Source organism: Pituophis catenifer, unplaced genomic scaffold (assembly GCF_029215685.1).
Source record: "Pituophis catenifer annectens isolate HBS135680 unplaced genomic scaffold, rPitCat1.0.hap2 SCAF_7, whole genome shotgun sequence".
In the NCBI taxonomy this organism is placed as follows: domain Eukaryota; kingdom Metazoa; phylum Chordata; class Lepidosauria; order Squamata; family Colubridae; genus Pituophis; species Pituophis catenifer.
In genome coordinates this window covers 11,423-139,326 of record NW_027256887.1, presented here as the reverse complement: position 1 = coordinate 139,326, position 127,904 = coordinate 11,423, and the positions used below count along the sequence as shown (strand labels likewise).

Sequence of the window (127,904 nt, the reverse complement as noted above, 5' to 3'; positions counted from 1 at the left end):
AACTAGAAGGACTATCAATCGAGATGAGCTTTGCTTTCTTTGCTCCACTGATTTGACCGGTGATGATTTGACTTAAAAAGCTCTTCATGTGCTAGTTTAATATTCAAGTACTTTGAATTTAGCTCCTGGTGACACATCCCGTTTGCATAATATTTTTAAAGCTAATTTATTCTTTAAACCAAAGGAAAAACTAGAATTGTTGTGGAATTACTTGCTAACACTCTGCTATCTTCAGGGGTCTCTCAGGTGAGCTTTCTCAGTTACTAGTCCCCTTCTAGCAGCTGGCATGACTTTGTTAAAAGTAGGTTGTGCCAGACAAATCTTACACTTTTTTTGGCAGAGGGATTACGAAAACGATGGATGTGATGTACCTGCCTTTAAATTGGGCTCTTGATAAAGCTGGCAATAGCCTCTTTCTTGGGAGAAAAAAAAAGGAATAAGGTAGGGTGGATGGTCCATTTAGCAAACGGAGCCCTAGTTTGTGATTTCGCAGTCGCCCTCTGTGTCCAGACTGAGCAAGGATTAAGCAAGAGCTTTGCCAAAGACTTGCCAAAAGAGTCAGTGCCTCAAGGCAGGTATAATCAGATGGAGGTCAGAGGAAGCTCTGGGGCAGTTGTGGGCTGTAGCAGCCAGCCAGCCATCCCCCAGCTGGACTACCATGTCCAGTTTTAGTTACCACATTGCAAGAAGAGCTTCTGTTTGCCACATGGAAAGAGCTTCTTTTTGATGAACTGGTTGCTACTAATTTACTGTAATATTTATTGCAGATTATTATGTGGTTGAGATGTATGGATAAGAGTTAGTTCAAGTGAAGCAGATTATATTAATTTAGCTGCTGGCAAAAAAAAATATATTCGTTTTTAAAGTAGCACACAATATCTACCTTGGTAAATTATGATGTTAATAATAGCAATAGCACTTAGATTTATATACCACTTCATAGTGCTTTTACAGCCCTCTCTAAGCGGTTTACAGAGTCAGCCTCTTGCCCCCAACAATCAAGGTCCAAAGCTTGTCCTATGAGGACACTTAAGTCATGTTTTGCTCTCAGTGTCTGTTCCCAATTCACTAGGTGGGGCTGTGCAAGGAACTCTCTGATGAGCCTCTCCAGCAGAAGGGAAGAAGGCTCAACAGAAGGCCTGAGAGAGCTGACATTGAACTGTCTCTGTTTGTAGCCCTTTGACCTTATAACATAGTCAAGCGCCCTTTGTCTTCCCGCATGGGTGTATCCTCTAGGCAACACAGAGTCAAATTTGCACGTGAAAAAGGCCTCCCTGCATAATATATAGGAGTAGTTTATTTATTTATATGTCATATTTCTTACCCCTTCGTGGATTATTGCCTTGTTGTGGCGAAGGGGCTTGCATAGCTCAATGAAGCTATGAGTTATGCTGTCCAAGACAGACAGTTCATAGCAGAGAGTTCTGACAAAACATGATCCACTGGAGAAGGAAATGGCAACCCATTCCAGTATCTTTCCCATGAAAACCCCATGGACAGTACCAAAAGGAAAAAAGATATGACACGGAAGATGAGCCCCTCAGGTTGGAAGGTGTCCAATATGCTACTGGGGAAGAGCAGAGGGCTAGAACTAGTAGTGCCAGAAAAAGTGAAGCGACTGGGTCAAAGCTGAAAGGACACTCAGCTGTGGATTCATCTGGTGGTGAAAGGAAAGTCCAATGCTGTAAAGATTTTTTTCTCCATAGGAATCTAGAATGTAAGATCAATGAATCACGGCAAGCTGGACGTGGTCAAATAAGAGATGACAAGACTGAACATTGGCATCTTAGGAATCAGCAAACTAAAATGGACAGGAATGGGTGAATTTAATTCAGATGACCATCAGGTATACTACTGCGGGCAAGAATCCCTCAGAAGAAATGGAGTAGCCTTCATAGTCAATAATAGGAAAAGCAATACTGGGATACAATCCCCAAAATGACAGAATGATCTCAGTTCGAATCCAAGGCAAACCATTCAATATCACAATAGTCCAAATCCTAGTGCTGAAGAGGATGAAATTGACTGGTTCTATGAAGCCCTACAGCACCTTATAGAATTAACACCAAAAAATCATGTCCTTATCATCATGGGGGATTGGAATGCAAAGATGGACATGATAAAGGACCAAAATGGCAGGGACCTAACAGAGGCAGAAGAGATTAAGAAGAGGTGGCAAAATTACACAAAAGAACTATACAAGAATGAGCTTAACGTCCCTCATAACCATGTCACTGGTCACTGATCTCAAGCCAGGCATCCTAGAATGTGAAGTCAAATGGGCCTTAGGAAATCTCAGCAACAGCAAAGTTAGTGGAGGAGACAGTATTCCAGTTGAGCTATTCAAAATCTTAAAAGACGATGCAGTAAAAGTGCTACACTCAATTTGCCAGCAAATTTGGAAAACTCAACAGTGGCCACAGGATTGGAAAAGGTCAGTTTACATTCCAATTCCAAAGAAAGGCAATGCCAAAGAATGTTCAAACTATCGCACCATTGCACTCATTTCACATTCTAGTAAGGTTATGCTTAAAATCCTACAAACTAGGCTCCAGCAGTATGTGGATCGAGAACTACCAGAAGTACAGGCAGGATTTTGAAGAGGCAGAGGAACTAGAGATCAAATTGCCAACATACACTGGTTCATGGAGAAAGCTAGGGAGTTCCAGAAAAACATCTATTTCTGCTTCATTGACTATGCTAAAGCCTTTGATTGTGTTGATCACAACAAATTGTGGCAAGTTCTTAAAGCGATGGGAGTACCAGACCATCTTATTTGTCTCTTGAGAAACCTATATGCGGGTCAAGAAGCAACAGTAAAAACTGGACATGGAACCACTGATTGGTTCAAAACAGGGGTGAAATGCTCCCAGTTCGGACCGGATCACCCGATCCGGTAGCGATGGCGGCGGGTAGTTTGGAGAACCGGTAGCAAAAATCCCTGCCCCCTCCCCATGCCCAGCTGAGCTGCACGACCATCAGAGGCTCTTTTTTTAATTTTTAAAATCATTTTTTCTACAACCTCTTCGGCCGAAAAAATGCTTTTAAAAATAAAAAAAAAATCCTCTGATGATCGCGCGGCCCAGTTGGGATCATCAGAGGCTTATAAAAGCATTTTTCGGCCGAAGAGGTTGTAGAAAAAATGCTTTTAAAGGCCTCTGACGATCCCAGCTGAGTTGGCTGATCGTCAGAGGCTTTTAAAAGCATTTTTTTTTTACAACCTCTTCAGCCGAAGAGGTTGTAGAAAAAATGTTTTTAAAAGAAAAAAAAAGCCTTGGACTGCAAGGCGAACAAACAAGTTAGTCCTAGAGAAGATCAAGCCTGACTGCTCTTTAAAAGGCCAGATCCTGAAGATAAAACTCAAATACTTTGGCCACCTAATGAGAAGGAAGGACTCACTGGAGAAGAACCTAATGCTGGGAAAAATTGAGGGCAAAAGAAGAAGCGGACGACAGAGAACGAGGTGGCTGGGTGGAGTCACTGAAGCAGTAGGTGTGAGTTTAAATGGACTCCAGAGGATGATGGAAGACAGGAAGGCCTGGAGGAATGTTGTCCATGGGATCATGATGAGTCGGACACGACTTCTCAATTAAAAGCAACAACAACGTATTTCTTATCTTCTCCATTTCTCTCACATGGGCTCTGAGTGATACACAATATAATCAATAAAATTAAGGTTAAAATCAGAAGTTACTAATTAAGTAATTAATTATAATTAATGTAATTAATGATTATATCAAATTGCATTAAAGATAGATGATAGATAGATAGATAGATGATAGATAGATAGATAGATAGATAGATAGATAGATAGATAGATAGCAATAGCACTTAGACTTATACACCACTTCATAGTGCTTTACAGCCCTCTGTAACCAGTTTTACAGAGTCAGCCTATTGCCCCCAACAATCTGGGTCCTCATTTTACTGACCTCGGAAGGACGGAAGGCTGAGTCAACCTTGAGCCTTGTGAGATTCAAACTGCCCAACTGTTGGTAATCTGCAGTCAGTAGAAGTAACCTGCAGTACTGCACGCTAACCACTGTGCCACCACAGACAGACAGAAAATTTTGATCTAGAAAGAGGCTAATCTCTATTCAGAAATAATAATATTTAAATAAACATTATCGTTAGGAGGATAAGCTTCCTCTTCTAGCCCAGGCTGTTAGCGTTTTGCATGCTGAGCTCCCAAAATTACATGTAGAGACCTAACATTTTTTGAAAACCTGAACAGACATAAGGGATGGGAAAAGGCTAATAGTGCTTGTAACCTCGTGTCTTCCTCATGACTGGCAGCCATGAAACCATATTCGCTGGAACCCTTTACAACTTCTGAAAGTGATTGTGCTTTCTCAGCAGATAAAAACAGCCGGCTTTCGGAAAAAGCCAGACAGCGTCTATTTAATACATCTCCACTTTGACATCGGAAGATCCACAGGCAGGTTAGCAATCATGAAATGCAGACAAAATACATCACCCCAATTCTCTAGAATGTAAAAGGATTGTTGGGTGAGGTTATCTATCACAATGCTGAAATTATGAAAGTATAAAAGGGAAACTATAAAGTTATATCCACCAAATCTTGAGAGGATATGAAAGTCTGCACCTGTTTTTCTTTCCAGCCAGCTGGATTGTTCTCTTCTGGACAGATTTCTAAAATGCTGCGCTCAGAACCAGGCAGGGTATTTTCTGATAAGCATCAAATGCAAGTAGAGGGTAGGTGATTGAGGCCCATGGAAGTATGTAAGATTTCTCTTCCATAATTGTTTCTTTATGAGTATTTTGCTGCACAAAGACAGCAGGTGCTCACACGTGCAGTGCTACTTTGCATTATTCTCTCCAGCTTTTTCCATCATAAAACTATTTTTCTCTTCACCTGCCAACGTTTAGTCTGCATAGGACATTTTATTCAGGAATCCGTTACTAAGCAAGTGGTAGACGGCTTCAGTCACAATGTATATTTTTGTAGAGTCGCAAGTATATAATGACAAAGGGCAATATCTTGCTATTATCTGAGATACATCAAAGGAACGGAAGAAAATGTATCAGCCCAAACACGTAGGAAACTGCAGGGAGCTTTGAGTACAATATGCATTCTAACTTGTTAAGCTAAGGCCCCTGGAGAGTAGGAAAAGAAGGACAAATTCTTAACTTTATAACGTTCACTTTAATTGTAAGAAGAGTGTGCCCCCCTGACTGAATGAGTTCCTGTCCCTTTCCCACCCCTCTGGCAGTTTCTCTGGAAAAACATCAAAGACTCCGACTACTAAGTCCCTTTACCATCAAATAAGCTTTCATGGTCACTCAGACCCAAGAGGAGCTTTTAATGTTCTGAAGTGTGAGGGATGGAGAGAAGGGGAGGAAAATGCCAGAGGCAGAAGGAGAAGACCATGACAGAGGTGAGGGACAGAACTAGATACAATAATGAGGGTAAATATTGCTGTAGTTAGGATAACATCATGTCTTCTTCCAGAAAAGCAGTTGTAGTGTGCACAGACCGATGTGTTCTTGCCATGGGACATCAGCAGAAACATTGGTGTTGTTGGCAGGAGCAAACAATGGAAAGAAGTGAGAAAATGGTAAAGATACGGAGTAGAATTGTACAAGGCGCTCAGATGGGACATCAACATTCAGGCACCAAACACTAATTTATGTACTTTGATAAAATGCCTTGGTCAACGCGGATTCCATGTTGGATCTTCCAATGAATATCAACTTCCAGCCATTAGAAGTTTGCCCATAATTGCACACAAGCCACATACGATATGATGCCATTATTCTTATGCCGTTAAGTTCCCCTGATTCTTCTGCTCTGTAAAGTTTCCTATTATTTATATATACACAGTACATGCAGCTAAATTACAGGCAACATTTGATTTTTTTTTTTTTTGCAAGTGATGCAATTTGCCTAGTTCAGCCTTGAAGTGGTTGTTCAAAAGATTTTTCTGGGATTCAGATGGCCACATAAATCAATTTATAGTCACTTAGGACTATTGAACTCAGGGTTTTTCTTGAGGGTAAGGCTCCTTTTGCTCAGCAAGAGCATATTCACCACCTGTGCAAAGAAAACCTGCATAAGGGACACAAAAGTGTTTCATCACCAATAGGTGTTCAGGTGAGTTGGCCTACTGTCATGTCTTAGAAATGCTGGGCTTCGTATCGCCCGGTAAAAAGCAGTGGGAATGTTTCCTGTGAGAAATTGCCCTCCAAGCAGCCACATTCAGCCTCTGAGCAGCTTTATCATAATTTTAATTCATATATACCAGTATATATAACAATTGAAGTTTGTACATCTTGACATGAAGTGCATTTTTAATGTTGTATGGGGCTAAGCTTGTATGGACCCTTGAATCCTTTCTGATTCTTAAATATTAGATAGTGATCATGCCTCTTCTAGAATTCCAGGTTCAGTTGGACACAAAACTGTTGAGGAGCAGAAGGTAAAAAGAAGGCTGAAGTCTCAGACTTCCTCTCCCAAAGCTTTCTGGCTTCAAGTCTCGTCTCACCTACTTCTTTGTGTTTACAGAAATGTAGCCACCCAGTGCTAAGTGTCCAGGGAACCCTCACCCACAAACTCCATTCACCCCATGTGGGGTTGAAGAAAGGGAGGCTCTCATGTCTCGTGATGCTTTTCTAACAATTAAAAGGGGGAAATGAAGTAATTTGTACCATGCAACACCCAATGATGCAGCTTAGAGTTGTGCAACTAGAAGGTTTGGGATTTCCTATGGGAGGAGACCAATCTCATAAATCATAATGAAAAAGAACTACAATATAACCCCCCTTCCTTTTAAAGGTAAGTACTTGCATTCAATGCTGTAAAAAAGGAGCCTTGATCAGGATCAGCAGCTAAGTAGAAAATCAAGGAAAGAAGATGGGAGCGGTCTACTCAAATAAGAAATTCTCTGGCTGAATTCCAGAAGAGATCCTACAGCAAGTTCAATATTTGTATAAGCTAAAATAAGTTGGACCTGTTGCAACACCTATTGCCAATAGGGATTCTATCCCCGTGCTTAGTTTGAAGAACGGAGCTCTGATGACGGAGAGTCTATTTGTTCTCATGCGGAGAAATAAGAATGTTAGACTCTTAAATCGATTGGAGCGGAGAGAAGCAGATTCCGACATGATTGGGTAACCAAGCAATTTCTTGGTTTTGTCAACAATTTTGTTGACTGAAATAGTATTTCCTGAGTAGCTTCACCTCATTTATAGGGGGGCAGCAGTTGGAACTGAAAAATATAGGGAAAGCGGAGACCTGGCTGGGCCAGGAGGGGGGGGTCCCCCTCGTTGAGATGTGCCCACCGGGTTTCTGCGCATTCCATCAACCAAGGGCCCAGGGGAGGGGAGGGGGGTGGCAGTTCTTGTGAAGGAGGGTCTCGCCCCAAGAGAGGCCACTGCACCTCAGATAGCCGGATGTGAGTCTGTCCTGGTGAAGTGGGGACAAGGGAGGCAGATGGGCTTGCTGATTACGTACCTGGCTCCCTGCCACGTGTCGGCTGCCCTGCCCGAGCTACTCAACGTGATTGCTGAGATGGCGGTGGAGACCCCCAGGCTTATGGTCATGGAGGACTTCAACCTGCCATCTGTCGGCGAAACGTCCGAGGTGGAATGTGAAAAATAAATAAATAAAAATAAATAAAAGTAAACAAAATAAATAAGTAGATTCTGATTTTCTTTACAGTAGTTATAAGTACCATTATATTTTAACTTCTTTCTCTAAGGTTACATCATGACTCTCATCTTTCTATATTCTATACTGTCTAGTCATTAAAACCATAACTCAGAAGGTTCATTTTTACGCAAAAAGCCCATAATGGGTTTCCAGTCGCCAATCAAGGCAGGCATTGCCTTTTCTCTTATCAGGCAAGCCGGGGAGCCATTTCAGTAAGCTCTGTCATTTTCACCAACTGTTCCTTGGCTGGGGGTGTTGCCAAATTTTTGTATACACACTAATTTTGCTGCAGTTGTTATACATAAAAACAGTGTTCCGTTTCTCTTTTCTAACTATTCATTCATCCATTCCAGGTGGGAAAGTAAGAGTTTCAATTGAATATTAATCTTTAAAATCCTCTGAATCCCTTGCATCTATTTGAGCCCAAATTTTCTAGCTTTTTTACACATCCACTAGGCATAATAAAAGAACTCTTCTTTTTGTTCCCATTTCCAACATAACTGTTAAGTAACTTCATACATTCTAGATAATTTTTCTCCTGTTCTATATACCAATGGTATTTCATTTTATAAAAAATCTCTTTAAGCTGTGACATAATGTAAATTTATGTTAACTTTTAAGTACATTTTTCCCATTGTTCCATCTGTATAGTATAACTAAAGTTTTCAGATCACTGTCATACATCCTTTGACCCGTTTGTTTCAAATTTCAATGAACATTTCCATTTTGAATTTTGTCTTACGTTGTTCAATGTCATTAATTCTTTCTCTACTTTAAGTCTTTCTGATGGCTGCAACTATGTCCCATGTCATCAAGGGTTGTCTTAATTCTATTTTATATTCCCCTTGATAAAATTCCAGCCCCTAACAATATGTTAATCGTTTATCTTTGTCTGTTATAGCTAAAGTTGTTTTTGACCACAGGTTGGGTTTATATCTATTCCATAATCTCAGTACAGCATGACTAACATAGCGATTTTTGACGTCTGCATTAACTTTGTGAGTCTATTGTACCACAAGTATTTATGGCACTGAAATCTAAGATCATGTTCTGCTAGCTCTAAAAGTATTTTACTGTATTTCTCAACAATTCCTATTCTTCTGTCCAAAGCAAAAATACCATTTCAGATCAGGTAGACCCGATCCTCCTCTTCCCTTTGCATTTGGGGATGTCTTGTGTTTAACTTGTGGGGTTTTTCCCGCTGTGCCATCTTGGGGGTCTCTTTTTGCCAGTCTCCCAAAACGGCGCAAGTGACGAGCTCAGCTTTGAGTCTTGCTGCTTGCGCCCAACCCATCCTTTTCTTCCCTGGAGGATGAGACAAGCTGTATCGATCTCCTGCTGAAACTACTCAGGCACATTGATGTTTCTTGTGGCAGGCTGCCACTTACGCTCTTTCTAAGCAAGTCTATTTATAAAACTGCATTTAATTGTGCATTAAAAAACAAAACCCACTTCAGTCTTTAACTAAGTGACCTTCTGAGCCGTGGCACTGTGGCAGAGGGCACTAGTGCAGAAAGCATTATCTTTCTCTTTTTTCTTAAAATATCAGGTGGATTAAGGATTATTATTCAAGGATTAGCAAAACCAGAGGCTAAACCCTGATAAAAAATGACATGCCAGCTAGTTTTGTTTAAAAAGATGTCAGCTGTACATGTCTGTGGATTTAGGAAAACACTTCATTTCTTGATGTTTTTCTGCTGCTACAGGCTGGGAAATTAATTCTTCAATGGAAAAGAAAGTGAAAAGAAAAAAAGCCTTGGTCACCTCGAATAGAGATTCGGAGATGTCCCACTTTAAACTGAAGGATGGCTTAGGAGGAAGGTTCCTGTAATACAAAAGAAGGCAAATAATACCTGCATCAGAAAAGTAGCATATCAAAATAAGGATTTTCAAATAATTAGAATCTTAGGATCCAAGCTACGCATCTATAAGTGTAATCTTTGTTTTGTTTTTTTAATGAAGCATCCCATTACCATTTGCGGGATTAATACATGCCATCGGCACAAGGCACCTAACTGTCGGATTGTGCACTTCTCACATTTTTTCTAACAATTCCTGACACAAAATTTGTCCCCAAAATCCATATATTAGGAAGATTTATTAAAATAAGAATATTAGAATTGAAAGAAAACATATAATTGCAAGTGTGTGAGCATTAATGCATTTTGATGTGGAAACTGATTGGAAATATGTCTAAAATGCTAACAAGCTGTCAATATGTCCATCCTCAGACATAAGTTCTCTCCTTCACAAGCAAACTTAGGTGTGTATGTATTTGGTCATAATCCACTTGGATGGCCTACTGTTCTATATACATAATTATTATATCATCTTTTTTCTAATAGACAGTTACCATATTTAGTAATAAGATACAAATTTACTTCATTATGGGGAAAAGAGCTAGACCATCAAATCTCCCATTTGTTCTTTTGCCTTTTGGAATATTGAATGTAGGAAAAATTCTCATTTCTTTATTCCTGTCCGCCTGTCTGTCTATTGCGCATGGATACACTATTCCCACAGATGTTTGTGGTGCTGTGTCTTCCTGCACAGGTTTATCACAGTCTAGTTATTCCCAATGGACTGAGAGTTCATTGTGGACCAAGACTGGAAATGAGGTAGGTTAGAGAAGTTATTCTCTTTCTGGCAGCATGAAAATTCACTTGGAGTTGCCAGCTTTTCCCAACTCTGATACAAACTTTTTTACAGCTCGGGGTGGTAGGTGTTCCAGAATAAATCCTTTACAAGGGTTTTAAAGGCCCTCAGAAGCACAGGAAGGGATTAAAAAAAAACAAAACCAACAGGTGTTTTTGATTCAGATCAGAGTCTATTCCTGGACTCCAAATGCATCTTTGGGGTTGCCTCATTGGATTTCTGAGCCAGAGCTCCACTCCAGACAGCAGAGAAGGTGGAAGGGGAGAGGAGCAGCTCCCTTCTGCTAGAGTGGCTGCCAGAGCTGCAGGTAGGGGTGAAATCAGGTGAAATGGTTCACAGCTCGGACAAGGGGCTGCCCTAAAGTGGCTCATGGTGATATGGAATTCAAGAGCTGCAGATCTACTCGTGACAGTTCTCAACTCTTTTCCAAAAATAAGAGAGCGCCTTCTGAACTGGGTGGGGCATCTCATCATTTAGCACACAAATGCATTTGATTTTTTTTTTTAGCCATGTTTAGTTTCCTTGGCAAAAAGGCAGGTGTGATTAGCTCCCGCTTTCTTCTAGCTTCTTCCGGGTTCCCTCGTGCCTGCAAAGATCCATCTCCCTTAGTTCTCTCTGAGAATAAAGCTGAGCTCTATCCCACAACAGTAAAACTGATTTTCTAAGATGAAATAGAGAAATGCAGAAGACTTGGAGCTGTTGCTCTTACAATTATAGTTGCTTTGCTGAAACTTGGATCAGATGATCTAAGTAGAAGTGGTGGGGATATTGAGACAAATGGGGAGGGAGAAATCAGGTGCAGCTCTTCAAATAGCTCAGCGATGATGAATGTTCTGCCTCCCTCCTTCTGTCTGAATAAAATAAAGTGCTGGAAGAGAACAGATGTTGCTCCTGTGACTATCAGAGAACGCTTGCTCTACCTCCAGGGCTTCATAAATACCCAGCTCGTCTTCCCTTAAGGAAGGAATGTACAGTTATCTGCCTCAACGCCACCCTTTGAAGTGTCCCCCCCACCCCTACCCCAGGGATTCGGGGTATAAATAAACATGCATAAAGTAATTCTGAACATCTAAAGTAAAATAGCATAATAATGTTCTGCCCTCTTTGATCCATCCAAGATCTAATTCAGCATTCTGTATCTTACCTGTAACAGGCGATGAGTGTCTATTGAAAGCTGCTAAAATTATTCCCTGCTGTTTACTGCTACTATCTTGTTCTCAGAAGCACGCTATCATTTTATACAATTAAATCAAGTTATTCCATAAAGCTTGGTGTATAGTTACCTTCTATGACATAGATAGTGACAACTTCTATGACATAGTGTCAAGTACTCCCAAGGGAATGAATGAAGAGGGAGCAAGCAGTTCTTGCTGAGTGGAATTATTATGTTGCCTTTATCAGGATTCAGTTTTCTAGAATTAATCTTCCCAATGCCGTCACTGTCAGTGTGCTTTGGCACCCATTTAAAATACCTGCCCTCTTTTTCTAAAAGTCCTTTGAATGAATTACCGTAGTTGTGATTATTTAAAGATGCTACGTTGTTCAAATTGTGCTTCCATTCTGAGTTATTGAAATAGCCAATATGGATCTTCTGCCAGATACTAAGAAGCAGCGAAGAGGTTTAATGTTTCCAATTTGAAATTAAATACCAATGGGTAAAAATTCAAAAGAATTTCATGAAATCCCCTTTCTTATGTTAAAAACACCCCCTCCCCCCATGCTGACACATTACATTAAATCTCCTTCTGTATCAGCTATCCATAGAGAGAACTAAAAATAGATCTTAGCGTTTCAGAGCTCCATAACTTCTCAAAATCTGCTGCGAATGCAGGAGGGAAGCAAAGGAGTATTAGTCAAAATTGTTCCCCATATGGCATGTTTCAGATGAACTAGTTAGGTTTTATGACTAAAAAGGATTCTATTTCTAAAGAAGGAGATCTGGAAGGAGGAGAGTAACAATCATAACAGCCACAGGTGAATTTTTTCCCTTTGTCTTCTTTGGTTAAAGGCATGAAACTATCCTTAGTAGAGCGAATGCTGATGATTTAGTACCACTACATGTAAACCTTGGTTCTGACATTGTTTCAGATTATTTCCCCTTCTTGACAATAAATTCTGGTGTGAGAAAGGATTAAAAATGATAAGACTTTTCTGGCTCTCCCCTGCAAAAATCAAAACATTAACAAATAAATACCAGTATAGCGGAGTTAAATGGAAAATGTTATTTGTGTTTGCATATCTAAAATCAGCAGAAGAGACAAATGCGTTTACCCTCTTGCACACAAACACAGAAAAAGGAATAAAAAATAAAAGCACTGTGGAGCTAGTACATTTTAATATTTGAGAATAATCATTACACTTTATCTGAGAAACTACAGTCCTTGCTAGCTTTTCAGCATCATAAATAATGCCTTTTCTTGCCTATTACTTAGATGAAATGAAAGGAGGTTCCGTAATTCAGGGCTTACCACAAATAAGAGATTCTTTAGACCAGGGGTGTCAATCTTGATTTCATTGAGGGCCGCATTAGGGTTGCGTTTGACCTTGGGGGACTGGAGTGGAGGTGGCCAGGGTGGGCATGGCCAGCTCGACAGCACTCGTGTCAGGGGTGCATGTGGTAGCTTGAGCGCTCTGCCAGAGAAAACTGGCTTCTGAGCTCCGTTTTCAGCCGCGACGGCCTCCTGCAACCCTCTGACAGCGAAAATGGAGCTTGGGAGCACCGCAGGCGGCCCTCCCGAACTCCATTTTTGCTGGTAGAAACACCGGGCCAGATCTAACCACCCCACAGGCCGGATCCGGCCTGCGGGCCTTGAGTTTGACGCCCCTGCTTTAGACATTTTTAAAGGACAGCTGAATGGAGGACGGGGTGACTCCTTGATGCCTCGTAGTTGCCTGACTGCTGATCTAAGCCAGGTGCAAGAGATGCATGCCAGGGAAAGCAGGATCAAGAATCTCCATCCATTCTGTTCTCCTTGCTTTCCCAAAGGCAGCCATGCCTACCTGCAATTCTCCCCAGGAGAGGGGATCAAATCTGCCCGTCAGATGCCAGATTCCTGCATTGGTCGGCTGAACAGCCAACATCAAGCCTTATTTCTCCCAGATATGCCACAGGCAGACATGTAATTCTCCAGATGAGCCTCAGCCCATCCCAGGCAGCCCTGAAGAACGCAGAGCACCAGCGGTGAGAAGCCGGAGGGGAGCCAGGGGGCTGCAGGCCAGGAGAGGTCCTAGGGAAAGCGGGTCAGTGAACTTCTGCCCAAATCATCAAGTGGGGGAATATTTGTGTGGCACGCTGAGATACGGCGCATGTACTGATGCTTCCAGCTGATAGTAGTGACAATAGTGCCTTGGCTGCTTTGTTCTTGTCTTCCAAGGAGCAAGTTCCTTACTTGCGTCCTGGTGTCGATTCCATGATTTCTGATCGGGTGCAGGTGAAAGTCTGCCACTGCCAGACAAATTTATGTCTTTAGGACCCAACAGGATCTTAAGTGGACTGATTTATGACGACTCTGTTTACTCTCTGTTGCATTAGATGGTGAAATAATGGTTTAGACAGCTGGAATAAAATGTGGTATCCTTTTACATTACATTTTTTTTCTTCAATATCTTTAAGCTTTTTATATAAAATCAAAATTCTGGTATGAATTTCTTGACCCAAATAAATGGCTTATTCTTTTGCGGTTGATCTGGAATTGATCAAACTATATTTGATTCTGAGACACAATTCTTATGTGCTAATCTATAATTTATTTAATCAGGGTTTATTAAATAACAATTGGCTGCATTCACAAAGCATGCAAAGCCATGACCAAGATCGAGGCTACAGAGATTTATGCAAAACACAAGCCAGGGCCAAACAGACTATCTACCTTAAGACTGTGAGTGAAAATAGAATATAATTTTCTAATAATATACATACAATCATTGTGTAGAGTAAGAAGGGCATCATGGTAGCATACGTTGTATAGGTAGGGAAATGATTTAACTGGAGAAGATCAAGTTATTGGCTCCTTTACAAGCATTTTTGCTTAATGAACAGAACTGAAGAGAGTACATAGAAAGCAGCAATCATGATAAAAGGATCGGATAAGGAAAAGGGCCTAATTAAGTGGAATGAGCCTTCTCAGCATTCTAATTGTCCTTAAATGTTACATTGCAATTCACAGCAACCTGAGAGCAGGGGTGAAATCCAGAAGGTTCTGACAGGTTCTGGAGAACCGGTAGTGGACATTTTGACTGGTTCAGAGAACCGGCAAATACCACCTCTGGCTGGCCTCAGAGTGGGGAGGGAATGGGGATTTTGCAATATCCTTCCCCCAGGAGTAGGGAGGGAAAGGAGATTTGGCAGTATCCTTCTTGTGCCACGCCCACCAAGACACGCCCACAGAACCGGTAGTAAAAAAAATTGGATTTCACCACTGCCTGAGAGTATATCTCAGTGATAAAACATAAAATGTTTCACCATTGATTCCTTTAAAATGAAGAAAAACAGACTGAATCTATGTCATTGTAATTTCAATACACTTTTGTCCAGCTAATAGTCTGGGCAAACAAACATCTTTGGGTTCAGATATCCTCCATATTATGTATTTATTCAATTTATATAGCCATCCAGCTCAAACAAGTTACTCTGGGTGGCAAACAATCATAAAGCGATTAAAAATTGGCACAAAGGGCAGAAAGGCAGGCCTTCCAGGCCTCGGGGCAGAGTCAGGGCCACAGCCTATCTTCTGAAGAAGGGGGGGCGGGTATTCCAGGCTGTGGCAGGCAAGAGCCATCTCCTAGTCTCCACCAGCCAACCTTCCTTACTCATGGCAGCCCTCGTAGGATGCTCATGACTCAATCTTCTCGGCCAAACTGGATAGGCAGAAGCCCCTGGGGAAAGAGGGTCTCTCCAGTGACCCGGTCCTGAGTCACAGAGGGCTTTAAAAGTGGCAACTTTGAATTGCACCCACCCACCCACACACACACATACAGGCAACCCATGCAGCTCTCAAAGCAGAAAAAAACCACTCGTCTGGGATAGTCATAATTTTATGGACGCCACCACAGGGAGAGCCTTCCAGAATGAAGTTAAAAGAAATTTTCTCAGAGGTTTTCCTCTGTTTATAATATTAATTCATTTTATTTATACAGTTTTAAATTTTAATCGCTATTTAGAAACGTAAGAAAAATGGAAAGGAAGAAAAACTAAGAGATACACAAGCATTATAAGAAAAGACTAAGTAAATATTTCAAAATAACATTAGGTATGTGCTGTATATTGTATCAATTTAGAACTTCTGAACAATATTAAATTCATTCAATACTGTATATAATGATTAATAATGATAAAAGTATAATATGAACAATAAATCAAAATGAGAATATCTGCCTAATCTAAATCTAAGAAAGCCCTCATTTAGCAAATGAAACAAAACCTTAGATATGAAAGTCTTAGCTAAAAGAAACCCAAACTTTTCTGTGTGCCTTCGATTACTATTGACTGCCTGGACAGGTCCCTACAGTTTTCAGAAATGGTTTTCCATTGCCTCCTTCCCAGGGCTAAGAGAGAGTAACTGGCCCAAGGTCAGCCACTTGGCTTTGTGCCTGAAGTGAGACCACCACTCCAAACTGGCTCTCTTATCTGGCTTAGTGCTAGGTAAAATTGCCCTTGTATTCAAAAGGAAAGGAACATCCCCCTCAAGAATAGATGTACCTTGGATAATCTATGAGCATTGTCCAGACTGTGGATCCTCCTCCTCCACCTGCCCATATCCCAAGGTTATTCTTCTAGCCCGCTACAGTGACTTTGGAGGACAAGTAAAATAAGTAAATGTCCCTTGTATCTAGACATTTCAACCAAGTTGCAGCTACAGATGGTTCCAGCTGGGTTTTTTCCCCCAAGCATGGGGGCTACTCTGAGGGTCCTATTAAGCTTATCAGAGAAAGTCCAAAAGAAATGATGTCCCGTACTGTTTCAAGCTAGCATCCCTATAAAAAGGGGAACCAAAGGGACTCAATAGCCATTTTCTCCAAATATCTTCACTCTTTTAAAAAGAAAAGAATTGAGCCTGAGAAAACTTTGGCCTTGTGAAAAAAATATTAAATAAATACTCAGCAGGTCACTACAATGATGATATTCTACTTTTAAGATGGCCAATTCACTAACTGTCCTTTACAGAGAAGTTAATATGTATCTCAAGGTCATCTCAGGAGCTTTCTAATGTTAAGATAACTATGAGCTTAACCTCGGCTGCTTCTGTTCTCCCTCTCCCTCTCTCTTTCTTTTTAGGACAAATAAGCAAAGTGGAAAATCTTAGGAATAAAGGCGTTCTATATACCATGGAATTCTAATTTTTCCAGACTTTCAGATCACAGAGTCCAATTCCCTTGAAGTTTCCCTTGTGGAAAACCCCCAAGGGAAGGAGGTTCTCCCTACTTTGTTTTGAAGGATGCTGCAAAGGATCTCCTGCGTGAGCTGCACTGGCTCCCAGTGGTCTTCCGTGTGCGCTTCAAGGTTTTGGTTACTACCTTTAGAGCGCTCCATGGCTTAGGACCTGGTTATCTACGGGACCGCCTGCTGCCACCAGTAGCCTCCCACCGGCCGGTACGCTCCCATAGAGAGGGGCTCCTCCGGGTGCTGTTGGCCAAACAATGTTGACTGGCAGCCCCCAGGGGAAGAGCCTTCTCTGTGGGGGCACCTACTATCTGGAATGAGCTCCCCCCAGAGATACGGAGGATCCCGGATCTGCACACCTTCCGTCGCGCTCTCAAGACTTTTTTATTCCATCAAGCCGGCCTGGCCTAAATCTTTCCCCTTTAAAATGTAAATTTTAAATCTGTTCTTAATTATTGGGGTGTTTTAAATCTGTCTTGGGCCAAATTGTTCAATTCAGTTTTATTTTGTTTTTAAATTTTGTATTTATGTGTTTTATCTTGTGGCTGTTCACCGCCCTGAGTCCTTCGGGAGCAGGGCGGTATATAAATCAAATAAAAAATAATCAAATAAAACCTAAAAGAGGACTTAAGCAGTTCAGCCTTCTCCCTATTGTGAGTCAGGTGTTATGTCTCTGTGTGTTAAGGTTTACTGCTTTGGTTTTGGTTCTGGGTTTTGGTCTTTTTCCTTCTCCCAGTTATTTTAAGCCCACCAGATGACCTGATCGAGATGGCATCCAGCCTTGGAAATATATTCTTTAAAGATGGTATAAAATGCATCTTCGTGCCACTTTTAGCAAAATGTGAGGATGAGACATTATGTGAAGTAAGAAGACATTAAATTTTCATGTTAATGTATAATATTGCATAAACCAATGCCTATCATATTGAGTAAATCAGTGCAGAAGTATCCCTGGAGAGGGAGTCAAGATGGCAGCCGCAATTGCAAGATCAAACCTCAGAATAAAAAATTGGCCATGTTCTCACAGAACACACTTAACAAGGTAAATTGTCACCTTATTTCCAAACTAGACAGATCTGGGGCAGTTGAATCCAAACTGCACTGGAGCAATTGTCATCTAACTCTAAACTTGGCAAACTTTGGAAGAGCCATGACACAAAGATGGACTATGGAGGAGCAGAAAAGGCAAGGTGTCCCCTACGGTTGAGCTTTGGGGCAGCCACAGGTCACAACCGCAAACCCCTGGCTGGCTGCCTGGTTGCCTGCCTGCCCTTCGGAAAAGCTGCAGCTGACACAGAGCCCTCTTGCTTGCACACCCAGGCCCAGACAGAAGAAGGGAAAAGGATTCTGCACTGCCCTGAATGGCAGCTCCTGACCGAGTTAGCCTGGCCACCTGCTCTTGATCACCGAGTAAGGAAACACATAACTGGGTTGAGCAGGCTGTGTAAATGGAGCCACCGACTGTCGCACTTCCTTTGTGGTGAAACGTCTGAGGTGTGTGGAGCCCAAAGAAAAGAAAAATAGTGCTATTCTTCCTCTTTCACACAGAAAAACACATTTGTTTAAATTCATTGTTTATTTATATTCATTACAATTTTTTCATAGAATAAAAGAATAATCAAATGCGGAAGTAAGTAAGAAACATTCATATAAATTCATGTACACATTCTATTTATCTCTAACCGGAAGTCAGTTCCAGGTACCCTTCAGTGCTGAGCGAAATACTGAGCGGTAAGTCAAAGGGCAGCACCGTTTTTAATCTTCATGTGACTTTTTATCTAGATTTCTGATTTTCAAAATAACACACTTGTGAAGCCCCCACTAACTAGAGTGCTACACTGCATCCTGTAACAAATGTAACAAGTCCAAAATGGTGACAGTTCAGAATTCAGGCCACTCGATTGGAAACTTTAGCTATGAAAGGTTCCATGCAGGTGAATCAGAATATTATGTGGTTTTGCACCATATGAGAATTCCTGCTCATCCCAAAGAAGGAAATATTTCCTCTAAGGTTGCCACAGACAACAGACAACACATGCAAAGAAATGAAATGATGTGCGTTGGCTTATGTAAACTGCTCGCAGTATTTCCATTTTGCTGGATTTATTTTATTTCTTCCAAAACAGTCAGACGTGCAAAAACAACACTCATGAAATGCATTTTAAATGCAACAACTCACGTTGAACCAAAGGGATTAAAAGGCAAGAATAGACAACTATGCAAATTGAGAGGAAGACTAATGGTGCTGGGAGGTTCCCCAAGGAGAACTCTCTGAAATTGGGCTCCAAGGGCGTTGTGTCCACGGTGGGCCCAGTTAACTGAGCTCTGCATTTTAAAAGCACCTTCAAGTCATACGATTCCAAAACCTCTCCTCGATACCAGGTTCTATGAAGCGTTTGTCTCAACGGGTGCTCCCAGTTGGAGGAATTTGACATTTTACTGAAAATGGTTCCTGTGCCTCCCTCCCCCTCCCCAATTGCTGCTTCAGAATTTAACTCCTAGCTGCTTCTGGTATTGTCTTTTGCTGCTGGATTCGTTTGATTTCATGCCCCGTGTCAAGTTTTGCTGACTGGATTTGGGAGATGACTCTGCTCCTGAACGGCGGTGGCATTTTCCATGATTCTATGCACGCTGTCGTCTGTTACAAACTACCGAGGAGCAGGGGCTGCTCCGCTTTCAGCCAAGCCGAGGGACAGTGAGTCAGTAGAACAGGCAGGTGGGGATGTCGAGGGAGGAGTTTACTGTAAACTGCCTATGAATCAACCATGCGAAGGGGCTGCGAAAAAGGCCGGCTTAATTTTAGGCTATCTCAACACAATTCCCAAACCATAGGAAGTAATCAATCCATTCCACTGCGCGTTAGTCATGTCTCAAATACTCTGCCCGGTTCTGGGTGCCACATTTTACAGAAGGTCCAGAAAAGCTGGACTTCCGAGGAGCAAAAATCCCTTCCTGCAAAGAGAGACTGAAGAACTGAGGAGGCTTCGCCGAGGGAGGGGGAGGGAGAGAGGCCAAGGGTGCCACGCAAACCCGCACCATCTATGACCACAGCAAGCAGGCCATCTGGGGGGTGGACCTGGGGGGAGGAGGGAGTTCTCTCCCATTCCAGACTGCAGAAACCAGAAAAGTCGTCTGAGCCACAGGAAGGCAGCTTCTCATTGAGCGTTAGGGCAAAAGAAGGCTTGAGGGGCAACAGGGCAACCAAGGGCACCGAGCCGGGGACTCCTTCCCTGGGAGCTTTTGTGGCACAGAAAACCAGCCGCCACTAAGGCTGGGACGGTCCAGGTTCAGTTCCGGCACTGAGCGGGGGGGGGGGGGCCTTCATTCCAGCTCTGTTTATGAACACCATCATTCAGCTTCAGCTTCCATTACACGCATTTCGTGAAGTTGTCATTAGGTGGTGTGTATCTTCTGGGTGTCTTTCAAAGCAGGTGTGTGCCGTTGATCTCTCCTTCCGCATTTGTTCCTCTTGGGTCGTAAATAAGACAGCTGGGCCAGCAGGAGACCCGCCGCCTTCCCCCGCCTGCCCCAAGGCCACGCACGGCAGAAACCAGCCACGCCAGCGAAGCGGATCGCCTCCCCGGAGACGCCGATGCCCGCCCGGCCGCCCGTCCCTCCAAGCGCCAGAGGCCTCCACGCCGGACGCGCGGCTGCCTCCTCCCTGACGGACGCAGAAGCCTCCGCGCGTGCGAAGATAAAAGCCGGGCAGCGGACCCCCCACCCCCACCCCCTGACACTCCCGCCCTCCTGGCGGCCGGGGCGGCGCATGCGCTGTGCGGCCGGAGCGGGGGAACTCTGGGATGTTTTCCCTCGGCTGCCTCTTTCTCCGCCAGCGCCGCAGCCGCAACCACGGAAGGCGCCCAGCCGGTCGGCCATGGAGAGCCCCCTCGCGGAGTCCTGAGCGCCCGGGCGGGAAGGGCCCCGGGGGCGCGTCCACCTGCCCCTTCGCCCGCCGGCCGCTTCCGCCCCTGCTCGCCCGCGGCCGCGCTCGCCGACCATGGGCAACGAAGCCAGCCTGGAGGGCGGCGAAAGGCCGGCCGGGCTGCCCGAAGGTGTGGCCGGGGCCGCTGCGGGAGACCTGGCGGGGGACCTGAGCCGCTTAAGCCCGGAGGAGCGCAGGCAGATCGCCGCCGTCATGTCAAGGGCGCAGCAGGCGCTGCCCGCAGGAAAGACCGCCGGCCCGGAGGCGCCTCCCTTGACAAGGCACGCCCGGGGGGGAGGGGCGGGGGCGATGGAGCAGAGGGTCGCTCCAGGATGGGCCTGCCACACGGGCCGCCTTTCCTTGGGGAGGGGGGTTCCGTCCCCGCCGTCCTCTCTGCCGCTCGCTGTGGGAAAGCTTTCCAGGGCTCCTCCGGCGTGGAGGGGCTAAGCGTCGGTCTTCGTGCCTCCCACCCGGCCCCCTCCCTGCGGTGTTTACCTCAGCTAAAACGGGAGCAGCTTCTGCTTCACGGGGGAGGGGGGGTTGATTCTCGGCCCGAAGCTCTGCAGCACCCCCCCCCCCCCCGTTTGGAAGTCGTCTCTTAACATCAGTCCTCCTCCCTCGGGCGCTGGATTGCAGCAGCCGGCCTTGGCTACCTATTGAGGCCAATGAGGAGGATGAAGGGAGGTTGGCGGGGCCACCGGGATCGATCTGCCCATGGCTCCCCCGCCCTTCGCCCAGAGGCCGCCGGCATCTCCGGACGCCCTCTCGGCCGGCGGGGCCCAGCAGCTGTCCAGGGTGCTGAAAGGGCCGCTTCCTCTCCCGCCGCTGCCTGTGGAGGCTTCTTAGCAGCCGCAGGCAGACAGCCGTGGTGCAATATGCGGTGTGGTACGGGTGTGTTTGTAGAGTGTAAAACGTTTTTGCCAAACTCACATTCTGGGAGCCTGACAATGAAAGTCTGGAGCCATCATTAGATTTGTTGTTGCTATTGTAGCAATTGGTATAATTGTGTCTCAAAATTTCCTTATTAGAATACAACCAGAAAACACAGGAGATTTGTATGCACTATTCAAAAACAGGAAAAAGCAGAAAAAACGTAGGCTAAAGTGGCCAATGTTTGGTGTAACTTCCCCTTATACCTGAGCAACAGCCGATCCCTGGTTCCCCTCAGCCTGAATGGAAGGGAACCCTAAGCGCTGTCATTGCTGACACCTGTGTGGGTCCTACTATGTCATGCCAAAATGACGGCTGTGAAAAAAGGTCTGTTACACCAGGTTTGTTCAAGACCCGCTTGAGCATTACATACAGTACAGTCACATGTTGTATAAGCCTGTGTGTATGTAATAGCACCTAGACTTAGATTTAGCACCTAGACTATATAAATAGTCTAAATCTATATAAGTAACATGATTTATAAAAGAAAATGATGCAACAATTGAAAAATGTTATCTGTTCAATTGATTTGCCATAACAGAGTTTGGATCTAAATTAGTGTTTTTTTTCCTACTGACACTGCACAGAATAATTTTAAGATTTTCCTGCATAGGAAGATAAACATAGTATCTCAACAGATTGGTACATATTCTCTGCAAACATGTATAGCTCTTTAAAGGAAATATAAAGTATATATATATATATATATATACTTAGCACTAATTATTTGCCCTACTTGTTCAATGACAATTTCTCCCTATTTTGTATATTTCAATCTTAATGGAATTAACTTAATCTAAAGTAACGGGTTTTATGGATTGCAAACAGTAGAAAGATATCCCACATAAATACAGCTTGGTTAATGTTTTACTTGATGTACGTAATGTTTTATATGCTCTCTAACGTCGTAGCAACTATATGCATGGTACATCTATGGCCTACAATTTAGGCTGAATGAGGTGGCCATCTAAACCAACAGATGTTCTGCATCCTGTTAAAGCTTGATATTCAATTTGTTCTATGTACTTACTGCCACATGCCTTATATGTTTTGTGTTCTTTTTATCTTGACTTAGTTGACTGGAGACTTTCCCATTTTTGCTCCATCTCCTGTTTCACCCTATTTATTACTTTGTTTTACTTACTGCTACCAATAGTACAAACTAATTTCTAAACCATTTCTCATTCTTGTACCTATCTTTATTGAAGTTAATGTATACCTTGGCTTATCTTTTGCAATAACTTTTATCTATGCCTAAATACCTGTTGGCAGGTTGGCTTGTTTTTCTTCACTAAGAGGTGTATGTTAATTAGATTTAAAATATGATGCATTACTTACAATATTAATTTCTACCTAGAAACATTGCCAATTATCTTCAGTTGTGAAGTGGTTGAAATGCAAAATCTTTCTGCCCACCCAACATTTATATACTATCAAAAAGGTGCCTCATTTGGGGAAATTCATCCAATGGATTAGTTATTTTTTAATCTTCACTTTCCACGCCTCTGATAAAATAGCTATCCTGGACTAGAGGTTTTCTTTAGAAAAAACTAGGATTCATTCCCGTGTAAACGTTTTTAAATAGAACCAAGTTGTGGCTCCTTAGACTGTCCTAGAGTAGAGGAAAGTTGGACCTCAACCAGGAGGAGTATTGGAAGGAAAAACTGGAGGTTTCCGTGAAATCCACTGGGCCTCCCAAGGCAAGATGGTGGAGTGGCCATTGGTTTTGGGAAATGATCGGACAGGACTAAGGCTCAGCGACTGGAGGGTACTCGCTGTTTGCTGGGATACCTCAATATGTGACTCCTCACAAGCCATGGTAGAGTCCCTAGAGCACTCCCAGGCTTGCTTCAATTTCATCCGACATCTTCTGAAGCTTAGACCATCCTTTAGTGTTGCTCGATATATTAATTTTATCTTGGGAGAATGTGTGTGTCTGTATGTGTGAGTGGGTTTGGGATAGATTGAAATTTAAATTATTAGAATTGAAGGAGTGGGTTTGGAATGGCTGGAATTAGGGAGAATGAGGGAGCCGGGGGCAGGGAGTGGAGTCCCCTCTGCTGAGTGTGCAAGCAGAAGCAGATGGGGGCTTAGATATGACCTCCGGTTCGGTATGAGTGGGGTGCCTTGCCTGCTGGGGAGGTGGGGGGTTGCTGAGGTGGGGAAGGGGATCTCTGGGGGGATGGAGAGCCAGAACATTGCAGTTATGACTGGGAGAGGTAGATATGGTGGGAGCCAAGGAGTAGGCCGCTCTCGGGGAACTAGGATTCGCTGCCTCAAAGTGATTACTTGTTCTGGCCCCTTTGGTTTTGGTTCACTGGGCTCACCTCGTATACCTGGTGACTTGGGATGTCAGGGCCCTGGCCTCAGGCTGCTGCTGTTTAATGCCAGGTCTGTTGTTAACAAGACTCCCCTTGTTTGGGACTTAATCCTGGAGGAGGGGGCTGACATGGCATGTATAACTGAGACGTGGCTGGGCCAGGAGGGGTGTGTGCCCCTCTCAGAGATGTGCCCAGACGGGTTTCAGATATTGCATCAGCCACGATTACAGGGAAGGGGTGGAGGAGTGGCAGCTATTGTCCGGAAGAGTCTTGGTCCTTGCAGGATCCCTGCCCCGGAGATTGTTGGGTGTGAGTCTCTCCTCTTGAGGTTGGACTCATGGGTTCAGTTGGGCTTGTTGTTGATGTACCTGCCTCCCAGCTGCGTGACAACAGCCTTACCTGTGCTGCTAGAGGCAACATCCGGATTGGCGGTAGAGTTCCCTAGGCTTATGGTACTGGGGGACTTCAACCTGCCGTCACTTGGCAAATCCTCAGATGTGGCTCAGGAGTTCATGGCTTCCATGACAACCATGGACCTGACCCAAGTAGTTCAGGATCCAACCCATGAGGGGGGGACATACGCTCGACCTGGCGTTTCTCTTGGGGCAGTGGAGACAGGTTCTGGACTTAAGGGGTATAGAGGTTTTTCCCTTGTCGTGGTCAGATCATTTCCTGTTGAGGTTGGACTTTAAGACACCACTCCTCCATCGCAGGGAGGCGGAACCGATTAAGTGGTTCCGCCCCAGACGCCTAATGGATCCTGAGGGGTTTCAGAAGGAGCTTGGGGAGATACCTGACTCCCTTGTCCACAGTCCGGCTGAGACCCTAGTGGCTGCCTGGAATAGGGCGGCATCCGGGGCATTGGACCGGATTGTACCTTTGCGGCCTCTCAATGGCAGTGGATCCAGGAAACCTCCCTGGTTTACCGAGGAGCTCCGGGAGATGAAGCGCCAGAAGAGTCTAGAACATCTAGAGCGACGCTGGAGGACCAGTAAATCTGAATCTGACCGAACACTCTTGAGAGCCTTTATTAGGACTTATTTGGTGGCAATACGAGCGGCAAAGTGCTCACATTTTTCCGCACTTATTGCATCCACTGATTCTCGCCCAGCCACCCTATTTAAGGTGACTCGCTCCCTCCTTATTGCAGGGGGAGCGGAGGAGCCCTTGCAGGGTAGAGCTGAGGAGTTTGTGCAGTTTCTATCTGATAAAGTCGCTCAGATTCGGATGGACCTGGACTCTGATTGGGCAATACCAAGCGAGATGATGGGGGCGGGTCTTAGTCCTATTGTGTGGGAGGAGTTTGAGCTGGTGACTCCTGAGGAAGTGGACAAGGCTGTAGGTGCGATGAGTTCCTCCACTTGTTTGTTGGACCCGTGCCCCTCCTGCCTGGTTTCAGCCAGCAGGGAGGTGACACGAGGCTGGCTCCACGCGTCCTTGAGGAGGGGTCCTTCCCGCAACCATTAAAGGAAATGGTTGTAAGGCCCCTCCTCAAGAAGCCTTCCCTGGACCCAGCAGAATTAAAGAACTTTCGGCAAGTCTCCAACCTATGCTTTGTGGGAAAGGTTGTAGAGAAAGTGGTGGCACTTCAGCTCCTGTGGTCATTGGATGAAACGGATTATCTGGACCCTTTTCTGGCTTCAGGCCTGGCTACAGCATGGAAACTGCCTTGGTCATGCTGATGGATGATTTCTGGCGAGCCCGAGGTGGGGGACATTCCTCTATCTTGGTGCTTCTTGACCTCTCAGCAGCTTTCGATACCATTGACCATGGTATCCTTCTGGGATGACTAAGGGAGTTGGGAGTGGGAGGCACCATGTTGCAGTGGTTTTTTTTTTAATTATTATTATTTTTTTATTTGATTTATATGCCGCCCTTCTCCGGAGACTCAGAGCAGCTTACAATGCATTAAGCAATAGCCTTCATACTTTTGTATATTTATACAAAGTCAGCTTATTGCCCCCACAAACTGGATCCTCATTTTACCTACCTTAGAAAGGATGGAAGGCTGAGTCAACCTTGAGCCTGGCTCAGACAAGACTGAATGGCTGTGGGTACTGCCTCCTAAAGATTATGTCGATTGTCCATCCTTGGTCCTGGTGGGGGGAGAAATCATCCCCCTGAGAACAGGCTCGCAATCTGGATGTCCTCCTAGACTCACAGCTAAGATTGGAACAACATCTGACTGCTGTGGCTAGGGGGACCTTTGCACAGGTTCGCCTGCTGCACCAATTGCGACCCTACTTGGATCAGGAGGCTCTCCTCACAGTCATTCATGCCCTTGTCACCTCACGGTTGGATTATTGAAACGCGCTCTACATGGGGCTACCCTTGAAAAGTGTTTGGAGACTACAGTTGGTCCAGAATGCAGCTGCACGAGCTATTGTGGGTGCACCTAGATACACTCACATTACACCAATTCTCCACGAGCTGGCTCCCTATGGGTCTCCGGACACAATTCAAGGTGTTGGTTATTACCTTTAAAGCCCTACATGGCTCAGGGCCAGGTTATCTTCGAGACCGCCTTCTACCGCATAGCTCCCAGCGACCGGTAAGATCCCACAGAGCTGGTCTTCTCTGGGTCCCATCAGCTAAACAATGTTGGTTGGCGGGCCCGCGGGGGAAGGCCTTCTCTGTGGCTGCCCCGGCTCTCTGGAACCAATTACCTCCTGAGATCTGGACCACCCCCACCCTATTGGCCATCCAGAAAGCGGTGAAGACCTGGCTTTTCCAGCAGACCTGGGGCCGTTGATCTCGCTACGACAATCTTGCGAGACCCGGCCATGGAATGGAGTGTATGGGTTTTTAATGTTTTGTTCTAAAAAAAATTGGTTGATGATCTCTGGAGGGCTCGGGACAGGGGTTGTTCCTCTGTCCTGGTCCTATTAGACCTCTCAGCAGCTTTTGATACCATCGACCATGGTATCATGCTGCGCCAGTTGGAGGGGTTAGGAATGGGGGGCACCCTGTTGCGGTGATTCTCCTCCTTCCTCTCCGACCATACGCAATCTGTGTTGGCAGGGGGACAGAGGTCGACCTCAAGGCGCCTTGTTTGTAGGGTGCCGCAAGGGTCGGTCCTCTCGCCCCTCCTGTTCAACATTTATGTGAAGCCACTGGGTGAGATCATCCGTGGTTTTGGGGTGAAGTTCTACCAGTACGCTGATGATACTCAGCTGTACATTTCCACCCCGGACCACCCCAATGATGCCCTTGATGTGATGTCCCGGTGCCTGGAGGCCGTGCGGATCTGGATGGGGAGAAACAAGCTCAGACTCAACCTCTCCAAGACCGAGTGGCTGTGGTTTCCGGCATCCTGGTATAGCCAGCTGGCTCCATCGCTGACTATTGGGGGTGAGATCTTGGCCCCCACAGAGAGGGCTCACAACTTGGGTGTCCTCCTGGATGCACGGCTGTCTTTAGAAGATCATATGATGGTGGTGGCCAGGGAGGCTTTTTATCAGATTCACCTGATTTACCAGTTGCGTCCCTTTCTGGACCGGGACGCCTTGCGCACGGTCATTCATGCCCTCATCACTTCCCGTCTGGACTACTGTAATGCTCTCTACATGGGTCTCCCCTTGAAGAGCACTCGGAGGCTCCAGCTGGTCCAGAATGTGGCCGCGCGGGTGATTATGGGAGCGACACGGCGCACCCATGTAACACCTCTCCTGCGCGAGCTGCACTGGCTCCCGGTGGTCTTCCAGGTGTGATTCAAGGTGATGATTACCATTTTTAAAGTGCTCCATGGTTTAGGACCTGGGTACTTACGAGATCGTCTTCTGCCACCGATAGCCTCCCACCAGCCAATATGCTCCCACAGAGAGGGACTCCTCAGGGTGCCGTTAGCCAAACAATGTCGAGTGGCGACCCCCAGGGGGAGAGCCTTCTCTGTGGGGGCACCTGCCCTCTGGAATGAATTGCCCCCAGAGATACGTATGATCCCTGACCTACGTACTTTTCACCGTGCCCTTAAGACTTTACTGTTTCAACAGGCTGGGCTGGCTTAAATAATGAATTTTAATGGGTGTTTTAGTTTTTTAGTTTTTAATATAAGGGCCAAATTATTTAATATGTTTTAAACTGTTTTTAAATTTTATGGAGATATGTTATTTTATTGTGGCTGTCCCTCGGGAGAAGGGCGGTATAAAAATTTAAATAATAAATAAATAAATAAATAAATAAATAAATAAATAATTCACAGGATCTTGAGCAAATCTAAATGTTTATAGTAAAGAAGATGGGATGTACCAACATACTCAACCCACCTGTACTCCCATGCGTGTCTATTGTTGCTGCTTTTTTTGTTCATATTTAAACATAGTTTCCCACACAAATGGCTAACCAGATGCTTAAAGGAAGCTCACAAAGAGGCTCTGATTCTGTAGGCAGTATGTGGCTCTTGTACTAGCTGGCCATAAATTTGTCTAACATTTAAAGATTTGATAGCCACCATCACATCATAACGGTAGAAACTTCTGTATTTCACTGGGCACTATATGAGGAAATATTTTGCTTTGCTTGTTCTGAATCAGCCTGCATAGTATAATCCCAGAGTGGTTTTGATTCGTATACGTAGTTGCTCATTTTATGAGTTAGTTTAATCAAAATTCTGAAACTGAACTGGAATTATATGGGACAAAATCAGGGTAGGCCCAATAGATACAACAGATTTGCAATAAGTGTGAGAAATCTTCCCCAAGTCAGATTCAGTTCCTGGTAATTTCATGGGCATGAACATAGATAGCTAGGAAACAGTATGAAAATTGTTTACCTCTGTAAAGGTTAAAACATTGTTTAATGTTGTAATAGCACAGCAAACCTCAGGCTTTATTTCTTCTACTTCAGATTAATTAGCATTTTGCATTAGGCCCAAATCCACAGTCTTAACTGTGGTTAGTTGAAACAAGCCAGCTTTGTAAATAAAGCTGGATTTGAAGGATACCTATTTCCATGAACTTAGTTGATCTGCCTAGTTCGAATGACACAACAGCTCTGGAAAACATACCTTGAGTTTCTCCCTGCTGCAAGGAAAAGGGAAGGAGAGAAATGCTCTTAGAGGAACTCTGGGTGGCAGAGAAATAAAAATATAAAATAAAACCAGAACCATGACAAAATAGATCAAGGACCTTACAAATGTTATTACTAGCATTAGAAGTCAGGACCACTGCTAAATTGTTTATAATTTTGTATCCTCAGTAAATATGTATATGACCATGTTGTTTTAATGTACATTTTTATTCTGTCCCTTTTTTGAAATCTGCTAGGGATGCAAGTGGTTGATCTTGATAGCCCTAATAATCCCTTCCAATCTAAGATTCCACATAGAAAGTTAAACTCATCTCTTTAGGATCCAATTCACAGATCATGCTAGTTCAAGACTTGCTTAATTATGGCTTACCATAATTAAGCCACAATTAGCTGAGTTCCCTCAAGTCCTAAGCCATGTTTTACAAAATTAAATGGGCCAATCACCGTCTGCATCCTCCTGTGCCTGCTGCCTTTTCTCCTTTCTTTTAATCTCCATTGCAGCAACCCTGCGAGGCAGGCTGGACTTCAGTGGCTAAAGATTTACCGGACCCTCCCTGGGGTCTCCAGTTGTGGCCTTAGCTAAAGCCCCTCCCCCACTATGGTTTAGCATGGGGCAGACGGTGAGCTGGATGGAGTATAACTGACGCATTTTGTTCCTTATGAAGGAATATTTGTGCTAAAATACTGAGGGTTTTTGATTTAGAGGGATGAGGGATGAGACTGAATGCCCTTAGCTGAACTTGAATGCTTTTTCCTCTCTCTCTCAGAAATTTGGGACAGTTAAATGACAGAACCTTTCAGTCAGAAGAGAATGTTGGCTGCTTTCTTTAAAATGCCAACCTTTTGATATGCAGAAGTATTAAACAGATGAAAAACTATTGCTAGGCAGCAAATGCCCTCTACAGATGCACTCTGTGTCACCTCAGGCCTAAACCATTTGGCGTATGTACACAGTTGTTTTTCAGAATTCAGAAAGCTTTTAAATTACAATTCAACACTGTTGCATAGATTATCCAGATTAAAATACACACAAGTCAGTTGATGAAATGTTAAGAAATGCTGGTCTTTCTTGAGAGAAAAACAAAAGCAGGGTGAATTTACTGGCACTGGCATATATATGTATATATATATATATATATGTATATATAAAGATATGTCAGTCTTCCTCCCCTTAGCCATTTCTAATGTTAGTGTATAAAGCTCATTGGCTCTATGCATTCTATGAAATCGAAGTGCAATTTCCTTATGGGGGAATAACCCCAATTTTGCACTTCGAGGTTTGGCCTAATGGCAATTTTCATGTGGTCCATTCTTCAGGGTTTGGGATGACTTCGAGATGGGGAAATGGGGTGGCTTGTTTTTAGAGGCCCCCTCTTCTTTTCTCCAGCTTTAATATCTATTCCCATCAGTTCACATGGCTTCTGGTGATAAGGAAAATTTGAAGTTGGTTTTTAAACTTTACTCCTTTCCACTTCTGGTCATAGTGGTTTAGTCACATCAAAAGTACATCTGGTTCCTTTAGATGATCCCTTCCAGAGACTTATCTTCAATCAGTTGATATAAATTTTATTTTATTTTATTTTATTTTATTTTATTTTATTTATTTTATTTTATTTTATTTTATTTTATTTTATTTATTTATTTATTTATTTATTTATTTATTTATTTATTTATTTATTTATGTAATATTTATGTAATATTTATTTATGTAATATTATGTAATATTTATATAAATATATTTATAATATAAATGTATTTATATTATAAATATTTATATTTATGTAATTTATATGTAGGCACTTTTATGTGCTTTTCTGAAGTGTAACCTTTGGTTATAGATATATTTTTAGCAAGTGAGGGCTTGCGTGGACAAGATATGTTGTGAGGGATCAAAACTTTTCTGCTCTTAACACATCCTTTTGTGAGAGATGCAATTGCATCTATTAATTCAATTCAATTAAATCTGTTTATTACAGCCATAAGGCCACATACAGTAAAATATCTTAATAGTACCACTGTTACATCTTTTTCCCTCTCTCCTCTCTCCCTCTCTCTCCAAAAAACAAAGAAGATAATAGCATCTAAAAATCAATAATCTAAAACGATAGCAGTTTTTTAACCCATATTCTTTTCTAGGGTTTTTGTCATATTATTTTGTAGGAAGATTATTTTTATGGTATATTGTTGTAAGTGATGATTTTGAAATAGTTATAGTATACCTTTATAGGATATTAATGGCTGATCCAAAGGTTTATTGGGGTGAATGTGATGTTCTTGTTTGGTCATTGTTCCTGCACTGGTGGTGGTGTTTTTTTAAAAAAATCTGGTTTGGTTTACCTATGCAACAAGTAGCTTGTTTTTAATTGGTATGTGTACTCTTCGATTAGGACTTAGTATTGTGTGTTTCTCTCCATAGATGGAGATTTTTTAAGCTAATAATTAAAATATTTTGTTATTTATAGTTTATTTGAAGTGTGGGGAGGGAGGGAGAAGAAGAAGATGCATTGGTTTTACACAGAGAATCCTGCAAAAAAAAAAAAATTGCTGGGAACTAATTTACAGGGAAGAAAACTGTGGATTCTACAAAAATGACTCGATGGCTTTAATTTCAATTTATTGGCAAGTAAAGTGGAGAAAATCAAAAGTAACCATTAGAGTAATTACTGACTGTCACTGTACCAGCATAAGTTTTCATAATTTTGCTTCAATGTTACCCTGTACAAGAATCTTATGATGTCTACCTTTATAAATTTGATATGAAAGATTCACTAAACATTATATCTAAAAAGGGAAAATAAAACACTTTTCAGCAACAATTGAAATGTACAATTTTAAATCATGGTTCAGTTAAGTGTTAAGACAGAAACAATTAGCTTGGGAATCAACCCTAGGCTGCTCTTCGTACATCTTGCAATAATATTTATATATTAATTTTGTAAATATCTGTGTTCGTTTTATATTTTAAAGCTGTAGAAATGAGTTTTGAAGAAATGAAATTAATATTTTAAAAAGAAAGTTTGGTGGAATGGCAGTATGTTTATAAGCACCGCCCTGAGTCCACTAGGAGAAGGGCGGTATATAAATTGAATAAATAAATAAATAAATAAATAAATAAATAAGCCATGGGCGAATGGGCGGCAATATAAATCTAATAAATAAAATAAATAAATACACCTTCTTTTATGGTTATTTTTACATGATAGATTTCCTAAGAAGTTTATACAGGAAAGCTATACTTTCCCTGTATAGGCATGACATTTTTATGTAAACATAAATGGGAGGGCATATAAGCCTTACTGTTCTGTCCCCCGTCCTCACACAGACAAATGCAATATCAAACACGCCTGCCAATAATTTATTGTATCAACAGACCAAAATTCCTGGCAGACGAGAGTTCTGGCAGCTAACTGTAAAACGCCTGCCAAGTCCAATTAGTACTCCCAAAAAGCAGGAGAGGCCTTATCTGCAGTCCGTTTCCAGAGCGACAAATTATCCACAAGAGTTTAGACCAAAATATATCTGAGCCGAAGTGCAGGATTCACGATGTGACTCTTTAGAGTTTAAACTTTTGTCCGTCTCAAAGCCTGCTGAGCAATCACGCCCCCTTTTATCCCTTGTGGGGCATGGCTCAATGACTCAGCTCAATCCCTGGCCCTCCCACGCCTCTTCCTTTGCTGCGCACGCTTCTCCCTCCGATGCTGCCTGGGATCAAGCCAGGATTCATCATTATCACTCTCTATCAATGGGTGCTCCGAAATGCCTTCCTCCTGGCCCATCCCAGGCTGTTCCTCCTGGCCTTCGGATGGAACCTGAGGCATTGCCAGAGAGGAGGGTCCTGGAGAGGGAGGCCTTGTCAATTCCTCCCCCTCACCTTCTGAGTCCTCTTCCTCCATGAGGACAGGCTCGGGAGTCGGAGTCACAACACTTACCTTCCTGATTGGCATGAATAAAGGCCTGGTCTCTTATGTAATGTCTTTTCTGCCCTGATCTCGGGTGTTAAAACCAAAGTTATAGTAGATGTAGTGAATTATCCTTCTCGTTCTAACAACTTGTTGACCTAGCATGCTAGTTTCTTCTTTGCATATCATCCCTGAAATGTACTTGCTTTAACCTATCCAGCCAATCAGCTCTTAATTCTGCACTTCATAGCAGAGCTAGATATAGGGATCAAAGATCATAGTGACTCCTAATTTGGAAAGAAAGGGAAATTTTTCTAAATTTGATACCCTCCAAGTGTGTTGATACTGCAGCTCTACAAAATCTCAGCCGTCAAGGGCAAAGGCCATTTCTTGCCTAGAATGTTAGATATTCCAGCATCAAGACATTTGCAGGGAAACCAATGTGGGAAGACTATCTTAGTTACAACTCGGTTCATTTTTTCCTGGCTATGACTGGCTGTAGTTATGTGTGGAGAACATGTTTTAGTAGAAATTCAAACAAACAATTTGGAAGCTTTTCAGTAGCGATCCATTGTCATAAGGATTTTGCCAGCTGAAAATATTAACCAGTTAAAATAATTTACTTTGGCATTTGGACAAATCCAACATAGTACTGTAGGTTCCTAATATTTATAAAATAAAAGCAATTCATTTCTGATGAAGCTCTTGATTAAAAATTATTGCAGGGTCACTTTATTTTTATTATTCTCAGAGCAGAGAAATTTTAATAGGTTAAATGTCATGAGTAACATATTTTTAAATTAATGTGCAGTAGGGAATAATGTCTGTAGACATCAGGACTTTTAATAGTTGATGCTGAAAACTGAAACACATAACTCAAAGCAGAGTAGAAGAGTTAAGGAACAAACTATTCTTCAGAGAGAGAGAGAGCCATTCGCCAACACACTCTGCTGAAGAGAGCGGAATTTCACTCTGACATTTTTCCAAAATAGTGGCAGCGCGCACATTAGAATTAAAAGTTGAGTCTTTTATTGATTTTTGCTTTATGCACATTACTATCATTTTACCTGACATATATTCAGGGATAAAAAGCTTGACTTTTGATACGTTCCTTGTGCAATGTTGAGTTTCTGAAATATTACAGGCATGCACAAATTATGATCATCAAGTCAGATGTAGCTTGAAAAAATGTGCCCGGTCCTAAAGCTAGACAGCCACTTCAGTCCTTGGTTAGTGGGATTCATTTGACTTTTGAATTATATATTCATACCTTTACCATGTGTAATGCCTGGGTAAAAGGTTGGACAAAAATTGTCCAAAGTGGGTATTCAGTTTAGTCTTTTGCTCCATTATGTAATCTCTTCAAGAACTTTTAAACAGTGTAAGAATTTCTCTGCCTGCTGAAGTCATGGGGGTCTCATTCACCGAGGGTTTTGAAGTGAAGGTTGGAAAGACATTGGCCTGGGATAGTGTGAGATTTTCCTGGTCTTGAAGACTTTCAAGATTCCTTCCAATCTAGGATTCTTTGAAGATGAGAATTTTCTCAGGTTAGATAATATTCAACTGTTTTGGATTTTTGCTGGTCCTACTAATAAACATACTATAGTGAAAATCAAAAATATAGCCAATATAACAATCACCGCTAATAAAATTCAGCCCCAGCAGGAAATGTCATATATAATTTTGCATCACCTACCTGTCACCTATCACCTATACTCTCAATTTGGAAAATGGCCTCTGCATGTGAAGGATGGGAAATGAGAAGGACATCTTTATTTGAATTAAAACATTGGATTCATTTTCTTGTTTTGGTTTCTAATATTCAGATGTCATCGCATTGGGTTAACTTTGCTTATATTATGATATCTTTACAGATCTGCTCCACCGGATGGCAGTGATCACCCAAAGCAACAGGGCAAGCCTCCAAATCCTCAGGGCAAGCTACCAGATCCTGGGCGCCCTATGCTAAGTAAAAGTAAAACAGTTGATACCCTGAAAACAGAGCAACAGGTCCCTGGAAGAAGCACATCATCCATGAGTTTGAGAGAGTCTAAATCAAAGACTGATTTAAAAGATGACCAGAAGCCAGCTATGATGCCCAGCTTTCTCTCAGATGCCAACCCATTTGGCGCAGTCACATCAGTTGTAAATAAATTCAATCCTTTTGGTTTGATATCTGACTCGGATACAAACCAGAATGAAGGCTCCAAGAAAGTGAAGCCCACCCAAAAGGATCAGGATAGATCTGAGCAACAAGAGGGACTCTCCAAGCAACCTCTGCAGCGTTCATCTCCCAAGCCAAGCAGTCCACAACATGGGCCCATCAAGCCGGCCCCACAAAAAGCAGGACCTCCCAAGCAGGTGCCACAGCAGCAACTACAATCTGGAATGCCTAAGCAAAGCCAGAAACCAGGCTCTGGCCAAACAGCAGAAGAAGCAAAACAGTGTCCAGGACCACCCACCTCTCCGATCCCAAAACAAGAATCTACGAAACCTGAAAAATCTTCCCCACAACAGTTGGGAACTGAAAAGCCTCCTAGTGTGGGCCTTGCTAAAACAGCCTCCCAGTCCCCTGTTCTCAAAAAACCAACACCCCAGCAGGGAGCGCCTCCTTCTAAGCAGAAAGCTCAGCAGCCGGAAGGTCCTGCAAAGGCTGAACCAGCAGCCTCCAGTAAGCAACCATTGCAACGTTTGGCTGGTCCCGCAAAATCAGCCCTTCCCCAGCCTGGAGGACCTGGAAAGCAACCCTCTCAGCAGCCTGGGCTCCCCGCGAAGCCTCCCGCCCAACAGGCTGAGCCTACCATTCAATCCCAGCGACAGGCGGGGCTGATGAAAGCTGACCATCCACCTTCCTGGCCTTCCCAGCAGCAACATGGGATTCCCTCACAACCCGGATTACAAGCCACAAAAAAAACGTTTTGTCCACTTTGCACAAACACTGAACTCCTCCTGCACATTCCTGAGAAGGCCAATTATAACACCTGCACCCAGTGTCAAACTGTAGTCTGCAGTTTATGCGGCTTTGATCCTAATCCTCATATAACAGAGGTAAGTACGGTACATTTAAGATATAAATGTATGGTCCCATTAAAAAAAACACATTATTGAAAGGAAGCTAAATTTCAGACAAGCTGAGAACTGAGAATGTCATGGAAGCTTTTTCAGGGTTCCTCCATAACAAGACTGATCATGGCAAGCTGCCTAAAATTGCTGTCATTATTTCGAACAAATCTCTTAAAGCATCTCTATGTATCATCACTATCAAAATTCACATCAGTTTTCTTCACCCAAGCAAATTGCACATCAAATCTGCATCCCTAAAGATAGCAAATTCAGATCTTCATCAGCACCAGTATTAATGTTGCCTGGCAACCACGACTTGCTGGTGTAACAGAGTCATATGATTTGAGACGTTTTCTAGGGAATACACTGGCAGGAAGTGTAGCTGATTCCATTTTAGGTCAAACAGGTTAATCCTTTCTCAGAAGGCCATAATATTATACTTTATCTGACACAACAGAAGATAAATGTCCTTTGGAACTATATTTGGTATATACTCTGATTAGATTTTTTTTCTAATTTTCCATGTGCAAAAAGGGGTAACAAGAGGAGGCGATGTGATGCTCTTTCGGTTAGAACTTGCACAAGCACTTACCTGTTGTGGCAGCTAACCTAATGGGAATTCAGTGTATATGTGTATACACACATGCATACAGAAAAACCTCAACTGATGTCTGATATGTATATGGGGCGTACACGGTGCTTCTTTATGCATATAAATAAAGTTAAAATAATGCATTTTGCTTCAATAATCTTTAGAATTTGAACTCCTCAGTTCTCCCACAGAAGTATTTGAAAGAAATTATATGCCAAAAGTGAAGAGTTTACTGGGATTTTTTTATGAGGCTGATGTCCCAAATCTTGAATCAATATTGCTTTACTTACAAGTTTCTCGTGTATATTAAATTACTAACTTTCTTACAAGTTCATTTAAAAATCAGAAACAGATGCTGCAAGTCTTCAAAAAATGAAGTATGCGTGTAGCTTAAGTTTCAGTGAGTTCTTGATTGTAAAATGGAAAAGCTACTTGATGTGTACATTTCTGCCCCCTAAGCCAGTAGAGCATGCTGCCACATGAAATGTATAAATTAAGTAATGTTGCAAAAGTATAACATTTTAAATAGTATAAGACAGGTCTCCTTGGCTAGGCTGAATTGCTGTAACTGACTGTGGTATCATGACCTAATTTCTTCCACTGGGGTTTTCTTGCTCTGCTGTAACTACAAAGCTCTGCATAATGAACCAAAAATTTAGGGAGTCTCCAATTGCAGACAGATTCTTCGGAGTGCTGAAAATCTCACTGCCTAAGCAAACATTACAAGGTTCACATTTCTACTTCTGACCTACGTCCCGCTCATTTATCTTCACCCTCACATCTAAAAAGGAAACAGGTCATTGCATTCGATTTCTCCCTCGTGCCCGCCAATCTCAACCTCCCCTTTGAAGGGTTGTGGACCTGCCGAACCAGATTAATATAATCTAGTTACATCATTTATCTTGCATTAATAGTTACTAGGAAATTGCAGTTCTGTGGGAGCTCTCGGTCTCATGGATATCTTGCATACACAGTGTATTAATTGTGAAGGTGAAGAGATAATAGGGACGTTGAGTTGAGCCCTAAGAAACTGCTTTGGACTCCACCTTTCTGCTCTTTGTTTAATGATAAATATATTTATAAAATTTCTGTCATACTTCTATCTAAAGATAGAAGATATTCAGTATTTTTGGTTTGAAATCTAATTGATAAAATATTGTTAATATAGCTAAGAAATTATTACAAAGTTTTGATATATTTATCTTTAAATATAGATTTTTTTTTCTTCAAAGTTCTTTGCTAGTGATTCAATGAAGCTAGGGATCTAGTGAGAATCTACTGGATACAGTTTTCAAGTGTTTTGTGGTAAACCTGGTACCTAACAATGGGAACTGAATCAGTTTCTCATTCGTTAAGTATATTTCTGTACTCCAGTGGTCTATAATAATGAAAATTAACATTATCACATGGTCAGAAGCATTAATAAAAATAAAAGTAAAGCTTATCATATAGCTGGAAGTGACTTCATGGGTTGTCCAGTCCAACCCACTGATCTATGCTAAAGCATTTCAGACAAATTGCTATTCAATCTTTCCTGAGGCGACCTGGTTGACAGTGCATAAAGTCAGAAATTTCCTCCTAATTTTTGTTCACATGCACTGCTCCACAATTTCAACCCATCACAATAAGCCTCGTCAATCGCAGGAAATCAACTCTTCCCTTTACATGGCAGTTGCTTAAATATCCAAGATTCTTGTCCTGTTTCCCTTCATCCGTTTCTTCTGCCTTTGCTTATCCCTTCCTCTGAGTCCTAGGTTACCAGTCCTGTCGTCCCGTTGGGAATTTCTCTGGCCAGGTGAAGCCATCTTAAATCTCATAATAACCTTAAAAGTCTTGACTCAGATTATGGATGGTACATCAACGGTGGAATTGAAAGATTGTTATGATTTTCCAGTCATAACAACAAAATGTTTTCTTCAAACCATTTTGACTTTAAAAAATGTTTCCAAATGATTCTATTTCCACCAAAAAAGTTAACATGGACCATGCGTTTGCACTCAACCAGCACAAATATAACAAGGTAATAATTTAAATGTAGTTTTGATGCTTTTAAAGACGTGATTTAGAAAACAGATCAGAAATAGTAAGGTATCATAAAGTAGCTAATGGTCACAGGACTTGTTGTGAGAGAACTCTTTTATTGAAATGTATCTGGAAATTTAAGAAGGGAAAGTAAGAAAGTAATAAGAAAGCAAAAAATAAACCCAATCAGTCCCTTCAAATAATGTAAAGTGAATCTTTTGGTACCATGGATATAATTCTGTCTTGATGTTTTGTTTGTTTTTTAATTATGCATACAGATTAAAGAATGGTTATGTTTAACCTGCCAGATGCAAAGAGCTTTAGGTGGGGACTTAGCTCCTGCTCACGGCTCTGGACCTTCAGTACCCAAGCAAGAAACTCCAGCCAAAGCAGCTTCTCAACCACAGCCAGCTATGAAGAAGAAAGAAACTGCTCTAAAACATGATGCGACCAAGTCCTTGGAGCAGAAAAAGCCACCAACGCAAACAAAGCAGGCTACTCTGCCCAGTTCTTCTCCTGCAAAAGCAGAGGCTCTTCCTGCTGAACCCAAGCTGGCAGAATCTACCCTGAAGTCCGTCCAGGCCAAGCTGTCAGGAAGTGAGGATAAACAGAAGCAGTCTAGTCCTCAGAAACTTACAAGTGATGCCGCAACTAAACCTTCACAATTGGATTCCAAACAAAATGGCTCCAAGCCTTTACTCACTCAACGTAAAGCGGAACACCTTCAGAGGTCAGAAGATGACAACCTACCACAGGACCAACATGCACCTGTTGATATAATTGCCGCTCTAGATTGCAAAACTTTATCTCAAGTGTCTTCTCAAAAGTCTGAAACAAAACTTAGCGCTCAGCTTGAAACCGATTTAAATGCTAAAGTCCAAATGGAAGCTGAAACAGCAGGAGTAAAGGAATCTTCTATGAAAATCCAGCCCCAGTTGAATCCCAAACCAGATGCCAAATCGACTCCAAAAGGTCAACAAGCCTCAATGGGCGCGAAGCCCAGCCAAGCCCGACCTCAGGTTCAGGCCCAACTGCCTCCAAAAGCACCGGAACAAGCCAAGCGTTTCGGCCTTCATGCAGGAGGCGATGCTCCCAAGTCACTTCCTGCAGCTCCTCCAGAAACGGTTACCGGGAAGCTGTTTGGATTTGGGGCTTCGATTTTCAGCCAGGCTTCCAATTTGATCACCACATCAGGCCAGCCAGGAGCTCAGGCACCGGGACCTACCCCTTTGACCCCCTCCAAGCAGCCCCCTCCCCCTGTCCTGCAAAAAGACCCCCCTCCACCATCTCCTAAGGGGGCGCCTGCGAAGAAGGAAGCAAAGCCTCCTGTGACAGAAAAAACCTCTCAAAAGGAAGCCAGCCAGCCAGAGACTGAGAAGAAGCTGTTGCCTGCCCAGGCCTCCCAGGCGCCTGATGGGGCTGGGACAGAAAAGGGGGCGGGGCCACCGGAAGCACCCCAAGGGCCCCCACCGGCCTCCCTGTGTCCTCTCTGCAAAACTGGCCTGAATGTGGGGTCTACAGACACTCCAAATTACAACAGGTGCACAGAGTGCAGGATTGTGGTATGCAGCCTTTGTGGCTTTAATCCCACGCCCCACATCACAGAGGTAGGTAGGCGCAGCTCTCTTTTGCTCCAGTGTTGTTGTGATGAGTTGCTTTTTTCCCCCCACAATCCATGCATATCAATTATTTGACCCCTTCCTAGTCTGAGGAAAATGACTCGGGTGGTTTGGTTAAAAGTTTATTGTGTATCATATGCAGTGCTTTTTCCCCCCTAGCATTCATTCCCTATATTGCTTATATTTGAACAATGGAGCAAGTTTTAAGAAATTCATTGTCTTGGAATAAATTGCTGATGCTTTATATATTATATAAACTATAGTTTATAGTGTCGGAAAGGAAAGAGGAGCAAAGACCCCACAGTGAAAGCTACTTTTCGTTCGTTAAGAGAATTGTTAACCCAAGACCGAGGTGAATTTAAGCCACCTTGCACTTAGGCCGAAATCATAGCGCAACCTACCTTCCTATTTTGCGTATCCATCAGTAATATTGGAAGAGAGTGCTCAAATGCCTTAGAAAAGATTCTTCTTGGATATTTAATATCAAATACCCAGATACTAAAGGGATGCCATGCAAGTAAACGCAACCAGTCTTATTCTAAGTTTTTGTCAGTAATCTGCAGAACTGAAATGCTAAGAACCCACTTGCTATTTATAGACTTGTTGAAACTCACAGATGCTTGCTGAATCATGTAGCTGAGGGAAGATCAGTCTTTCATAGTTCTCTGCACTTTAAGTTCTGCCTCTGTTAAAAGCTTGTGGTAGATCTCTTGATAGATTTATTTCATTATCATAAAAGATAATTGGACATGTAAATTGTGATTTAACCTTGTTTCCTCATAAAAATGGTCTTCCAGCTGGCACTTAGTAAGGATGCACATGAAATTTGGGAGGAATTCTTTGAAGCTTTGAGCATTGGTGAGTCTTTGTGGTACTGGAAAGAGCTGACTGCAGCCACCAAAATTCTCTGGCTGGATTGGAGCTGCTGGCCCATCCGTCTCTGGCCATTTTTTTCTCACAGAATTCTTCTGGGGAGATAAAAAAAAAGAGGAGATTACCAAACATTTAAGTTCCTGGAGGAAAAGTAGGCTCATGAATGAAGGGGAAGCAACACAGGTGGATGTTCCTGGCTAGCCTTGGAGAGTTGATGGTTGTGGCTGAACTCGAGTTGACAAACCTTTGATTCACCAAAGGGACATCTGCTCCTCTCTGCACTTAAAAAAAAAGGCTATTGCCCCTACAGCTGTGCACGTGGTTACAAGACCCTCTGCTCAGTTTTCAGACTTTATGTGTGCAGGGAATATTTATCTCAGTAGTTCTTCTTGCCTCCAATGTAGTAGTGGGTGTAGTTGGGTCCTCACAGGAAAAAGCATAGTTCAGGAACTATTTATTTATTCATCATATTTACATAGTTGCTCATCTCACAAAATGCAACTCTAGCCAGTGCACAATTTAAAAAAAATAATAATATAAAAAACAAATCAGTTTAAAAATTAATATTATAATTTTAAAAAGGCGATGAGAGAATGACAGATATTAATAACAGTGGAGCCACCTCAACAACTCACCGTTCCCATAGGGCCCTCAAGCCTGATGACATAGCCGTTGGCCCGCTTCTGGTTTCAATTATACATTCCACACATAGTTGCCATGGAAATTAGCAATTTACTCAAGGTTGAGGAGATAACAACAGATGAGGAATGAAAACCAAAACAGATTTTCTGAAAGAAGCATGCCTGAGTGGTTTGCTTTTAATAGGAGCATGCAGAAGACTACTCAAAATCCAGTCCAGAGTTGCAAGATATAGGTCAGGGTATCAGAGTATTTAAGTCTAGGTCAGAGGACAGAAATTCACAATTCACCAACATTACACAAGAGGTAGATATTATACAGTTGATTTCAACAAGAGATTGTTGAATGTCTTGCCAGAAGGCAAGACAAGAACCAATGGATGGAAACTAATCATATTAACTCATATTCTCCTATCTTGTCTATCAATATAATTGCTGTTTCTAATGGATCTTGAAGAATAAAAACCAGGTCATCTGCGAATGCTTGCAATTTGTATTCTTCCTTTTGAATTTTCATTCCTTTTATATCTTTTTCTTCTCTAATATTTCTGTTTAATACTTCTAATGTTAACACAAACAACAGAGGTGACAGTGGACAACCTTGTCTCGTTCCTTTTTTTATTTCAATATACTCTGTCAATTCTCCATTTATCATTACTTTTGCTGTTTTTTTGTGATATATAGCTTCTATGGCTTGAATAAATTTTCTACCAAAGCCCATCTGCTCCAGCTGTAATAACATAAATCGCCAATTCACATTATTGAAGGCTTTCTCTGCATCTAGAAATATCAAAGCCATTTGTTTTTCAGGATGTGCCTCATAATATTCCAAAGTGTCCAGAATTATCCTCATATTATCTTTAATCTGTCTTTTTGGCAGAAATCCATTTTGATCAGGATGTATGAAATTATTTAGATATATTTCTGCCAGTATTGAAGCGAAGATTTTATAGTCTCAATTTAGCAGGGATATAGGCCTATAATTCTTGATTTGTTGTGGGTTGGTATCCTCCTTTGGAACAAGTGTAATATATGCTTCATGACTTCTAACAATGGGAGGCTCAACGATTCCTGTAGTGTCTTGTAATATTCCGCTAGCAGTCCATCCGGGCCTGGTGCCTTCCCATTCTTTTGTTTTTTTAAGTGCTTCAGTTAATTCCATCATCGTTATATTTCCTTCTAACATCATTTTGGTGTCTTTAGAAATCTGGGATAGATTCGCTTTCTGCAAGTATTGTTTAACACTTTCCTTCCATCACTGGAGGTTTTCAAGAAGAGACTGGATTTGTCTGAAATGGCATAGACTCTCTTGCTTGTGCAGGGAGTTGGATTAGATGACCTCCAAGGCCCCTCCCAACTCTGTTATTCTATGTTCTACATTTATATTTGTGTGTGTATAAATTCATTCTGACGAGACCATGGGTCAAAGCTGTCTCTGAAATGAGGCTGCAGCCAGCTACTTTTAATCAAGGAATTTACTGTACGTCCTAACTTGGCAAAGAACCTCATAGAATTTCTTTGCTCTGCTCTTTGCTATGGTCACTAGGTGCTGGGGCTGCAATAAGGGCAGAGAAGTATTGCTGGTTCTTTGCCTTATTGCCACAAGGTAGGCTTTGACAGCGGCTTTAATGCATTTCCAGTCGAATCCCAACCAACACTCTAGATGTCTCCCATTTCATTTTTCTCAACTCCTCCATAAACCTTGGGAAATGATGGCATCCACGAGAGGGTCACGTAGGCACAATCCAACCCAGAGCCTCAGCTGTCCTCTTCTTCCAAGTGCCACCAGGACTTCAAATGGACAGTGCAGCAGCAGGAATAACCCGCAGCTCTCTCTGGGTTTCCTCTGGCTCCATCTGTGGCTGAGTTCCATATACTCCTCTCAAAGTATAGGAAGGGTGCAGTCTGTCAGGGTCAGGCCCAGCGATGAGACAGAGAGATCCAGTTGAGTCCAATCCTTTATTTCTTTATACCTTGGCAAACTGGAGCCAAACCTTCTAACCTACTAGACCAGTGATGGCGAACTTTTTCGGCACCGAGTGCCCAAATCGGAATGCACCCGTGTGTGCATGCACACACCAGAGCATTGGAAACCCAAAGACCAGCTGGCCAGTGCACATGCGTGTGCTGGCTAGATGATCTTCGGGTTTCTGGTGTGCACATGCATGCCGCCCAGCTGGTCTTTGGCTGTGCCGGAGCGCCGGAAACCCGAAGTCCAGCTGGTCTTTGAGTTTCTGGCACTCCGATGCAGCCAAAGACCAGCTGGCACACCGGAAACCAAAAGAGCAGCTGATGACAGTGCGCATGCTCACAGATAGGGCTCTGTGTGCCACCTCTGGCACGCGTGCTATAGGTTTGCCATCATGGTACTAAACATATCCTGAGAGTTTCTAGGGTGTGGCTATCCTGGACCTCTTCCTCTGTCTCCCATGCAACTCAAGACTGCGGAAGCTCTTAATCCAGGCCTCTTTCTGGGAAAGCTCTGCATTGCTAAAACTCCCCCCCCCACACACACACACACACTGCTCCTGCAGGTGCAGATTCTATTACACAATCTGAACAAACATGCTTGAACATAATGTTACAAGGCCACCCATTCCTTTCAGATGAGTTTCTGCAGTTGTATAGATTCTGCTTTGCTGGTTTATCAAGTGGCAACTACTGCTTGCAAGGACGTACTTATTGCCAGCTACTTCATTTAATCTCTGTATTCACTGACCCCTAGAGCCAACTTCTTCTTGGTAGAAATCCAGTGCCTTAATAACTACAAGAAAGGCTGAACTTGATGGCTAAACCCCATTTCTTTTTTATTGTATCATTGCATCACTGTACCAGGGAAATTGATATATGCTGAATTTTTGACTTGCCATATATAGTGTTGCAGTTATTAAAGGAAGAGGTATTCTGCAGTGCCAGAAGTGGATGACAATCAGATATGTAGGTTAGGCACCTCAATAAAGGTGTTAGGCAGCCCAATGGATTTTTCTGTCATTCTGGCCCTCTGAATATGATATGGTTGAGCTCCCTGGGCAATCGGAGCCGCCACAGTTAAGCAAATGTTGGTTCTGGCAGATATTGTAAAATTAGATCTGCCAAAGATGGCAAGGAAATGCCCCTTCAAAGTTGGGCATGATCTCTTGGGAGTCCAATGGCAACAATCTGGAGGGACTCACCTGCTTGACGGCTGGAGACAAGCAAAGGCTTCGTAGTTGCAGAAGGCACTTTCACAGCTACCTAAAAGTTGGTGCCCAAGACAAGGTTTACAGTCCTGAACAACTGAGTTTCCAGAGAGTTCCATTCAGAATAGGCTCTCTCCGTGTCTGAGTTTACTGCTGCTGCTGTGGGCACTAGGTAGACGTTTGAAGGATTTGTGACAGTTCTGCAAGCACTCCTGTCCCAGATTCTTTGGATCTTTTAAATGTCTAGTACCTCTGGCTGTTTTTTTCATGCATGCTGTTATGTAAGTTTGGAGTATTCTGTTTTGCTGCTATTTTTTAAAGAATACATTATATTTTACGCATAAATCCTTTTAGCTGTTATTACTTAGGTACATTAAATTGCAGGGGCAGAAATTCTTCTGCCCGAAGCTCACAAAGCAAGTTTTTTTCTTTTAATTCCCTTTCAGCATTTATGCTTTCACAGTGTTACATTTACTTGATGCCTTCTGTGGGCCCTGCCTTCAAGAGGCCATTTCGAGTAGAAAAATAATAGTCAGGGTAACATTCTCAATTTTTACCTGCAAAAAGAAAACAACAATTTTCAAAAACTAGAAAACTTGAAACGTGAAAAACATGTCCTGTGAGTACTTAGCATTATGAAACTCCAAAATCAAGAGTAATCTATCCTGGGGAATGGTGAATTGAGTACTGGAACCAATTAGATTTCAATTTCTGCTGGAAACATGAATTGATTTATTTCAATATTTTTGATCACTAAACTCCCTGTAAAAGTTTCCGTTCTTATAAATGTCCATTTTGTCTTAAAAAAGGTTTTATTCTCGAGAACTATTTTCTGTCTTTTTAACCTTATAATCCATGCATTTTTCATTAAGTTTAGTGATATCTGATACCTATTAATCTGCATTACATCCTTTTCAGCTCATATTTATTTTAATTTTAAAAAGTATTTTATATTTCTTAACATGAGTTAAATATCAAAGAATAACAATTTTGGCCTACCGTTTGAATATTTTACTTGCATTTTGCCCTAAGCTTTTTTTTAACCTCCTGTTATTATTATGTTTTATTTGGATTGGTCAATGTGCTTACATTATTTCAGAATTATTTTATGATTGTTGCTGTTGTAGGCTAATCCTGGTATTTGGTAATTTGTTTATTATTATGGTTGGTCTCACAGTCGGCCATATGTTTATAGACAGGATTTGGTATTTTTGTCCAACTATTGATTCTTTCCTGAGGATTTGGATAGGCAGGTTTGGATGTTTGATGTTGAAGGCCTTGACGCAAACTGTGTGCTGTTCCGAGTAAAGCAGCCTTTGGTGATTGACTGACGGCGAATGGGTCAGAGCTCCAGTGGTGGTCCAGATGTTTTGGGATTGCCCCCAAGGCGCCTGTGACTGATGGTGCTCTGGGAACCAGGCCGAAGCCACCACACCTAGAAGAGGTGAAGGCAGGTGAGCGGGATGGACGAAAGCCAGGAAAAGCTCCCTCAAGGAAAGGAAAGGAACCGAGTTAGTTAAGGGAACAACAGGACAAAAGTTGGGCCTGAGTACGTGGGAGTCCCCCCTCCAAGATTGACCAACAAAGGAGTTGGGTCTGAGCACATGGGAGGCCAACCCTGGGGGATAAAAAGTTCCTGAAGCCTGCCCAGCCCTATTTTTTGGAGACGTTTTGGATCCCAGACTTGGTGGCTTCTGTCCCTCTGGCTAGTGCCTGGCAGCCCTAGCAGTGGATGCTGGGTAAGTGTGGATGAGTGTCTGTGTGTGTGTGTGTGTGTGTGTGAGAGAGAGAGAGAGAGAGAGAGAGAGGGCGCAAAAATATATAGTATCAGTAAAAGTTTGCTGTGATTTTACATTCACTGATTTGATTTTGGATTGAGTGTAGCAGTTTTCCAGGCCTGTGAGTGTGTGAGTGAGTGACCATAAGACGAACCTGAGAACATACTTGTGTAACACTACCTTCCCCACCTCCCTTTTTTTCCCCCACAGTCATCCTATTTCTGTTTTCAGGTCTTTGTATTTTGTAATTTTCTCCTGTTCTTTCTCTTCTCTTCTGCTGTCTCCAGATAACTGCAGTGTCCACTATCCCCTGCTGTAGTTTCTAACAAAACGGGAAAGGAAAGGAGAGTTTTATTTCTCTTTTCATGCCTGCTTTAGAACTTATGAAACTGAAAGGGCTGATAGGTGGAGTCCTCCAATGAGTCCTTGGAGAGTCAATTTGATGTGGTGGTTAAGGCATCAGCAGAAACCAGGAGACTGTGAGTTCTAGTCCAGCCTTGAGCACAAAGCCATCTGGGTGACTTTGGGCCAGTCATTTTCTCGCAGCCCTAGGAAGGAGACAACGGCAAACCACTTTTGAAAAAAATTATGCTAAGAAAAATTCAGGGACTTTTCTGGCCAATCTCTGAGAATCAGAAATGACTGAACAGAAGGGAAACAAAATCTGTGAATCCTGGATATTCCTCCTAAAGCCCTACTGTAATTCCCCCATCCTCAGTTCTATCTATCTGTCTGTCTATTAAAACAAATTAGGGTTCAGCCAGCCGTTTAAGCAGCCAAGATACTTTTTTGGCTCTTTTGCTTTATAGAAATCTTGCTCACTCCTTGCTTTTCTGGCCAACACATAAAAGCATATTAATGATAGACATAGCCAATGTCTGGAGAAATAATTGCTGCCTTTTATTTTTATAACAGAGAAAATATAAAGATGTATAACTCATCCTGGGTTAGAAATTACTTTGGCCTATAAACACAGTCCAGACGTTCAGGATCTTAGCGCAGACACAAACAATAGTCACTTTTATAAATAAGGAGTTGCCATGGAAATGGGTGTTTCTCTACTTACTTATTGTAGAGTTAAAAGAGGAGATGACATTCTTACAATGTAGTTCAGCATTATTATATATTGTGTTGTGGAGAGCAGGGGGATTGAACATGATTGCCTGTGTCGTTTACAAAAACCGGAGGGGCCTATTTTGCTATGCTTTTATACAATTAGTGAGCTGCAGGTGTTGCCCTTAGACACACACCTCCAAGCACCCACCTCTGAGGTGAAGCATAAAACCTATGAGCATCAGAAATTAGCTTTTACTCACATATCATGGTAATAATAAAGAACCAGTGGTGGGCTCCAAATTTTTTAACAACCGGTTCTCTGCCCTAATGACTGCCTGGGTAGGCGTGGCTGGGGGTGGGTCATGTGACTGAGTTGGCATGGCCAACTCTACATCACTTGCGTGGGTGGTACCTGTATGGGACAGGCAGGGTTGGTGAGGGAATCCAGGGGTCTCCGATGGGGGGAGGGGGGCGTGGGAGGAAAGAAAGATCCAACCCGTTTATGTGTGTGTGTGTGTGTGTGTGTGTGTGTGTGTGTGTGTGTGTGAGAGAGAGAGAGAGAGAGAGAGAGAGACTGCGTCAAGCTAGACTGGGAATGTTGTCTGCGAGAGGAAAAGAAACTGGGTAAACTGGACCCAGACGCTTCCCAGTCCCCTCATCCCAGAAGCAGCAACCTTGCACTCTCCCATCTCTGTTAGCCCCTTCTTCGCACAGGATTGCCCAGCAGCGGAGACGGAGAGGGAGAAGTGGGCAGTGGCGGCCGCTAGCATTGAGGAGAGAGTGCCACATAGAAATGGGAGCACACAGAAATGTGCCCCCTTCTCCCTCTCCATCTCCATTGCTGGGCAATCCCATGCAGAGAAGGGGGCTAGCAGAGAGGGGAAGAGTGCAAAGTTGTTGCTTCTGGGACGAGGGGACACAGGACCTGTCTGGGTCCAGCTCACCTGACTTCTCTTCCTCTTGCAGCCAGGTTTTTTGGGCTGCTTTCAGGCCATTTTTTGGGCCAATTTCAGGCCTTTTCCAGGCAGTTGTCAGGCCATTTTGGGCCTATTTTGGCTAGAAAAACACCCTGAAAACAGTTCAAAAAATGGCCTGAAAATGGCCTGGTTTTGTGGTGTTTTTTGGTCCGTTTTCAGGCTATTTTTCGGGTTGATTCTGGCCAGAAAAATGGCCTGAAAACATCCTGAAAAACAACCTGTTTTTTGGGTGTTTTTCAGACTGTTTTCAGGCCGTTTTCCAGGCTGATTTTGGCCGGAAACAGTGCCTAAAAACAGCCTGAAAACGGTCGAAAACAGCCTGAAAAACAGGCGGGGTGGTCCGATTTGCCAGTTCTCTGAACCATGCAGAATCAGAACAACCGGTTCTAGCAAACCGGTTCAAACCGGCAGCAGCCCACCTCTCTAAAGAATTTGGCAGGAAGCTAAGCTGCAGCTGGCTGTGTCAGTTCCAAGTTTCCAAACTTTTTTTCTCTAATTTGCACATGTTTTCAGAAAGTACAATTAGGATATTATATGTTATTTACTAATACCGGTACATTGTGCACATATATATATATATGTAGGTCTTTGGTTATTCGGGTCTTCTCCCACGTAAAATTGGAAGTGTCTTGGCGACGTTTCGACGAAGTCTCATTCGTCATCTTCAGGCTGGTGTTCTCGGCTTCGTGCTTCCAGGAGCAATGTGAGATCGCAGCTGTCTCTTCCTTTTAACTGCTAGTGGGGGTGTGAGCTGATTGGGTGGGAACTTGGCTGTGTTCTGATTGGGTGGAGGTGTGTTCTGATTGGTTAGGGGCTTGGCTGTGCTCTGATTGGATGGGGGGTTGGTTGTGCTCTGATTGGCTGGGGGTGTGTTCTGTTTGGGTGGGGGCTTGGTTGTGCTCAGCTTAGTCTGAGTTGTAGGGGGATTTGAGCTGGTGAGCTGCGTTGTTGTTGTTTGGCTTCATGTTTGTGGCCGTGCAAGCTCTTCATGGTGGGTGTCAGTCTGCTTCATGTATGGATTGGAGGGGTTTAAAGTGGCTAATGATGCAGCTGCGGTCTGGCTTCTGGTCCTTGGTCGTGGCTCATTATCAGTGTGGGTTTGAGTCTGCTTTCTGCGTGGATGTGTGGTGGTGACATCCTGTGTGGCTCTCGTGAGTGTGGGTCTGGTGTCATTCGTCGTGTTGGGGACTCGTTTGTCAATAAGGGCGGGTTTCCAAATGGCTGGTAGGTGGGAGGTATCGTCTCGTTTGTTCATGCTGTGTGGGCGTTTTTCTATCTCGATGGCTTCTCTGATTATTCTGTTGTTAAAGTGTTCAGTTTTGGCGATAGTTCTGGTCTTTTTAAAGTCAATATCATGTCCTGTGGCTTTAAGGTGTTGGACCAGGGAAGAAGTTGGTTCCTCTTTTCTGACTGAGTTCTTGTGTTCTTCTATGCGTGCATTTATTCCTCTTTTATAACTTTATGAATGAAGAGTGAATTTGTCGCAGAGATTGAGATTTCACCTAAGATGAAGTTTAACTTGGACAGTGTCGTCTAAATTAGAATATCTAACAGGATTATTTAGCCTAACTAAGGATAACACCAAGGGTGGGTTCTACTTACCTTTACTACTGGTTTGCAACGGGGCTGTGTGCAGGTGTGCAGGTGCTTGCTTCACTTGCGTGCGCTCTCTTCTGCGCAAGCACAGAAGCGTTTTTATGACATCAGGGTCAGTGGGCGGAGCCTCCGGCCGGTTTTACTACCGGTTCTATAGAACCGATACGAACCGGGGGCAACCCACCACTGGATAACACCCTCTGTTTTGTTCTAGACATCAAAGAAATTGTAGGCTATCTTGTAAAGCATTATCACAGAGCAGCATTCTAGCAAATAAAAACAGAACCACATGCTGAAACCAGACCCAGAATTTATTAGGCAAATGTAATAGGGATCCTTCTAAAGTCTATAAGAAAAGCAATATTCTACTTCCTCTGCCCTGTACTGTAGAGTGTTCTTGCACCTGGCTGATATTGAAAAACCAAAGCAGGATTGGACCTGCTTAGTATATGGATAGGTGACCACAAGGCAATTCCCAGGCTTTATATCAGACTAGGAAGCCAAAAACATCTGTTGACATTTTACCTGGATGAAAAAGCACTTCTCACAGGTAGTGCGTCAGATGTGAAACTAGTCAGAGCTGATTGTTAATAGAATGGGAAATCCAAAGACTGTAGACTGAACTGAGAAGTCAAAAAATATTCTGAAAAAAAAGCAACACCAAACCACTTTCTGTATTTTCCCTGAAGTGACCAAGAATTAAGCTTGATCTGACCTCTTATCACCACACTGTTACAGAAAACATCTCCCAGATGCTGCTTGTGTGGATTGATTCACAGAGAGTGTGTTTTTGTCTGATTGGCTTATGCCCTTTCTCCTGACAGCCTAGCTTCTGTGACTTTGAAACGATCCCAAACTGTCCCCATAACTTTTCAATAGGATTCCTCGCACGTGGGAGTTCTAGCAATGCTTACAGTTATTGCCATACAATAGTCAAGTGTTTTGTGGAGGAGTTAACTATCAAGCCTGGGCTTGAATAAACATCAGTTTTTTTGTTGTACCAAAATAAACAAATAAATAAATACATGCTGAACTGAATTGAACTTGGACTTGTTGATTAACCAGAGTAATAAATTACCTAGACTTTTCAGGTCTAGGTTTGCTAGACTAGCCAAAATTATATTACTTATGACAAGCTAAATTAGGGTCTTGCTGTTTGCAGCAGTGAGTGGATTTCAAAGCAAGTGACAGTCAACCAATGTTACTTATCAGCTGTATGTTAAAAAAAATATTGTGTAAAAAAAAAGTTATGAATATTTTCAGACATTGAATTGATTTGTTTGAAAGTATGATAACCCCCTGGGAAGAGAAAATTTCATGCCAGCCAAAGCAGGGAGCAACTTCTCCAACTTATGGGGTGATCATTGTATTGACTATAGCAACGTCTATATAGCCTCCTATGTCCCTCATAAGCTATGGGATAGCCTGTTTATGCACAATTATCATCTTTGCAGGAAAAAAGTTGATAAGACAGAAAAAGTAAAATAGTGTACACTTAAATTGTAATTTTTTTAAAAAAAATAGTTCTGTGTTGCTGCACCCTAGCCCCACTTAGTATTCAAAGAAAATCACTTCATTAAATCAGATCCATGGCATGAAACCTGACAGGTCTCTGGAGAGATTCTATTTTAGCACTTTTGGTCTCTCTGTTGCATTTAAATATCTCACCTATATATTCAGCTGAAAATAATCTGGGTGTTTTTGTAGGTGATGATACACTTAGGCTTCAATTCCACACAAACAGAAGACAAAGACAAAGAAGAAGAAGAAGCCTTCCTTAAACGTTCAGACAGCCGGCATCCAATGTCCTAATAGGAGCTATGAGGCCTATTGCGCAGGCCACTGTACAGACCAGAGCCAAATCACTGTCTGTTTGTGGCAGATTGCATGGGAAAGACAAATCAAAACAATAGCTAAACATACATTATTTTTATCCAAATATTAACCCTGGAGGTTATAAAGAAGCATGCCCCCGGTTGTTCCATGTGCTTAACTGGGTCATTTGGAGATTCCTTATGCAGATTCCAAAAACAAGCTGGTTGCCCCAGAAGGTTAAATGACCCATCTCCACCCATGCCCTGATGGGTCTTCTTTGACAGTGACTCTCCCTCTGGGCTGCTATGTGCAGCCTCCATGCCTGAATCCCTGTGATGCTCGGTTGGACCTGGGACAACTAATCCGTGCCGTGGAGATCCTGTCCCAGGGCCTGATCCCTGCGGGGCGGAGGTCCAGGTGAGGAGGGACAGGATTCGCCTCAAGACTGAGCAGCGGTGGCTTTTAGGCCTCCCCAGCTCCGGTGCATTGCCCTGTGCCTGAGCCTGGGACCCTGAATGTGGAACAAAGTCTTGTTTGTTCACTACGTCCAGGGCTTCTTATGATTCTGCAGATACTATGCATTTTACTTCCTGATCTATTTTTGTATCGTCTGTATTTTTATCTGTTTGTCTATTCGTTTGTTCAGTTTACGTATCCACCTGGCTTGCATTCATGATCCTGGGCAGCTTACAGGCGTTTGTTCCTACAGTGGTAAGCCCCACCCAGTATCACTGGGGGCAGGGGAATGGGCAGCCATCAAAACAAATAATAAATACACTAGCAAAGCTATAATAGACTAATCAAAGTTAAAACACTGTAAGGATAAAATTTATATATAATAATTAAAAATAATGTTATATTTACAAAAGTTAACTGTATAAAATGCATAATCTAAAATGCAAAAGGAAAATAAGAATGACTATAAATGAAAACTAAAGCAAACAAAATAATCTAGATTATAAAAGATAGAGCAAAAACTGAAAAAAGCTGGGTTGATAAATTAGTAAACAGGATACAAATAAACAGTAAGTGATATATAACACAAAATAAAATATCAGCTAACAACCACAGTTCCTAAGCTTGAATCAGATCTTCCAGAGATTGTTGAGGCAATATAAATAACAGATATGTTCCATTTCTTTCTAAATCCAGTATGTACTTGCATTCTAAAGTAAAGATTTTGTTAAATTTGTGCCGTGGAAATGTTTATACCAGTGGTGGGTTGCTCTCGGTTTGGGCGAACCAGTAGCGGTGGTGGTGGGAAGCTCTGCCCACCCGCCTAGACATCATCAAAAATGCTTGCAGAAACCATGCCTGCATGCTACCCATAGTGAACCGGTAGCGCCGGGATTTGAAACCCAATACTGGTTTATACATTACATATCAAATATTGCTCTTTAAAAATTTAAATGTCTTTAAACTTATCCTTTTGCAAGATCTCTTACCTTACTAATAAAACCCTCAGCATCTGTTTTGTTGTAGTTCACAAAGCCTGACCTCAGTTTTCTGGATTTTGATCATTAAAAAGTCCCAGCAACTATCTCAGAAAGATCTGCTGCCTCCCTCCTGCTGGAAAACAGGGACAACCTTATCAGTTTGATCCTTGCAAAGAGGTGACTGATGTTTATAGTAGAGAAGGAAAGGAAGGAACTTCCCTTCTGAAGGAGCCATCGTGCCACTTCCCCATTCTTCAAGCCTTCCCAGGCAAAAAGATTATCCTGCCAATGCATGCTGATAAAGTCCATTGCTCTTGCATAGCTGTTGCAAAAAAGCAGAATGGTAAAACAAAGTTATGGTACTATGCTGGGAATCCTTTATTGTTACCCACTCAGGGTAGAATACAGCAACCTACCATCAATTATAGAGAAATCTGTTATTGTTATCCAATGTCCTAGTGCCGTGATGGCAAACCTATGGCACGCGGGCCACAGCTGGCACGCGGAGCCCTTTCTGCTGGCGAACCGTCGTCCACCTCATGCCCACTGCTCATGCACATGTGCGCCTCCCACTGGCCAGCTGATTTTTGGGATGCACATGCGGGAGACGTGCGCGCATGCATGGGGATCGCACATGCATGTGTGGTGGGAGTGGCACATGTGTTCCGGAAGTGCGGAAATGGGCCCATGCGGGGGGTGGGGGTGGCGGGGGTGTGTGTGTGTGCAGGAGCATGCACATTGCATTATGGGTGCCAGCACGCACTATTACAAAGGCATGCACTTTTGGCACCCAAAGAGAAAAAGGTTAGTCATCACTGTCCTAGTGTGTTGGGTTTCTTGCTTTAAAAAAGACGTAGGAGGGTGGGGTAGGGAGAAATTGGCAGCAGCAGAAAATAAATTGATTAAAGATTACACCCCCCTCTTTTTTTTGGGGGGGTACAGTTGCCCCGTAGTCCTAGCTGATTCAAAGGAACCAAAAAACTGCCCGTTTTTGGTGAGATTTTGGAACTGGTTGCCCTTGCCTCCTTCCTAGGGCTGAGAGTGAGTGACTGGCCCAAAGTCACCCATCTGACTTCGTGCCTAAGGCAGAATGAGAATTCAGTCTCCTGGATTCTAGCCTGATGCCTTTACCACTAGACCAAAATTATTTATACGCTATCCAAATACCTCAAGCAATTCATACAACATTTTAACCCTGGGTTTGAAGTGGAGAAAAACCCTTGGAAGAAAGCAATGGCCAATCACTTTCATAGCAACATGTCCAAATTGCTTATGCGGTTCATCAGTAGCTGAGTTCAACTGGATTCTCTTTTAAACCAATAACAATTGAGTGTCATCAAGCAAGGTTTGGTTGAAGATACCAGACGATATAAGGAGGTGCTGCTTTCTAGTAATAGTTGCTCTCGCAAAATAGTAGCCACAAGCACTGGCATCTCAGAGGAACTGGCCAGGATGTGCTATCTGCTGTGTTGCAAGTGCCAAGCACCACCAGATATCTTTCTTCAAACCCTACAGAGATTTTTGTACCCTTCTTTTATCTTTTGTATGTTTTTCTCATATCTCAGGTTTGATATGCTTATAAAATGACACAGTAGATCCTTATGGCTTTGAACTTGGTTATTTGGGAAAGAAATTCCAGGTTGTTTCCCATAGGTGATTCACTCTTGCTCGCCATTTTGGGTTATTCTCTGAATTAATATAATTTTAGTAATTATATAGACATTACTCTATTGTTTTGAAATGTAACTGATTATACATAATGCATGTATACGTATAACTGAATTGCTGAAATCATATATTTATTAAATAGCATGTGCTTCTTACATTCTACTAAAAATATATAAATATATAATAAATCTATAAATATAAATATATAATAAATCTATAAATATAAATATATAATAAATCATATATTTATTAAATAGCATGTGCTTCTTACACTCTACTAAAAAATAGTAGTGTGGTTAGGCTTACTGAAGTCCATCTTGAATTCAGTCATGTTACTTTTCTGTAGTCCAATTGCAAAAACTTTCACATAGGCAAATTCATGAAACTTGGGAGTGTGGGGGAAGCTGTTTGTCTCTTTGGCCATCTTGGAGAATTTCTTTCTATTATTGAGAAATCAAACAACTCTTTTCTGAATAACAATAAAAAAGAGGAACTTATGGGAAAGTCTTGAATCAGAAATATTCATGACAGGAAAACATGGAATACATTAAAACAACATGAGCTGCTTCTGAAGGCATAGAAATAGAACTAGGTGAATTTCCATAATTTGTTGTTGTTGTGTTTTTTTTGGGGGGGGGGAGAAAGGGAGACATTTGAGCAAATGGCTCTTGATTATTCTAAGGCAGGTTCTAGAAGAATGCACCATCATTATCCTGGCAAGCAGAGGTGGGATTCACTTACCTTCCCTACTGGTTCGCAAATGTGAGCACACGCGCAGGCGCACTTGCTTTGCTCACATGTGCCACCTCTGCGCATGCACCACCTCTGTGCATGCACACAGCCTTCTGCACATGCGCAGTAGTCGCACATTACGTCCGGACGGGTGGGCGGAGCCTCTCGCAGTCGCGCGATCCGGACAGAACCGCTGAATCCCACCACTGCTGGCAAGCTTCTGTATCGGAAAGGAAATCCTAATTGTGATTCTCTCCTATATGCAAAAGCTTTTTCCCAAGGGACTCAACCCTGGGCCCAATCCTTGTCCTGAATTCTATGCTGTATTCTAATCTAACTGTAGAATATGAAATATGCAAGGGCCACCATCACCATGGCATAAACAAAGGTACCATTCTAGCAGAAAAAATGAGGAACACAATAGTCCATCTTGCTAAGAGCAGGTCTGAAAGCAGTCAGCATAGTCAAAAAGAGTATAGTTTCAGTGTCAAGTAAGTTACCTTGTTTTTAAAGTCAGGATGCTGTTTAGAGTTACAAATATCAGTGTTACTATTTTAGTGAGATACGTTTTTAGTAATATAATGCCATTCATTAAATTCCAGGTCCAAGAATGGTTATGCTTAAACTGCCAAACTCAAAGGGCGCTATCAGGACAACTTGGGGATATAGAGAAAATCACTCCTCCTATGTTTCCAAAATCCCCAGTGAGACCATCAAATCCTGTCCTTCAAAGTCAGTCCAAACCTACTGAGTTGCACCAACAACAACAGATTTCAGCAAAACCTGCCCTGCCATCTGAAAAACCAAAGATTGGTTCAGAAATTCAGAAAGAAGATCTAAAGGTAAAGAAAGACACACTTTTAACAAAGACATTTACTGGTAGGATCCAAGAAGAAATTTTTAAAATTGATATTTCGAAGCTTTCACCAGGAAAATTAGCAAAAACAACATCTGTTGATAAAATCATTCAAGGAATTTCAAAAGAAGATTCAAAAGCAGAAAAGGAAAAATTGGGAAAATCGTCATCTGCTGATCAAATTCTTAAAAATGAGTCAAAACTGGCTACAATTGATAAGCGTTCACATGATAAGATAAACATGGAACATGTGAAAATACCTCTATCCAAAGACTCAAAATATCAACTGGTAAAACTGGCCAGGGAGGAACCTCAGAAGGAAGACCCAGCCATTCAAGTCAAATTACCATCTGCTGATCAGAGTCAGATGGATCGGGTGACCTTGGAAAAAATACCATCAGCTGAAAAAATTCCACAAGTTGTTCAAAAGCCAGAACCAAAGATTTATCGAGACGAAATGACAAAAGTAGCCTCAGATGGTGAAATTGTGAAAGTTGAACCAAAATTTCAGCAGGCAAAATTGGCCAAAATACTATCCTCTGATCAAATTCAGAAAGAAGATTCAAAACGAATTCCAGCAAAAATAATGAAAACGGCATCTGCCGATCAGCTTTTAAAAAATTCTGTGAAATTTAAGGAACTAAAACAAGTGAAATTGCCCAGGGTGGAACCAAAGTCTTCCGAGACAAGTAACGGCCAAATGCCACCATCAGAAGCCTCAGACCATCTCCCCAAAATCGGATACGTACTAGAACGAAAGCAATCGTTTGAAGAAAAGCCGGAAGCTGAAATGCATGTTGAAACAAAACAGCAGGAAGAACATCCCATGATATCAGAAACCATTTCAAAGGCTCATAAACTACCCAAAGATCTACCCATATCGTTACCAAAATCTTATCCTGTGGAGTCAGTGAGAGAAAAAACAGTAAGTGCTTAACATTCCTCTCTTGTTAAGAATTGACAAAATCTATTTCTATGTCATGCCAGAAAAACTACTTGGAGATATTCATAGGAGCTATGCTTGATTGAAGGGAGTAATTTACAGCAGGTGGCAGCACTTAGTGAACCTTGTCTTGTCTTGAAAAAACTAAGTAGAGTTAGATATGGTTAGTTCCTATATGTAATCAGAGAGCAAGCTCTCCTCTCCTCCAGCACTGATGATGTTATCTAGTTGGGTAATGAAACGCCTGCAAGGCAGGGGTGAAATCTTTCTTTTTTCTTTTGATTCTTTTGAAATGCTACTAGTTCGGACCGGTTCAGGTGAACCGATAGCGGACATTGTGGCTGGTTCGCTGAATGGGTAGTGACCGCTGGCTGGCCATGCCCCCGAATTGATCCGCAGCCTGCAGCCCTGCCATGCTTGCCTGCCTGCTGCACTACCTTCCCAGTGTCCCCATGGCCAGCTTGTGAAGGCAGGTAAGTGGAAGGCCACGTGGAAGACAGGCAAGCATGGCAGGGCTGCGGGGAAGGGAGCTAGCAGCCTACTCCCTTCCCCACAGCCCTGCCATGCTTGCCTGCCTTCCGCGCTGCCTTCCTGTTGGTCCCCCATACCCGCTTGCCTTCGAAGGTCAGCATCCAGCCTGGCCTGGCCAGTGTGTGGGTGGGCAGCCCTTGGTGGAGACTCCGCCGCTGCGTTGCCCTGGGACATGTGCAGCAACCCGGGATATCCGCCTGCCCTCCCGGAGCACCACCACGACGGCGCCATTTGCTTTCTTCCTTCTCCTACTATGAAACGAAAGCGAACGGCGGCGGCGGTGCTCCAGGAGGGCAGGTGGACGTCTGCAGCCAGGCAGGCAGGGAGGGCAGTGGGTTATTCCAGGAAGGGCCTGGCGTTTCCCTCAGCTGCAAACACTGAGATTTGAGGTCTACAAATCATGTTAAAGGGTGAGTTATTGATGGTTGCATGGAAGGGAAATGAACTGAGCATGGGATGGAGAGAATGCAGGCTAGCCCTGGCTGTGGCCAAATGCATCATCCCGCCACAGCCCGCCTATGAAGTCTTCGGCTCCGTGTGCAGCACTGATGGAGGCTCGGGGGGTTCAGATGAGGAGCTAGTGCGCACCCCCACCCTGAGGCATTGGTGACGAGTTAAAAGGCACTCATTTCCCCATCACTCCGGGATTTGAACCCTCCCCCTAAGTAAATGTGACAGGTGACAGGGAGTCCTGTGCAAATTCTGAGAAAGCCAGCTTTTGGGTTCCCAGCCCCCGTTTAAAGCCCTTCGGCCTCAGGAGTTCTACAGGAAGTTTAGAATGGGACTGGCCGCCAAGGAGGAAAGGGCCTGGGGCTGAGCTTCCCAATCTTTCTTTAGGCAGCCTTGAGCTCACTTAAAAAACGAGCCTTCTGCCTGGATACTTCTGTCCACTTTCCCACATCCCACCTATTGCTCCTTCTCAATTTGCCTGGACTTTTCTCCACACTCTCTCTTTCCCACACCGGATAGTGGAGGGAAACTCAAAGCATTGGGGTTTTAAGAAGGGCAGGATGTGCTTCAGAATGTGCAGCTCCTGGCTCTAATAATGAGTGACGTGAGTGATGGCAAGTTGGCCACACCCATCTGGTCACATCACCACCAAGCCACGCCCACCAAGCCATGCCCACAGAACCGGTAGCAAAAATTTTTAGATTTCACCACTGCTGCAAGGAAACAACCAAGCTCAGAGAGCACTAAGGACACACAGTTCAACCCTAAGCTATAAATATTCTCTTCTATTGGTAATTCCAAACAACTATGCACCCTTCTAGCAATTGCACACGTATGTTGACCTCAATTTAAATTGCACCTTGCACAGTATAATGAAACATAATAATTAAATAGTTCTGCTTCTCCCTGTAATTTTTTACCTATAGCCAATGACTGCAACTCACAGACCAATTGCTTACTGACCTTCCTCTTGTTCCACACAACCTTTTCTGTTGTTAATTTTGGTGTTTATTGCAAGCCTCAGCAAATTCTGAGCCTTATCTACAGATTTGGACTTCTCTAATATTATGCATATGTTATATGCTTTTCTTTCCCTTTGTAATACCTATCCTTTTTGTTTCACAGTTTATCAGAGAACTCTGTGCTGTGTTTCATCACCTACTTTACTTTCTCCGTAGTGTCCCCTGTATTTGGGCTGTGACTGTCTTGTTTTTGAGGCTTTGCTCCTTAATATTTTTCTGGGAAGGATTTTCATTCATGGAATCCTTACTGTTTTTCCTTTATAAAAGTCAGCTATTCTGAAATTTAGAATACTAACTTGAGGCTTGAAGGATCTGACAACCATCAGCCTCAAGAACCAGCAGGCAGCCTGGAATAAGTCAGTAACATATTAAGTGTTAAATTGGATTGTTCTACGTATATGTTATATAGAACAGATTTTATCTTCATAACAACTTTTTAAAAAAGAACTCAAACTAAATTAAACCAAACCCTTAGTAAATTTAAAGATTGAAATAGTTTTGACTCTTCTACATGCAGTTTATCTTCACTGAAGCATGTCATTTTTCTTAGAGATGTTTGTAATGTTATGCAACTTGAATTTTTCTATTGCTGAATGTGCACCAAAGTATTCTTATACTACATGTTAAATGTAAATAAGATGGTGGTCCCATTAAATATAGCGCCACACTTTAAAATATTCCTGAATGATATTGAGAATCAGTTATTTTCTATTTAATTGGGGAAAATATAAGTTAAGTGGTATTTTATATTGCTTAAATGCAAAATTAAAAGTTCTAGCTTAACCAAATTTTGTCACTCACATTGCTTTTTCAAGGTTTTCACAATTACAGTTATACTAGTTGGTAAATTTATTATTTTGTTACCTTGAAAAGGTAAATCTTAATATGTGTCTGTATGTTTATATATGTTTTAGGAAAAAGAAGATGACAAATCAGACATATCAAGTTCTCAGCAGCCCAAAAGCCCTCAAGGCTTGAGTGATACAGGATATTCCTCTGATGGCGTCTCGAGTTCACTTGGTGAAATTCCAAGTCTTATTCAGACGGATGAGAAGGATGTGTTGAAAGAGTCTTTTGAGAAAGAGTCTCTTTCACAAAGGGGCAGCCCAGCTAGCCCCTCTGACCTGGCCAAGCTAGAAAGCACGGTCTTGTCAATTCTGGAAGCTCAAGTCACAAGCCTCGTGGAGGAGAAGTCTGGAAGAACCAAAGGCCTTTCTGCTGAGCAGACAAAGGTCTCTCGTGAAACGGCACTCTTGCCTGTCACCTCAGAGCCTCTTGGTTCTGAGGAAGAAGGTTTGAGAAAACCGAGCATTCAAGATGAAGGAGACCCTGAACAAGGCAGTAAAGAAACTTTGCCCCCTCAGAAAAGGCCCAAGCAGACAGCAGGGGTGGCAGAGAGTGCATCAACCAGAAGGCCGCGCTATGACTCTGTGGAAGACAGCAGTGAGAGTGAAAACTCCCCTGTGCCACGAAGAAGAAGAAGGCAGACCAGCGCTGACTCCTCAAGCAGCGACGATGAAGGCAAAGCAGAAGACAGTCCAGATTCAGGCGATGATGAGGATTTTATTCGGAAGCAAATCATGGAAATGAGCGCTGACGAAGATGCTTCCGGTTCCGAAGATGAAGAATACATCAGAAAACAATTAAAAGAAATTAGTGCAAATGAAACTCAGAAGAAGGAAGAAGTTAAGATCAAAAAAGGAATAGGCGGAAAACATAAGAGGGTGTCGCGTAAAAGTAGTGCAGGCTATGAAGAGGATTCTGGAAGGCGCCATTCCTGGCATGATGATGATGACGACGAGGCTTTTGATGAAAGTCCAGAACCAAAATATAGAGAGACGAAAAGTCAAGAGAGTGAAGAAATTAGTGCCACCGGAGGAGGGGGTCTTCGCCGCTTCAAAACAATAGAACTTAACAGTACAATTACAAATAAATTTTCTGAAGCATCAGAAACACCAAAGAGATGTTTATACTTTGATGAAGAGCCGGAATTAGAAATGGAGAGCCTTACAGATTCACCAGAGGACAGATCACGGGGAGAAGGATCCTCTAGTTTGCATGCGTCCAGCTTCACCCCAGGTACATCTCCTACCTCTGTTTCATCCTTCGATGAAGACAGCGACAGCAGCCCCAGCCACAAAAAAATGGGGGGAGAAACCAAGCAACAGCGTAAAGCCAGACATCGGACACACGGGCCTCTTCTCCCGACAATTGAAGATTCCTCCGAAGAAGAAGAACTCAGAGAGGAGGAAGAGTTGCTGAAGGAGCAGGAGAAACAGCGTGAACTAGAACAGCAACAACGAAAAAGCTCTAGCAAGAAGTCTAAGAAAGACAAAGACGAGCTCAGAGCCCAGAGAAGGAGAGAGCGACCAAAAACACCACCCAGTAACCTTTCTCCGATCGAGGACGCTTCGCCAACCGAAGAACTGCGTCAGGCGGCAGAAATGGAGGAATTGCATCGATCTTCCTGCTCTGAATATTCCCCGAGTATTGAATCTGACCCTGAAGCTTTTGAAATCAGCCCAGAAAAAATAATAGAAGTGCAGAAGGTTTATAAGCTGCCAACGGCTGTCTCGCTCTACTCTCCTACAGACGAGCAGCCCATCGGAATGGCCAAGCAAGGGAACAATCAGAAGATTTTGAAAAGTGCAGAGGAGGTGTATGAAGAAATGCTGCAGGCGTCTCAGATGGCCAAACCTCTTCCAGGTGAAAACGAAAGGGAAGAGGTATTCGAGAAGGAGCCTTTATATGGCGGCATGCTCATAGAAGACTATGTCTATGAATCGTTAGTAGAGGGTGCTTACAGTGGGGAGTCCAACCTCCTTTCAAAACAAGAAGAGTGTGAGGAATTTAGCCAAGAGGAAGAGCAAAAAAAAACCCCGGAGCACATCTATGAAAAACCTATGCAAAAACCCATTGATTTACAAGACACCTATTATAGGATAGAGCTTTTGCATTCAATTATGCCTCAGGAGGACATTGTCTCTAGTTCTTACATTATGCCCGAAAGTCATGAAATCATTGTCCTGGACAGTGTGGCACCATCTTCAAGTGATGAAAAGCAGCTGCTAGATGCAGATGTGGTTTATGAAGAACTGATGAAGCGGCAGGGAATACAGCTGACCCCAGGCTCCAGTCCCACTCAGTCATCCCCTGAATTAGTTTCTGTCACAAAGAGGAGCCTCTCTGGAGAAGCAGGAGATAGTAACTCCCTAGTTTCGAGCACTTCTTCAGCAGTTTCAGACACAACGTCCGGGAGCCCTGTAGTGCTGCCCATTCCAGATGTTAAAATTACCCAGCACTTTACAGCTGAAGAAACAGAGGATAACTATTTCACTGATTATGCCCGTGAGATGGAAGAAATTATTTCCCAGGAAACGTCCATGTTGACAGACTCAGAGGTCTTAGAAAGTGCCACCCCTGTTTTCCCATCGGATACATGTTCTCTCACATCATCTACATCTTCTGTTTACACCACTGGTACGCCTTCGCCTGTAGCTGGATCAGATGGCATCACTACCATTTGTAGAGATTCAGTAGATGCTCTTAGTGGACTATCAGATTCAGAAGGGGTTGTTTCAATGGCACAGGCTACTACAATTTCCCAAATTGAGGACTACGAACCTCTTGCATTATCCCCCAAGAAGGCACCCATAGCCAAAGATCTGACTGATGCCAGTCAGGGGTCAGTTACCTTTCCTGAAACCGATTCTTTTGTATCCACTTCTGTGGAAACAAAACCCACAAGTGTTGTCCCTGCTGCCTTGGCAGAAGATGGCAAAGCTGGAAGAGACATGGCAAAGTTTAATGAACTAAAGAGACTTTCTGAAGATGAATATTCAAGGATTTCCATTAATGTGGCAGGAATAGATGCTGTATCTGACCAAGAATTTATCTGCATAGTTCCATTATGTACTGTTTCTTCTGTTACCCCTGCATCTGAAACTTCTCCAGCTTCCATTGCCAGTTCCCAAACATACTCATTTCTGGAAAGATCTCTTGTTCATCCCTCCCCACCTTACGCTCCTCCTCCACCCCCACCTCCCCCACCTCCCCCACCCATTCTACCAAAGCCAGCCGTTTATCCTAAAAAGAAGCCGCCAGTTAAAACTGCAGTGACAACAGCTCCCATCATGGTATCATCCATTAGTACTGTCAAAGTAGGAGATACCTCTGCTATAAAAACGAGTGTGTCTCCTGTCACAAAAATATGCACACCGACCCCACCTCCTGTCCCCCCTAAGCCAGCTTTAATTCCAGCAGGGCTTGTATTCGCACACAGACCTTCTGAAATAATAAAGCCTCCTATTGCTCCTAAACCAGCCATTCCTCAGTTACCGGTGGCTATTCATAAACCAACAGAAACACAGTCCAAGCCAGCAGGTCTGCCTTTTACCAGCTCCATGACTCTGAACTTGATTTCCCCTGCTGAATACAAATTGACCTCTCCCACCTCCCCATCATCTCCACATTCTAATAAATCCTCCCCGAGGTTATCCAAACCCTCTCAGGAAACCTATGTTGTTATCACGTTGCCCTCTGAGCCTGGGACTCCGATTGAATCCATTACCAGCCAAGCCATCAGCAGTTGGCCTGCAGCTTCACCCCTTAGGGAACAAGCTCCAGAGGCTGTACAGACATTATTCATGCCATCTGTAAGTTCACTGCAAATGCAAAGTACAACAGATCAAAGCAAGAGTATCCCAGATGCTTTGAATGCTGTTGCTTTTATCCCTACTACTACTACTGGACAGCCAATTTTTGGCATGGTGCCTAAGTCCGCTACAGAACTAATAACAACAGGGATTGCCAGGACTACCATGTCTTTCGTAAAAAATGCCGGGTTAGATAGCGTTTCCATAACTATACCCCCAGACACAGTACCTGCGGAAGAGAGAACTAAATACAGAGAAAACGTAAGATCCCATGTCTTTGGTGATGTTATGGATCTCCGTACCTTGACTAAGACTAGTGTTGATAGAACAGATAGCTGTATGGACCTATCTGCCACTCCTACAGATGCGAGAAGACAGACAATGGCAGGTGACACTTCTGGGCAGTGGGTAAGCACAGTTCAGCCAGGGATCATAAATCTTAGTACTGTGTCCATGGTCAGCCTCTCTTTAGCTCCAGTGGCTGATGCCGTTTCAGTGGTGACCTGTGCATCTACTCTAAGTTACAGTGCAAGTATAGAAAGCCTCATAGACCTTGGGCATGGAATGACAACTCCACTTCAGTTAACAACGTCAAAGCCTTTTGAGCTCGATCCTGGAATAACAGGAAGCCAGGCCCTCTTTTCAGGCAGAGAAGACGCTCCCATCAATCTCTCCCTGGGTACGCCAGCATCGGCACTCACCTGGGCCGCTACAAAGCCTGCCACCGCACCTCCAGTTGGGGTAACCAACAATTGCATCACTGCTTCTCCCGCTCACACAACTGTGGACAGTGGTGTAGTTGACCTGAGCACTACAAAATCCCACAGAACAATGGTGACCGTTGATGAAACGACTTCAGGATTTTTTACAACTGTAATAGAAGATGATGAAAAACCTGTAGATCTGACTGCAGGGAAAAGGGCTGTTTGTTGCGATGTGATTTACAAATTGCCATTTGGGAGGAGCTGCACTGCTCAAGCCCCAGCAACTACCCTTCCGGAAGATCGTTTTGGCTACAGGGATGACCACTACCAGTATGACCGCTCCGGGTCCTACGCTTACAGGGGAACTGGGGGCATGAAGCCCTCCATGTCAGACACCAATTTGTCCGAGGCTGGGCTCTATCCGTATAAGAGCAAGAACGCCTTTGAGTACCAGGTTGGGGCGGCCGATCTAGCAGTAGACTTGACTTCTGGCAGAGTCACTACAGGTCAGTATGACAAGACATCGGACTTTTCTTGGAAACTTAGTAACAATGTTGCTCACCTCATTTCAGGATGATTTTTGCCTTTTTTTTTTTTTTTTTTGCCTTTCCCCCTTCCGTTAGGCTTTATGTTCAACAGTGTGGCAAATTTTGTTGGAATTTACCCATGTATTTTTTTTTCCAATTTTCATCAGTTGTTTTATGGAAAGAGGTACCCGCATGTGCCCGCATGCTCAGAAAATGTTCTTTTTTTCTTCCTCTCCTGCCCAATAAAATGTTGAAGATTTGCATGCAGCTCCTTCCCGCTTTATTGCTCATATTTATCATTCATCTCTGTAGGCTGCCTTTCAGAATCCACACCAAAATTAAAGACAGTGTTTTGGGGGACTGGACTATAACTTTCCCCTATAATTTCAGGTGAAATTATGGATTATTCAAGCAAGATTTCTGATCCATATCCAGAGAGCCGGCATGTGATTTCTGGCATTAGTGCACCTCAGTATTCCCAAGCAAGAATGGTCTCCTCCTTAGGAGCCCCCTATGGAAGTGTGTTGAGATCCTCCAACGGGGTGGTTTACTCCTCAGTGGCAGCTCCGATCCCATCTACATTTGCTATCACCACACAGCCTGGCTCTATTTTCAGCACTTCAGTCCGAGACCTGCCTTCTCTTCATGCCATTGATTCAGTGCCTTCCTTGCCAAGCTTGCCACAGAGCCAGGCGCTCCCAAGCTCATTGCAGTTTTTGACAACCATAGCTTCTGAAAAAGACACTTCCGTTCCTGGCATTGACCCAGGGATACAACCTCTCCCTCTAGAAGCTATTGCCACTGAGCCAACACTGCCTGTCTTCAGTACAGCTTCTGAAGCCTTCCTAGATGGAATTGAAGATGAAGGAACAGTTCTCATTGACACCGAAGAAGACAAGCAACAGCATTTGGACATAGAACGTGAGCTTCTGGAGCTTGAAAAACTGAAGCAGCAGCGCTTTGCAGAAGAGCTAGAATGGGAACGTCAAGAAATACAGAGGTTTAGAGAACAAGAACAATTCATGGTTCAAAAGAAGCTCGAGGAACTGCATTCTATGAAGCACCACCTTCTCTATCAGCAGGAAGAAGAGAGGCAGGCTCAGTTCATGATGAGACAAGAAACATTGGCTCAGCAGCAGCTACATATCGAACAAATTCAACAACTTCAACAGCAGCTTCACCAGCACTTAGAAGAGCAAAAAATCCACCAGATGTATCAATATAATTACGATCCTTCTGAAATGGTGTCCCCAAAAACGACCACAGATCAAGTCTTCCTCGATGGCCAATACGCTGCAAGCAGCCAGTTCTGGCCTGGTGAGGAGGTGATCACCACTACCTCTGCTCTCCTGGGGATAGAAATTCCAGACAGCCAAGGCTGGTACGCTGTCCAATCGGAGGGCATGACTCAGTATGTTCCCAAGCCAGGAACCTTAAGTTCTGTTTCTGAGCTATCTCTTAAAGATGTGGATGTGAGAGAGGAAAAGCAACTAAAAAAGAAGAGTTCCACACCAAAGCTGCATGGCCTTTATGGGGAACACGATGAAGGCACTGAAGATGAACCCAGGGGTCTTAAAAAGATAGTGGAGAGCGGCGTCCAAACGGATGATGAGGATAGTGCAGACTTAGGCTATGCAGACAGGAGACGCAGAACCAAAAAGAGTGTTGATACAAGTGTTCAAACAGATGATGAGGACCAAGACGAATGGGATCCCACCAATAGATCAAGAAGAAAGACCCGTGTAGGGAAATATGAAGGGAGTGTGGAAGTGGATAAGGGTAAACCCTTTTCCAAGGTCTCCAGTATTGCGGTACAGACCGTGGCAGAGATATCTGTACAAACTGAACCTGTCGGAACAATAAGGACTCCATCGGTTAGGGCCCAGTTAGATGCAAAGATAGAAATAGTCAAACACATTTCAGCTCCAGAAAAGACGTACAAAGGAGGAAGTTTGGGATGTCAGACAGAAACAGATTCAGACACCCAGAGTCCCCCGTATCATAAAGCCACTTCCCCTCAGAAAGATAAAAAGCGCCCAACGCCATTAGAAATAGGCTATTCATCCCACCTTCATCCTGAAAACACCCTTCAGGTAGCTCCTTCAGCTCCTAAATCTCCCAAAGTCCTCTATTCTCCCATTTCACCTGTTTCTCCAGCTGCAGTCATGGAGTCGGCCTTTGTGCCCTATGAGAAGCTGATGGCTGAAGATACTAGTTCTCAGAAAATGCTTCGTGCCGACGTGCCCACAGCTGCTCAGCTGAGCCCAGAGTCTGCCAAGGGGATCCAGCGTACTTTGTCAGACCCGAAGCCTCTGAGCCCCACGGCTGAAGATCTCCTCTCCAGAGCTCATTTCCAGTATGCGGATGGTTTCCTGGTAAGAACACTTTCTTCACCTGTTGACACTGAATTGTTGTGCTATACATTGTAGTAATGAGCATTGCTTTGTTAACTCACTGGAGTAGATGAAATGTTTAATGAATGGTTTTGGAAATGAAGGCCTGCCATGTTAGAAACTAGGATAAGTTTACTTTATCCATATCTACTTTATTTAAAGTTGAAAAGAGATATACTGTAGTCGTTTCTTTACATAATTAACTTACCAACATTTTTCTTTGTACATTTGGTCTATTTTTAAAAACTTATATGTATTCACATCATAAGGGCACACTTGTATATACACTAGCCTTTTTCTTTCTAAGTTTTTTCTCCTCTCTGTGTATAGTAAAGGGATTGTAATTAAGTATGGTTCCTTAAACACATGGAATATATGGAGCACATCTACCGTATTTGCAGAAAAGATAAGTTGCCAATGATTTGCTCAGTATCAGTCTTTTTGGTTTTGTGTGTTCTACTTCTCCAAGAATGTTAAGTTGGGTCCAGCTGAGGTCATCCTATGAGCTAAAAATCACCATAATCAGAAGTGGAATATTTTGGAGATCATTGTGTGAAGAGTATCCTTGCTATCTGGCAGGCAATGTCACTCAGATCTGCTCTGTGAACAGGTCCAATGGAGGTGCCTGGAGTCCAGTATGGATTTCTGGAGGGAGCTTCCAGCCGTGCCTCCCATGGAAGGGGATAGGGTGCTCCAGATTGTAAACTCAGCCATCAATATGTTAGATGCAGGTGAGGCCACGTGGGAGGTGATCTGTCATGGGATCCATGCAGTGATTTCTGCTTCTTTGAGTGGGTCTCAAAGCCCCCTTGGCCTTGAAAGAGGAGAATGTGCACCCGCTCCTTAAGAGATCATCAATTTCTATCCGGTCTCCAATCTTTCATATCTATATCTATATCTATATCTATATCTATATCTATATCTATATCTATATCTATATCTATATCTATATCTATATCTATATCTATATCTATATCTATATCTATATCTATATCTATATCTATCTATCTATCTATCTATCTATCTATCTATCTATCTATCTATCTATCTATATGTTTTTCCTCTAGCCAGGTTTTCCTACGTAACCAAGGTTTGGCTGCAAAAAAACCTTGGTTACGTAGGAAAAACCTGGCTAGAGGAAAAACACACATAAATCCTATGAAGAAGTAAGAATATATATATATATATATATATGTCTTTTTCTTTTTCGTAGGCTTTTATGTGCATATTCTTTCTAGCCAGGTTTTACCTACGTAAACTAAGTTGTTTTGCAGCTCTGGTTGTGTGAAATCTCATTCACAAGCTTCAGGGCTTTTTTTCTGTTGACAAACTGCAACACAGAGAGCAACACAGAGTTGCAGTTTGTCAACAGAAAAAAAGCCCTGAAGCTTGTGAATGAGATTTCACACAACCAGAGCTGCAAAACAACTTAGTTTACGTAGGTAAAACCTGGCTAGAAAGAATATGCATATATATATATATATATATATATATATATATATATATATATATATATATATGTGTGTGTGTGTGTTTTCTCAGGTTTTCGCGGGTGTTTGTATGTAGGTCTTTGCTCCTGGAAGCACGAAGCCGAGAACACCAGCCTGAAGATGATGAATGAGACTTCGTCGAAACGTCACCAAGACACTTCCAATTTTACGTGGGAGAAGACCCGAATAACCAAAGACCTATATATATATATATATATATATATATATATATATATATATATATATATATATATATATATATACATACATACATACACACATATCTAGAAGCACGAAGTCGAAAACACCAGCCTGAAGATGACAAATGAGACTTCGTTGAAACTTCGGCAAGACACTTCCAATTTTATGCGGGAGAAAACCCGAATAACCAAAGACCTACATAGATATAGATATATACAGACACAGACACAGACACACACACAGATATATATATATATGTTTTTCTTTCTTTTTCCTACGAAAAAGAAAGAAAAACAAATATTGTACCTTTACAGGGAGGATACATGAGATGAGGGTGTGGCTAACTGATGAGGCCTTATAAGGCCGAAATAGATCTATTTTAGTCTCCCAATGGGCAGCAAAGGGTCTGCTGGCTGCCAGAAGAGAAAAAAAAAAAAAAGCCCAGAAACTAGTGAATTGATCCAGAGTGACTGGATGGTATTTTCTGGGAAATGATTAAAGAAATTCTGGCACAGATGATACATCTCTTATGTATCTCCAGTGATTTATCCTAACCAAATGTTGAAAGTTGAATATGGGACTTGCCACAATTTAGAAAGATTTACATCTATGAAACAACCATTACTTTCCAATGGAAGTTTATATTCTTGAATCATGCCCCAGTGAGAAGATATGATGTCAGAAACCATCTAATTTGTATTTGAGAAATTAGTTTTATTTAGCTAATATGGGCCAGATTCATTCTGTATTTCAAACAAATCAATTTGATTCAGTTGTCCCAAACTAATATGTAGTTTTAAACATATACGTTTCCCTCCCCTCTACTTCTCAGAATTTTGTAATATAATCCTCAATCTACCTCCAGAAGGGGTTTTTAATCCCAACATTTTGTGTGCATTTTTAAAAATCATAAATACTAAAAATAGAATACAGTAGGCACAAAAATATACATATGAAGAACTTTTAAAAGCAAAAAACAATAAAAAGTCTGAACAATGAACAATGAAGTCTGCTGAATGAACGCTATTAGAAACAAGGGTGATTTGCAGTGATAAAGTGTAGTCTGGTCTAGTGAATGGTATTGGGGTATTGGATTTTAATTTTCTTATGTCAGGCATTTAATTGTTTTAAACTTTTATTTTGGCTTAGTGTTTTTCTCCTTTTTTGTGTGTTCTGTTTAACATTACTTATCTTCAATGGAAATTGTATGTAAGATACAAACCAGAATGGAGTATTCCCATTAGACATGGTTTCTAGAATGTATAAATTGAAAGTAGGTAAAGCATATTCCTGTCACTCATGGGAAGTGTTTCTTCATCGATATTGCCTAATGCTAATCTTCTCTCTGTTGTTCCACTTCTAGTATATATGCTCAAATTTTTGTAGGCATTGATGCTGTTTTGGCAGTTGAATAAAGCAGGCAAAATCACACTTTTTGTGGCACCCTAGTCTCTTCAATTTGCACAACAATCTTACGTTCTGGTAAAAGACAAGGATTGCTGCAGGCCTAAAATATTATGGATGATCAGGTCATGAATTGATTCTGTTGTCCCACTGCAGTATCAGACGTCTCCTTATCCAGTTTCTTGTTCCCAGCAGTGGCAAGGCAAACTGTTCAATAAATCCCATAAGGGCAAGGCAAATTGTTCAATAAATCCAATAAAGAGTCTTTCCATAGTGCTGGCTCTCCAGTTCCCGATACGAAGACATTGCTTCTGGCATGGCAGGTCAATTCTGCTTAATGGGTAAAAGAAACTGTAGATCCCTTCTTTATGAATTTTATTGGTTCACTTTTCAAACTGTCTAGAACAATGATAAACACTTCATTCTTTAATACTGAGCTCCATAAGAGCTCAGTAAATTGTATCATGTATTTTGAAATACTTGACGGGTGACACGTAGTGCTATCCGTTTCCAAAACAATGTATCTTCTCTGTTTCTGTGTGTGCAGCAAGCCAAAGAGACTTCGGGTGCCACAGCATCATCAGGACTGCAGAAGAAGGTCAAGAGAACACTACCCAACCCGCCTCCCGAGGACCTTTCGGCAGGAACACAACCGGCCTTCTCCACCGTGGGATCAGTTTCACGCCGGAGGATATGCAGAAGCAACACAATGGCCAGAGCTAAAATCCTCCAGGATATAGACAGAGAACTAGACTTGGTAGAAAGAGAGTCTGCTAAGCTTCGCAAAAAACAAGCAGAGCTTGATGAGGAAGAAAAAGAAATAGACGCAAAACTCCGGTATCTGGAAATGGGCATAAACCGACGCAAGGAAGCCCTGCTCAAGGAAAGAGAGAAGAGGGAGAGAGCCTACTTGCAAGGGGTAGCGGAGGAACGGGATTATATGTCCGATAGTGAAGTCAGCAGCACCCGGCCGGCCAGGGCAGAATCCCAGCATGGCCTGGAAAGACCGAGGACTGCACCCCAAACAGAATTTGACCAATTCATACCGCCCCAGACACAATCAGAAACTCAGTTTGCAACTCCTACAAGTCCTTACACGCAGTACCAATACTCTTCCCCTGCCCTTCCTACTCAGGCACCCACTCCCTACACGCAGCAATCTCATTACCAGCAGCAGCAGCCTTTATATCAACAGCAGGTTTCGCCTTACCAGACCCAAACCGTGGTGCCGGTGTCCTTCCCTCCTCAGGCTCAACCCCCACCAACTTTACAACCTTCCTATCAGCTCTCCTCTCCATTGATGATGATCCCGCAAAAGGCAAGGCAAACTTCATTATACATGGAACCCAAGATAACAACAAACTATGACATCATCCGCAACCCGTCTCTCATGATAGCACCCGCGTCCTCTGATAGCGCCTATTCAGTGGCTCATCTGGGCAGCAAGTATAGCACTTTGGATCTGAGGCTGGGACTGGACGAGAGGAGCAGCATGGCCAGCAGCCCCATTTCTAGCACCTCTGGTGACTCCTTCTATGCAGACCTTGAGCACCACAGCACACGTGGTTATGTGCTGCTGGATGATATGAGGGATCTCACCAAAGAAGCTCCAACTCTGAGTTCTGCCTATGGGCTGCACGAAAAGGATCTTGGCAAAGCCGATAGGCTCCTTCGGACCACCGAGGCCCGAAGAGTGCAAGAGGTCCCGGATTTCCTTTCATCCCTGCAAACATCTTCCAGGCTGCACAGCTACATGAAGACCGATGAAGACTCAATGGAGGATCCCTATGAACTGAAACTTCTGAAACATCAGATCAAGCAGGAGTTCCGAAGGGGCGCAGAAAGCATGGATCACTTAGCTGGCCTCTCCCACTATTATCATGCAGATACGAACTACAGACATTTCCCCAAATCTGAGAAATACAGCATAAGCAGGCTCACTCTAGAAAAGCAAGCTGCCAAGCAGCTTCCAGCAGCCCTTCTTTATCAGAAGCAGTCCAAACATAAAAAGGCTTTGATGGATCCCAAATTATCTAAATTTTCACCCATTCAGGAAAGCAGAGACCTTGAGCTTGATTATTCGACTTATTTGACTTCCAACACCTCTTCAGTTGGGAGCATCCCCTCCAAAGCAAAACTTCTCCAAGATGACATAACATTTGGCCTTCGGAAAAACATTACAGACCAGCAGAAGTACATCACTCCCACTTTGTCTCATTCCCTGGGAACGAGTCTTGGAGCAGCGCTGAGCGTCACCATGAGGTCAGCTTTGCAGGATGAGGTGGACAAATCTTACGCCAGTGCTACCAGATCTAGACCATCCTCAAGGCCATCCTCTGTCTACGGGCTTGACCTGTCACTAAAACGAGATTCTTCCAGCTCTTCTTTAAGGTTGAAAGCCCAGGAAACCGAACCCCTCGATGTTTCCTTCAGCCATGCAGCTCCTTCTGGAAGAACTAAGCCTACCAGTCTACCCATAAGTCAAAGCAGAGGGAGGATTCCAATAGTCGCACAGAACTCAGAAGAAGAGAGTCCATTAAGTCCAGTGGGGCAGCCAATGGGGATGGCCAGAGCGGCTGCTGGGCCGCTGCCCCCCATATCTGCAGACACCAGGGATCAGTTTGGCTCAAGCCATTCCTTGCCCGAAGTCCAGCAGCACATGAGGGAGGAGTCACGCGCTCGAGGCTATGATCGAGATATTGCCTTCTTCATGGACGACTTCCAGCATGCCATGTCAGATAGTGAAGGTAAACCAGACTTCAGGCTGCCTTCTCCATTTCACAGCACAAACCCTAATTTTATGCATGTGTCTGATTTCAACATCTGTTGGGAACTAGGGTGACTTTTTAAAAAACCACCTGTCTACATTTTTGTAAATGTAAATATGTCTGGAGTGTGTAGGCATGTTCTTCTCAGCATGCTGACTTCACTGTATATTGGCAGACTTGCATTTTGTCACTTTTGTTTGCATGTGCATTTTTCTTTGCTCTTTGCTGGTAATTTCAGAAAGTTTTTTCCCCATGGACTGGTTTAGCAGGAGAGGTCTTCAGGGCACTGTTGTTAAGAATGAGAAAGCACATTTTTGATTGTAACAACTTAATCAACACAAAATCTTGATTAAACGCAATTGCACCATTAACTCCCTTATCTCTGAGCTTCAAGCATCGTTTGCTCTCAGTCCCCTTGCCTGCTTGCACTGCCGTAACATGTTATTGTCACCTGTCCCTGAATTACCAAGGTCTAAGAGAAGGGTGGCCAATGGTTGCAGGTAGAGCTGGATCCCAGGAGGGACAAAAACACCTGTTCCCTCTAAGCAGCGGATTACAGTGGATCCGCCACCCAACAGCAGTGGGTGGCGGATCAGCTCTCGTCCCCTCTTGCTCTGCAGGCCCCTTTTGGAGGTCGCGATGCTGGGCCTGTAGCCGAGAGGAAGGGGACTTGGGCCTGACTGCTATGAGAAAGCTGTTCAGCAAAGCCTTCGAATGAGAAACTACGACAGCGGTTTTAAGGTGTGGAAAAGTGGAGTTCTCAGTTAAGATGAAACAATCAATGAATGGGTGTGGAATCCCCTCACTATGAATTAAACTAATGAGTTGATTGGGGTTTATCGATGGGCAAGAACTGAAGGTATCACTTGCATACAGATACATAACCTGATCTGTAATTTCTTAGGCAGCAGGTAGATTGGTCATCTTCAGTTTTTCTCTGTTGACCCAGTAAAATCTTTTCTATTTTGGAAGGCTAGAAATTTAAAAGAATGAATACAAACACTGAACTTTAAGCATATATCAGGGCAGATTTTTGTTGCATTACTACATGCCACTTCACTTACTCTGTAGAAGCCAGATCAACTTGTTAAAAAATGTTTTTTTGATCTCTGTCTACAGGCTCTAAATCTTAAAGGAGCCATATAATATTTCACTGGCAGTGTTACTATATCTGAGTGTTATGCTTATATATCCACTTTAACTGAATGCAGGTAGAGCTGAAGATTTGATCAAGATTGTTATAAGGCCCAAGACCCAGTTTACAATAAATATAACTATACTAAAGAAGTATCACCAACACCATAAAAATACCCAGCTTTTTACTGGGGAAAAATGCATAGGGATCCTGTTTTATTGAAGCAGATAAATACATTATGTGGTAAAGCAGATACAGATTTTGATATCATTGCTGCAACTTAGAAAAACTCTTTTGCCCAATTCTGTAATCTCAGAAATCCTGAGAAATCGCCTGATGGTGGATGCTTTTATGTTAGCCTTATTATGAAAATTACTAAAAGGTATTGCAGGCTATTATCTCAGTCTATAAGAGCAGTAAGAAAGATAATCCTGGCAATTGGAGTCTATTAGCTTGCTCTCAATAATCAGTAAATTATACTCTGTAAATTTGATCCATGTCTTCTTTTTCTGTGATTATTATAGAGATGTAAATTACAGTTTTCTTATTACTAAAAGAATTGCTAGTCTACTTCATCAGAGCCACATAGGTATCAGTACTGAGTCCTCTTTCAGAGGCAATTATGAGAAACAAATGCTTCTAGTTAAGAAGGCAGATCTTTTCATTTTCCAACTGCACATGTGATTCTTTGAACACATACATATATATATGTATGTGTTCAAAGAATCATGTACATATTATATATGTACATGATTCTTCCTTCTCCCAGGAAGCAACACAGAGTTGCAGTTTGTCAGCAGAAAAAGGGCCCAAGAACTTGTGAATGAGATTTCACAGAACCTAGGGCTGAAGAACAACTAAGTTTACATAGGTAAAACCTGGCTAGAAAGAATATGCATATATATATATATATATATATATATATAGAAAGAGAGATTGTGTGTGTGTCTGATACATACACACATACATACATATGGATAGAACAGGAAAAAGATTATTAAACACAACATTAATGTGTGTGTAACTGCACACATGTATGTATCTGTAACACACACCATACAATGTTAATGTTGTGTTTAATAATCTGTTTTTTTTCTGTTTATTTCTATATTATTTATGTTTCTGAATATCTTAGTATATGTTTGATTTTTAGCTTGAGCCATGATTACATGCCCTGTTACCACAATTTGTTTTGGTTTTGTTATTAATGTTGGTCTATAACTGCAGTAACATTTGTAATATTAAAAGTAGAGGAATTATCAAACATATATTATATTTATGTAGATTACACTTTTAAAATTTAGTCTTCAAATCACTATTTTTTAAAATTAAATCTATGTAAGCAGATAGAAAGATTGGTGATTTTTATAGTTTAATTTTTTTGAACTATATGGTTCCCCCTCAGAATCTGTCCTCAAGAATTCAATATCAGCAATAAGTATCTGTCTGGAAAATTTTCAGAAGTAAACATTAAAACAATTTAAACACCTGAGAAATCTTCTTGTTATTATATTCTTATCTTAACATCTTTAATACTCCTGCCTTCTCCTATTTTTCTGTCAACAACAACCCTTTGAGGTAGGTTCAGCTGTGAGAGGGTGGCCCAAAGTCACCCAGCCTGCCTAAGGTGGGTCTAGAACTCAACAGCCTCCTGATTTCTACTGCAACCACGGCCCCAAACTGGTTCTCATGTTGGTGGCACCAAAACATTTGATCTCCAAATTTGGTTAATGTGATCTCAGGGCCTGCCTATAACTCAAGGACCATGGTTCACTTAACCAACTGCTGCACAACAGGACAACATATTGTCCATCAGTGTTTTTCAGCCTTCGCAACTTTAAGATACGATAGGTGGATTTCAATTCCCAGAATCCCCCAGCCATCATAAAGTTGAGAAACGCTGCGATGGATAATGGTTTAGACACTACATAACATACGGTATTTAATTAAAGGTAGTTTTTTATTATAGGAAAAAGAGGAAAGTAGAAATGATTGGTTGAATCTGTTTGTAGGTTGTCCTAGCATTTAAAATCAGTGGATCACCAATATTTATATAAATGTCACCAATGTGCTAAAAGCAGGAAACACATTTTTAAAGTTATGTTAAAATATACTTCCAAGCCCATTGTGGGCATGAATGCATCATTTCCATAAAATTAGCCCTGAAGGTAAGTAACGCTTGAACTCTGAAAATTGACACCCAAGGTTTTCCCCATCTACTATCACAGCCACTAGCTACATCGAATGCAACTGGGACATACCATATTCTGATATTAGTGGCTATGTTTGAAATGCAGGTAAAAGACAGTCTTTAAACACTTAAGCACATGTTTATGAAGCCACCTGCCAACAAAAACCAATTCAGAAGTGTTAAATATTTAAGTAACTAAAGGCCAAAGGGCCTTAAGTTATTCTAATAACTACACAGTCTTAATTGGGCATCGCCCATTTGTGTTTGCGCCTAACTTATATTTGTCCGCTTCATCTTTTGTGTGCTATTTTAGCTTTGCAATGCATGCCCAGGTATGAGCTGCTCTGTGCATGTTGACTGCGCATCCAAGATTGTTAGTCTTCTCACATCTCCTACTCAGAGTCTATGCTGTGTCCTTGGTTTTCAAAGCCTACCACCTGCGTCGGGAAGAAACAGATTGGTTCGACAAACCTCGGGAGCCCCGTCTGGAGAATGGGCCTGCTTTTGACAGAAGGCTGCCAGATAAGTTAGCCCACTCAAGACCACCGAGCCAACATCAGGACCAAGTAAGAACGCTATTTCTTTTTGATCAAGAACATTGCTTAAGAAAGTCCATTTCAAGAAAACTCCATTCTCCAGTCATTTCGCAAAAAGTATTTTAGGCCTTTGCAGCTCTTTTTATTTTATTTATTTTATTTTATTTTATTTTTCATATTTGTATACCGCCCTACTCCCAAAGGACTCAGGGCGGTGAACAGCCATAATAAATACAAATACATATAGAAGTTAAAAACTATTAAGAAACAGATTAAGTAATTTAGGCTCAAAGATTAAAAAACATCCAAATTTATCTAAAGAGGTTTAAAACCCAATTTAAAAGACAGTTTAAAAGCCAATTAAAAAGGGAGAGTTAGGCCAGACCAGCTTGTTGGAATAGAAATGTTTTCAGGGCTCGGCGGAAAATGCGTAAGTCTTGGATGTTTCGTAACTCCGGGGGAAGCCCGTTCCAGATGGTAGGTGCCCCCACAGAAAAGGCTCTCCCCCTGGGGGCCGTCAGTCGACATTGTTTGGCCGACGGCACCCTGAGGAGTCCCTCTCTATGGGAGCGAACTGGTCGGTGAGAGGCTATTGGTGGCAGGAGGCGGTCTCGTAAGTACCCTGGTCCTGAGCCATGGAGCGCTCTAAAGATAGTAACCAAAACCTTGAAGCGCACCCGGAAGACCACTGAGAGCCAGTGCAGCTCGCGCAGGAAGGGGGTTACATGAGAGCGCCACATTGCTCCCATTACCACCCGCGCGGCCGCATTCTGGACCAGTTGGAGCCTTCGGGTGCTTCTCAAGGGGAGCCCCATGTAGAGAGCATTACAATAATCCAGGCATGAGGTGACAAGGGCGTGAGTGACCGTGCGTAACAAGTCCCGATCCAGAAAGGGATGCAACTGGCGAATCAGGCGAACCTGATAAAAAGTCCTCCTGGCTACGGCCGTCATATGCTCTTCAAAAGACAGCCGTGAGTCCAGGAGGATGCCCAAGTTGCGAACCCCATCTGTGGGGGCCAACGACTCGCCCCCAATAGTCAGAGATGGCGCCAACTGACTATATCGGGACGACGGAAACCACAGCCACTCGGTCTTGGATGGGTTGAGTCTGAGTTTGTTCCTCCCCATCCAGATCCGTACGGCCTCCAGGCACCGGGACATCACCTCGAGGGCATCATTGGGGTGGTCTGGGGTGGAGATGTACAGCTGGATGTCATCAGCGTACTGATGGTACTTCACCCCAAAACCACGGATGATCTCACCCAGCGGCTTCACATAAATGTTGAATAGAAGGGGCGAGAGGACCGATCCTTGTGGCACCCCACATATAAGGGGCCTCGGGGTCGACCTCTGCCCCCCTGTCAACACAGACTGCGACCGGTCAGAGAGAAAGGAGGAGAACCACTGTAGAACAGTGCCCCCCACCCCCAACCCTTCCAACCGGTGCAGCATGATATCATGATCGATGGTATCAAAAGCCGCTGAGAGGTCTAATAGGACAAGGACTGAGGAGCAACCCCTGTCTCGAGCCCTCCAGAGATCATCAACCAATGCGACCAATGCTGTCTCTGTGCTGTACCCGGGCCTGAATCCCGACTGGAACGGATCTAGATAATTCGATTCATCCAGGTACTGAGGCAGTTGTCGTGCAACCACACTCTCAACAACCTTTGCAACAAAGCGAAGGTTGGAGACAGGACGATAATTTGCTAATACAGTTTTTAATGGTTCTCACACTGACCTGCACCTAAGAGAATTAACATCAAGTGCTTTGATTAAGAAGACCAAAATAAAATAGTTCTCACAAATAAATGCAAATCTACGAGTCCCAGGATAATATTGCCAGATTCAATCTGGGTCAGTCACTGGGACCAGAGATTTAATCTTCTGAGTTTTTGGATTCATGCTGGAGCCCTTCCTCAGGGAACCTCTCTCTTCTCTCACAGAAGTTCCCTGAGGGTGGGCTCTAGCACGAGTCTGAAACAGGGATGAAATGCTCCCGGTTTGATCCGGTTCACCCGAACCAGTAGTAAAAAAGGCTACTGGTTCGCTGAACCAGTAGTAAAATGTCACTGTGTTATGTGTTTGTCAGCCGAGCGTCCATTCTGAGCGTTACGGTAGTCTGCCAGAGAACTTTATCACGTATCTATAGCAACAGAGATAAGACTAGTCTTGTGAAAACTTTGAGCTACTGTGCATGTCCATATTCTTTCTTTTCTAACTTCCTGATTTATATTTCCTTTGTTCGTCTGTGAGATAAACTGCCGGTAAAAATGTTATCAAACCATCTTCTCCTACCATTGTCAGAGCGTAAATCAGCCCCGTTCCCCCCCTGGGGTAATTGCACTTAATTAGAGACGGATGGATCTTGTTTTCCATGCTGTATACTTTAAAGAAAGAAAACCGAAATATATATTCTAATAAGGATTTTATTATAAAATGTAAAAAAAAAAAGTTCCGATGATCAGCTGAGCAACGCGTGATCGTTGGAACTTTTTTTTTTTTTTTTTTACTTTTTAGGCATTTTTTTACTGCCGGTTCTCTGGAACCGGTATGAAAATGCTTTTAAAAAGTAAAAAAAAAAAAGTTGGCCATGCCCACCCAGTCACATTACCCACCCACCCACCAAGCCACTCCCACAGAACCAGTAGTAACAAATTTTACATTTCACCACTGGCCTGAACACTCAGAAGACCACACCTCTGGTCCTTGTGAATAGCCCAGATTGGACTCTAAAATGGTTCTCCCCTACTGCTGGCAAAATAAATGGATAATAATGCCAATAATTAGATTTATGCAATGCAGATGTGTCCCAAATATTTTAATCAGAAGCAGGAATACATTAGGCCATGATGGCGAACCTATGGCATGCATGCTGAAGTGGCACACAGAGCCATCTCTCCAGGCACACCAGCCGTCGCCCATTGCTCTTCTGGGTTCCAGGGTGCACATGTGTGCTGGCCAGCTAATCTTCATGTACTCAGGAGCACCGGAAACCAGAAGAGCAGCTCCCTGGTGTGCATGTGCATGCCTGGAAACTGAGCTTCTGGTTTCCGGTGAGCGCATGCGTGCCAGCCAACTGGTCTTTGCATGCATGCGCATGCGCACCGGGGAACTGCTCTTCCATTTTATGGTGCTCCCCCATGCACATGCGCGTGCTCCCGTTTCAACACTCGGTCCCAAAAAGGTTAGCCAATACTGCATTGGAGTGTCTGGACTGGCATTGTTGGGGAAATCCAGTAATAGTCCAACAACAAGCATTTGTGAGTGTGTGCTCTAGTTGTGGGATTGAATCAGCCACATATCTACTTTTCCATTGCCCCTGAGGTCCTCCTTAGAGCTTGGAACTGAATGCTCCACTAATCATAAATCACTTCAGTTGGTCCCAGTAGGCACCTGAACTGTTTCCTGCTAAAGGTTCACTATTCTGAAATTTCTAGATAAGGAGCTAAATTCTGTGCTACAGCAATTGAAGTTGTTATATATGAACAAATTCACATTCTGCATGGTTAGTTTCTGTTATAAAGAAGGCTTATAAACTAGTTATTATTTTTAGCAGATGTTTTTGTGGGAACTACAACAATCCATAAGTAAGATTAAAAAATAAAATCTGTTTTAACATCTCTTTGATGGGCAACATCAACAAATTACATAAAATATCCAAATATTGATTTGGAGTTAGTATTTTATCAAAAGGACTTTCAATGCAGTGGTTTCAATTTTGGGCAGTTAAAAAAAATCGTTCCCCCTTGTCTTGTGCTTCATCTCTTTCCTGGCTTTCGCCAATGTGTAGCTCTGACAAAAAGGAAAGACTTTCCTCTTGTTTAGATAAGTGAGGAATTATCAGAAAATGAGGCCGTATTTCACAAAAAAATGAAAACATTCATGAAATCTTTTTATTCAGAGCTATCTAGAACGGCAATGTTTTTGGCAGGCCAATGTAAACTAAGCCAAGGTCTGGGAAATTCCTATTTTTATAGGAATTACCTATGAGTCGAGCTGAGCATTTCTGCATCACGTGACCTAAGCAGTGAATTGAAGGCAGCCCTTCTGCAGATTTTGCATTTTAAAGCCTGGCTCGTCAACTGCCTTGCCTGGTAAATTCTCTTGTCACAGGGCTGCTTCTGCTACCGTGTCGAAAAATGTATTAAATGGAACAGGAGATCTTGCTATAAGGTTACTTATGTAAGCAGATAATAACAGGCGGATTGCATAAGTGATATATTTGTGCATTAGATTTTTTACAACATTCACGAATTGGAAAACAAGTAACATTTGTTTGGAGACCGTTGCTTTTACTCTCTTGTTTTTCTGCCTCAGCTACAGCAGCAAAGCTAATGAACCTTCTACTACCAGACACCTAAACAAACAAGGATCCCAAATAAGCATAAATAAATACAAGCAAACGCAAGCATCCATGCGCCTCTCTGCAAAGTGTACAGCCCAATTTTTTTAAAAAAAAAAATTCGGAAGCATCACTGTAAACCACAGCGGTTCCTACATTAATAACATATTCCCCTCTTTCCATCACCATACACACCTAATTTCCCCTCCAATAATCCACATGTATAAAAAACAGTTCCAGAAAGATCATGCAGTTAGGATGTTGGAAATGTCATTTGGACATACAGAGGATTTCTTAGTTTAAGAAGAAACCGAGGGGCAGAGGTTGGAGCGTAGACAAATGGACCTGAATGTTTTCTTGAATGTGCCATTTAGGACAGAAGATTCAACAGATTCACTTTGATCTCTCCCTCTGAACAATTGTTCTGGCTCAGATTGCAGAGACATTTCTCAGTTGTCTCCTGAAAGGCCTTTTTGAAATCAAACCTTTGTTTTGGTTTCATTCAATAAGCAATTTATCAGTAACAACCAAAGACCATAAAGAGATCAGAAAATTGGAAGCATTTTTTCTCAAAGAGAACTCAGCCATTCAGTGTCTTCCAGGGGACATCAACTGACCATCCAGGGAAGTGATTTATTCATTGACACCTGCTGGGAAGTTTATTTCAATTTTTCACTCTAAACTCTATCCTTGGATTACCTGGTAGTCTCCCATCCAGCTATTGCATCTCAGAACCACTGTACAAGTAAAAAAGGAACTGTGACAAACTTGATCAATATTATTTCCCAATGCAAACTTCTCCCACGATTGGTCCCAATAAACATTCAGCTCAGTAGACCCTGTTGTTACAAAAATACAACCTATTGATCCTATTGCAATCCAAAAGAATTTATTGCTTATGTCTCTACACAAGAATCCAATCAACTAAAGTTCAGTACTAAATCTATGCCAGATAAGGGTCAACAAAATTCAAGAGGGGTTAGACTTGGACCATTTGTGGCAACATAACAACTCGAAACTGATGACACATTTAACTCTGCCCCTCCCAGCTCTGCTTGCTCTTCCCCTACAGTAATAACAATAAAAATGCCAAATCTAGTTTAAACATCTGACTGACTTTGCGATGAACCATAACAAGTTATTACTTGTGTGCTATCCAATACTTAAAGATTCTGATCCAACATATGGGCAACATTTTAAATTTCCTTGTATTTTCCAGAATCTAATACATTCAATTTTATTTTTTTAACAATCTGCAGCAGACCATAACATTCATGTAGAGTTAGCTTTTTACAAGAGTACTTTAATTTCATTGGAAGATGTATTGATGGCCAACACAGCTTTCAAAGCAATAGTATTACAAGACAATATTTAAACTGTCCATTTTGGCTGCTATATGTCATACCGACTGAAATTCTTATGTGATCTTCAAGGACACAAAAATATTTAATTTCATGTAAATTAAATTAGAATAATCCAAAAGGAGGCTGACAGTTAAGTGTGCCTAACCTCAGAAAAGGCTGCTGTAGGCATTCCAGTTGGTCATGGCATTTTATTTTATATTTTATAATTTTCTTTTTGCATTGACTGTGCAATTCATTCCATGTAACCCTGGGTGACTTCTCCCTGAGTTCTGGCAGGGAGGATACCAAAAATGGGCCCTCATCCCAGAATCGAGAGGGCTTTGTGATGAATAGCCTCTCCAGCTCACAAAGGTGGGGTCTGAAGCGTTTCCTCCCCCTCCGGGGCCCAACTGCTTCCACCTCCCCCCCATTCAACCCAGGCTGGATCTGGATAGGTGCTATGCTGGGGTAATGCCTTCTCCTGGATCAATGAAAACCTCAGATTGGGCATTAACCAGCATAGGAGCAAAGATCAGGCTACAGGGCACCTCCAACACAAGGCCAAAGCAACCAGTGGGAAGCCCTGCTGTGACCCAGTGCTTAGCATCCCCAGTCTGGTAGCCGCAGATAATCCAGTGGCCAGCCGGGCCAAAAGCCACTCTCTGGCAAGACAGGCCAGCCAAGTCCCATCATGCCTCATCCACAGAGCCACAGAAGGACCAAGATTTGGGTCCACGAGTTCAGATCATCTGCTTCTTCTGTGGCTCTCTCTAGCTCTTTCTCCACAAGGATTTTGAGGAGCTTAGAGGTAGAATAATAGTAGTTGAGTATAAGAAGACCAAGGCAGCCCTTTTGAAAAGAGAATAGAGAAGTGCTTCTTTCAGGGGTGCCAGCGTTGCCCTCTCCTATAAAGAGGTGACAACTTTAACTATTCAGGAGAGGTGGGAAAACATCCATAAGTGCTGAAAAAAAGCCTCTCCACTTCCTCGGGAGTCATAAGTTTCCCAGCTAAGGTTGCAAGAGCCCGCGTAAGCTTGCTCTTCCTTTCCTTTGCTTGAGAGGCAGAACATCTTGGTTTGAGGGTGCATAATGTCTCTCGGCATAGGAGTTGTGCCAGGCTTGGTGCAAGAAGAGAAATAACCCAAAGTAGATGGGGCCAATTTATTTTTAATTTTTAAAAATATAATTATTGCTTTTATTTTATTTTTATAACTTTGCTGGCGATTGGAAAGTCGCCATTGGGGGAAAAAATAGGCCACAGCTCTTTTCCTTGTCTATCTGTGGGCTATTATGAAATTGAATGGTTTTGGGTTTTTTTAGGAAAATACACTGTGCTACTTCCTTCTCTGTTTAAAGATGATAGAATAACAAATAGGAAAGGAAACTTTACAGATTTTTCATTTTTGTTTTGTGGGTTAAAGAGTATAAAAAATGGGTACCTTAATGTAAAATCATGGAACAATCTTTCAGTATTTCCCTACATCTTAAATGTGAGCCAGTCTCTGACTGTAGTTGTAGGAGAATGTATTTATTATTCTGCACCCATAAGAAATTTATATAGCGTTTTCCCGGATTAAAGTATTGTAACAAAAAAGGCTTTCAAACAGAAAACACTATCCATTTTTCCATGTATTTTGCTTATTACCTTCAGTTTCTATTCACAAGAAATATATTGGGTCAGTTATCTTCACCCTGCCAATCACCATTTTCATCGTTTGCTGCAGGCAATCAAAATACAGTATTGATCTCCGGATACCCATGAAGGCTGGGTTTATAGGCATATTTATTACAAAGATTTACAATGATCATGACAGTCCTAACAAGTGTGTTTGCCTGGTTAATTCAAAAGTGCCCAACTATGGATGTGGCAACCTTCACGCGAAAGTATTGAACCAACCCAAACAGAGAAGGCCCAGACATGGATATACCCCTTTGGGTTTTTTTCTGAACATGTACAGCAAGTGTAAGGAATATTTATGATAGTTAAACTTTTCACACCAATGTGAGATGATTGAAGAACCTCATGGGAGGATATTTCATGAACAAAGGAATTTATAATTAGCAAGTATTTGGCCCTTCTTCAGTTCCAAAATATTCTCTGAACTTTTAAGCTACAGTAGAAAAAGCATATGAAGAGTTAATCATTATTCAGATTTTGTACTTTTTTATTAAAGCCATTTAGATATTTAGATACAAACATTTGTTTTAATCTGTGGTTAAATATTATTCTAACCAGAGAACCAGGACTACTAAAAAGAAAGTAACCCTCATACTTACAAATAGTCATGAAGATACAGACAGTTTTATATTACAATTTACAACCTCAGCTTATGACTGTTATTGAGCCTGGCAATTACAGTTGTAAATTGTGTTAGTCACCTTGTGGGCCATCCTATGACTGACATGATTGTATGACCATTTTTGTGGTGGTCATTAAGTGAACACCACAGTGATTAAGCAAAGCCATTGTTCAGTAGGGATGTTTTTTGCCAGAAACCAGAAGTAAATGTCGATTTACAGCAAACAGTCCATAAATTGTGGTCACATGGCTACAGGACGATGCAAAGGGCCATAAATGCAAAGGGCGGGTGTTGTGGCCCAAGCTCCCAAAATGCAGTCATGTGACTACAGGTGGGACAACCATCGAAACTTTGGTACCAAGTTGTAAACAGCTTTTAGGTGTTTACCTGAACTTATGCCCATCTCTAGAGAGGCAACTTAGAAGGTTCAGCCCTTGACTTCCAGCGTGCTCTGGTTTATTCCATTTTTCTCTGAAAGGCTAGAATGAAAGAGCCAAAGCCATCAGCTGCACTCACTGGCTTCTGATGCTCAAACCATGAAACGGAGACTGTAACCCTAACCCTAACCCTTGGGATCAACTGCGCACAATTGCAGTGGACTAGCTCCCGTGGTGGGTGCAATTGCAAATACAAATAGTTGTACTTGCATTGTAATAAAATGAGGCAGGGTGTATTTCCAAACATAATGTTTGCAAGACTAATGCTTCAATTCAAAATAACTATTTACCTAGGGGATATGTCTTATCTTTAATCCGCATTTGCATTTTGTATTCTCTAGATTATTGGGAAGCCCATCCAGTACACCTTCCCACATGCAAGGCTGAAACTCTTGAGCGACCCAAAGGATCACTCTGTTTCAGGTAAAATAAACAAGACTATCCAGCTTGGATTCTATGAGAGCCTGGACATGTGTTGCCAGGGTAACTGAGTTGCATACGGAGGAATTATTCATTTCTGAGAAGGGTTGAAATTCTGCAATGGGGAGGGGAATGGTAGAAGTGGATTAGGCACAGGACTCTGTATGACAGAACAGCGTTAGTTAAAATGTCTAAATAAGACAGCAGAACCAGTGATTTGTCTTTCTCTCTAACTTCTGATTTAAGGTATAGATTGCTGTCACTAAATGAAGACAGGGTCTACTGAAAAACCAGTCCATTAAAAGTTTCTGATTATAGATTGGTTTATTTATTTAATGGTTTCTACCCCATGCTTCTTAATGAAGAACGGTATGTGACATTCCATATTTGTTTCCTCATTTGGATTGAAAGTTTATGCTCTGAAATGCTGGAGAAGAGAGCCAGTTTGGTGTAGCGGTTAAAGACCTAGGAGAGATGTACAACATGCATATCAGAGTTGTGTCAGGTTTCTGTGTTTTGTTCTGGTTTTTTCTTTTTTTTTTTCCTTTTTTTTTCCTCTGTTGTTTTTGTTTGTTCTGCTTCAAAGGGAAAAACTTTTTCCATGAATTATATTTTTAGAAAGCAGCAAAGCAGCAGTACTTAAGGAATGAGGATTATGCCCATATTTGGGGTTATGTGAATATAAGACAATGTATAAACTAGTGTTTGTTGTAGTTTTATTCTGTTTTGATTTATGTTTTGGTAGTTACCCCCAGTTATAAAAGGTTTGCTTTTTCTTAAATCTTTAAGCAGATTTTTTTCCTTGGATCTCTGGATTTAGGCAAGCTGAAGGGGAACTAAAACCCTTCAGATGATATTTCTTTATTTATTTATTGATCGTATTTGTATGGCCACCCATCTCACATGAAACTGACTCTGGATGTGGTTGGATTCCACTTCCCAGAGAGCCCCCCACCCCGTCCCACCCCCATCCATTGCCCACTTCTGCTCTGGCCAATGTAAATCTAAGACAGAGACAGATGGTTCAGAACAAGATTCCCATTGTAATTTAGAATTTCTGCCATTGAAAAAAAGGTATCATAATATCTATTCCACAGAAAAATGTTCAGAGTCCTTTTTATTAGTAGGATTTTATTTTATTTTCTCAAAAGAAAAGTCACAGATTTCTTGACTCTAATCATTGATATCAGGAATACTTTTCTCATCTCTTAAAACATATCTCTTAGCAAGATCCCAAGTCTAGCACGACCATAATTCTTCAAGCATAGTCAAATTCCAGGTATTGGTAGCCTTTATACTAAAGAATTTCCCCATAAATATATCTCTGTACATTAACATATTCTTCAGCCATTCACTGGACCACTCAATGGCCTTGCTAGGGTGCCTCTCTCTCACACACCTGTAGGAAGAAAATAATGGCAAAGCACTCTGGAAAATGCTGCCCCCCCCCACTCCCAAATGGAAACAGTAAACAGCCACTTTGCTTGTTCTTTCTAAAATTAGCCTCTTGTTCCCCAGGAACAGAAAATGCTTGCCCTGGACGTTTTCTGGAGTCCAAGGCGTTGAGGAACAGAATGTCAGAATTATTGTCTTTGGGACTGGAGCTCTTTGTCCCGGCTGCCTCCACTGGCAGCCAGCGCTGGAGCAGGTGTGATCAGCCTGAGTCATTCCGGCACATTTTCTTTCTTTCTTGTGAAAAGAAAGGCTGTGTTGATGCCCACGTGAGATTTCCTGGCAGAATGATTATTGGACTGCCTTTTCATGTATTGCTTTGATCTCAGGCCACAAATATATAATGCTAAATTTGCATTCCTGTGAAGAAACAATCATCCTGTCTGCCTATCACCACTGTGGCTTTAGCATTAAATGGAAACTAACTTATTTCCCTAACTTGCTATATACATTATTGCTTTTCTGAGATTTGCAGAGAGAAATGTTTTTCATTCTTCCTGTCTCACCAGCTTTCTCCTATTCTAACAGAGTTGCCTCTTCATTTCTTTTGAGTTTACAGGGTATTTTTCATGATATGCAAAAATACATACACAGAGTTTATTCCATTCTTATCTTGTTCAGTTCCCTTCATAAAATCAAGTCTTTTGATTGATTGATTTAATCACATGATAAAAACAAATTTGATCTGTCTTTCCTGTCAATTTTCCTGGAACTCAAGTTATATTATCTGGCTGGGAACAAAAGTAATATTTCTGAATGAAAAAATATAGAATTGAACAGCTACAGCAAAAAAAACCAAAACTATAGCTTTCTTATTAATTACTTTACTGTTTTTATTCCTATATTTTAAAAATTACCTTGTGCTTTCTTTTTTAAATGCAGGCAATGGACTTGGGATTCGAGTTGTAGGTGGAAAAGAAATTCCTGGAACCAATGGAGAAATTGGTGCTTACATTGCAAGGATCCTACCAGGTGGAAATGCTGAGCAAACAGGGAAACTTATGGAAGGTACAGTGATCAGTTCTTTGTCTTCATTGGTGCTGATCAGTATGCATGTGGAAAGAGGATTATCCTCAAGGGAAAATCTAGGAAGACCTGATGAATAAGTGGAAAGAAATAGGTCAAGCAGCAAAAACAGAGTCAGATGGAGAAATTTCCCAAATAAAGATAAGAAAATCATGGTAAGTCATGTTTTTTTCAAGGGAGCCAACCTCTTTTATAGACTTTTGGAGTCTCTGGAACTATTGGGAAAATTAGCTATTATTGTTATATTATGGTTGTGTATACAATCATCCAGGAGTTCAGACTGGATTTGGCATTTTCATCCAACTATCTAATCCAGTGGGTCTCAACCTTCCTAATGCCGTGACCCTTTAATACAGTTCCTCATGTTGTGGTGACCCCCAACCATAAAATTATTCCATTGACCATTGAAAATATGTGTTTTCGGATGGTCTTAGGCAACCCCTGTGAATGGGTCGTTCGACCCCCAAAGGGGTCCCGACCCACAGGTTGAGAACCACTGATCTAATCCTTCCCAAGGACCCAAATTTTGTACTATTACTATTGGTTCATTACACAGTCAACAAGATGTTTAGACTGGATCTGCCATTTTTGACAAACTATCAAGTCCTTTCCAAACACCTGGAATAGGCAGATGTAGCTCTGTGGTGAAATTCAAAATTTTTCCCTACTGGTTCTGTGGGCGTGGCTTGGTGGTGGTGGGGTCCTGTGACTGAGTGGGCATGGCCAACTCACCACGCCCACTCAGTCACATGACCACCCACCACCAAGCCATTCCCACAGAACCCGGTAGGAAAAAAAAAAATTTCTATTCTACCTATTTTCCCTTGTTGCGAGATTCCTGCAGCTGCAGCCTCTTTTTTTCGGTGGGCCTGGAGGCGCTTCTTGTGCCGAAAGATGCAGCAGCTGCAGGCTTCTTGCAGCAAAAATTACCAGAGCCACTCCGCTTCTTAAACGCGCCATAGCCATCGCCGCCCTGTTCCATACGCCAGCCACTCACGAGCACACTGTTGCCTGCTGCTAATATATGACGAATGAATAAATAAACAGTGTGCGCATGCGCAGCTGGCACATGGAACAGGGCGGCGATGGTGGCAGCATGTTAAAGAAGCACAGCGGCTCTGGTAATTTTTGCTGCAAGAAGCCTGCAGCCGCTGCCTCTTTTGGTGCAAGAAACACCTCCAAGCACACCGAAAAAAAGAGGCTGCGGCTGCAGGCATCTCATGACAAGGGGGGCAAGATGCAGGCTGGCAGGGAGCCCAGTAGCAATGGCTCAGCCCTGGCTTGCCTTCCCGGACAGCCAGCCACAGGAGGAAGGTAAGGACATGTCATGTGGCGAAGGGAGATGGGCAGTGGGCAGCAAGTGGGCAGCGGCTCCGGGCAAGGCCGGAGCTGGGGAATGGTGCATTCCCCGACTCAGTCGAGGCGGGCAGCAAGAAAGCAGCAGCTCCGGGGCCTCGGAGAATGGCCTGTCTCTGGGCCCCAGCCCCCAACCCAAGGCGAGGGGCGAACAAGTGGCATGCATTGCTTACCTTTGGTGAGCTGAGTGGGTGAGGTGACTGGCGAGGCGATTAGCTGGGCCGCGTGGTGAAGGCAACATATATACTGTGTTTTCCCAAAAATACGACATGTCCCGAAAATAAGGCCAAGCCTGATTTTTGGGGTGGGCGTAAATATACGCCCTCCCCCCAAAATAAGCCCTAGTGAAGGGGTGGATGTGGCCAGTACAGGAGGCAGCCCTTCCCTTCCCCGGTCACCTCTGGGCTTCTCGGCCTCTTAATCAGATCAACTGAGCTGCTCAGGCCACCATTCACAAAACAGCTAATTCATGGGTGCCTCTCAGGCCGCCGTCTCCAGCAAGCGCAGCCACTTTTGCAGCCAGTTGCAGCTGCAAAAGAAGCCGGAGGCCAAGAAACGCACCCCACTTGCCTCGCACATTACTTACCTAATGGTGACAGTCACAGCAGGGAATTCCGTCCATGGAACAGCTGTCTCATGGGTGCTGCTCTGGTCAGCACCTCCAGCAAGCGCAGCCACTTTTGCCATCGATTGCAGCCACTTCTGCACCCATGTGGCCCAATACAGTCAGGACAAAATAAGGGTTTAAAAAATGTGGATAGTTGCTGCTACAGTACCCTTCGGAAGGCCGGCACGAGGCGCAAGTCTTTTGCTGCAAAAGTGGCTGTGCCCGAGGAGCGCTTTTGGGAGAAAAGGGAAAGGGGAAGCGGTTGCTTGCAAACTCCCACCCCGTTCCCGCCTCTTGCTTCTCCCTCGCCCCACATGCCACTTCCCTGGATAAAGAGCCGGGTGCTGTGGAAAAGGGAGCTGGGCGAGCACAAACTTTGGGCATCTGGGGCTGCCGGGGTCACCCAGCGGAGAGGCGGGAGCAGGACAGGAGTTTGCAGGCAAGGGGGATGGATGGATGGATGGATGGATGGGAGGTGGATGAGTGCCAAGAATGCCAGGGAGAATCCCACCTTTGGTTGGCCCAGCGAACAGTTGATGAGCAGCTATGTTGCGCTGCCACAGCAGCGCAACACAGCAGCAGCCATGAGGTGGCCACCTCCTGCACCCCCAAAATAATAAGACCCCCCAATAATAAGGCCAAGCCCTTATTTTGGGGTTCTAAAAAATATAAGACAAGGTCTTATTTTTGGGGAAACATGGTAGGGCGGGATGGGCAGGTGGGGCAAGTGGAGGGAAGGGGTGAGCGAGCAGATGGAAGGGGCGAGCGAGTGGCTGGGAGGAGCGAACAAGCAGCCAGGAGGGGGGAGCGGGCAGGCGGGCGTGAGTGTGGCCAACCAGGGGTGATTTTTACCGGTTTGGTGAACCAATTCAAATCATCCTTACCGGTTCGCCCAATCTGGTTGAATTTCACCCCTGATGTGGATGTTTGATGGTGGTGGTGGTGGTGGTGGTGGTGGTGTTATTGTTATAATCGTGTCTTTTGAAATATACATTTGGTGCAAGTATACCTAATACTCCTGCTTCGTATTTCCCTACAATTACCACCCTTTGAGGTGGGTTGGGCTGAAAGACAGAGTGACTGGCCCAAAGTCACCCATCTGGTTTTTATGCCTAAGGAAGGACTGGAATTCAGGGTCTCATCATTTCTAAGCCAGCAGTACAATTTTCATGGGGTCTCAGATATCAGTATGCTTGTAGATATCTTTCGAGGCCAATTGCCTCATCTGTCGTCTAACATTTTAAATATATATATATATATATATATATATATATATATATATATATATATATATATATATATATATATATATATATTAAAATGAGGAGCACTCAGAGACTTCAACTGGTGCAGAATGCGGCTGCGTGGGTTGTCATGGGGGTGCCTTGGTACTCCCATGTTACATCACTCCTTCGCGGTCTGCATTGGCTTCCGGTTGTCTTCCGAGTGCAATTCAAGGTGCTGGTGATCACATTTAAAGCCCTACGTGGCCTAGGACCAGAGTACTTGCGAGACCACCTCCTGCCACCAGTAGCCTTCCATCGCCCAGTTTGTGCCCACAGAGTTGGCCTCCTCAGGGTATCTTCGGCTAGACAATGTTGACTGGTGACCCCTAGGGGGAGAGCCTTCTCTGTGGGAGCCCCTACCCTCTGGAATACGTTACCCCTGGAGCTCTGGATAATCCCCGACCTCCGAACCTTCCACCGGGCCTTGAAGACCTGGCTCTTCCAACGGGCGGGCCTGGGTTGACTTTAAACTGATTTTGTAGCTTTTTAAATTCTTAAATCTTAAATTTGAATTGGTATTCCCACGTTTAACTTTATTTATTGGATATTCTGTTTTAATTTGTCTTTTAACTTTTGTATTCTCTGTTTCTTTTTGTTGTGAGCCGCCCTGAGTCCTTCGGGAGAAGGGTGGCATACAAATCCAATCAATCAATCAATCAATCAATCAGTCAATAAAATGTGAAACATTCTGCACAGTAATATATTCAGGTAGGGCCCATAATTTTCTTAAATAATTAAAAATGGTAAATTGGTAAATAAATTCTTAATAACTAGATGTGTCCACCGTGACGTTCATTTTGTAAATGGAGATAATGTCCCCGACAGTCTATTTCTGAGAACCTCTTCTGAAAATTTTAAAAATGTCAACCTGTCATATATTAGATATCTTAAACTAATCATTTGTGACCCGGACATGCTTTAGAAAAGGTTACTAAAGCACAGCAGAGAAAACTGGAAGACCCCACTATATTATTTATCAAACTTGCCTAGGAAAATTAAAATCATAACGAACACCTTGAATTGGACCTGGAAGCCAATGGGCAACCAATGAAGTTCACATAGAAATGGTTTCACATGGACCCTCATAGGGGCCCGTAAAACTGTCCATATGATTGCCTTCTGCACCAGCCGTAGCTCCACGAAGAACCTTGCTGAGAAACAGCATATCAGCCATAGGTCAGCCACATGGTAGTAAAAGCAGCATGGCAGAAGTTCAGCTACCAGAGGTGTCTATTGCTGCAATCTCTTGAGATCACCAAATTTTGCCTAATTTATATTAGGATACTTATACTAGAACATCAGACTCTTGCAAAAATTTGGCCACTTGAAAACAAACATTTTGGTATGCATATCAGAGGCAGCCTGTAGCACTGTTACTAAACCCTAGTGTTTCCTAGACCACAGCTGGGAACATCTGATCTAAAAGATAAGAAACAAATCCACAGCTAGATCTATCTTTATGGAACCATGAATCGCTAAGAATGTGAAGTATCTCTCTGAGAAATCCTACTTATTTTATGTAAACTTTTAAAACAGTCTCTCAGATGTAGGGGGATGGGAACTCTTTCCTGGATCCCTGCACTAAGCCACTCCTGCCCTGGTCATCTTATATTTGGGCTGCTGCAATCTGCTCCGAAATACAGAACCATCATTAGCATTCTTCTCTAAGCAATATCTGCCACCCATTATTATGAATGTTTCACCATGTTTTATGTATTCATTAACCAGGTTTTCAAAACAAACATATGACCCGTTAAACAGAATATTATTTGTGTAAGTGAAAGCAGCTCAAGAATTCTGGTTTTTCCCAACATGTAATTTAATCTGTGTGTATGTGAGGGAGAGAGAGAGATTTGGTTTTGCGTGGAGATTTTAAACAGCTGCTAGTTAAGATGCATTCCACCCATGTCTCTACCAGGGTGGTAGAGTGATCTTAAGGTTTGGTCACCTGTAGTTCCTGACCTAAATATCAGGACAGGAACTAAAACTAAGGCAGCTGAACTTCAGCCTGGAAACTTTTTCTGTAGATACACCTCACTACAGGATACACCTCGCTAACAATTAAACCCATCTTCTTTTTCCTATATATTTTCAGTTTAACTGTCAGTTCAAATGATCCTTGTATAGCCACCGTTCATTTCTATGTTGCTCTGCATTGTTTTTTTTCTTATTGGAATGGAATATTTCCAGTATTTCTTTTTTTTTTAAGTTCCCAACCTTGTCCTCCATTGGACCTCGAGATTTCCATGAAGTCTCACCAAGTACATCTCTAAAGTTGTTGAAATCATCTCTCCTTGCATGTGTGTGTGTTTGTGTGTGTGTGTGTGTGTGTGTGTGTGTGTGTGTGTCTGTCTGTCTGTCTGTCTGTCTGTCTGTCTGTCTGTCTGTCTGTCTATGCTTCAGTTTCTTATTCTGTAGCATCTGGAACCCTAAGATCAGCCAATTGTTCTCCATGCTTTTATTTCTTCAGTCAATTTTTCTTCTTGGTTAGGATCAACTTGGTTAGGAGGGTTGATTTCCTTGTCCTTTGTTCAATTATGAGGAAAATTAAGAAACAGCAAGACTTTTGAGAAACTGTAGACATCTTGCAATCTTCACCAGTCTTATTCTCCAGGCTGGGTACAAAATCAAGTTTCCAAGATCTTACAAAAGGCTAACAGGTTTGGGCTCATAATTTTGCATATTTGACTGATTAGTGAGGCCAGTTTAGGATGCCACATTAAATAGATATTATGGAATTCGTATTATAGCATGGTAGGTTTTTTTCAACCCAATTACTTCCTCTGTCTACAAACTCCTTTACCTTACTAGAACATCCTTTTCCATCTCATATACTTCCAATTCCTGTACTAAGGTATTGTAAAATCTTTTATTCTACTACCTGTAACACTGTTACAGTGTAACAGGACTTTGCATTTTGTTTTATGTGTGGGTTGTGCATGTTTGAATACTGCCCATATAAAAACTAGGGTCAGTCTTACCATGTATGCTTCTGGTTTTGAGTGATAAAACTGGGAAGAGTTTAGGTTGGAAGAGATAGGCATGTGTGATGTGGCTTCCCTTCACATTCAGCCAGAACAGGAATTCTAGTCCTGACAGAATTCAAGAAAAGTTTGGTCTACTCAGTGTGGAATAGAAGTCTACTCTGTTTAGACAGCTGGTCCTGATGAAAAGAGATCAGTGTATGTAGGAAATAATTGGCAAGAAAGAAAAAATAAGTGGGAAATATTCATTTGGCTGTGCTGGTTTTTAATATCATGAAACTTACACCCACATTCTGGTTTGAGCCTCTGCCTCCATTTAGATTTTTCCCACCACAGAAAAGCCCATGTTGGTCCCAATGACTCCTGATGCCACATCGTGCTAGCTCTTCCTCCCTCAATTTGCTTTTCCCCTTTCCCTCTTTATTCAGTTTATTTGTGAGGCAGAAATTTTCCATGAAGTTTGGAAACAAAATAACAAGGTAAGTAAAATGTAAAATTAGCATGATTTGTATGCAGTGAAAAGGTTTTGATCCTATCAAATCAGATGCCAGTTGCATTTATGCTACACATAGCTGAGGGACTTTGCTTCGGGTAGAATTTGTGGTGCTGATCCCCAAACTTGCCTTGTGCCCACTTTCCTAGGCATGCAGGTGCTGGAGTGGAATGGCTTTTCTCTGACGGGCAAGAGCTATGAAGAGGTCCAGAGCATTATCGGCCTGCAGAGTGGGGAAGCTGAAATATGTGTAAGACTGTGAGTTTTTCTTCATCTTCCTGTTTCCATTATGTTTTGGCTTCTCATGGTTTCTTGATTCACAGTTGTTAAGTTGCAAACTGCATTTTATAATATTTGATATGAAAAGAAAATGAATGTAATTTTAAGTATTAAAGAAATATTTCCTTATTCCTTATAGTAAACTGATATAAAAAGGAATGGAATTAATGAACCTGGGCTAGAAACTCTGCATCCCACTTGAGATAGAAGTGTCAAAACAATATTAATATCAGAGAACATATTGACTCATTCTGAATTACAAAATAATCAACCACCATTTCTGAAAAAAAATTCTTTGGCAACGTTTAAACTAAATGGGTTCGTAGCATACACTTAGATAAAAGAGTTCTGGATTCAGATTTCAGCGAACTCATAAGTTCTTCAACAAACTGGTGGAAATCTACTAGATCTACAAGTACAAGAATATGGTTCAAAGATAGGTGATTGTAAAGCACTCTGTGATTCATAATACTGGGGGGGAAGTTTAACACATGCACAGGTGATTACTCATCTGGATATTGTGTAAAGTGTATGTATTTTGGTGTAAACTACATTTCTTCCATTCATAAGTTTGTCCTCAGGGTCATTCTCAGATTGCAGAGCATCCCAGAGCTACTTAAGGTAGCCACGTTCTGCAGCTGCTTCATCTTATTGATCTATCCAATTATGATCATTGTGGATCCGGACAGGGTTCTTTTTGTCTTAGGTTTGTTGTTCCTCCTTTCAGGAATGTCAGCATGCTGCCAGATGGCGAGAATTCCCAACATCTGGAATTACTTGAGCCAGGAAAGACGGGTAAATGACAGCATCTAACATGAGAGACAAACTGAGGTGGGAAGGATTTGGCTGCCCTTATACAACCTGTAGCTTTTGAGTTTGTGGCAAGTGCGGAGGAAAAGGCGGAAGATCCCAAGAGTGCACTGTTTTTCCTTTCCTTAGAGAACTACAAAATGTTTCAAGTGGGAATAATTTGGTGCAGGAAAGTTCCATCTTTTCTCCTCAGATGGATTGATCCAGGCGTCCCAGCTTGGTTCCTAGTCTATCTTCCCAGAGATAGTTTATCTGGAACCCAAAGTGTGAAATTCCAATATTTATTTGATTTAATATTCTGGATTTTTTTCTGGATATTTTCCAGTTTGTTTCCTCCTATTGTTGTATAAAAACTGAGCAAACTTTAGGTAGACAGGATAGTGTTGTTGTGTGCAAAACTGACTATGAATTCTTGTGTTTGCAGTGGATAAAATGAAATCCCCAGGAGTTGATCCTAAGCAACTGGCTGCAGAGCTGCAAAAGGTTTCTCTGCAGCAGGCTCCCCTGATGGCCTCTTCAGCCATGGAGAAGGGGTCCCACGGGCACTCGGGGACAGCATCGGCCACCTCCAGCTCTGTCCCCAGCCCTGGGCAGCCTGGGTCCCCTTCGGTGAGCAAGAAACGGCACAGCAGCAAGGTAAGAAGGCGCTTCACCCTGGGAAGGAAGAGATGGTGGGGTGAGAGCTCTTTTGTTTCTGTATGATCAACCAAGTGGGGAAGAAGAAGCATTAGGAGGACTCATTCCTAAGTGACCACTTTGGAGATGTCCTCTCACTGTGCTCACAGGCATTGTCCACACACAAACGGACAGCAGGTGACCCTTGAGGGGGGCGGAGGGATAAAATGAAGGGGGAGTCCCATGTGAACCACTTTGAACACTGGGAAAACAGGACAGGATGTATACGGGTACATTGAATAAATAAGTAAAGTGTAAGACACTCTACTTACCCAGGCCCAAGCTTTGGATGTATTTGTATAGGCAGAAACACTAATTTAATATTGTACTCTGATAACAGAGATTCAGAAGTTTTTAGGTTCTTTTTATAAAATAAATTATGGCATATATCAATCTAGAATTATTAATAAATAAGTCACCTTTGAGACAAGGTATTAAAATCAATTACTGCAGGAAATATCATCTTTTTACAAAGTTTCATTTCAGCTTTGAATTTTTAAGCCATCAAGTGAATGGTTCATTAATCTTAACTGTATAAATTTAAGAATGCTGTGATAATTCTAATACAGTTGTAAAGAGAGACAAATAACAACTAGTGCTGGTTTATTTGTTTTTAAATGACAGCCTGCTGAAGTCTCAAAGGGGGGTCCCCATCCCATAACCGGAGAAATCCAGGTAACAACCTCATATTAAGTTGTTTACCATTTACCTTTGTTGTCAAAAAGTATGAAATTAATCTTTGTGGTTTGTACTTTGGGATAAGGTAACAATGCAGTGATAGAACAATTTGATACATTAATTGGGTTATTCAGTAAACATGCTTTTTGTTGCACCTTTTTAAGCCACACTGCAAATGGGGGGGGGGGGTTGCCTGAGCCAGAGAAATAGGATGTGGTTAGACTGAGGATGATGGTGATGATGATGATGATGATGATGATGATGATGATGATGATGATATTGCAGAAGGCTGCTTCACTGTTGACCAGATTCTATTCCTGTGCCTGTAATAGGAACCAATCTGGTATTTTTCATAATTGGGATCAAAGGAAATATGTACTTAGTTCTATTTCATTCCTTCCCAGAGGACTGTTGTTCCTGCCCCAACTCTGTTCCATAAGGGTATAATAAATCTCAGCATATATTCATACAGTTTATAAGTGAATATAAATTAATAGTGCATGTGATAAAGAGCAAAGTTTAAAAAATCCTCACTGAATGCCACCCAGCCTGTAGGTCCTTTATCATTCTAAAGAGTAGGTTTCTGGATTCAAACTCTTAGAATGGACCCAGAAATAAAAGAATGGGCTGTTTGCACCACAGGAGCTTTGCTGACTCCATTTTCTCAGTAGAGTCAGGCCAAACTTCTGGAATAGCAAGGACAGTGGACAGCAAACTGGAACACTCTATAAGGGCTGACTTTTTAATTGTGCAAAGCATTTCGTGATCCACTGCCTATAATTGCTGTTGCCACCTCTCTGTATTGGTAAAGCTGGTTACTATTCAGATGGACAGTCAGGCTGGAAACTAAAAATAAATCTTTGGAATCACTTGCGTTGGCACCTCCATCTTCTGGAGATGAGCCCGACTTGAGAGAGATTTCACCTTTTGTGCCCAGCAGATGGCAGCACTCAGTCAACCTCTCCTCATCCCCAGAATTAATTGAAATACGCTCTGCCAAGGGTCCCCAACTTTTCTGGCTCCATGGACCAGCAGTGGCTGCAGGGGGAGGAGGAGATGGTTTCATGCACACCATTGGAGCTTTGCACACTCGCCCTTTGCTTGCACAGCCCAGTTCCCAACAGGCCACGGACTGGTACTGGTTCACGGACGGGAGGGTTGGGGACCTACTACTTGGTTGAGAGACTACAAAGAGATAACCACGGTGTAGGCCAAATTTGGAAACTAAAATAATCCCCAAAGATGGCAATAAGAAAGTCCACATAAAGAGTCCATTTTTGCAAGTATGCTTATATACTTATTTCCATTTTTCTTTCTTTTTAGAGCTCATTTGCTTGAAGTGAATTTCTTCTGAGATACTTTAAAGGAAGCTTAGAATTTTCATCAGTTATGCTAGCTATCAGGGCATAATGGGGAAAAAAGTTGTAAACATATAATTTTAAAACAACTTTATTTTCAGAAGCAGTTCAGAAATAACTAACATGAATTAATGTTCTCTTTAGCTTCAAATCAACTACGACAAGCAACTTGGCAATTTGATTATTCATGTCCTTCAAGCAAGAAATCTCGCTCCCCGTGACAACAATGGTTATTCTGACCCTTTTGTCAAAGTTTATCTTCTACCGGGAAGGGGGTGAGTGGAGGGACAATTTCACCAATGCAACAATTCTCTGTTTTTCTATTTTTAGAGACTCCTTTCATGACCACTTAATCAGCATTTCTAGCTTCAAGGGAAGCCTATTGAATGATTTTTCCAGGAAGTTTGGTTGTCAGTCTTGTTAATCCCTCTCTTGTCTGATTGTTTCCTAAGTAGCACCTCTTTTCCTCGTCCCCCAAGGTCAGCCACAGGTTGCATTACAATTAATGAAGAGAATTAACATCAGGAATTCTCTAATCTGTACATTTTCTGCAAGATGACACAATATATTCGACCTGATGAGGTGGGCTGTTATTAGACCCTGAGACCTCATAAGGATGCTTTGAGGTAGGTTCTTTCCTGTCCTTCCTGTGAGAGAGAAAAGTTCAAATCAAATCTGCTCCCAGCGTGAAAAAACTGCAAGTTCCTTTTCTCTCTGACAATGGGACATTGGAATTTGTTTTAGCCATAGACCAGTTAAACCAGAATCAAGCTACAATTCAACATTCTGATCAGCTATCAGTTTCTCATTCTCAGATATGACAGTTTGTTCCAAACCAGAAATAAAATCTTCAAAGAAAAGATGAATTCATGAATCATAATTCTGCACTGTGATATTATAGTATTTATCTATGATTGAGATCTTATAGACCTAAATTGCTAATGCTGTTATGGGGGAGGTGAGGTTCAGTGTGTGTTTGTGTGTGTGTGTGTGTGTGTGTGTGTGTGTGCGTGTGTGTGAATTCTATTATGATGTGCCTAGTCTGTGTAACATTTCTTCTTTCCTCAATTTTGAACCGCTTTTGATATATGGTTGGCATTATGTTTTATCTCTTTATGTTCCTAATCTTTTGCTTCCTGTATCCCTTTCTACTGCTTTTCAATGCCTTGTTTCTTCACCGGGTTTTCAGCCAAGTCATGGTTGTCCAGAATGCAAGGTAGAGCCCTTTATTCTTTAACTGATGCTCTGTGCATGAAAATACCCATACTGTGTGTACTCACCTGCCCAGAATTCCAGTGATTTATAAAGCAGGAAAGAAAACTGCCTTTCCGTCCAAAAACAGCTGATCTGGTTATTGATGGCCAGAGGTGAAAAATTTATAATAGACCACAAATTGACTCAGCAGCATTTTATGCTACCATTACTGGATTAATTGTGAAAGATCACAACTATTTGGATATATGCAGAAATAACAATGCACTGTCAATTAATAATTATTCTGAGAGCCTATGTCCGGTAAGGCATCAGACTAGGAACCAGGTGATGGTGAGTTCTAGTCCCACCTTAAGCCTGTAAACAGGCTGGATGGTCCTGGGCCACTCATACTCTCTCTCAGCCCACAAAGCCAAGCTTGGGTGAAAAGACGGTTCCTGTCACAACCGGAGGATCAACACAATCTATCTGGCAAAAGCAGACCTTGAACTTCCCTGAGAAAACATCGGGAACAAAAAAAAATAGTTCTGTTTCTCTAACATGAATTGCTTGCTAGCAAATGCAAATACTGTACTGAAAAATCATTTTTATGCATAAATTGTAGTTTTCCATTTTATATCAGTTTCCTTCGGGTTTATGGGATTCTTGCTATATGAGTTAGTATCCAAATAGAGCTCAATTTTAATTGCACTTTTTTCAATTGTTAGGTATTTGGATAGATCTTAGTAAATCACTTGATAAGCAAAGCCTCCCTCTTGATCCATCAACCTCAGAGACTAAGACAGCTGTTTTGGGATCCTGCGAAAACACTCCAAGCGCTTTGGGCATAAAAAATGTTTTATACTGCATGCTTGCAAAGGTCCCTCACACCATATATATACACTATATAGTGACACTAATTACGTAGCACATTCAGATTTAGCTGTTTGCTTACCTGCTGTATCTGATTTATCACTTCTGCACTTCTCTGATAAAATTAATCTGCCTAAAGAAACCAATATTTTTATAACTGAGCTAATTTATTAGAAATTACTGTATTATTTTCTATATGAGAAGGGATGATTTAGCTTTAAAATTATACAATAATTTCAGTTCAGAGGCTATATTCATGAAAGCAATAATGCCCTGCAAAATATGCATAATCATAAAAAGTAATTAAAATAAATGCTCAATAGAAGATTATCATTTACGCTGAAACAGATCTACTTGTAGTTGTAGTTTACTTTATTATCATTGCACCTTGTACAATGAAATTAAATGCCATCTAATGTCATTTGACAATAGGACCCTGAAAGTTTAATCATCAGATGTGTTAAAACTGTTTATAAATTGGAACAATAGGAGACCCATGAAAGTGATGTTATGTTATGTTCCTTCACTTCAGCGTTGAGAACAAGAGAAAGACAAAATACATACAGAAAAGCTTGAATCCTGAATGGAACCAGACGGTTATTTATAAAAGCATCTTCATCGAACAGGTCTGTGGCTAAAGGAGTTTTTTGTTCCTGAGATAAGAGCATGTCAAGAGTGAAACTGTTTCCAAAATAACTTCCCCTATGTCCTGACCACATGTTGTTTGTCCATTCCACTGTGCTCAGACAGATAGCCGAGAGGGGAAAATTCCCCCCCCCTTTTTTTTCTTTTTTTACTCTGAAAGAAGATGGTCTTGAACTGGAGGCAGCCACCTTTCCCAAAGGAAGTGTGGATGAAGATAAATGATAGCCACAGATTTAAATCAAAATGCAACGCCCAACTTGCTATCTTGTCCGCCAAAAATTGCCAATTCTGTGTAAAACTAGTTTTGTTGATTTCTCAGTTTGCCACATTTTAAACTGGGAATTGCTCAGACCAAAAGAGATGGAACTAATTGAATTAATAATTACTGATTATAATTATCTATCAAATAAAGAATCCTATTTATGAAAAATAATTCATCAGTTTCATATACTTCCTATAAAATCTATAAAATTTGTGTACCCACAAATCATTTTCATACACAGAAATGTGCTGCACGAATTCTCCTTTTAACAGGAATGCCAAAAAGGGGTCAAATTGACACAGGTGGCACAAATGGGATGGGTAGAAAAATTGGGAGGGGAGGAAAAAGAAAGGGGGAAAAAACTGGGTGGAAAAGTTGTTGTTCCTCTTTTCTTGGCATTGGCCGCACTCTGCTCACAGGACATTGTGTCAAGTTGAAAGATATTGGCCAACCAGAATATTTTCAGAGATGAGCAGCCAAAAAAGGTACATGCTTTTTCTAGCAAGAGTGTATCTGGAACAGTCAGATATGTCAGGTATATTTATCTACAGGAACACATAATAACCATCTTAAATTGTTCAGAAACCTGTCAGGTACAGGTACAGAATAGGGGACAGAGTGGTCCAAGAAGACAGGATAAGAAGCAAATGATAAGAAAGTCATTTTCAGTTGTTCATCAGGAAAAATCTCACATCTCACCCCATTCATTTGGGGAGTTCTTTGCTTCTTTGCAAGGCAGCCTGTGAAAGAAGAAAATGGTGTGTCACGGCACAATTGTCTGATCTCTTCTTCCTTTGAATCTGGACATATCCCTCTGAGAGTCAGTGACAGACATTCCGCATTTCTTCTGGTTGCTCTGCTTACCCTTTGGTAGAATCTGTCTGGCTTTTATAGATGAGGAAGATCAGTAAATAAATAGATAAATGGAAAACCAAGTTAAATGAAAAGCAAATGCTTTAACTTCCCGTGCTCAGGAAAATGTAGAGAATTGTTCTGGATCATAGTAGTATATATTAGTGGGACAATTATCAATTATCAATATTATCAATCACCGTGTTACGGTGGTTCTCCTCCTTTCTCTCCGACCGGTCGCAGTTTGTGTTGGCAGGGGGGCAGAGGTCGACCTCGAGGCCTCTCATTTGTGGAGTGCCGCAGGGATCGGTCCTCTCGCCCTTTCTGTTCAACATTTATGTGAAGCCGCTGGGTGAGATCATCCGTGGCTTTGGGGTGAGATACCACCAGTACGCTGATGACACCCAGCTGTACATCTCCACCCCAGGCCATCCCAACGATGCCCTTGAAGTGATGTCCCAGTGCCTGGAGGCTGTGCGGATCTGGATGGGGAGGAACAGGCTCAAGCTCAACCCTTTCAAGACTGAGTGGCTGTGGCTCCCGGCATCCCGATATAGTCAGTTGACTCCATCACTGACTATTGGGGGCGAGTCGTTGGCCCCCACAGAGAGGGCTCGCAATCTGGGAGTCCTCCTGGATATGCAGCTGTCTTTGGAGGAACATCTGACGGCTGTAACCAGGGGGACCTTTTGTCAGGTTCGCCTGATTCGCCAGTTGTGGCCCTTTCTTGATCGGGATTCCCTGTGCACAGTCACTCATGCCCTCGTCACCTCTCGCCTTGACTACTGCAACGCTCTCTACATGGGGCTCCCCTTGAGGAGCACCCGGAGGCTCCAGCTGGTCCAGAATGCAGCAGCGCGGGTAGTGACGGGAGCAGCATGGCGATCCCATGTAACACCGCTCCTGCGCGAGCTGCACTGGCTCCTGGTGGTCTTCCGGGTGCGCTTCAAGGAGTTGGTTATCACCTTTAAAGCGCTCCATGGCATAGGGCCTAGTTATCTTCGAGACCGCCTGCTGCTACCAACGACCTCCCATCGACCCGTGCGCTCCCACAGAGAGGGCCTCCTCGGGGTGCCATCAGCCAAACAGTGCGGGCTGGTGACCCCCAGGGGAAGGGCCTTCTCTGTGGGGGCACCTACCCTCTGGAATCAGCTGCCCCCAGAGATAAGGAGAATCCAAGACCTCAGTGCCTTCCGTCGTGCCCTTAAAACCATCTTTTCAAGCAAGCCGGGCTGGCTTAAGAAGAAATTTTTAAATGTTTTAAATGTTTTAATTGGTAGTGAGTTTTAATTGGGCCAAATTTATATATCTTTTAATTGTTTTTTAATATTTGTACTGCATGTTTTTTTAATTCTGGCTGTACACCTCCCTGAGTCCTCAGGGAGAAGGGCAGTATAGAAATTTAATAAATAAATAAATAAATAAATAAATAAATAAATAAATAAATAAATAAATAAATAAATAAATAAATAAATAAATAAATAAATTATGCACATGCCAGTAATTCAAGATCCAGACTGACTGATCAATTCAACAAATCAGTTCAAATCAAAATACAGTATATCAATTTGATCTGAAGAAATGGTCAAGTTTAATGAAGTTGATTCTGTCAATTTGATTGGATAAAAAGTGGGTTACAAATGTATAGAAAGCTAATAAACCACCAGATTGATTTAAAAGTGTTTTATTTAAATTGAATATTCAATTTCATGGATTCATTGGATCAAAACACCTTTCAATCAGGTCTTTAAATTAAAATGTCAGTTATGCCATGATACCCTTATGAACTACATTTGCTTTCACCTTCAAAAAAAAAATGTAAGACACTAAGAAAGAGGTGACAGAGCCATCTGTCCAAGGTCCTTAGCCAATTACGCTCAAGAGCAAGACTACTTCTTACACCATTCCAGATAGCCACTCATATAGTCTATTATGGGATGCCCCTGGTCAAAGCTCCGTCACTCAGAATTCATTCCAAAGATCTCCCTCCCACTCCCAGGTCAATGTGAAGATAATGATTGCTGAGTGGTCACCTTGCCAATGCATAGAGGGTACAAGAAGGTATTATTCAGTGGAGCATATTTTGTGGGCTGGGTGTGAATTGCACAATGGGAACTAAAATTTATTATCTTTTGCAGCTGAAGAAGAAAACTCTGGAAGTCAGTGTCTGGGATTATGATAGATTCTCCTCTAATGACTTCTTGGGTGAAGTAAGTTTGCTATTTTCCTTAATTTTTCTAATTTTCCCTTTCCAATGACAATACAATCACATGATACTTTTTTTAAATCCCAAGAAATGTTTGTCTAGATAGAGGCCCCATGACAGGGACAGATGCACAGTAATGTCTTGTGACATTCATCCATTTAGGAAATCATGGATGTTATTGTTTTTGGCTTAAACCCACCTATTAGGGTTTAACTATACATTAACAAAACCATCATAGCAATTAACCTTTATTTCTTTTAAAAAACTGAATTAGCATTAGGCTGTAAAGTTATAAGCAAAATATGATTTCCATTGAGTTTGAGTTTAAGACCTCCCTCCATGTCATTTTCATGCCAAAAATAAAGAGATCGTTTGCCACTGTTTCTTTTTGGGGTGCCTTTCAGCTCCCCATCAATCCTGCAGTTTGGCTTTTCCTGAAGCTTGTCATCCCAACCCCAGTTCCAGTCATTCTTATTTTCTGATCCTAGGGAAGATTCTTCTAAGCATTACTGAAACATTTTAATTTTTTGGAATGAGTTATGAAGTTGCATCTGAGAAATGAAGCAGGATCTTTTTTTAAAAAACAACAACAACAAAACTTTATTCATTCTTAAAAAACATTTAAAACATACAAGTTTCTCTTAATCAAGAAACAAATTTACATATACAATACACAACTTCAACTACTAACTAATTTCTATTATTATATATACATATATACAAACCTACAGTGACATATTTCATTTTCTATCTATCTGACAGTGCAGTTTTTAATTATGTTAATTTCCTCTAAATTTCATCTCTACCCATTTGCCTTCCTCTGGTTTATCCACTGGTACCATCTATTCCATATTGTAAAATATTTTGAGTCCTCCTTATCCTGTAACTCTAAAGTTAATTTGTCCATTTCTGCGCATGTGTATATCTTTTGTATTAGCTCCTGATCGGTTGGCAATCGATTTGTTTTCCAAAGCTGTGCTACCGCTAATCTAGCCGTCATTATTATGTGAAGTATTAAATATTTTATATCATTTCTAATGTTGTTTTTAATCATGCCTAATAAAAAAATTTCGGGTTCTAATTCAATTTCATAATATGTTGTTTCTGTTATCCATGTTTTTATCTTGTTCCAATATTTCTTAATTTCTGGGCAGAGCCACCAAGCGTGATAAAAAGTTCCCTGTGCTTTTTTGCATTTCCAACAGGTCGGATTTACATTTGGGTACATTTTTGCTAACCTTGCGGGGGCCAGATACCATCAATACCACATCTTATAGTGATTTTCTTTGTAAGCTACCGATTTTGTCATGCTATAATTGTTTTCCCACGCTCTTTCCCATTCTTCTAGTTGTATACTGTGCCCAATGTTCCTCGCTCACGCTATCATCTGCCCTTTAACCAATTCTTCTGCCAAATCATATTCAAGTAAATATTTATAAATTTTCAAAATTAATTTCCCTTCTTTGGATTCTAATAATTTGTCCAGTCGATTTTGTTTTAAATCTATTCCTCCCTCCTCCTGATCCTTCCTATATCTTGTCTTTATTTGTGAGTATGGCCACCAGTCTATTACTATTCCTTGTTCCTTTAGTTCTTCCCTAGTTTTCAGTTTCCCCTGCCTAGCTAATATTTCTCTATATCTTAATATTTTTTGTTTTGATAATATATTGAGGTGGGTTATTGCTTCTATTGTTGATAGCCAGCTGGGAATTTTCATGTAGTGTTTGATTTGTTGCCATGTGTTGATTAAAGATTTCCTAATAGTTGGTTGTTGATATATTTTATTCCCGGTGTTCCAAATAAAGGCATGCCATCCCTTCATCAAGTCATGTCCTTCCAAGTTTAACAGCCTTTGATTATCCAAGGTTATCCATTCCTTGATCCATAATAAGCTTGCAGCCTTATAATATTTTTGCCATGCTGGGAAACCAAATCCGCCTCTAATTTTATCGTTTTGCAATATATTTAGTTTTATTCTTGATTTTTTCCCTTCCCACATGAATTTTGTGGTTATTTTATCCAAATTATCAAAGAATTTCTTGTCCAGTTTTATTGGAATTGTTTGGAATAAATAAAGGAGAATAAATAAAATAAAGGATTTTATTGCTGCTATCCTCCCCAACAAAGAGAGTCTTAATTTCCCCCATTTCTCTAAATCCTCTTTTATTTTCTGGACTAAAGGTTCATAATTATCTTGTTTTATTGTTGTAGTTCTAGCTGTCAGATTTATCCCCAGATATTTCACTTTTTTAACTGCCTGTAATCCTGAATCTTTTACTAATTTCTCTACTTGTTTTGTTGTCATATTGTTTGTTATCATATTTGTCTTTTCTTTATTAACTTTTAGGCCTGCTACTTTTCCAAATTTTTCAATCTCTTTTAGTAATTTCAGGGTTGTTTCTGTTGGATCTTCTATGAAGAAGACCAGGTTGTCCACAAAAGCTTGGACCTTGTACTCCTCTCTCTTAATCTTTAATCCTTGTATTTCTTTGTTTGCCCTAATTCTAATTAGCAGGTTTTCCAAAGTTAAAATAAAAAGTAGGGGTGATAGAGGACATCCCTGCCTTACTCCTTTATTTATTCCAAAAAATTTTGTTGGATCCCTGTTTATCAAAATACATGCTTTTTGGTTCTGATATGTTGATGTTATCATTTTAGTAAATTTCTCTCCAAAATTCATAGTTTTAATTTGTTGTTTTGCCACTATCCATTTTACCCTTATTTGTTCATCCCCTGGTTTTCCCTGCAATTTACAAGTTCAGACGTCTCTCATTGCTCAAGTATCATAACAACATTTTCCACTCATACATCCTGGGTAACCTTCTCCTAGCTCTTAGGATCTGCCATAGATTTAAAACATAAACATTCATGTTTTTCCAAAAATTTAAATGAAATATAATATATAAAAATACAAGTACAATAACTGCAATATGGTGAAGGCTGAAATCATTGATGTGTTGACCCTTTATTTTATACAACTTGGGAGGAGGGGGGTTACAGATACTGCACCCATTTTCCTGACAACCCTGTGAGATGAGTTGTGCTGAGAGAGAGAACGATTGACTCAAAATCACCCAGCCAGGTTTCATGCTTAAGGCAAGGTTATGGTCTCCCAGTTTCTACTTCAGCACCATTAACCACTACACAATACTGTCTCTCTTCCAAATCTACGAAGCAGTTTTAGACAACTCAATTGCCTATTGAGTTATCTAAAACTGCTTCCTAGATTTGGAAGAGAGACAGATATACACTGCTCAAAAAAATAAAGGGAACAGAAGCAGAAGACATCCGAGATCCGAATGAATGAAATCTGGAGATGAACAAAACGCTTAGCTGACGAACAACACCTAAAAACCAAACTACACACTCTCACCAACGTACTAGCATCCAACGGATTCCAAAGAAATAAGATTACCAACCTAATCCAAAAAGAAACCCCCACTAAAATCCAAGACAGAAAACAAGAAAACGGCAAAGCCCTCCTCCCATGCATAAAAGGCACCACAGACAGAATCAGCAAGATCCTCCACAAACATAACATCAAGACAGCATTCTGCACAAACCGAAAAATATCCACCATCCTAAGAAACCCCAAAGACAAAATTGAGTTAGAAAATCAAGGAGTATATGAAATCCCATGCACCGCCTGCCCCACCACATACATCGGACAAACCAACAGATGAATAAGTGCACGCATAGAAGAACACAAGAACTCAGTCAGAAAAGAGGAACCAACTTCTTCCCTGGTCCAACACCTTAAAGCCACAGGACATGATATTGACTTTAAAAAGACCAGAACTATCGCCCAAACTGAACACTTTAACAACAGAATAATCAGAGAAGCCATCGAGATAGAAAAACGCCCATACAGCATGAATAAACGAGATGATACCTCCCGCCTACCAGCCATTTGGAAACCCACCCTTATTGACAAACGAGTCCCTAATACTAAGAATGACACCAGACCCACACTCACAAAAACCACACAGGATGTCACCACCACACATCCACACAAAAAGCAAATCCAAATCAACACCGATGAGGCACGACTACAAACCAGAAGCCAGTCCACAGCTGCATCATTAGTCACTTTAAACCCCTCCAATCCATACATGAAGCAAACTGACACCCACCATGAAGATGTGGCACGACCACAAACGCGAAGCCAAACAACAGCAACGCAGCTCACCAGCTCAAATACCCCTGCAACTCAGACTAACCTGAGCACAACCAAGTCCCCACCCAAACAAAACACACCCCCATCCAATCAGAGCACAGCCAACCCCCCATCCAATCAGAGCACAGCCAAGCCCCCAACCAATCAGAACACACCTCAACCCAATCAGAACACAGCCACAACAAAACCCAAATAACCAAAGACCTACATACAAACACCCGCGAAAACCTCAGAAATCATATATATATATATATGTGTGTTTATATATTTTACACATATATATGTGTGTGTGTGTGTGTGTGTGTGTGTGTGTGTGTGTATCTATATCTATATATCTATATATCTATATATCTATATATCTATATCTATATCTATATCTATATCTATCTATCTATCTATCTATCTATCTATCTATCTATCTATCTATCTATATATATATATATATATATATCTTTGGTTATTCGGGTTTTCTCCCGCGTAAAATTGGAGGTGTCTTGGCAATGTTTCGACGAAGTCTCATTCGTCATCTTCAGACTGGTGTTTTCGGCTTCATGCTTCTAGGAGCAATGTGTGTGATCGCAGCTGTTTCTTCCTTTTAACTGCCAGTGAGGGTGTGAACTGATTGGGTGGGAGCTTGGCTGTGTTCTGATTGGGTGGAGATGTGTACTGATTGGTTGGGGGTTTGGCTGTGCTCTGATTGGATGGGGGGTTGGCTGTGCTCTGATTGGATGGGTGTGTGTTCTGTTTAGGTGGGGGCTTCGTTGTGCTCGGGTTAGTCTGAGTAGCAGGGGGATTTGAGCTGGTGAGCTGTGTTGCTGTTGTTTGGCTTCGTGTTCGTGGCCGTGCCACCTCTTCATGGTGGGTGTCAGTCTTCTAAGATATCCTCCCTGTAAAGGTACAATGTGTCTTTCTATCCCAATAATAACTTTAATTTATACCTAGAATGTAGAATGTTTGATCATTACTACAAATTATGAACTATTTATATTTTATTTACTTTTTAAAATATATAAATTGCCACTCCTGTATGTTGCAGGTATGATTGGTTTTATCCTGAGCCCAAATAAAAAGCAAACTGATATGAAAGATGTTTTACAAAGTAATTTTTTTATTTTAAAAAATCTCATTTTTAAAGAAGGTGAAATTCTAGAGAAAATACTTCTCTCTTTCTTTCTTTTCCTCCCCATAACAGACAGCCTTCTTTTCTAACACAATTTAATTTCTAATTTCCTGAAATAAAGACCTTGCACACAAATTCTGAACAATCATCTGAAGGGGAATGTTGTATAAAACGGGCTTGGAGTGAGTGTTGAGATTCAGTGCACTCAGAATAGTTTTGCTTTTACAGAACTGGAGGTTTGCTCTCTTTCTGTCACTGCCTAGGTCCTAATTGAACTCTCCGGTGCCTCTCCCCTGGATAACACTCCCCACTGGTACGCTCTGAAGGAGCAGAGTGAAAGCATTGACCACGGGAGATCCCACTCAGGGCAGAGTAGCCAACCGTCTCCGAAACCATCAGTCATCAAGAGCAGAAGTCATGGTATTTTTCCTGACCCATCAAAAGGTAAGACTTCCACCAACCACCCCTCTTTGTGGACAGCAGGGTAGGTTCTCTTGATAACCTCTGGCTTTATGGACCATTTGATGTGAAATCAGATATGAAGCACAGTGGATCCTCTGCCCTACCCAGGAAATTATTTCACTTCTTAAGCATGATGGAGAAATAGCCTTAAGATATTTTTAAGTCCAGAGAGAGCACTCATAGTTAAAAGGAGGGGGGGGAATGTTTCTGCCAGGTTTTGAGCCCATCGCTTCTTCGGAACCTATTGGAGCCCCTCATGAGCAATTTGGCCCCTCCTTTGCCAAGCAGCCAATGGATGGCAGAGTTGCCTTGCAGCCCACTAAAGTGCGTTCACCCAAAGAGAGGGAGGCGCTGGGGACCGTAGGATGGGGGAAAGGAGACTTTAAAAAGGAAGCAAAGAAACACATCCCATGTTCACTTTGGAAGTGATGGGGAATTAATAGAAGGCGACCTCCATTTCTGCCGATACAGTTTCCAGCCTGTTCTCTCCATGAGGTATTCAGGGAGTAAAGCTAAGCCCCAGAAGAGTTATGTTTGGTTTCAAGAAGGTCTCATTTCTAAATTAATCCCTGGCAGGAACTCGTGTATTGCCTTGCATCAGTCATTCTCAGCTTCAAAATAGCAATAGTAGCAGTGTCTCATTTTATAGGTGAGAATTGCCACAGGACAAAGTGATTAAAGTGACTGAATCATAATCATAATCATGTTTATTTGTCAAGAATATATAAGATAACAGGTAAAAGTATAAACATAATTTGAATACATGAAAAGAGTAAGTAAAAAGCTCTGGTGGCTCAGCAGACTAATTAACATCCACTTACATCTGCTGCCTGCAATTACTGCAAGTTCAAATCTCACCAGGCTCAAGTTTGACTCAGCCTTCCATCCTTTCTAAGGTAGGCAAAATGAGGACCCAGATTATGGGGGGCAATAAGCTGACTTTGTATAAATATACAAAAGTATGAAGGCTATTGCTTAACGCATTGTAAGCCGCCCTGAGTCTCCGGAGAAGGGCGGCATTTAAATCAATTTTTTTTTTAAAAAAAAAGGAATATTAGGACAGGGACAGTAGGCATGCTGGTGCATTTATGCACGCCCCTTAATCATGTTAATCAGCTTAATCAGTTGAAAACATGATAAAATTACCAGGAACACTGCCACATAAAGGCTTTGCAGTTTAAAAGCTCTCCAGATTATGTGAACCCATAACAGTGACTGTTAGATAACTGAGCCGATTTGCTTTGGAGCTAGGTGCAAAGTAGGGGAAACTACAGTAGTAGAAGAGTCATCCATTTCCCCACCTTAGCTTCATACCTTTGAGGAAGAAGGTGGCCTTGTAGCTTTGAATCTCCTCCTCTTAGGAACCCCTGGGGTGTTTGCAAGCAAAGGTCCAGAATGTGCAGGTAGCAGGTGGACATGGGGGCAGGAGTTTGTTTCTTTGGGGTCTATGGAAGATTAGGGTTGGACATTATTCTCTGCTTCTTATTCTCAACAACATAGCAAGGTAAGATGAGAAGACCCCACCTGTGGTTTTCAGTTGAGGGGTGATGGAGTAGAAGACGTTCTATTGCATACATAATCACTCTAGGGCTCTGAGGTGGGTGAAGGTTAATATACTGTATTTTTCCCCCCACAATTCTTGGCCAGATATGCAGATGCCCACCATTGAGAAGTCCCACAGCAGCCCAGGAAGTTCCAAATCTTCCTCCGAGGGACACCTGCGCTCTCATGGACCATCTCGCAGCCAAAGCAAAACCAGTGTCACTCAAACTCACCTTGAAGATGCTGGGGCAGCCATCGCTGCTGCTGAAGCCGCTGTCCAACAGCTCCGCCTCCAACCAAGTAAAAGACACAAATAAAATTCCTCAGCATGGCAGCTTAATTCTCATCTGTGGCCTTCTCCCACCCTTCTCCCATCTTCCTGCTTGCCCATCTTCCCTGCTGCTGGCCTTTCCTTTCCGCTCTGGCACATTGTGCATTTCACCTGTTCAGTATTCTGTCTGTTTGTCTGTAAATACATAGAAATACAAGATAGCCTCCTTTTCTACTGATATATATATATATATACAATGCCACTAAACTGGTTGTTTTTCCAGCATGTTTCCCATTTGCTCAGTATGTCACAATCCTGCACTTCTTATGGGAAAGGTTTATTGTGTTTTGTTCCCTTGGTGTCACTAAATGCCTCAACTAATTTAAATATTATATACTTTGTTTTCAGCTCTATCCCTACCTGAGAATTGTGGAAAATTTATTTTAAAAATCCAACACACTAAATTTGAAAAACAAATGGGGTAGACCTACTGTAGAATATCAAAATTTGAAACCTAAAATGAAAGAACGTATTTGGTTCAGTTTTATACTGGTAAATGTTCTTTCCTTTGTACAAAATTATTTTTTTAGAAACAACATCCTTGAAATGTTTTCTTCATCCAACGATAATATTGTACAACCACACGGACAGAAATTCATTGGCTGTAATTAAAATTAGATACTGGCTTTATTAACAACATAATCATTAGCCCTATATTATATGGCGGTATAAAAACTGTTAGTTAGCAATGAGGCTTAACAATTACAGCTGTGTTTCTGTATTTCACTACGTGTAAATCATTCTTTCATGGAATTACAGGTTGAGGATTTAGTGTGTGGCAAATTAGTATAATTCAACTGTGGCAACCGTTTGCTGTCTCCATGATAATTGGTGCCCAGCCACTGTTGCGTAACGCAAAAGGCAGGAAATAAAATCCTCTGTGTCTTCTTTATCCTTTTATTTTAATTAAAAAGAAACAGCCAGTTTAATTACCATTTACTGCTCTTCATGTGATGTCTCTTTGGAATTCAAAGAAACTTGCCTATTTAAATGCAGAAAAGAGAACCTCCCTATTTCTGTTTGCATGACTAACATTTAAGCTGGTTCCATCTGAGGTACATATTGTGGGTTTCCATTTCACCCATAACTGCCACAGCAGCCCATAAAAGCGGTCAGTCTAATCATGCCAGGAAGCTGCACAGACACAGCATAGCGGGCGTCCTCCCAATTCAAAGAACTCAGTCTGACAATCTGCCTCCACCAGCCAGTGACAACAAAGAGCAAAGCCAACTAGCCCTCAGGAAAGTGATGTCCGATGGACCCTTCAACCCTGAAGGAGGTGAGCAGAAAGACACCCGGCTGAGGGACCCCTGGCCTGAACCGAAGGCCTTCTGGCCGGGCCTGCTAATTCATTGCACGGTGAAGTTATTCCTCCGCTCATAGCTGTCATGTTCCACTGGGTTAAAAGAGATTAAAGTTTCTTCATTGCTGAAGTGTTAGTCTCATAAAGGGTTGAGCCTTCTAATACAAAGAGTGTTCATCCTCCTCCAAAACTCGAATGCTTCATGCTGATATTGCCAGCTAAATGGCATGCTTAAGGAGTTTCATTTTAACTCCTTAAGCATGATTAAACCAATCTTTTTGTATAACTAAAGTTATTGTGGCACACAAGAATTACAACATGTTGTTGTTTTGTTGTGTTGATGCTATCACTTTGACATATGCTGCGTATTCTGCTGTGAAAAATTTACCTTTCAAAGCCAAATTCTTCCCTGGAAGTTGAATAGAAAGACTCAATGAAAGCGGCTGCTGAATCTCACTGGGAGTATGTTCATTTGCTCATGGCATGAAAGACAAGAGGAGCTGGGAATTAGCTTGTTCCTGTTTGAAAAGTAGGATGGGCCTTCTGCCACTCCAGGAACCCAAAAGACCTGAATAAACAGGAGGTACAAATTTTCCTCGTATTGGCTTTGTGTCCTCCTCTTTCCTGCCTTTATTTAACCAGCCTCTTAGTGTCCACTAAGAACGGTAATGTCATTCTAACCCAATAAGACATTGGCTGTGAGCTGCTGGATAGGCTTTGTGCTAGATACGCTAGCTGCTTTGCCCTGCAAACACATAGACGGAGTGTCTGAGGACAATAAACCATTCAGACATGCAAAGGCAAACATGGGAATCTAATATTCAGCATTTTCAAACATTATTTGAGATCAAAGAAACAGTATTTCCTGTTGAGTTAGTTTCATTCTTAAGCATATTTTACATTTATTAAAATTTAGAGCCATTAATTTTCTAAGATTGCATATTTCCGGTATGTAATTATATTAATATTCATCCAGTTTTTTTTAAATTCTATGTAAAATTTAATAGTTGGATTCAAGAATTTCTTTCCAGCTACTGAGGTACTTGGACTGTGCAATTTTGTCACATTTAAACTGAATATAATACAAAGCAAAAACTCTGGGCAAATCCTAGTCAGAATGTACCATAGCAAAATCATTAAAACAACCATTATAACTAAACCAGTTTTATTCCTTTTTAGCCAATGCTTTCTAATAAAGCATCTTCCCTATTATCTTCAAACCATGGATTATTCCATGGTGTCAATTTCTCATGTGATTCTAGTTCAGATCTTACACATTAATAATCAGATATGTGTAGCAGCTTCCAAGGCTGGAAGCGAATAATCTCTAATTAATATACCTAAAGCCTAAAACTTGCCAAGATTTCAAAAAGATTATACATATCTCTAATTTGGCCCAAAGAGAGCAATATTCACACACACACACAAAATCTTATTTCACAGGAATATAGAAATTAACAAGAAAGCCCAGTACTAAAGTTGAATGTCTGCTAAATCAGTGCCACCATCTTCATACCACAACTTCAGTTTGGTTTAAAGATATTTAAGGGTTTTGGGCCTGGCATAAACATTTTCTCAATGCTTATTTATTTATTTATTTATTTATTTATTTATTTATTTATTTATTTATTTATTTATTTATCTATCTCACCCCACCTTTTCCCATTCTGGCATCTCTCGAAGGGCCCCTTCACCAGCAGGCACCCCAGTTGCTCCTTCTCTCCCCACCCACCACACCCATTAAAAGATTTCGGAGCCTTGGTTCCAAAGCAGCCACAGCTATCCATATTTAATCCTATAACCCGGCTACTCGGATCTTGCTCTGGTAGAGGCTATCTGTTTGAAATGATTTTATTCTTGGCAAGCCAGTTCAACATCTGATGTTTGCAAGTGACTCAAACCAGATCTTGAGGATCTTTCAGAAAATAAAAGGAGATAACAATAGCAATAGCACTTAGACTTATATACTACTTTACAGTGCTTTACAGCCCTCTCTAAGTGGTTTACTGAGTCAGTGTCTTGCCCCCAACAATTTGGGTCCTCATTTTACCCACCTCAGAAGGATGGAAGGCTGAGTCAACCTTGAATGGATGGAGCTGAAAAGCCTCAGGACGTGATAACTCCTTTTAGATCCTCATTGTCCTCTCGTTGCTCTATGACTTGATGTTTTTAAGAGTGTCTCGATTAGGCTGCAAGGAATATTGGTGGCTTCCATGCCTCTCTTCCCCAGCTGAATGACCCCTTGCCTCTCACCCCTCTCCGCAGGGGTGGTCAGCTCTCCCTGGCCATGTTGTGGTCAGATCCTCATCTCGCTTTTCTTCTTTCCAGGAAGATTTTCTCTACTCTTCCTATACGTTGAAGCTTCTGATAGGGCAGCATAAGTCTGTCCCATTGGAAAAAGAAGTGGGAGGATAAATGTTAAATAAAATGGGCTGATATTTAAAACAAAAGATTAAGAAAATAGATGATTAAAAAAAGTAAACTTTTAGGAGGGTTCTTTATAGGTGTTTTGGCTCCCCCTCCTGAATTTGGGATTATTAAATGGATATTGTTTCCTTAGATCATTTTGGAGAATTGAAATTAAACAGTGCCAATGGTTGTGTGCAGTTTTAATTAGTGCTGAAGAAATATATCCAAGCACTTTTAGTGCTTGAATACTGCACTAAATAATACTGACTATACTGACTATATAATAGCTGAGGTTTAACTGATAGACTTCAATCAAATTGGCCATTTACTGTATTTTTAACAGTTGTTCACTATTGTAATATTTAAGCTACTTGAATTAAAAAGACTTAGTTCTACAATGGCATATTTACTGATAGATTAATGTTGTTTAATATCCAATAACTGAGGAAATTATGGGAGCAATGTGTTGTTTGGCCAGAATAGCCTTCTGTCAGAGCCCGAGTTAACATAGCCTTCAGTCTTCAGTTACGCTAACTTCAAATTCTGTAATTGCATCCCAATTGCACCCAAGTAGCCCACCCAGAAAAGGTATGGCATAACCCCAAAGCCAAAATTCAGCACAAGGTAGGAGAATCTTGTGGGAATACTTACATTCCATCTTGCAAATAGCCAGCTCTTATTTAGATTAGTTATGGTTTCATCAGCTCAGACAACCAGTGGGATCCAATCCCTGTAACTCTTTCTACTCCATACAGCAAGGTCTACCAATCACAGGCCAGGAGAAAGCTCAGTCTCTTCCACTGGCTCATCAACCAGCACCTTTGGCAGTGGCTACAGTGTGGACAGTGAAGGAAGCAACGGCGGCACCACCACCACCACCACCACCACCACCACCACCACCATGGGGGACAACAATCTTTTCTCCATTCCAAGAATGTATGGGCTTTTTTTTTTTCCCCCATCATTTACTGTGTTTTCCTAATCACTGAGAAAAGATAGTAGAATAGCTCTTCAGACCTTGGGAAGCAGCTGCCTTCCCTTCTGCCGAATCGTTCTGTGCTGCTCTCCCATCCCATTTCTGGCCACTGAGTCCCCTCAAGGACAGCAGGAACATTCTTGAGAGTTCATTAAAGTACACGTGGGGGCTGCAAGTTGTTTCTTCCATAGGCAGTGGCACTCGACCTAACTGGGTTAATCTAGGAAGTTAAGCGGCCTCATAGTACCACTGGCTTTGGCTGGTATTCGGATGCGCTTAACAATGTGCAGTGGCAAAACTTTAAAGCTGTTGGCACGTCTTTGCTGCTCTCCAGGAGTTACGCATCAGGCCAAATCTGGTAGCTCTTAGTGTTACCTTCTATTGAAAGCAGCTGCCTTTTTCAAATGGGGATCAAGAGGCTTGCATATTTTTTGTATCCTATTTGCTTCTCTGTGATCAACTGAAAATACCATTTTTTTTGTATTCTGTATATTTATATATTTATACATTTACAGAATCACCTTTATTAATAGCAGACCCACCTATATTTTTCAACAGAGGAAAGATGAGCCAGAATGGACAAGAAGCCATGAAGCAATCAGGGGTAGGATTAACAGAGATTGAAGGTAAAGTATCTCAATTCAAAATGAATTATCTAGGAATCTGTAGAAAATATTTGTTGCTATTCTATTAATCTAAATGCTATTTTTATCAGAAGCTCTCTGCTTTATTGTAACTAAAAATGCTATGATGGTAGCCATGATAGGCCTTTCAGTGTAAACAACCTACTGTTGTTAAGAAAACATTATTCAATGCCAAATGCTAAACTGCATGCATCTCCAATTAGATTGTGAGAAAGGGGACAGTGATGTGCAAGGATAATTAAAACTAGTGTAGGAAACTAGTTTTACTGATATAGGAATCATTATGAAAAATATATCCTGTTGGGCTTAGCCCCCACTGACCCATCTGTGAAGCTTTGGCTCTCACAATAAGGACAGGGCAGGAGATTGCCCACTTGTGTGTTGTAGCACGCCAGTGGCCAGCAGAGCTGGCAGCAGATTCGGACAGTGAGGAGGTTGGGGAGGAACATGGGCCAGTCCTGGAGTCTGGGGAAGGCTCTGATGAGGGTTCTGCGTCGGAGGCAGGGAGGGGGCCAGGGCTGGATGTCAGTTTTCATCTGCCTTCAGAGGCAGACATCAGTGAGGCAGACGAACAGCTAGAGCCTGTTCCCAGTGTGCGCATGCACAGAGTTGCCAGACGAAGGGAACAGCTAAAGAACAAGGGTCCACTTGGGAGTAAGGCCACAGGTGGACAATGAATGGCCCCTCCCAGAGGGAATAAAAGAGGAGCGAAAGGGGCGTGGAGTTTGCAGGAGACAATTAGTTCGCCTAATTGGTTGTGACTCTCCGAGACTCTTTGCCAAGTTTTGAAGATATTGGTCTGGCAGTTCTCTAAGACAGATAAGGTCTGTGACTGTAAATTCTCCCTTGAAAGACTTTGCTGAAGGTGAATGAGAGGAATTCACTGTTTGTTTAATAAAAGGGGTTTTGTCAGGACCAAGATTCTGCTTTGTGCTTTTTGGGGAAACCTAGATCAGAACATCGTGCTCCAGACAGCTGCTTCTTGCAAGGAGGCTCCAGGGGAAGGGTCTCCCACAAGTGTAAATGCTTGGAGATAACAAGAATTGCCATCTTGCTTGCAACTGTAGTTGACACCTTTAAAAAGGCACTGAGTTTATTAACCTCATTTTCTAATCATGTCTGGAAATTGTTTATTAACTTCTTGCAAGCTATTAGAGAGCTTCAAAATGACAGCTTTGAAAATGCCTGGTGAGTTTGCCTTCAATCCTGAATGAAATGAAATTTTAATCATAAATTTAAAGATTGAAAGACTTTAAAATAAATGGCAAAAGCTAAATAAGATTTTGATGTTGGGAAGTTATATAGAGACTAAGGATGCAGATAAAATTAAAATACAGAAATTATTACAATAAGATTTTAGAACTGATAAATAACAAACAGCTTCTCATGGGAAATAAATAAATTTTGCAAGCCATAACAAAGATAAAATAAATTTATAGTTTTGAAAAAATAGAGGGGATTGAAAACTCTAAGAGGGGGGAAAACACAAGCCTACTTTTTGTTAATTAACTGCATAGGAGCCTGAGTGGCGTAGGAGGCTAATGCCTCCTAAAGCAGCATTTAACATCCAGCTGCCTGCAATTACTGTGAGTTCAATTCTCACCAGGCTCAAGGTCGACTCAACCTTCCATCCTTTCTAAGGTGGGTAAATTGAGGATCCAGTTTGTGGGGGCAATAAGCTGACTTTGTATAAATATACAAAAGTATGAAGGCTATTGCTTAACACATTGTAAACCGCCCTGAGTCTCCAGAGAAGGGCAGCATATAAATCAAATTTATATATATATATATATGATGCAAAACATTATAAGATTATAGTGATGGTCCCAAAGGTTGACTTTAAAAGGAAGTCCAAGAATGACTTGGAAAAGAAGTCTCACTGGATATACAAAAGAAACGGGACATCAAGGAAAATACAAATGGTAAACCAAAAAAGTGACCTGGATAATTTGTTTTATTTACAAAACAGGCTTGCTAAAATGTCATTTAGGTGAGATGGGCAAGGTAGAAATGTGATGAATACATAAATAAATACCTGAAGAAATCAAATTCTGCAGCAACATTTAAACGAGCTAAAGATTACGATAAAGAAGGATTGTACAGTTGGTTTACTTGATCAAGATTAAAACAAGTCATATTGTTACTTCTGGCAACCTTTTGTGAACTTTCTGCTGACCCAGGGATAGAAAAGATGTTTTATGGACTTGCTCATTGATAAGAGATGGGATGTCATATAGAACGATAATTGTTTATAATGGGGAGAGGTGAAATTTGTTTATACTTGTGATGAAAGTTGGAAGTCAATTCTCTACAATTTCTTTTCTATTTATTATATTTTTGATTTTCTTATTCTTTTCTCTTTCTTTTTTCCTTTACCCTTTTTACTTTTTCTGTTCCGAATTCTGGGATGTTGGGGATAATCCAGCAGATAAGCAGCATTTCCTTTCAGTATGGCTAAATTAATTTTCCTGTCTTGTTTGTATTATCACAGGTAAAACTCAGGTAATGGGTGAAATAAAGATTGCCTTAAAGAAGGAGATGAAGACCGATGGAGAACAGTTAATAGTGGAAATCCTGCAATGTAGGAATATAACTTACAAGTTTAAATCTCCGGATCATTTACCAGGTATCCTTTGTTCATGAATCAGTATTTTAATATACAGTATATTAAACTTCATGCCCCAACTTCATTTTTAATTAGGATTTTCCTTTATTATTGTATGTTTTTTAACTTGTGTTCACCGCCCTGAGTCCTTTGGGAGAAGGGCGGCATATAAATATTTGTAAATAAATAAATAAATGCTATATTAATTACTATAAGTACAGCAATGACATGGTGGGATTTTTGCCATTCGATGCAAAGGGGGGAAATATTATTCTCATAAATTGAATGCCCCTTTGGTGAAACTGTTTTTCATGTGCAAATGTTAAGTTCAGTTGCTGATCCGCCCATAGACATATCCAGGGAATATCTTGGTAGAACTGTTGAAGTGGTTCTCCATTATATTTTCCTGCGAGTTGTTATTATATATTATTATTATTATTATTATTATTATTATTATTATTATTATTATTATTATTATTATTCATAAAAATCATAGAGCCGGAAAGGACGCTGGAGGTTATGTAATCCGACCCCTGTTTAATGGAGGATCCACCGACTTTTTCCTATCCTGACACATTTATCTCTGTAAAATGTCAAACATTCAAGAGTTTCTAGAATACATTCAAGAGTTTCTAGAATCTTTCTAGAGTTTCAAAAAAACTCTAGAAAGAGTTTTTTGAAGGCCCAGTCACCCCTCTCAACTTTGTGTCACCTGTAGATTTGTAAATGTCCTCTCAGCATAAACCTAGGAGAAGAACATAGTGGCCCCCCATGAATAGCTCCTTTCAAGATAACGTTTGACCCATTAATCAGTAGATTTGGGGATCTGATCATTCAAACAACTGTGCAGACCTTGCTCTATGATCAGAAGATCTGATGAGGGAAAAAAAACCCTATTTGTGGTCCCAATTCTAATAATTCCTGTCTCCGCTTTTGTGGTCTAGTTCAGAGCCTTTTCTGTCCCTGGCCATTTTTTAAAATTTATTTATTTATATGCCGCCCTTTTCCAGAGACTCAGGGCGCCTTACCAAGGTGTTAAGCAATAGCCTTCATACTTTTGTATATTTTATACAGTCAGCTTATTGCCCCCACAAACCGGGTCCTCATTTTACTTACCTTAGAAAGGATGGAAGGCTGAGTCAACCTTGAGCCTGGTGAGAATTGAACTCGCAGTAATTGCAGGCAGCTGGAAGCTAAATACTACTTTAACAGTAGCATTAGTCTGCTGTGCCACTCAGGCTCCTAGATTCTTCATAGTCTTAGCAATGTCCCATTACATCCTAGGTGTAGATACCAGGAAGATAACAGATTTCCTGTATCATCCTATTGTGGGTCCATACGCTGACGGCTCACTACCTTTCAAAAGGAGAGGATCATTCCCACACAATTTTATGCCTCTACTTTCTCAACCTAGTCTATAGAGAGGTTGGGCGTGTCCAAGTATCTTTCACATTCTTCCATAAAAAGGTTTGCTGAGATTACAGTGGAATGTCATCTCAGGGAAGAGTCTGATACTGATATTGGAGTTCTTGCTTCTCTTGAGTTATCTAGTTCCACATAACTGTCACTGACAAAGGGACTCTCCCTCCCCCCCCCCAATTCTCTTGTTTTCCTCTTCATTTTATGCTCCTTCTTTAGCTGGCCTGCCAAGGAAATTTTAACCTTTCCTAATGCATTGCTATATAAAAACACTTCTCACTTTCCCAACCCAAGCTTGGTCTTGGAACAGTGCAAGGCATAGTTTGTGCCCTCCTCCCTTAAGGTCTGTGGGAGTTGGAGCCTCTGCTGCCAATTCCCCCGGCTAAACTGCCCTGAAACCTCCCTCATCATAACCCACCCTGGTCATGAGTCTCAACATCTGTCGGAGGAGCAGGGCTTTCCCACTAATCTCCTTTGCTAAACTTACTCCTGCTCATTAGGTGCAAATGGGTTTCTTGTATACAATGCACCATTATTGTTTATTATCATTATTAATCCTTTTTTTTCTGGATATGCAGTCTTAGCTGTTGAGAGTACCAACGCCTAAAAATATTATCAATCAACCAATTGATAGGGCTCTGTGAATACTCAGTTCAGAGCACTGGCTCAAATGCAGCCATCTATATTTCCAAATTACTTTCCAAATGAGAATGCAATTGAATCTCATCCATTGTTGTTCTAATTGATTTATACCAAATCGATCCGATTCATATGATTCAAGTTAAAAGCAATTAACACAGTGAACTGAATTATCCAATAAACCTAGTTGGGCTGACCGTTGAATCAGGTAAAGGCCACGTGGTGTAATAGAATAATATCTAATTGCAGAATTTTATTCAGTAAATTCCATAACCATTGGGACAGCTTTGGGATCATAGGGGGTGTTGTGAAGCTCAAAATACAGCCAGAGATACTGAGATACTGAGTAGAGGAATAACCAAGAGAAGTCTCTTTTAAATCTGAATGACGTATGAATGTTTGCCATCCTGAATTAATTACTAATCTATGAGTGTTCTATAAAATAGGCCAAACTATCTGTTTCCACAGATTTATATGTAAAGCTATACGTTGTCAACCTTGGGACTCAAAAGAGGGTGGTGAAGAAGAAAACGAGAGTGTGCAGGCATGACCGAGAGCCTTCGTTCAATGAGACCTTCCGATTCAGCCTGAGTCCCTCCGGCCACTCACTCCAAGTACTTTGCTCGCTTTCTTCCTTGATGTAGTGCATGCAACCAACTCATACTTCGTGGACCTTCTATATTTGCATCTGAATTCATCTTTATTCACTTACCCGCCTCTAATATTTATAATGTTTTTAGGAATATTCTCTCAATTTTGTTAACTATTTTGCTTATTTCAGCAAGGCACTTGACCAATTCTTCCAATTTTGTCTGCCAAAAACCATGTTCCCATCATTTCCATGCTCTTCTCCTTGAGCATAAATGAATTTTTCAAGTGATATTTTGAGTAGGAAGATTTTAGAAAGTTCTCATTTGAGGTTATTGTAATCCCATCTTGTTTTGGTTTTAAAACATAGAACAAAATATTTGGAAGATATTTCGGTTATCCTGTAGATCAACAACATTGGCAAATTATCAAAACAGTTATTGGTGGTGGTAGTTGTGTTTTCTGCTTTTGTTTTGGTGGTATTGTAGCTCTTTTTTTTAGGGAAAGAGCTGACAATATTTTCCAGTCCTGAGCACATTGTATGATTATTCATTATGATGTATGCACCTTCCATTTTGACCTTTGTGCATTTTAAGGGAGAATAGTCTTGTAGAAGAAAATATTTCTCAGTTTAATGTCCTCCAAATGTGACATAGTCATAACTAGAAGGTACCTGGTTGAGAAAGATTGACCTAAAGTAATTGATTTAAAATCCTTTCTCTTCTCAGGTCGATAGCTTAGCTGAATGCTTTGGCTCTCAGCATATATAAAAAAATAAGTTGCCCCTTTGGGATTTTCTGCAACTGAGATGACAGTATATCTAAAATGGATTACTGAAGCCTACATCAATAGTATGATGACGTGGGTCTCTTATGTAAGCTAACAGGCTGGCATTCTATAGCCCGACCACAGCCTGGTCTTTCAGGGTAGCCTCGTTTATGCAACTAGGTGTTTGGTTCCAGAAGTTTGAATCCGAGCCAGATACTCTCCAGACGTTACCTAGCATGTTGTGCAAATCTCCATCATCCTTATCAAAGTGATAAGTAAACATAAAAGTTCTTTCAATCAGGATTTATTTCTTCCTGACACTCTTTTGTCACACAATGTTTCCCTTTCACATAGATTTCATGATCTATACAAACTAAGTAAAGAAACAATATTGTACGAGATAAGACATATTATGGATTATTTAATTTATCTGACACATTTTGGTGATTTATATTAATTTAATGTTATTTCTTAGAGTTTGGTTTTGTTTGTTCTTTGTTTTATTTTTGGCAGTAGAAATTAATTATTTGATATCCAATTGGATAGCTGCAGATTACGTTTCATATTCATGTTTCTCAATTGTTGTTTTAAAATTATGAAGTGTTTTTTTCTATCTTTTCTTTAAAATTGCCAGTTTTAAACAGTTGACAAAGAGTCACCAGGTTGCAGACTGGAGCTTGAAAGCACTGAGGAGGGAGGATGTTGTGTGTGCACGTGTGTGTATTATAGTCCTTAGCTCCAATGTCTTTCTTTGTGATATAATAACTTTCATTGGATGAAGGAAGTTTCCTATAAACTGCCTCTGGGAGGAAAATGGGCTATTGCTCAAATAAATGACATATATGATGAATCTATTCCATGGCAGTATTGAACTACCAGGTTGGACATGAGCCCATGTGAAATGGTTGTGCAACAGCCTTTTTTCTTCAAAGAGTTAACATGACAGGAACATTTATAATTTTTTTTTAAAGGGTATTTTAAGTGCTTGTAACTTTTTAATCTTGTATGAAACGTATCACTTTCTACTGTTTTTCCTAGATTCTTCTTGTTTCCAATGGAGGAAAGTTTATGAAGAAAACCTTGATTGGTGAAGCATATATTTGGCTTGATAAAGTGGACCTTAGGAAAAGAATTGTAAACTGGCACAAACTTTTAGTTAGTTCCACACAAGCCCATTGAGTAAAGAGATCCTTGTTTGATGTCAGATCGATCAAGCTGGAAGAGTCTACTTGTATGATTCCGGGACTCCACTTTGATGTTAGGCTTAGGTAGGTTTTGCCAACTATGAAACAAGTAACACATGTTCTGGGCTACTTAGCATATTTTCATGAGGGCTAGTCCACTGGTTTTACTATGTAAAAAGCAAGAACAAGACAGCCAAAGAAAAACATCACGCTTGGCTCAGATGATAAAATAAGTCCACTTGAATAATGACAGTGAAACTGAGGGTTCAGTGGTGTTAAAACCTTTGTAGCCATGCAGTCAAGGAACGGTACACCTGTGCTCAAAGGCAACGGGAATGCAGAAACTCTGGCTGTGTTTGGAGGCAGACTGACTCCCAGAGAGCGGAACCTGGGTGTTTCTTGTGCCATCGGAAGGGGGGCCGCTTTATGCAAAAGCACCCAGGGACTGACTGCCTTCCTAGTTTCGCCGATCAGAAGATTATTCACCTCCGTTCTTCTGTACTTTTGAAGTGTTCAGAGTAAGATGGTGCCTCAGGGGCAAATGGCAGTATCTTTTATTTTTATTTTAAATAGTAGCAATGTTTATATTTCTTTTCTTGGAGTACCAGTTCAGAGTAACAATTTCAGTGTTTCTCCGTGAATAATGCAGAATCATGATCTTAGAATATTAAGTCCAAAGGGAGAGAGAGAAATTGGGGGGGGGGGGGGGAAATCAGGATTTGTTGTACAGTTGCCACCATAGCATGAAATAAAACGTAGCCCTGAGTGTGTGGAAGAAGCCACCATCCTCCTGCCTTTCTCAGTCTCTTGTTTACAAATAATGGAGTCAATGATTCAAAGGGCTTCTAAACAAATACGGCTATCGTTGTGTGTCACTGTCTGCCGGTCTTGCTGTTGTCGAGTAGAAGGAACCGAGACTTAAAAGGTTGGTAGTTGGAAACGATCCATGGTTTAGATACAATCAGAGTGCCAATGGTTCTCGGCTCATTCTGGAGTTATGAATCTTTTTTTTTTTAATGACTTCTAGAATGTGGTACCATCCTCATTGGTTGGCATAGTGGCATATTACAAACTTCATCCCACGCGCACACCTCCATTCGCAAGGGCTGTTCTGCTGAATAAAAGGAAAGTGCAGAGAGAAGGTCTTGTAGGTCTCTGTTTGTAGAGAGTTCTAAGCCTGCAGCATTCATTACCACCCACTGGGTATTTTGCAGAAGGAATACAAATGGATCTACATATGGCTTCTGTGGACAAAACAGAATGATGGCCTAGCCTGTAGCGATGCTGATTGGCTTTCTCTTCTTATGATAGAATCTGTGCAGTAGCAAAAGCTGATAGGCACAGCAAAGTAGCAATGGCAGTGATTACCTTTAAAGTTAAAATATCTAAAAATTATAAATTGAACAATTGTTGTTCAATTCTATAAATACATTATAATAATTATAAATAAATAAATATAATTATGAATAAATTGAATACATTATTCTAAATATCTGTTTAATTTAATTTAATCAGTGAATAATTTTCAGCAGCTCCAGAGGCTAGAAAATAAATGCAGGAAAGAGAGTATTGACATTATATTTTATGTTTTAATAAAGAAACATTTCATGGGTCAATAAAAAACCAAGAAAGGGCTCACAGTCCCAGTTTTAGCCATTACTAATATCTAATCCTGTGTCTGTAATGAACAGGGAGCAATGGGGGTATATGAATGTATGCGACAAGCCAATGTTCTGACTTAGCTTTCAATAATCTCCTGATAATTGTACCTATTTTAATTCGATCCTTGAGGATAGTTGGCATGGCCATTCCCCCAAATCATTCAGAAATGATTTAGTACTTCAGCTTCTGGGTACCACAAGAGAAGGAGAGTAAATGTCGTACATAGACTGGAACTGTACCTCTGAAACTGTTTCTGAAGCAGCCGTTCCGTCATTCGGTGTCAGGTGTCTGTGTGAATGAGTCTTAAATTCTGAGATGTGCAATTTGTGCAAATGAATGATAATTTTGTTCTTCTCAAAGTTTACAACAAAGACAATGACTCTTCCAGTGGTTGCCATGGAGATTTCAAGAACTAGGAAGCAACAATTGTGAGGCTTATAAATAAGCCTTTAATTATCACTCTTAATTGAGAAGGTTAGGCTGCTGTTATGGGCTGAGGAAGTCAAGAGCAAGAGACTATTCATGTGAATACCAATATT

The 127,904-nt window shown here is 41.8% G+C and overlaps 1 protein-coding gene across 1 annotated transcript; it reads left to right on the top strand.

Moving 5' to 3' along the window:
• Window positions 1-20,703: 20,703 nt before the first annotated feature.
• PCLO (piccolo presynaptic cytomatrix protein) lies at window positions 20,704-125,698 on the top strand. Its single transcript, XM_070947118.1, has 26 exons — window positions 20,704-20,909; window positions 34,681-35,854; window positions 38,762-40,090; window positions 56,453-57,631; window positions 60,567-65,517; window positions 65,929-67,913; window positions 71,574-73,773; window positions 77,550-77,686; window positions 86,425-86,506; window positions 88,838-88,963; window positions 95,857-95,965; window positions 96,714-96,781; window positions 97,221-97,432; window positions 98,096-98,146; window positions 99,652-99,782; window positions 100,697-100,723; window positions 102,104-102,197; window positions 105,469-105,540; window positions 111,097-111,277; window positions 112,943-113,137; window positions 114,265-114,447; window positions 117,636-117,816; window positions 118,415-118,482; window positions 120,992-121,126; window positions 123,632-123,777; window positions 125,558-125,698. Exons 1-26 carry the CDS (start codon window positions 20,704-20,706, stop codon window positions 125,696-125,698), a joined length of 15,363 nt encoding a protein of 5,120 aa, XP_070803219.1.
• Window positions 125,699-127,904: the final 2,206 nt, after the last annotated feature.

Excerpts from the sequence above, each read along its gene's own strand:
- PCLO (XM_070947118.1), top strand. The coding sequence starts at position 20,704 with ATGGGCAACGAAGCCAGCCTGGAGGGCGGCGAAAGGCCGGCCGGGCTG. Across the intron at positions 40,091-56,452 it reads CCACGCCCCACATCACAGAG|GTCCAAGAATGGTTATGCTT; the intron begins GTAGGTAGGCGC and ends ATTAAATTCCAG. Across the intron at positions 96,782-97,220 it reads ACTTGAGCCAGGAAAGACGG|TGGATAAAATGAAATCCCCA; the intron begins GTAAATGACAGC and ends TTGTGTTTGCAG.